The sequence below is a fragment of the Pseudonaja textilis genome, chromosome 1, assembly GCF_049901715.1.
Source record: "Pseudonaja textilis isolate UNSWEBS1 chromosome 1, rPseTex1.2, whole genome shotgun sequence".
Lineage (NCBI taxonomy): Eukaryota > Metazoa > Chordata > Lepidosauria > Squamata > Elapidae > Pseudonaja > Pseudonaja textilis.
This window is the reverse complement of record NC_141990.1, coordinates 53,775,682-53,919,860: the sequence shown is the minus strand read 5'-3', so window position 1 is coordinate 53,919,860 and position 144,179 is coordinate 53,775,682. Positions and strand designations below refer to the sequence as shown.

Below are 144,179 nucleotides of genomic sequence, written 5' to 3'. Positions count from 1 at the left end.
TAGTGTCTATATTATCGTCATCTCACCAACTGGTTTAATCAGGCCTTGGAACAGAACGATCACAGAAAGCAATGAACAGAAAATAACCCATGAGAAGCAAAAGAAAGAGAGAAAAAAATGCTTGAGATATGTAGGCTATTAATAAAGCTGTGTTCTGCCAACCCTTGCAGTTTGCTCAGTGCAGCAGCAAACAGGAAAAATTAGCTCATCAGTTTGGGTCAAATCCCTTGGAACAAAGGCACTGATTTGCAATCCATCCTTTCTCTGAAGTGCTTCTTTGGGCTTTTACTAGCCAGAGTAAAAGTAGCCTAAGCCCTTCTAGAGTAGACTAGGCAGGAAAGGACATATTCCAAAGAATTGGACAAATAAACCCACATTTTCTTCAAACATTTGTATAAATGTTACTTTTTCTGCCATTTTTCTCTATATTCTTCATGCTGGACTGAACTGGAAGCCTACTGGGGCTGCCTTTTTCCTTTTTCAAGACTTAGCTGAGGACCTGCCTCTCTCACAAATCTTTTCAGCCCTTCAATCTCCCAATAGAGGTAGTGCAGTTGGTAATGAGCTGCCATATCATGATTCTTTTATTATACAAATCTCTGCTGGAACTACACTTATACCTTGTACAGTTCAGGTCAGTTCACTGCATTTCAAAATAAGATATTGTAAAGTACAAATTTTGCTGAAAATGTATCAGAGTCTGTTGCATCTCCTTTGTGGGAATACATATAGTAATAGCTAAAATACTCAATCTGTTTTTGTTTAGGAGAAAAATAATATAGACAGACTGGAATTGGTCAGTGCAAAAGTTATAAGGAAAATCAGGTAACTAAGTCTGTGAGGAGAGAGGAAAGTAAATGAGTATAGCCTCAATGAAATATCATTGAGTTTAGCCTCAATGAAATATCATTAGGGGAAGTGAGATGATACAAACTTTCGGAGACCAGAAATAATAAATGTATAGTAACTGCTTCCGAGAGAGGTGCAATTATTGCTAATTGAAAGATCAGAAGTCACTCTTTATATATATATATATATTCTTTTTTTTTACTTGCACTACTTTTCATGCCTTTTCTGTCTTATTTTTATTTTTGTTACTTCATATTATTTCACATCTATCTTTTATTTCTGTGTAAAACTGCAGTAAAATTATAACAGAAAAAAAGGGCAAAAATGTATTACAGATGGAGGACATGACTCCTTGTAGGAATAGTGATCTTCAGGGATGTCAACAGAGTATGGTCCAAAGAATAAAGTCTCTCACATACAGGACGCTCATATAAATCAAGGGGAACTTCCCTCATCTCATTGTGGCTGCCTTTTTGACTGTATCCTGCAGATACTGATATTAAATTACAGGAAAGTAGATTCTCAGCTTTAGGAAAAATATCCTAATCATAAAAAGAATTAATTTCCAGGGGAAGTGATAGAGCTCTTAAGGCCAGGGTTTCCCCATCTTGGCATTTCAGCCCCCAGACTTCCCCAGCCAACCATGTTGAAATCGACACATCTTAACATTGCCAAGGTTAAGAAAACTGTCTTTGGCTGTTTGGTAGTTCCCTAAAACTGAAGCCCGCAAATTGCCAAATTGACCTGTCCCTAGAACAGGAAAGCAACTGTTCTCTGTTACTCTTCTGGTTCCCATTGTAGATTTGACCTCTTGCTGCAGGTTGAAAGCAGCCATTTCCTCTTATGTCCCTTTCTGTTTTCTTGTCCATTCAGGCTGCTCTGCTTTGTTTCTTACCATTAAACTGAGTGGTTCACTGATCACTCCATAGAAAGAGGAACACCCAGTTAACATAGGAAACAATGGTCCTCATATACTGACTTCTAAGATTTCTCTTTTCTTACTAGTGTTATAATAGCACAAGAACATTGGTTACAGTGTAAGAGGTTCCTGGTTCAAAATGTAATGGAAACATTATTTTAAAATAGTAGTTCCGTTTACTTTTTTTCTATTTGGCTCAGAGTTATAAAATACAAAAAGTTCAGGATTTCAGAGTTTCATTGTGAAATCTGTTAGCTTCAAAAGATTGAAAAAAATATGGAAATGCTGGAACTCTGCACCTTAAAAAAGCCATTGGCTAGATAGGGAAAGCTGATTAGATATAAGAAAATTATATATATATATATATATATATATATATATATATATATATATATATATATATATATATATATATATATATATATATATCTTTGGTTGTTCGGGTTTTCTCCCGCGTAAGATTTGAAGTATCTAGGCAACGTTTCGATGAAGTCTCATTCATCATCTTCAGGCTTCTGGCTCTGGCTCTGTGCTTCTCAGAGTAATGGAGATTGCAGCTGCTTCCTCCTTTTAACTGCCAGTGGGGGTGGGACTTGATTGGGTGGGGGCTTGGCTGTGTTCTGATTGGGTGGGGGTGTTCTCATTGGTAGGGGTTTGGCTGTGTTCTGATTGGTTGGGGGTTAGCCGTGTTCTGATTGGTTGGAGGCGTGTTCTGTTCAGGGGGGCTTGGTTGTGCTCAGATTAGTTTTAGTTGCTGGGGATTTGAGCTGGAGAGCTGTGATCTTGCTGTTTGGCTTCTAGTTCGTGGTCCTGCTGCATCTTCATAGTGGGTGTTGGTTTGCTTCATGTATGGCTCGGAGGGGTTTGAAGTGGGTAGTGATGCAGCTGCAGTGCAGCTTCTGGTCCATGGTCGTTTCTCATTTTCTGAATGGGTGGAGTCTGTTTTCTACATGGAAGTGTGGTGGTGGCATCTTGTGTGGCTCTCATGGGTGTGGGTCCAGTGTCCTTCTTCATGTTAGGTACTCGTCTGTTCATGAGGGCGGGTTTCCAAATGGCTGGAAGGCGGGAGGTGTCATCTCGTTTGTTCATGCTGTGTGGGCGTTTTTCTATCTCTATGGCTTCTCTGATTATTCTGCTGTTGAAGTGTTCGGTTTTGGCGATAGTTCTGGTATTTTTAAAATCAATTTCATGTCCTGTGGCTTTGAGGTGTTGGACCAGGGAAGAGGTCGTTTCTTCTTTTTTGATTGAGTTCTTATGTTCTTCAATGCGTGCGCTTATTCTTCTGTTAGTTTGTCCAATGTATGTGTTAGGGCAGGCTGTGCAGGGGATTTCGTATACTCCTTGGTTTTCTAATTCGATTTTGTCTTTGGGGTTTCTTAGGATGGTGGATCTTTGGTTGTTCGGGTTTTCTCCCGCGTAAGATTCGAAGTATCTAGGCAACGTTTCGATGAAGTCTCATTCATCATCTTCAGGCTTCTGTCTCCGGCTCTGTCTGTAGTGCCAAAATTAGCAAGATCCTCCAAAAACACAACATCAAAACAGCATTCTGCACAAACAGAAAAATATCCACCATCCTAAGAAACCCCAAAGACAAAATTGAATTAGAAAACCAAGGAGTATATGAAATCCCCTGCACTGCCTGCCCTACCACATACATTGGACAAACTAACAGAAGAATAAGTGCACGCATTGAAGAACATAAGAACTCAATCAAAAAAGAAGAAACGACCTCTTCCCTGGTCCAACACCTCAAAGCCACAGGACATGAAATTGATTTTAAAAATACCAGAACCATCGCCAAAACCGAACACTTCAACAGCAGAATAATCAGAGAAGCCATAGAGATAGAAAAACGCCCACACAGCATGAACAAACGAGATGACACCTCCCGCCTTCCAGCCATTTGGAAACCCGCCCTCATGAACAGACGAGTACCTAACATGAAGAAGGACACCAGACCCACACCCATGAGAGCCACACAAGATGCCACCACCACACTTCCATGTAGAAAACAGACTCACACCCACTCAGAAGATGAGACACGACCATGGACCAGAAGCTGCACTGCAGCTGCATCACTACCCACTTCAAACCCCTCCGAGCCATACATGAAGCAAACCGACACCCACTATGAAGATGCAGCACGACCACGAACTTGAAGCCAAACAGCAAGATCACAGCTCACCAGCTCAAATCCCCCAGCAACTAAGACTAACCTGAGCACAACCAAGCCCCCACCCGAACAGAACACGCCTCCAACCAATCAGAACACGGCTAACCCCCAACCAATCAGAACACAGCCAAACCCCTACCAATGAGAACACACCCCACCCAATCAGAACACAGCCAAGCCCCCACCCAATCAAGTCCCACCCCACTAGCAGTTAAAAGGAGGAAGCAGCTGCAATCTCCATTACTCTGAGAAGCACAGAGCCAGAGACAGAAGCCTGAAGATGATGAATGAGACTTCATCGAAACGTTGCCTAGATACTTCGAATCTTACGCGGGAGAAAACCCGAACAACCAAAGATCCACATACAAATACCCATGAGAACCTCAGAAAAATATATATATATATATATATATATATATATATAAATATATAATATATATAATATATATAAATAAATAAATAAATAAATAAATTCAGCTTTGTTCGGGTATTTTCCCACGTCATTGTAGTTGTGCTTTTAAAGTTGTAGCAATGTTTTGGCAGAATCTCATCTGCCATCATCAGGCTTCTGAAATGCACAACTATAATGATGTGGGAAAATACCCGAACAAAGCTGAATGCCATACATGTAAGTACCCGTGCAAACTTAAGAAAGAAGAATATGTATCCGCCTGGTAAACACAAATATGCAGTAGAAAAGCTGGAACACACTTCCTCACTAGTCCAACACATGAAAGCAACAGGTCATAGAATCGACTTCAATGGCACCCAAACCCTAGCCACTATAGAAAACCCCAGCCACAGAATTATCAGAGAAGCCATAGAGATTGAAAAAAGACCTGAAAGCACGAATAGAAGAGATGATTCCCCCAGACTGTCAATTATTTGGAAGCCTGCACTCACAGACAAAAAAATCTCCACACCACAAGCCAGGCAAACACTTGGGCACAAACAGATCCCCCACGATACCTCCATCTCAAACACACCCCAACCAGGCACCCAGATGAAACCTAGCTTCCTAATAAATGATAGCCGTCCATTTACTTGGAGCCAAGATGCACTAAAAGCCTCCAATACAGGAACACAATGTTGCCAGCCAATCAAGACAAAAAAAGCCAAAAACAGACAGAAAATATTAGAAACACCAATCAAGCAGAACACAGCAAACTCCAAGAGCAATAAACATAGACCAAGACTCCCAACCAATCGGGATGAAGAAAAAAACCATTTTGGCACAGCTGATAGCTAGCACCAAATTTAAAACAGAAAGGGTTGTAAAAGCCTGACTCACAAACGAACACTATACAGAAGATTGATGATGGCAGATGAGATTCTGCCGAAACATTGCTACAACTTTAAAAGCACAACTATAATGACGTGGGAAAATACCCAAACAAAGCTGAATACCATACACAAAGAGACACACACACAGACACACACACACACACACACACACACATATATGAGCCATGGTGCTGCAGTGGTTAGAATGCAGTACTGCAGGCTACTTCTGCTGACTACTTCTGCTGACTGCCAGCTTCCAGCAGTTCGGCAGTTCGATTCCCACCAGTTCAAGGCTGACTCAGCCTTTCATCCTTCCGAGGTCAATAAAATGAGGACCCAGATTGATGGGGGCAATATACAGACTTTGTAAAATGCTTGGAGAGGGGTGTAAAGCACTGTGAAGTGAAATATAAGTCTAAGCACTATTGCTATTGCTATCACATATCAGACAAAATATTTAAACATTGTTATTATAGCAAAAACAATAATAAGAAATTATTAACTTATAAAAGTTCTTACTAGAAAGGAACTTTCAGTTCTAAAAATGATGTTTGTTCATGCCTGCACCGTATTTATACATTTAACTCTGTCTATGTTTGTTAGAATGTGTCTCTGTATGTTTGAGTGTCATTTGTGTATGTGTGTGGTGTGTGTGTGTGTGTGTGTGTGTGTGTATAAGTGTTATGTCTGAGAGAGACAGAGAGACAGAGTTACAGATTTAACTCAAATAGATAAACATTCCAGGAAACCTAACTCACAGGAAGTGAAGTGACTGGCCATTGTTTTCCATATAGATATAGATGGGAAGGTCTAGCAACAGGGGAATTCTCAGTGGGAGGATATGTGAGATATATGAGAAATTAATGTAATTTATCATAGCTTCTAATATTTGGTTAGTTGTTATTTGATAACTGGTAATCAATGAAGGTATGTTCATCCTCCTTTGGGAAGTTTTTCCTTAGCCTCAATATTTCAATTTAAACCAATTTTATTTTGCAAAGGGAAATTTATTGTGTTTGTTAATGACCCCAATCAAGTTTTTCATGTCAAGACTTTTACAACACTTTGAAATCTGTAGGCAAAGCAATATACTATCATAAGCAGATGGCACTCAATGTATTTTATAGATGGGTGGAGCTTGAACCTGGTTATTTCCAGCTTTGTCTGACAGTCTAAGCCCAGAATGTTGGTGAACAATATAGTAAAAAATGGGCATGGGATGCCAATTAATGATCCTTAGAAAATTGCCCATGAAACTATGTTTACATTCCACAAACAGTCTTTGTTAAGGCAAGATTGAATGCAGAAACATGACATGGCTATTTGAATTTTAAAGAAGTTATTAAGTCCCAGAACACTTAAAAACAAACATACGTGAGAATCAATAAGGAACAAAGCAAAAGGAAAGTGGATGGATTAAAAAAAAAAGTTCTTATTCTCATAGCAACATGTAGGGATAACTGGTAAAACTTTCATCTAGAGATAGAAGTTACTTCCAGAAGAAGTAACCTGAGACAATATCAACCTGTCCTAGGTTAATGTCCTTTAGAGTCTGTGGGACTTTCCCCAATTCATATTCAAATGAACAATATTCAGGCATGATATGAGCTATACTTTGTGGAAGGCTGGTATTGTCTCATGTCTCATATCCTTTGGAGATAAGTTCATAACAGGCAACATTTTCCATGCTGGGACTGAAATTTGCTCATTACTTGCTTTAGCTGTTGATTCCTCTATGGGGAGACTCATACGAACATTTCCTTTGGGCTCTCTCCAAGCAACTAACAAACAGGTGACTGGCTAATTTATAGCCCAGAAAAATAGGACTTGTTCAAGGTCTTGTGCCAAGAAATAATTCTTGATAGCAACAGCTTCAATGGTCAGCCACTGCTATTAAATCACCCTATCTGATCCATTTTGTGAGAGTTATAAATATTCCTGAATCATGGCTGGCTTATTTGCAAAATGTGTTTAGGGACAACATGTTGGAATTAACTTTACAGAAGCATTATGTTTGTTTAAGGATTTGGGTTCCTTTTCATATTTACAAGAAAAACCCTATTGAGACTTATATCAGCTGTAGAAATGTTGTAACATTGATCAGCCTAACCAACCGCAAGAATAGAATAGCACACAAACACACACAAGCTCCCAAATGGAGCATAAATGGCTGAACCACCTCAGGCAACAGGCCATGGCAATCAGGCATGTTTGAGTCATTCGTATCATGTTTCCTGGGAACAGTTTGCTTTTAGAAGTTGTAGGTGCTCTATCACTGAAGGTTTTTAAGAAGAGATTGGACAAACATTTATCAAGCTTGAGCAGGGAGTTGCACAAGAAGACCTCCAAGATCTCTTCCAACTTGTATTCTGTAAACCCATTAGTCTTATGACAAAATCAATATTAACTACCATTTACACACATTGCACCGTAAATCAGTGGTCCTCAACCTTTGCGGCTCCCCAGATTGGCAGTTGCGGTAGTGGCAGGTGGCATCGGCAGAATTAGAAAAGCCCTTTAGGTCATAATATCCAATCACATGCTCAGTGCAAGAATCCTACTTAAGGCATCCCCTATAGGTGACAGTGCTTGAGAACCACCATTTCTCTCACTAACTGGTTCCAATGTCAAATTGATCTTACAATGAGGAAGTACTTAAGGTTATAATTCGAACAGAAACTGCTGCGGCTGAGCAAAAAATGGTGGTGTGGCCAAATAATTCCACCAGAAGTGGAATTCAAATTTTACTTTGGGGAACCACTCTGAAGAGGCAGTCGACTTAAGAGAAGTGAAATGCCCCTTTGAAGATTTGCCTAGTTTTAGTCAATTTGCATATGAAAGTTTAACTTTGGTGACACTTTTTAATGTTAGTAGATTTAATAGACATATGTATGTGTTCATATAGTAATGTTATTTTAACTGTAGGTTGGGAGCCATCTAGAGTTTGATATAAGATTGGTGGCTTTATATGCTTTAAATAAATAAATGCATGTAATAAAGCCAGAGTTAACTAGCTAATCAGAATGACATTGGCACTGTAATCAAGGTAAATTAGGTTTACTCCATTCCCACAATCTACCAAGGTAATTAACCAATTACAATGAGATTTTAGACATTTTTATAGCAATGTAGTAATTAGTTCCAATATGGTATATATTTCCTTGTTATTTAACAAGCATGGGAAGCCAGTGAAGCAGCAGATTACTGGAGAGAAACTTTCCTAATATCGGGTTTTCCTAATATCTCTTGGCTGCTTCTTGATTACCCCTTTGAAAGAAATTTTGAAAGGAAACTTTTTATCAGTCACCATTCTAAACTAAAATCAGCAACAGTTAATGTTATAATCTTAATACAGTTCCAATTTTAGTATATGTGCTGCTGTGTATGAATTTTGTGTGATTAGTGAGGAAAGCCTTGTAAAATTTTGGAGAGGTATATTCAAGAGCTTGTCCTGGGTCATATTTAGAAATTGTATGTGCTGCTCATACTTCTGAAAGCTTCTTATTTCAGCGTATAATAGGAGGCTATCATGGGACGGAAATATTTTGCTAAGAGCAGACTTGATATGATGAACAGGGTACAAATGGAATTAATTCTAACAATGTGCCTGATCAAAAGCAGATGCAATGCAGTCATTTGCCTTTGCCTAATATATAGCGTAAAATGAAATGGTGGCCCAGTAAAATATAATTAGTGCCACCATTGCAAGGGATGACAGCAGGCTTGTACCTATTATTTTCATCCACACCTGTTTGCTTGTCTGCACCAGTTTTATCAAGCAACAGCTAATTAGCACTTCTGTGGAAGCCCAGCTCTTTCTAGGCAGAATCACTGGCATTTCCTCTGAGAGAAGCATTGCTAATTATACTATCATGAAAGCACAGTTAAAAGCAGAGATATTTTAGTGCCTCAGTATTAATAACAGGGAAATATACCATTTGCCTCTGTATTTGTTTATTCTGCCTTTTCTTATATCTAACAAACTCATATTCACAGAATTCTGATCTTGACTAGCCTGATTTTTCTACATTCTTGGTAAGCATCAATGAGTAAGTCTTGGAACAGGATAATTTTTGAAATATACCTTTATAGTTTTCTTACATGAGTCAGTTTTTGGTATTGGTTAAGATGCTGGCCTAGAAACCAGGAGACTACACATTCTGGGTGAATGACTTTGAGCCAGACACTCTCTCTCAGCACCTCACAGGGTTGTTGTTGTGGAGTAAATAGGAGGCATTAGGTGGATGGATAGGTAGGCAGGTAGATAGGATAGATGGGTAGATGGATTAGATGATAGATAGATAGATAGATAGATAGATAGATAGATAGATAGATAGATAGATAGATAGATAGATAGATAGATAGATTATAATATAGTTATTTCATGAAGATTGCATGGACTAATTACAAACAATGGCATAACAAAGTAGCAGCAATGATGCATTAGAGTATCTTCATGAAACACCATTTGACTACAAGCACCAACTGGTGAAATTACAGAACAGACAAAATAATAGAAACAATGTTAATAAGAAAGGCAAAAAAAAAATCTGGATAATGGGCTTGGCAATACCTGAAGACAATAGAAGAGAAAGACCTGGGGAAAAAACCACCACAAAATACAAAAACATGCAAATAGAAATAGAATGACTGTGGGAAAAGAAAGCAAAGATAGTACTAATAGTAATAGATTCCTTGAGTGCAATTCCAAAACATTTGGAGCACACATGAATACAGTCAGCATTGATAAAATCACCATCATCAATCAATTAAAAAAACAGCTTCAATTGAAACAATCCTGTGACAATATCTTTAATATTATTAAACATCTGTCCATCCCAGGCCATTGGGAGGACTCAATAAATGGGTAAAATGTCAAATCCACTCTAAATATCTGACTGGCTATGCAACTAATCATAATAATAATTTGTAGTCCTATTGCTCACACTTTTATTATTCTTGGATACTTTTGGAGGCAAAACATCTGAAAAAGAAAAAGTTAGTGCAACTAAAAATATTACAAGATTTCACTGAGTTGCAAAAAGATATAACAAAAAACAAAACTGAAGTGAACTTAAATCTTACTGCAAAGACAAAACATGAGTAATTTCAAGAATGTGCCAGAACCTTGAGATAGATATGGAAACAGTATGATCTCATTGAGGACTGATTGGGAAGCCAAGGAAGCAACAATTCCTGAGGTAGGGGAACAGTTGATCCTGTTTTTATTTCCCATCAGTCCTAGAAATGTCAGGATTATGGGATCTGAAATTTCTGAAGAGAATATAAGAACATGCTTCTTGTTTATTTAACAACTGCCTTTCTGCCATTACTCATTGTCTAGTATTTCAGCCATGCTAGCTGTGATTCGGGTGTTGCAAACAGTCATCAATATTAACAGGCATTGATCACTTGTTTCTTAAAATCTCCCATCATGTGCCTTCCCTGGATTGATTAGGTCTGATTATGGAACTACCTACACTACTTTTCTAATTAATCAGGGAACTAATTAGCATTAGGTCTTAGAACATGGGCTGAAAGAACATCAAAATACTTGTGGGTTTCTCCCATGATGCCTGCTGTATTCCTGATTTTCATATCTTTGAACAAATTCATGTAATTAAAAAAGTGGGTAGTTGGTGTGCTGTAAAGAAAATATCCATCTCTATCCTTGTCAACAATGCTTCTGGGCCTAGAGCATTTTTAGAAAATAAAAATGGCAGGCAGCTGACGTGCAGTGGTTTGTTTGGAGCTATACTGACCTGCTTAGAAAAGGGAAACAGGGATAAGTAGGGGGTTGTCCAGCAGTGGAGAAATAATAGGGAAATTCTTATAAGCTGGTGCTTTGGAAAATGATTTTTTATAAATTAATGTTTCTGTTGAGATCTTTACTTGTCTTCCTACAGACATTTGATTACCAGTCTAAATAACATCATCAGTGCATGGAAGAGTTTAAGTTTGCTGATTGTTTAGATGTAGTAGCTTGTCCTATGAGCCTTGATTGGATATTGTTCTTCCTTGATGATTCTTGTTTATTTATTGTATCTCTGGTAGTTATGAACCCTAACCCGTCCCACACACAAACACCCTCAGTACATATGTATTCTCAGCATTCTCCTCTTGTACAAGCCTGAAAAATCTTAGAGGCCCAGCAATGGGATTTTGATTTACTCCCAGGAACTGTATCTATGTGCTAAACCCAGACAAAATAACCATGAAAGACAGGAAGTGGCCCTAGGCTAGTGTGGTGGTGACATAATAAGGTTTGGGAAAGAAGTGCTTTATGTCACCTGCTGCTTTATTCTTTTCATGGGAGATATCAGGGACACAGAGCTCTAAGCTTTCTTGCAAAACACCCAAGAAAAGGAAGAGACCTTGCTTTGATGCACATATGCCAGGGGAAGAACACAATCAGGCAGTACATTAAAGTTCCCCACCAAAACAAATGCATTATTAATCATGCTGTGACTTGATATAACCTTTAATTACTCAGGGAGTTAGTTCTGTTCCTCTCTATTATAGCTCTTCCTTTGTAGTTTTATTATCTTGATGAGTTATCATTCCCTGGAAACAAAGAAAAGAAAATGAAGATTGCTATTTCTCAAAGGTGCACAAGGAGACTCAGGGTGCACATGTATGGATGGACACAAAGGAGAAAATATGGCATTACGTTAGATAAGTAAATTATCTCCTCCCAAAAACACTTTCCCAGGGACAATAACCTGTCAGCTCAGCCATAAAATATTTAGATACAAAGGAATGCTGATTCAGATATTAAAGAATAATAGAAGCACTAGAAAGGACATTTGATAATACCTACTGAAAAATACATGCTAACAGGTATAAGCTTAGATCAAGGATCCTCAAACTTGATGACTTTAAGACTTGTGGCTGGCTGGGGAATTCTGGGAGTTGAAGTCCACAAGTTTTAAAATTGCCAAGTTTGAAGACCCCTGATCTAAGCTTAGATATTTGTATAAGTCAGAAGCCATTGTATTCACCTCCTCTCCTCACCATCTTGATTTTATAGGCACACACTATGAATCCAGTCAAGTATTCGCATCTCAGTAAAATTATTTACAAGGTAATTTTACACATCACAGTAAAATGTAATGACAATCAATTACTTTTGAAGAATTGCCTTAAGGATTGTTCAGCTATTTGCAAGTGAAAAAAACTATTTTTTAAATGGGTTAACATATTTAACAACATAGAAACTCAAATTAATATTGTATATGGTAACTGTGGCAAGATTGTGCACATGCCTTCAAGTTGGTGTTGACTCATGAGAATTTCAATAGATGTCTTGATCAATCTTTTCCAAATCAAAAGTATTATGAGAGTTTAAACCCCACACATCTGGAAAGCATCATTTTGGGAAAGCAGCCAGCTGGCCAGCAAGAGAGCAGACAGATTCTGGCAAGTGATTTTTATAGTCTTGAATCCCCACCATTTAGCTCTCCTCTTAAACATAATAAATGCTATATAGGTAGTCTTCAACTTATAACCAGTTGTGTAATGACCATTCAAAGTTACAAAGTCTCAGAAAGGGCATTTTTTGTTCTATAAATCACTTCCAGATGTTGTAAAATGTTGTGCTACCCACTAATGATCATGCAACCACACTTCGGGTGTTTGACAATTGGCTAACATTTACAACCATCTGCCAAGTATCCTGTGATCATGTGATCACCATATGCAATCTTCTCTGCCAGCCTCCTCAGAAAGTAAATGTGGAAGAAGCAAGTGGAGGAGGATCTGTAATCTTTCTATGGACTGCAGGAACAAAGCTGAAATCCTGAAGATTCAGTTCTGTTCCTGCAGCCCCATGAAAGATTTTGCTTTCCTTGTATGGAGGAGAGCTGAAATTTTTCAGTGGGCTGCAGGAACTTTTGAGATGAAAAGGGCTGCCTGCCGGGAGGATTTCAGCTCCACGCAGAGCTGAAACGCTCTGGCAGGCAGCCCTTTCCCTTTCAAAGACTTTCCTGCCAGGAGGATTTTAACTTCATGTGGCCACTTAATGACCACAACAGGGGGTGCCACGATTGCAGTCACTGAGCAAAACAGTTACATGGATGTCTCTTTTAATGACTGGTTTGTTCAACAACCAAGATTCTGGTCTCAATTGTAAACATTATGTGAGGACTACCTGTAGGGTGTAGAAGGAATGTGGTGGAAAACTTGCCCAGTAAAACATCAAAAACTGGAGAGGATCCAAATTTGTACTCTCTAAAATTCCCCAGTCTCTTGTACCCAGATGAGCCAAGAGTCCCAAATTTATTTATGTTTTATACAATGTATATCAAAAGCAGTTTGAGTATTTAAGAAGATACGGCCATAAAGAAAGCAATGCTGTACTGATCAGGAAACAAGATCACTCTAAGGGAGAGATAGGTATTATTCATGATGTAAACTCATTACAGATACATTCTCTGGTGTACAGCATAGCTGCTTTGATCCATGAGAGGTGCCAAGGCTTTAATTGTTATTCCAACAACCTGATACTATGGTTTACTGCACAAGGAAGGAGAAAGATAAGGAGGCCTAGCAATACACATCTTTGACTCTATATCACAGATCAGAGTGTAAATTCTATAGACATGCAATCATCAAACAGGCAGCAAGAATTTCACTCTTAAAGAGACTGATTACACACACACACACTTATATATGAAAGAGACAGAGAATTAATTCAAGCTACATTCTTATTCCAATTCTCCCCAGAGATTAGGTTATAGTTCCCACTTGACCACAATACTCTGAGTCTCCATGAACTAATCACTATTTCTCAGTCAAACTACTTTATATCTTAATTACCTGTTTCAATAAATTAATTCATGAGGTACTGGCCTTTCGTATCTTCCATTGCTTAACTTGAGTAATTGAAAGTTGTGGTCCAGAAACATTTAGTAGAGATGCATTGCCTGTCCCTTTTAAAAGCTGTTGCAAACCACAAGCATTGGAAGAACCAAGTTTAAAAAATTGGAAGAAAAGTGTCTCTGCATTTCAAATCAGCTAATATGTGTACCAATAAAAAATGGCTCTGTCTTGTTTTCAATTCACATAGTTATAATTCTGCAATGAGGTTGTTTTGAGCCTTTAATGGTAAAAACCTAAGTTGAGTAACAACAGGCTCTCTCCATTTCACAGGAATGTAAAATATGAGTTGGACAAGGGACAAGCTTTGAAAATCTGAAATTGATTGAGCATTTCTTAAGAACTAGCATTCAGCCATCTGGAGCTTCACAAAGCAGTCGGACTGGCTTATTAAAAGATAGAAGTGAAGTATGAAAAAGAAAAATATCACAAATATTCTCAGGGGGTGGAGGATGAAGAGGAGGAGGAAGAGGAGGAAACAACAACAACAGAGGAGGAGGCGCTCTACCAGAGTCCTGAAAATGATAGCTTATTTAGCTTTTACTCTTGCTTACTAAGCACAGTTGGTAATTTAGATTTATTTCTGAGCAGTTGTATTTAGTGTGTTTTTGAATGGCCAACCCAGGAAAGAAACATCAATATGGCTTAAAGAAAATAGATCTTTAAGATCTTGAAAAATCAGTTGTTCTCTCTCCTACTCGTTGATTTTCCAGAGGTGAACTCTCTTACATCTTAGCCGGTTTTAACTTGATCAGACTGGAAAAAGAGATGCTTTTAAAGAAATAGCAAACACATTTAGCTAAATTCAAGAACATAAGTACTTAAAGTTATGGTACCAAGTAATATTGAATCAGAAAAAAACAGATGTTGCCTGTTCTGCACAATCATAGCCCTACTTGTAATATTGATTAAAGTGAGCAAAGAATGCAGCAATTGTCTGTAGAATCATTGTATTGTTGCTTCTTAATAAAAATATAAAATCTCTCTCAAGTCAAGCTTGCCCCTCGATGACTTTGCAGGAACATCTTGCAGTTTTCTTGGAAACAGTTCAGAAATCTTTTTCTAGGTATTATTTTTACTTCCTACTGAAGATCTCTCAGTGGTCTCCTGCCCAAATCTTAATCCATCATACCCTGCTTAGCTCTCTAAAATCAACCAAAATTGCTAGGTGCTAAGTGTGGCTTCCCTTTTATATGGACAGGATAAAGTTACAAGTTGGACTGTTTCTTTAACATGGTCACTTTAAAGAATGAGATCTTTCTCTTTTTTTGAAAATTTTATTTGGGTTTTCACAAAAACAAAATACAAATAAAACATCTTTTTTGAAAATAGCATGGTCCCAGGTTACCACTTCTTCATACAGACACAAAACTCAATTTCATGCTCATTTTTATATTCTATTCCATATCTTATTACCATTTTATATTTTCTGCATAATTTTTCCCCTTTTTTATTTTCTCAACTTTGTTTTAATTGTCTCAATTCAAATCATTATATTTATACTTTTGTCTGTCCTGTTACAATTTCACATTATCTTTTCTTATTAAGCAGATTTTTCCCTGTAGTTACCAATTAGAGTATGACACCTTTATATCCTTTAATTTTATCCATTCAAGCTCTTATTTAAGCTTCAATGTATAGCTTTAAGATTATAGTATTCAATACAATACATAACTTCCAATCGAATTCTGCTTGGTACATTCTTAAAATAGACACTATATTCTTGAAAAGAAAAAATTATATATATATGTAAATAAAATACATTCCATTCCAATTCTGTTGCTTTCTAATATTATACTTATCTTTCAAATTGTTCTTCTTTTTGGTTGTTTTTTCTAATCTTAAACCTTTCACTCTCTTTCCCCCCTTTTCTTTTTTCCCCCCACTTAAAATTATTTGATCATTAAAGATGGCTTCTTCTTTGTCCCAATCTTCTTGTTCTGCAAGTGTTTCTTGTTGCTTCTCATAGTTCCAGATCTCCATTTCTAAGAATTGAAACACGAAGCCAAAGGAACTTCTCCCTTCTTGTGCATCTTCTTTCCATTTTTTAAGTTCTGTTTTCAGTTCTTCTAAGAGTGATACCATTTTAAAAACTTTTAAACAACCACCCAGTTAATTTTAGTTATCTAGATGCAAAAATCAAAAATCACCAAGTAATCCAAATAATCCAAGGCTATTTCTACTTGCTTCTTTTTTCCACTTTCTCTTCCTGGGGTTCTATTATTTTGTTACTGAGTTTCCATTAAAATGTATCTTTGAGGAATCTTGTTAAAGTTTCACTGTAAGTTCCTTTTAATTACAGTTCCATTCCTTAATTCCAGGCAGTCTCCTCCATTTTTCCAGATCCTGCCCTTCTATTCTTTTTTTTTTTTTCTCCTTTCCAGCTTTTAAAAACTTTTATATGTCCAGAAATCTTTATTATCCCTTTGACTTTTATTTTCAGCTTAGATGCCTATTAATGTGAAAGTGGATTTTTTTTTTCAGTTTCTTGCTTAAGTCTCTTAGCTGTCAGTATAAGGAAGGGAAGAAAAAAAACCTAATCCTTTCCCTTCTTTCACTGCTTCACAGCTTCAAAATCTTCTTTGGGAACGAAGTTGTTAAGTTTAAATTCCAGGGTACCTTATTTGCTGCTTTTGCTGTTTGACCCGGTCAACCAAAACTTTCTCTTCTTATCTTCCTCCTGCACATTCTTTTCCAGTCAAATTCTTCTTTGTGGTGGCCATTTCTGACCACCGCTACAACCGCCTTCAGGAAAGGGAGTAATGGCCAGCTGGGGAGGAGAGATGCAGTTCTCCTCAACCCTGCAGGCAGTCTCCCCCCTCTTCACCACCTCTTCGGGGTGGCTTAGCCCCGAAACCAGCCAACTCGGAGCGCTCCAGCAGCAAGCACGGATCTAAGCCTCCGAGAGACGAGGTTTCGGGCTGTCACTGAAGAAGTTCAAACCAGAAGTCCTGAAAGAATGAGATCTTTTTACAAATAAATTTCAGAAGAATTAGATGTGTTTCTGCTTCTACCTTAGATTACAGGAAGAAAGGTAAAACTGTGAGATATTTTTCCTCCACTGGTTAGGTAGGATGGGAAGATGTCAAGAATGAGGGAGGCAAGATATGTAAAGGGCTTATCTATCAAATATGCATATCCTCTACGACCACCAATCCATGTAAGCATCAAGGTTCTGACTGACGAACCCAACCAAGCCAGCAAAGTTGAGACGGTCCAATCTTTTTAAGCAAAACTTTATTGAGTATATCATTTTGGCACACATGAAAGCAAAACTAACTCTATCTATTTCCCGCAATTTTCCCATAAGTAAAGAATAGATTCTTCCCTCCCCTCATTAATATACGTCTCATTGTCCAATCAGGTGTTCTGGTGTCACTATGGCAACTCTGCCAAGTCTTTGCTAAACATCTGTTGAGATGACCTTGATTCCCACAGGATGATTTCTTTTTGTCATCTGGGGCTAGCATTCCAAATCTTTCCCTCCCCCTTTACCCTGTGGCAGCTGAGAAACAAGAAAATGGCCACAACAGCATAGGCATGTTTAGAAGTTGACAGTAAGAGAGAGGTTGGTGCTTACATAGGCAGGAGGGGAGAAGAAATAGAGAACTCCACTGGAAGGACTGTGGTAACTAGCATCCAGATTGAACACCTTGATAGCATCACTACCAAAGCTGAGGAACTGAATTGAAATCTGGGTGTCAATAAATGTCTTCATTACATTCTGTTTCATCACAGAAGTCAAGCAGCTAATGCTATCTCAAGGAAGAGCCCGTAGGACTTTGAACATTTACCCCACATTTTTGTGCCAAAGTAACAATCGGGATTAGGATTAGGCCTTGCATCAGTGATCGTTGGGAGATATATGAAGATGCTATAAGTCAGTCATCAATATCCTGAAGTAGGTTTATAATATGTCTGAGCTTCTATGGGTTACTTTTCTTGGAGATAGGGAGAAATTCTTTTTAGGCCCTTTAACTTTTAAGGGGGTGCTTTCAGCTTGATGTTCTTGTGCTGCCTGGATTGTTTAATGAAATTGTTCTCTTAAAGAATGTAGGCACTTATGGTATGATAGCAGCTTTGCTTCTGTTGGGCAGCATTGAATGGGTTATAATGAGAACATCTGATAGCTGTCAATAATTGTGTGCCTCTATCTTCCCGAAAAGGCTCAAAGGAAACATTCTTTCAATCATTTTCAGCTCTCTGAGTTATCCAATGCCTCCTATTTCATTATATCACTTGGTTAGATGTGCCTCCTGGGTTCCAACAAGCTTCTGAATCCTGATCAAACAAAGGGATGCTTTAAAGGGATGGGATGCAGAAAGGAAAATACAGCCAGGGGAAAACAGAAACTAGGTTTGAGAACTATGGAAATCTGAAACCAGATCTGTTGTCTGTTGGTCTGGTTATTGAAACTGACAGAATCAGGGAATTTTCCTCAATACCTTATAATTAAACAGAAGAAGATAATGTTACTCTAGGGATCTGGTTATACATTTACAATTTCATAGGCCTTTTCCCAAAGCAATAAAGCCCTCCCCCCATTTATTGCCATGGCTTGCTCTGCTCAGTTATTTTCATGCCCTTTAAAGAGCTGAGATTGCATTATCTCAGTCTTGATTGGCATTAGAGGCAACCAGGGACCATTTCTTGGCTGACCCTATTTCTCTGTGTCAACCTATTTGCCCTATGTGGAAAACAGAAACAGGGATCGTGGTATGGGGAATGTTTTATGGAAAAAGACCCTTACCTAATGAACCTAGATGTCTTAGATGAAGGCATTTCCACACAAAATGATTCGGGGTTGTTTGAAAGCACTTCCAAATCTCTCTTATCATTATTACAGAGGTATTGAAAGGCTGAGGTAATTATTATCATTGCTATTTGGTTGTGCTTGAAATGGAACTCATGCTCACTTCTTTATTTATTTTTGTCAATTGCTTACAAGATAATAGATATAAGCAAAAAACATAGTTATGAATACATGGATACATATAAGAAAAATAAAAAAATAGAAGAAACAATAGGATAGGGACGGTAGGCACGTTGGTGCACTTATGCACGCCCCCGACAGACCTCTTAGGAAAGGGGTGAGGTCAATAGTAGACAGTCTAAGGTTAAAGTTTTTGAGGTTTGGGGAAGAAACAGCAGAGTCAGGTAGAGTATTCCGGACATTGACCACTCTGTTGCTGAAGTCGTATTTCCTGCAATCAAGTTTGGTGCGATTAACCTTGAATTTGTAGCTATTGTTTGCTCTTGTGTTGTTATGGTTGAAGCTGAAGTATTCATTGACAGGTAGGAAGGACATTGCAATGTATGGTTTTATATACCATAGTTAGATCAGACCGAAGGTGGCGTAGTTTTAGGTTTTCTAGGTCTAGAATTTCAAGTCTGGTGGCATAAGGTATTCTGCAATGAGTAGAGGAGTAGAGAACTCTTCTTGTGAAATATTTCTGGACTTTTTCAATTGTGTTAATATCAGATACGTAATGTGGGTTCCAGACTGATGAGCTGTATTCGAGTATTGGTCTAGCAAATGTTTTGTATGCTCTAGTTATTAGTATAATATTACCAGAGAAAAAGCTATGGGTGATCCCATGGGTGCTCCTTCTATCTGTTTGTATCTTTGTCCATTGTGGACGAAGTATATGTTGGTTAGGCAGTGGTTGGTCAGATTTAGGATGTGTTTGGGGGTTGGGGGGGTTGTATTTGTTTTGGATGGCTGTCAAGGCTTCTTTGATGGGTATTTGGGTGAAGAGGGATATAACATCGAAGCTCACGAGTAGGTCACTGGGTTGTAGGTTTTGTTTATTGTTTCTATGACACGGAAGGAGATTTGTACATATGAGGTAATGGATTCTGTGTAGGGCTGGAGTTGTTTGGCGAGAAATTTGGCAAGATTCTGTAGAGGTGAGCCTATGGAGCTGACTATGGGTCTGAGTGGTATTCCTTCTTTGTGTATCTTGGGGAGGCCATAGAGCTTAGGGCATCTGGATGATTTTTCTCTGGGGATGATTCTCTGCTGGATCTCTTCTCTGATGGGAGACACTTTTATTTTGGATTTGGTGGTTTTTTCTAGGTAGGTGGTGGGGTCAGTATTCAGAGGTTTGTAAGCGGGGTCTTGGAGTAGGTTGGATAGTTTGCAGTGGTGTATGTATGTATGTATGTATGGTATTCAGCTTTGTTCGGGTATTTTCCCACGTCATTATAGTTGTGGTTTTAAAGTTGTAGCAACATTTCAGCAGAATCTCATCTGCCATCATCAGGCTTCTGTACTGTGAACGACGAACACAATACAGAAGCTTGATGATGGCAGATGAGATTCTGCCAAAACGCTGCTACAACTTTAAAAGCACAACTATAATGATGTGGGAAAATACCCGAACAAAGCTGAATACCATACATATAAATACCCTCGAAAACTTAAGAAAACAGAGAGAGAGAGAGAGAGAGAGAGAGAGAGAGAGATGGGAGGAGGGGGAGTGGGGCTGACATGTGTATAGCACTGACATACATATGTGTGTGTGTACACACACACACACACACACACACTGTATACACACTACATACATATGTGTGATATATGGGTATAAATATAGGAATGAAAGGTATAGTGTGGACTACCTTGATTTCAGGTCTTCTAGCTTTCATGTTGAAATATAATATCTAGTTTGGGCCATTTTCTTCAAGTCTTTGGAGAAGGTACTTCTGAAGGATGCTTGCTTTTCATAGAAAGACAGGATATTATTAAGGGAAAGCCAGTCTGAAGTAAGTAATTTCTTGATTTGCTTCAAGCACCACAAAAGCAATGCTGTCATGCAATTCTGCTAACCACCCAGTGATGATAATGAGCAAGTTCATGCTTAGCAAGCATTAACACAGCTATCAAATCATATGTTTCATTACAAGGGGCAAAAAAAAATATGATCACAGATCATCTTTCATCTCCAGTGCTTTAATATAACTGCCCAAGAGAGGGAAGGTTATTGAGCATTATGCTTAATGACTGGCACCCTATTCATGCTATGAATTAGCCTTCCATGATGCCTAAGTAGCAAAGTTCCATTGAAAAGGTCCTACAGTAAGAGTGGGTGAGTTAAGAGGAAAAGATGCAAAAACACAAGAGGGAATCTGGGTTTGTCAGCCTAGTGAGGTAGTCTAGATAAGAAACACACCTAGATATACCAGCTCTAATTTTATTGTAAAGTTACTTTAAAGAATCTTGCAAGTCTGGAGGCACATTCCCCCTCCCCCACCTTTACAGTTAAAAAAAACTAGGGAGGGCTCCTTCTGAGATGTTTGCCATGCTCACATTCCTTCTGCAAACAGCTGCAACTTCTCTGAGCATTGTCTAGTCTGCAACTTTTCCTTCTGTTTTCCAAGGTCATTTCCAGATGCCATTACAGGGTCATAATGCTGAAGAGAGAGCAAAGGCTTTTGATAGCAATTCAGACCATGGACATGATCTGGTTTGTTGAAGTAAAGAAGCCATCAAATCACCTTTACTTTGGGCCACTGCTAAAGAAGAAGGCATCTCTCAGAGTTTCCTTTGGCCAGAGCTGTGGGAAAGAGACTGCTCATTCAGTGTTCCCCCAAAGAGAAGGTGAATCGAAAGCTTCTTTACTTCAGTGAAACAAATCATGTTATCTCCATGGCCTCAACTATTTAACTTCTCAACATCCTCCTCTCTTAGTGTGAGCTTTGTCACAAGAAGTGTCAAAGCTAGGGGTGTTAAACTTGATTTCATTGAGGGCCACATCAGGTTGACCTCTGGGGCCAGGTGGGAGTGGCCAGGGTGGGCATGGCCAGCTTGATGTCATGTGTCAGGGGCACCTGTGGTGGCCTGGGCAGGACTGGATGGGATCCATTGTCTCCAGTTCTGTTTTCGGCTGCAACTGCCTCCTACAGCCCTAACCCTAACCCAGTCATTCACTGTTTCCAGGGCTCTCCCATGGGCCAGATCTAAGTACCTTGCAGGCCAGATCCAGCCCATGGGCCTTGAGTTTAGCTCCCCTAGTCTAAGCAGAATGAGATAAAGCACTATGACTCTTTTGCTTCACTTACCGCGCTCATGTCTTCTTCCCTGAGTCTAATGATATGTTGGGCAACTGAGTCAAAAGAAAAGAAACTTGTCCCATTACCCCCATATGTTTTTACAAAAAGGGTTAGAGATATCAAAGCTTGGCTGTCTATTAGGGCTAAATATAAGGAGAACAGGCCCAGACATGGAAAAAAATGCAAAAGAATAGGTGAGTCAATCTCAATAGAAAAATTGGCAAGAATAACTTATGCATAGAAACCGTGCCTCAAAATTGTGAAAAAAGTAATGAGGGGCTATGCTTGAAAATGTTGGAGGGAAGCCTTTGAATGTGTCTGACAGGAGGAATCCCACCTAATTCATGATTAATAAAGCAGGTTTTATAACTATAACAAAATTTAATTTAACGTAATTCAATTTAATGAAAAACCTAATATGAACGGGCCAATCCTAGCACTAAAGAAGTACAAAGAACAGCTGCAGGTGGCTGTCAGGGAACAAAGGCAGGGAAAAGACTCTGGGATTAGTAATCTCATAGACAAAACAGGCAGAGTTAAAGAGTGAGAGAAATCAGAGAATGATTCATACCTGTTTGCACTCCACAATTCCTGTGGCCAAAAGAGTGCAAAGTGTTGAAGAAGTGCCATCAAAACCAACACTTCCAACAGAAAGGAGTGCAGAAACTCCCATTGGATGCTGCAGTTAAAACAGGCTTTTGGAGGCCATTTAGGAGGCACAGGCTGCCAGTTGCTTTCCACAGTTTAAGCTCCAAAGTGCTGGCCTTTAAAGCTTGAAATGACAGAGAGACTACCTATTGTTAGAAAAACCCGTCTGAGCCATCAGACTAGAGGGAGAGATCCTCTGAAAACCCCTTTTTTTCAGAATCTCTTGGAGAGGGACTCATGCTTTGGCCCCTGTTTGCCTTTAGAATTAACCAACATGCCTTTAGCAAGACTTGAAATGCTGTTAATCATTTTATTTTTCATGCTGAGTGCTTTATTGTTGCCTTTAGAATTTTGTTTTATGCTGAAACCGGTTTGAGTATTTAATTGGAATAGAACATCAAGGTATATGCAAAAGCAAAGTGGACTGATTGAAGAATTGCTTGCATGAAATGCCTTTGGGCCCACAGTCTGAGGAATTCCAGACAAATGTAAAGGTACTGTTGGAAGAAATGTCCATCTGGGTTCAGTTCCAAGAGGGGAGAAAGACACTGGAAACGTGGAGATTGCTTGGAAAGATGGTTTTAATGGTGGACAGCAGGACCACATGATTTGAAATCCTGGGGAAAAAGAGCACATGGGTAAGAGAGGGAAAGAGATTTATAAGCCCTGTTGGGTTTTGAACTTGCTTCCTGTGGCAAGAAATGTATCCTGACTAGTTGTCCGACTCCCATGAGGACATGCAGGGGTAACTATGTAGGCCGTCTCAAGTCCCAAGCTTGGTTGAATCTTGCTGGGTGATGTAATCTTCCCAGATGCCATGTGGTGAGATGGGTAGAAGGTTAATCCTATCATGTCCTGAGGGCCATGTTTTAATCCCATCACCCTGGAGCTGACGGGGAAGAGTGGGGGGCAGGGAGCTGCAGGAAGCTGCTTTGTGTTTTAAAACATGTTTCTCCTTTTCTCATCCAGGGAAATATAATATTCGGCCTTTTTAATATTTCCTAGAATATTTCATTCTTTTAGGAGAGGTAACTTTCTACAATACTTTGCACGATATGCCATTGCCATACAAATATTTCTACAGAACGTATCTGATTAAACCTTTCAGGAGAGATTCTCAGACCAGGTGCAGGAATTGTATGGTAACAGTTCTGCACTGCTTCTCAAGAACCATTTTTACTGAATGAACCCTGAAGGAAGAAAATAAAAGTTCATTTTAGATAAAAATGTGTAGAGCTTTAATGTAATATGGTTGTTTGTGTCTGATAAAGAGATGGTCCCGTAATATGCTGATGATAATATTCACATGGATTTGAATTTAAATGATCAAATCTTTCTCTATTCCTCCAATGAAAACATTCTACTTGAATATTTTCCAGCAAATGACATCCGTAGTTTTACGTATATGGCGTAATATTCTATAAATTTTCATATTTTTTTATCGGTGAAGTTTCAGTTGAACCTGATATGCCATGTTATATATCCTTCTCCACCATTATAGGAGATTTAAGAATATGTATTTTTGGACAGATTTCCTGAAATTCAAATATTTGGGACAGTAAAAAAGACAACAAACAAAAACAAGCAGAAAGCTTCTGACTCTGTGAGAAGCAAGATTTGCTCCACTAGCAGCCAAATACCACCAGAATTAATTATTTTCATGTCCATATTGTCAAATGTAGACTGGATTGTTGATGTTTTCTAGCAGTTTTCAGCTTTGTGTATTGTGCTAATGTTTGTATATTTTTTCCTGCTCTTAAACTGTTTTTTGTTTTTTTTGAAAACAATTTTATTGGTTTTCTTAAACTGTTTGTTATGTTTGTTACAGCTCATGCTTAAGACAAGTAACCTTGAAAGGAAAGTCCATATTCTGTTCAATGAGGATTTCTGCCCTTGGTTATTTCATGCAATTTTCATATTTTTTTCCAACCTTGGGATCTTTCAGTTCTTTTTCTTTTTTTCAGTTAATAAACTCACATAGTGCTTTGTGTAGACAATTGACGTTCATAAAGTTTCAACGTATCATTAGAGATATTTCAGATTCAACATAGTAGGAAAAGCTTACAAAGCAGTTTAGGGGATTATTTCCAACCCTTAATAATAGCTTCACTTTGGGAGACTACAGATGGCGAGGAGGTAGTTTGAGCTCATCTTTCTTTCTACAGCTTTTTCCCCATCCCCACAAAATTTGGCCCCATATGATTCAGTTTTTGAGATTTATCCTACTGATGGTCAGGCAGATAAACAGAACACCAAGCTCCTTTACATATTTACTTTTCAATGTTTTGTTGGGTTGGAAAGAATGAAAAAAATTGACTCATGGTAGAAAATAGCTAAAGATTAAATATCCCACACAGGCACCCTTTTTATTTCATTCATTTCTGTAGTTTTGAAGATAATGTAAGTAGATAGCTTTTCATACACTAAATTGTAGAGAGGGAATTTTTATTTTCATTCGCTATATTGGTATGGTTTTCCTTCAGGCTGAAACTGGTTTTAATCAGGGTTGAACTGAGCAGAACAGAAGACATCTGATTACACAGTATACAGATCCAAATAATTTAAAAAAAACATAACTGCTAGCTTCAGTAACAATATTGAGGAGGTATGATTTCAATTTATTTCATGGGAATTTTAGATTATGGAACTTTTTTAAAAACTTAAAGGTGAAGGGTATTGGTAAACAATGGTTAAGCAGGGGTAAGGGGTGTGGTTAAGCCTGTTTCATATAGACAAAAATATTAGGATTTATTGGAAAAGGTTTTCTCATTGGGTTGACAACTTATAGAAGCAGGCAGATCTCTCACTGGAGAATGACCAATCCAGGCCCAATTTAAAGACCAAGATCTATCAGCAGAGAGAGTAGAGGTCTATTTAATACTAGTACATGTATCGGCCAAACAAGTAGGCAATAGATCAGTACTATATTTGCAGCTATACTGAGTTTTCTGAAGTGTATTATTAGTGCTGCCTTTGACTACTCAGTAGCATCATATCTGGCAAGTGATAAACTCATACTAACAGCAATGAGAAAAGATATACATACTCGGGGGGGGGTGTCATTAAAGAGCCCTATCCCTGTGATTTTCCATGGGACTCTTGCTAACTATGAGTGTTACCTCCTAAGTGCACATATAGTTCAAGGTGGACAATGAATGCATAAGGAGAAATCCCGGGGGAGAGACTGGGGAAGACTGAAAAGAGGGATCAGTTTAGAGCTGTTACATATGTAGCCACAAGTGAACTAAGTCCAAACCCCTACCCCACTCCTTGATTGTATTTGGCTATCATCTAACTCTAACCAGATGCTGGGCATTAGTCAAGAAGATTCCAGTGCATTGGCTTTTAGTGATAAATCAGTTAACTTGAACCTTCATATGCTGACCTGAATTTTTGTACCTGACATTCAATCTTCCAGTTTTACTAAATGAAAGCTTCTACCATTCCTCAGTATTGGTCAGGCTGGCTAGTTGTATTTGTAGTTCAGAAACACCAAAGTTTCTTCTTCCTCCTTTACAGATTTTCATACCTGACTTCCAACAATATATGGAAAGAAAGAGGACATTTGTATACCTATGGCTGTGGTGGCGAACATATGGCATGCATGCCACAAGTGGCACGCAGAGCCATTTGTGTCAGCACACAAGCCGCAGGCAAACTTACCTCACTGCACATGCATGCGCCTCACAGCTGATTTTTCTGCTGGTTTCAAGCCTTTTTCAGCCTCCCAGAGGCTTGGAAAAAAGCCTCTATAAGGCTTTTCAGGACAAATAGGCCCATTTTGTCATTTCCTGTAATACCGGAAGTGACGAAATGGGCATATTATTCATCATGAAAAGCCTTGCAGAGGTTTTTTCCAAGCCTCTGGGAGACTGAAAAAGGCCTCAAACCAGCCAAAAAATCAGCTGTGAGACATAGTGCAGGTAAGGGGATGGCAGGAGGGGATTGCATGTGCATGCGCAGGAGGCGTGGGGGGTGCATTGCATTCTGGGTGCTGGCATGCGAGAGAGCGTGCACTAATGCATGCACAATTTTTAGCTCAAATAGGTTAACCACTACTGATCTATAGTATGCTTAAACCACACTCTTCACAGGGATAAATCTGTTATAAGACGTTGCTAGCTGTATGAATGGAGAAAGGCAGCCACTGCAAACATGGTGGAAAAAGTTCTGCCAGACTGACTTCCAAAATACAGGGATTAAAAAAGAACTCTCAGCCCACCCCTGAAAATGGTCTTTTGATAAATTTCAATTACCAATAGTGCTGATCATATTACAGATAGGATCCGTATATCTGACATTCCTGCTAGAGAGTGAAAAACTAGAGCAGCCTATCTGCTCCAACTTTTCTTGAATCAATCTGCAACTCCTACACCTGAACAGAGAATGGGTAGTGTGGCACTGAAGTGTGGTGTCAGCTCCATAAGTGGCAATTTCAAGGTAATTAAACCATTAAATGAGCTTCTTCCACAACCTCTGGGAAAGTGCTCTTAATTCAGAGCTGGTTTTTTTTTCCTTTTTTTCTTTTTCTTTTTCTTTTTTTTGAAACTGAGCTCTAATGAACTTTAAATGATCTGAGCCAGAGGCTGACAGCTGCCTTTGTTGAATCAATGTCATATACAACTGGCTTTGTGAACTGAATATCATAGAAACAGAGAACCTGCCTGAACTGGAGCTATATCAGTCTCCAATTCTGTGAATTTTAATTGCTTTTTCAAGAGTTCCAGAGAGTGGAGTCAGAAACAGTATCTTCGTGATGGGTTAGAGAGCATTTGTGGTTTGGAAAGAATTCTAGGCATCCTTCTCCGTCAGTGTAAAACACTATCATTGCTATGCAAGAAACACTGATAATGGGACCCACAAAGCATTTTATTCAGAGCAGAGCATATGTCAAACATTAACGACAATGCTCCGGCTAGAGAACAGGAGCATCAGGACCTTGTTCAAAATGAAAATAGCTTTTAATAAACCATTGTTAATCAAGATAGATAAAAATAACCAGCAAAGCTTTTAACTGAAGACAAAACGAAGTTACTTATGACTTGGAAAGTTGGAATACTTTGGAACATAGCTTTAGGTCAAGTTCCCTCTCTTAATATGTAACTTATTAGATATTGTTATACTATGTTTAGTGCAAGCACTACCTCCGTGTTAACTCACTGGCTAATAGAAGCAAAATAATAAATAACACCAACATGCACTAATAATACACATCAAACTATAAACTATATGTCCTATTGTTTCTTTTTTTTTTCTTATTCATATCCATTTCATGTATTCATAACCATGTTTATACTTATACCTGTTATCTAATAATTGCTTGACAAAATAAAGAAATTAAAAATAAAATAAAAATAAAATAAACTTTCCACAAGTGTCATACTAAGCACCGTATTTCTTTTCCTCAAACCAGTACATATTATAAGTTTCTGGTGCTCCTTTGTTTTAATCTCTTTACAACTGCTGTCCCAATGCTGACACTCTCCACAAATGTGTGGTACTACAACTCTCAGAATTCCCATCTTTGCACTGGAGTACCAGAATAGATCTAGGGACTACGTTGAATGCCAATGGTTGTATTCTCCCATCTCTTTTGCAGACTAGGTTAGTCCATCTCAGTAAGTCATTGATTTATAACCATTTGTTTAGCAACTGTTTGAAGTTACAATAGCATGGGAAAAAGTGGCTTATAAGTGGTCCTTGTACTTATAACGGTCACAGCATCCCCACAGTCACATGATCAAAATTTGGGTACTTGGCAACTGGCATATATTTATGATGACTGCAGCATCCTAGGTTCAAGTGATTGCCATTTGTGACCTTCCAAGTTGACTTCCAACAAGCATAATCAATGGAGGAAGCTGAATTCTCTTAACAGTTGCACAATTCATTTAATAAAAGCAGTGATTCATTTAACAACCATGACAAAAGAGGTTGTAAAATTGGGCATGACTCCCTTAATAACCTTCTTAGTAACAGACATTCTGGTCACAATGTGGTTGTAACTCTAGAGTTACCTCTACCACTTTTAATCATGTTATCATGTTGCCGCTAGACACAGCAGTGTCTACAATGGGAGTTGGATTTAAATATTTGTCTGTCTTCAAAGCTTCTCAAATTATATTTTTTGAATCCCATACACTGCACAGAGTTGTTACAAGGGTTGGGGGGGGAATCTCTGTGCCACTTTATAGATGAAAGGAGAGGGTACAAATACTAATCAAATTGAAATGTGAAGCTGTAAAATGTATCAGGAAAGGTTCACATTTGCTCAGTTTAGTAGCATTGAATGTTTCATTTTGTTTTTTGTTTGAAATGGGTCTGGTCTGGGGCCTTTTTATGGGAATGACGTGTATTTCTGAAAATAGTATTATTTTGATGGCCATAGAAGGCAGGTTCAGGAAATGACTGGTTTCACACATTGTGATTAGTCATATATTTTATCGAGTGAACCACAGTGATCTTGATTTGCACGACCATTATGCTTTGCACATTAAACCATAATAATTTATAAGTCACAATGATGGTTTGCTTGATTTGGCATAATTTGTTGCACAAACCCAGCCATTTGTGCAACAAACTAAGCCAAACTGAGCAACCCACCTTCTGAATTAACATATTGGCTGAACAAATTTGGGCAGAATTAATTTCACTGAATTAAATAGACCAAAGATCTGATTTAGGAACAAAAATAATTTCCTCCTTATATCAACAGCACATACTTTTAAAATGTAAAAGGTAATTGTATTCCACCATTGAAATAAAGGAATCGCTGTTATGATCACAAGACAGCTTCAATCCTAACGAAAAAGCTGTGTTGTTGATGCAGTAAAAAATATGGTTGATCAAACTGTTGCTACTGTCAGCAGATGGAGTCCCATATCTGCAGCTTAAATTAAAAAGAGCTTAGTGTATTAGATATAGGCATGCACAAACTCCAATCCACCACTAGTAAAATACTTGGCTATATCAGATTTCTCAGAACATGCCTGAAGAAAATAATTCTTCCTAAAATACCTGATTGGGAATTTTATGATTTTGAAAAGAAGGTCTTAGAAAAAAGAAAACATACTATACTGTAACAGATATTTTAAAAAGGCACCACAGAGTCTAAACTTAATAAACAAAACGAGGATTCCTAAGATGAGCATTTTTTTCTATTGTGCCTATAAAAATTCCTTCCTTGGCTCTGCTAACAGTGATGTGGAAGGATATGTGTCAGAATAAGCAACGGGAGAATAGTCATTCTAGTCAAGATGTAAAAGCCCAGCACAGAAATGTAAAATTTGACATTGGCTCACAACAATAAGAAAACCATATTGTGCATGATTGACAGGCTGACAGATTTTCGTATTTCTTCTATTTTTCTACATTGCCCAGTGCACTAGTGAATCAAGACTAGCTTGGAAGGGAGACCATACCTCTTTGCAATAAGGCTCAAATTATTTTCAGAGAACCAGCTTATATCTGAGGCTGGTTTTGAATCTGATTGATCTTGTGACTTGGTTTCTTTGGGGATTAGAGTTGATTTATTTCTAACTTCCTTGTGCTTTCATTGAAATCACAACCACAAGATAGCATTCAGTTCTTTGTGCTTTAATTGCTTTGTGCTTTATAAATGTTGTGGATAATCTATGTTCCTTTGTTGGGCCAGGTTGCCACAACATGTTTCCTGATTCTCTCCATCCCTCAATTCTCAAGAGACAGCATCATGTTCCTACTTTCTTCTTGAATGCTTTGTTTAGAATGTATCCCTAAATCTCTTCCAATCTAACTGCTAACATAATCAGGGTCATAGCTCAGAGCTTTATAGCCAGATTACAATAATTCTTATTATTCTGTTACTGGCTACTTTTGCAAAACCATTCCAAAATCCTAAACTCAGGCTACCCTGGTCCAAGTCTCTCATCTTTTCAGTATTTAGCAAGACTGCTATGAACAGATAGTGTAGCATTTAATAGCAATGTAATATGCACACCATGCAACTTGAGCAACGAAGCGGTGCAGACGAGTGGCAGCTCCGTGAAGTCCCACGGATTTCTTCAAGCCCTGAGGCTCTTAGGAGCTGAAAGTCACCCTGGATAGGTGGTAAAGGCACAGGGATGCTTCCGTGGTCGCAAGGAGAGTAGAGTCTCCTCAACTGACCCGAAGAAAACCCCTCCATCCGAACTAAAAAGAGAACCGCCAGCAAGGCTGAATCGAAGCCGGGAAGGCAGCTGAGACAGAAGTGGAAAAGAAAGGAAAGATCTTGTTACAGCATGCTTAGTCTTGGTAAGAATCACTCCAATTTCTGCAGTGAAATTTTCCTTGGAAAGCGGGATTCAAAGGAGGAAATTAGCTGAGATTAACAATCGGGAGTGACTGTCAGATTTAGTAAAGAAAAAAAAGATATTGCAGCTAGAAGTAACTTTAAAAGTAAAGGACAGATTGGGTTGGTTAACCCAAATTTCTGGACTGTATTTTTACTACTACTCAACTTGAAGAACTTTGGGAAACTATTGGAAAACAATCTTATTCAGAGACATATTGATTGTAGTTAAAGTGTTTTAATTCAGCGAGTTTTGCTCTCTTTCAATAATCCAGTGGGCTTTTGAACATCCTGTTACAGCCTATTGTTTACACCGTAATAGCAGCAGCCATCGGAGCAATAAATTCATCCCGCCCAGTAAATAACAACTGCTAGTAAAACAATTAACCCTTTCCTTGCAGACTCTCAATACTACCTCATTACTTTAATCAAACACTGATTAATTCATTACCTCAAAACTTACAACTTTTCTACCTCATTACCTATATCAATGATTAGATAATCAATTTCTATAAAATAATTGATTAATGGTTTAATTGATTTATTGTTTTAATTGATTAGTGTGATTAGAGTGTTTAGTATAAATGGTGTGATTACTGATTAGTTTAAAAGATCAAGATTCATGTAATTTACTTGATTAGTAAAATTAGTGATTTAGTGAATTTAATTGAACAGTGTGATTAATTGATTAGCAATTCGTGTAATTAATTGATTAGGCTGATTGTTGCTTAGCAAAATTATTTGACTAGAGAGATTATTGCAATTGATTGATTGATATGATATTGGCTCTATTGATTACCCAAAATTGTTTCATTAAGTAATTTAATCAACATACCATCTTAACAAACCTACCATGCCAAGAAAAAAATCCAATGCCAAACCATAACCTAAAGAGAAAGTAATCCCCACCAATGAACCACAACACTCCTGCACATGCCTTAAATGCTATAAAAAACTAAAGGATAATGAAAATTCCATCAAATATTCTCTATGTAACAAATATGCTCATCATGACTGCTTAGGATTACCCGAGCAAATGATTCAATAGCTAGAATCATCCAATGAGTTTCCATATCTCTGCAAATCATGCAGACCCAAACTGGATCTGTTTGAAAGAGTTGATATCATAGAAACACAAATAACATCCCTTGACACTTCAAATCTCAATAAATAAATGCTCTGTCTTACATATTGGCAAAAAAAATCAGAAAATAAAATACAAGCTGAATAGTCAAGACCTTGTTGATGATCCAAGCTCTCTAAAGGAGCTTGGAATACTCATCTCTAATGATCTAAATGCTAGAGCCCACTGTAACTACATAGCCAAAAAGGCATTAAGAGTTGTTAACCTAATCCTACGTAGCTTTTTCTCTGGTAATATCACACTACTAACTAGAGCATACAAAACATTTGCTAGACCAATATTCAAATACCGCTCATCAGTCTGGAACCCACATTACGTATCTGATATTAGCACAGTTGAGAAAGTCCAGAAATATTTCACAAGAAGACTTCTCCACTCCTCTACTCATTGTAGAATACCTTATGCAATCAGACTTGAAATTCTCGACCTAGAAAACCTTGAATTATGCCGTCTTCGGTCTGATCTAAGTATGGTATATAAAATTATAGATTGCAATGTCCTACCTGTCAATGAATACTTCAGCTTCAACCATAACAATACAAGAGCACACGATAGATACAAACTCAAGGTAAACCACAGCAAACTTGATTGCAGGAAATATGACTTCAGCAACAGAGTGGTCAATGTCTGGAATACTCTACCTGACTCTGTGGTTTCTTCTCCAAGCCCCAAAAACTTTAACCTTAGACTGTCTACTATTGACCTCACCCCTTTCCTAAGAGGTCTGTAGGGGGTGTGCATAAGTGCACCAACGTGCCTACCGTCCCTGTACTATTGTTCTTTTATTTTTCTTATATGTACCCATTTCATGTATTCATAACTATGTATATAATACCTATTATCTTGTAAGCAATTGACAAATCAAATAAATAAAATAAATTAATAAATAATGTTCAATGTGACTTAGAACTGAAAGAATTACAATCATTATTTAATGGTTCTGAGAGTGGATTTGTTTTTTTGTTTTTTTTTTTGAGAAAAGGCCAAATTAAATACAATCAAATTAAACACAATTGACAATACAGTCAATTCTGAAAGCAAAGCTTATGCATTGCTTTGCTTTGTGTTGCTCTGACTGCTCATGAATTTTAGTTGTCAACTTATGCACCTCTCTGATTCAAAGGGCTTCCGTGAGGTGAAGTGCAACTATTTTGCATAGGCCAAATATGGTGCAAGGAGCTTGCCCAAAACTGGAGTTTCACATTTCTATAATAACCAGATAGAAAGGAATGAAACCAACTGGTTCCATAATTTATCTATCCTAGAGAAATGGAAGCAGGTGAAGAGACTGTCTATGCTTATGTGTAAGTGCAATGCAACAGCACCAAAACAAACAAATATTGCAACATTCCTCTACCCCCAGTTCTACCATAGTTTAAGCAACATGATTCTTACTTCTTACAACCACAGAAGGGTTTTGCAAAAAGGAGTTCTTTAAGCACATTTTAAATTTCAGGAATTAACACTTCAGATGTAATTTCAAGATGAATTGATTCCAAAGAGTACATTAGAGCTTAGAAAAAACTCTGATGCATGAAATGTCTATTTTAACCCATGGAAAAGCTAGCCAGTTCCAATTGTGCAGTTGAACAGAACGAACAAGAATATACTGTGTATTCTTATTGACAGTGTCCAGAAGCTAAACACCACCAATGTAAAATTGATACAAGTGTCTGTTGGTTTCCTCCTTTTCTTAAGCAGAAGAACCTAGTTATTGTGGGTTTTCTTTTCCTTTCCTTTTTGTATTGAGCAGTACTGAGGTTAGTTTTATTACTACAGAACAGGAATCAGCTTAGATTTTATTGTGTCACCATTTCTCAAAGGAAAGGAAATCAAGCATTTCCTTCTGACTGTTCTAAGATGAGTGCCATACTGCACCATTTTTATCCTCAGGAATTCTATTCTTTTCATGTCCCAAATACTCCTGATACATAGTTGTTCACACATGTGGAGTTGCCTCCTCCATTGGAGGGGTAAAGGATGCTACAGGCTTAAAATAGGAACAGAATGCTTATCATGATCACCACTGATGCTATGGCCCTTCTATAAAACTTCTCAATTGGTATTCTTATTTATCAACATTCATTCTCAAGTATATGCAGACATCCTGAATAATTAATGCTTTAAATCAATTACAGTTTCTGGTTAAAAGGTATCCCAGTCAGAGACTTCTATGAACTCCTCACATTGCATTTCAGAATGCAACAAAGTATTGTCCGGCTATTCACAGAATGATTTTTAAGAAACATGCCTAATCTAAAAAATGCATGAGCAATTGGCTCCTTTGAAGGCTAATAAAATGAATATTTCCACAAAAGTATTATCAAAGGAACTTGAAGCTAAAATGGAATGATTCTCATTAAAAATGAATGCACCAAACAAATTGAAGGAAGACAGAGAAAGAGTCCATTAGTCCCTAGCTAGAGGAAAGGAAATAATAAAGCATGACTCTTTCAACAGCCATATAAAGTTATCATGGCTTGTGAATAACTTGTGTTCTTGGAAAGAATGCAGGATGAAGAATATGTATTTCTTGGCAAGTATTACATATTGTCTTGGAGGTAGGGAAATCTGGTGTTGAGATTGATGACTGGCAGCCAAAAAGAGATATAAATTATTTTGAAGATGTTCCATGGTTTCTGTGGCAACTCAAAATAATTTATCTTCCTTGAACCTGACTAATTTGTTATTTTATTTAGGGTGGGATAAAAAACAAAACTCTTCTTTTAAAGCAAGATGATATAATTCAAATACAAGAAAAAGTCTGGTGGCAGCAGAAATTTTATCATCACCTCAGCTTTTGAGGATCATATCTACTTTACCAGTTGAATGTATACCAATTTATGCAAGACTGAGTTAGATTAAGCAGCCTCCCCGTAGATCCCTGTACTGCAAAATAACAACAATAATCACAATTCTTATAATGACATGCCTTGCTAAGATGAATTCAGACCCCAAGAGCTCCTGGAAAATCCTGTTTCAAACAGGAAACTAATATGAAATCTGTAATAACACTCCTTCCCAACCGTATCATGGAATTCCTGATATTTCTCACAGAAACTTCATTTTGCTAGAGAAGTCTGGCTGCTGAGGGACTTGGAAGGGGTTGAATAACTCATTCTTTTCTGTTATTCTCAGATGTTATTCTCACAGATAGCAGCTGTATTTAATGTAAGGCAGATGGCAGTTACAACATTTCCTATCAGAAGGAACCATGATTCATTCTTGGAGTTGTGTTTTGATTCCACTTCCACAAATTAATACTAAGTAGGTAAAGCAGGAAAAAAAAGACATGCTTTCTTCTGTTTAGGGCATAATCATAATCTTCACAGTATGATAGTGGTAGAAAGATGAGCCATTTTATTTTCATAAATTGAATGGACTTAAATAGAACTTAAAATCTAAATTGCCCAACAAAAGTATGAGATAAGAAGACAGCATTGCATATAGTTTCAAATGGCCTGCAATTCTCATGGCATTTGATATTGGTAGTCTGGTAACAATTTTTTATAAACTGTTTCTACTACTTATGTAGCACTAGCTGTAAGAACCAGTAGAAACAATCCAATAACAACAGCAACAAGTCATTAGCTCAAGACACACTGTTTGGAGGGTTTTGGGGGTTGGCACTGAATTCATAAGGATGGCAACATCTTGACAAAGGTCAATATCAACAGCCTTGATGGATCCATTAATTAATTATGGGCATGTCCATCTGAAGAAAACATGTCAAAACTGGTTTCCATAAATGGGTGAAAATAAAATGTTTTGGGAAGATCTTAAGATTTTCCTGGTTTTAAAAAGTGTGCCCATTTAATGTCTGCATGATATGTTGGCTAATTGGATTCTCCAAAAACAATTTTCATAGATGGACTCGGCAGTTGGCAGTTCTGATTAAGAGACTGATGTGTCCCATAGCACATTATATTTGCTTCTCTTTGTAGGCCCTCTGAAGACTGTGATACCTCTGGAGATTTTTTTTTTAAGGTCAAACAAAGTTCAGCTGGTTATTTTCTGAATATTTATTTACTAAAACAGATCAAAGATTACTTGGTTGCGTTCGGAAAGAGGGAAAGAGCAATAAGTAGAACAATTTATTTAAGTGTGACTGGTAGAAAGGAAATCCTTCTGTCATTTACAGTTTTTTACAGTGCTGTATATCTAAGCTTTAATGCAGCCATTGTATAATATTTAACCAGTAAAGATTTCTAACCTCACTTTACCTCCACAAAGTGAACTTTATAGTTAACATTAACATTTAACCAGCCAAATTAGCAAAACTAAGTAACTGGAACATTACTTAAATCATTGTTAGTTAACCTTGTAGGTATAACTCCAAAGACACTTCATTGTCTACAAAGCCTGTGAAATTGGATAATTATTAGAGTAAAGATGTAGACATGGTGGAATAGTCCAGATTCTTCATATTTATTAATCTATTATTAAGTTCTTTGTAACAGCTCATTGCATTATATAAAAAGGTAAAGCACATTTTAGAACAGTTTCTCCTGAACCCTTTGTACAATGCAATAAATAAACAGCTGACTGCTTTGAACTTAAATAAACTCTCCTGAGAGACAGAGTGCTGAAGAATGCAGCCAGGGTGTTTGGAGTCTTGGATGACTATCAAGTAGAGAAGTTGGGTCTAGCCTTAGAAACTAGGCTGGCTATAATGTTCCCATATGCTGTCAATGTAGCTTCATAGGAAACATTCTTAAATTCTGCTTCGGGTAGCTTTCATCCAAGGTACAGCATACCACTTTATTTTCAAGAAACTACAGTTGGATGAGTTATCTGCTCTTGTACCAATAGGATCCCTCTCCAAAATTAGGCATTATAATGCTGAAAATGAGCTATAGGATTTACCACTCTGATGTGACAGAACGACCTGAATATTATATCATAAACCTTAACGTAGGCTTAATTTTTTAAAAAAGGTCCCAACAATTTTCCAAGATTTTTCTATTTTGCTATGGAAAGAAATTCCTAGTCCCACCAACACTTCTGATTGGCCTAATCCATGTTGTGTTATCCCTTTATGAAGTTTGGCCTTTGTCCTTTCCCCATAACAACTTATACCCAATTCTGTGGCTGTACTAGAACTAATTCAAATACAGCCACAGGCCAATGAAGATAGTCCAACCCTGTATAAGAGAATGAAATACAAAAAGAAGACAAACTACTTATATTATGAACAATGAAATTTTGACAACATGTTGAAAGTTGCCAGCTGGCTATCAAAACCTGAAAAATTGATTCACTTGCTGGAATTCTGTATGCTAAAACATTGATTAACGGTCTTCTTTCTCAACCAACAACCCTCATTTTAATTCTTTTCTAAGCTTCAATATGAGCCAAATGAGGTCAGAGCTCAATCCTTCAAAATAATAAACAAAAAAGAGCTTATTAATATATGAGTCCGGTCTATAAAAGCTTATTTTATGAATCACCTGATTAGTTTTTTTTTTTAAATCCAGGACTAGTTTTAACTTCAACAAGCAGGTCACTACTGAATCCTTTGAAAATGTGATTTAGTTCTGAATTTTTTTTTACAAGACTCACTCTTTAAAATAGTTTTTTTTAACCTCTGACATTATGCCCTCCAGGTGACAAAATGGATACCAACTAATGAAACGGCAGAGTAAAGACTAGAAAATAGGTAACTATTGTTCCTTTGTTTATGATCCAAGAAGCAGCCAACTGATTTTGAGAAGAAGCAGCAAGACAAACAATTCCAACAAGTTTGAGATTGGGATGTAAATGTAGACCTACTCCCATCCCACATAGTTTATCTTTCAGAAAGATCATCTCCTGCTTTGCTGACTGTGGATACCTGGCACAGATGTGGAAAAAATTACTTCTGGGAAACTGCTTGAGCCCCAAAGTTCAGGAAAATGACTAAGATATGGAAAGAAAGAAAAATCTGGAAAGTCTGGCATAATCAGCAAATTTAACATCACACTGTTACTATTTTATGAGGGGAAAATGAGCTTCTTCCATGCCTGCTCGCATGTTGAAGCCAGCCAGCCCTCCCATACTGAATAAGCTATAATTACAGTGGCTTTCAGCAGCTTTCACTTATCTAGGCTGAGCCCAATAATTACCAAAATGGTAATTGTACATTGGCTTGGCCAGATTGTCCGAGTCTGAAATGCCCAGATCTTGCCCCTTTTTTGTGTGGCTCTTATGTGGCTTTTGTGACCAGCTGATTTTAATCATCCTTTGCACATCCACAAAATGACTACATTGCATCCCAGCTGCTGGCTTCTTGAGAGGAGTTGGAGCAAAGTCTTTCCTACCAACATCATAACCACCAGCAGCTCCTCCGATTTATTTCATTCATCTTTTGTTTTTTAGTTATTGAACAAATTTATATGGTTGCCAATCTATTAAGGAAACTCTGGTAGGCAGGTAGAAGACAAAAAAAGCAATTTCACAAATAATTAAAAGAAACTAAGTTGAGGCCTCTGGAGAAATTGCAAAATCAACCTGTTACACAAACTCGCAACCATCATCCTTTAACCTCCATTAACTTCCCGACTCCAGTGCCTTCTAGTAGAGCCAGGTCCACAGGGAGGAGCCTGTTTGACAACACAGGCACCATGATGGAGAAGACACACCCTTAGTTCTGCAACTGGTAGAATTTTCTAATCCAGAAATACTTTTATCTACAATATACAAGTGGAAGTGGGAATGTACATAGACTCAAAAATGTGTTTCTTTTTATTTCAGAGACAGGCATATGTTTTCTCTGCATGCCTGATTCTCCTGGTTTGAGAAGATACTTGCTATGTTTGTAACTACTGCAAGAAAGATTGGAGGTTGCTATTCTTCTTTTCTTTCTTTGTTATTCATCACTTTTTCTTTTATTCTTTTATAATATGCACTGCTCAAAAAAATAAAGGGAACAAAAAAATAAGATCTGAATGCATGAAATATTCTTATTAAATACTTTGTTCATTACATAGTTGAATGTGCTGACAACAAAAGCATACAAAAATTATCAATGGAAATCAAATTTAGCAACCCATGGAGGTCTGGATTTGGAGTTACACTCAAAATTAAAGTGGAAAAAAACACTACAGGCTGATCCAACTTTGATGTAATGTCCTTAAAACAAGTCAAAATGAGGCTCAGTAGTGTGTGTGGCCTCCACGTGCCTGTATGACCTCCCTACAATGCCTGGGCATGCTCCTGATGAGGTGGCGGATGGTCTCCTGAAGGATCTCCTCCCACACCTGGATTAAAGAATCCCCCAACTCCTGGACAGTCTTTGGTGCAATGTGGTATTGGTGGCTGGAGCGAGGCATGATGTCCCAGATGTGCTCAATTGGATTCAGGTCTGGGGAATGGGTGGGCCAGTCCATAGCATCAATGCCTTTGTCTTGCAGGAACTGCTGACACACTCCAGCCACATGAGGTCTAGCATTGTCTTGCATTTCACCAGCATATGGTCTCACAAGGGGTCTGAGGATCTCATCTCAGTACCTAATGGCAGTCAGGCTACCTCTGGTGAGCACATGGAGGGCTGTGTGCCCCCCTAAAGAAATGCCACTCCACACCGTTACTAACCCACTGCCAAACCGGTCATGCTGGAGGATGTTGCAGGCAGCAGAATGTTCTCCACGGTGTCTCCAGACCCTGTCACATCTGTCACGTGCTCAGTGTGAACCTGCTTTCATCTGTGAAGAGCACAGGGCACCAGTGGTGAATTTGCCAATCTTGGTGTTCTCTGGCAAATGCCAAACGTCCTGCACGGTGTTGGGCTGTAAGCACAACTCCCCCCTGTGGAAGTCGGGCCCTCAGACCACCTTCATGGAGTCTGTTTCTGACCGTTTGAGCAGCCACATGCACATTTGTGGCCCACTGGAGGTCATTTTGCAGGGCTCTGGCAGTGCTCCTCCTGTCCCTCCTTGCACAAAGGTAGAGGTAGCAGTCCTAATGCTGGGTTGTTGCCCTCCTATGGCCTCCTCCATGTCTCCTGATGTACTGGCCTGTCTCCTGATAGCGCCTCCATGCTCTGGACACTACACTGACAGACACAGCAAACCTTCTTGCCACAGCTCGCATTGATGTGCCATCCTGGATGAGCTGCACTACCTGAGCCACTTGTGTGGGTTGTAGACTTCGTCTCATGCTACCACAAGAATGAAAGCACCACCAGCATTCAAAAGTGACCAAACCATCAGCCAGAAAGCATAGGAATTGAGAAGTGGTCTGTGGTCACCATCTGCAGAACCACTCCTTTATTGGGGATGTCTTGCTAACTGCCTCTGCTTTCCACTTGTTGTCTATTCCATTTGCACAACAGCATGTGAAATTGATTGTCAATCAGAGTTGCTACCTAAGTAGACAGTTCGATTTCACAGAAGTGTGACTGACTTGGAGTTACATTGTGTTGTTTAAGTGTTCCCTGTATTTTTTTGAGCAGTGTATTTCCATTTCTTGCTTCTATACTTTTAAAATATTTTTAATAAAAAATACCATAAAAATGATATGGGTAAGAGCTATTATGGCACATTGGATAGAATACAGTATTACAAGTTAATTCTGCTCACTGCCAGGAGCTGGATCCTGACTGGCTGATGGTTGACTCAACCTTCCATCCTTCCAAGGTTAGTAAAATGAGGACCCAGATTGTTGGGGACAATATGCTGACTCTATAAACTACTAATGCTGTATGCTATGAAGCAGAATATAAGTGTACTTGTTATTGCTATGTCACATTTCTCTCTGTTTCTCCTCAATGTTTTTCAGTGAATGCATGAAAACACAAATAATGGGCACTCTGATAAACTGTAACCAGAATTGCAATCATAAAGCAAATGTCATTTCTAAACACTCTGTATTGTATGTTTCATCCTATATCATACAGACATGTCTTCTTTGTTTTTAAACAGTACAAAAATAATTTTATGAATATTGCTACAAGGGTACTACAATAACTAAATATTCTTATTAAAAGTACTTCTGGCCAGACAACTCATATCTCTCCTTTACATACTGTAGTTTCTTTTTCTCTGAAATGGATTTTCTGAGCTAAATGGGGGAAAGATATGCAAAACTGCAGGGACAGATATATAAGATCCCTACAATTCTTTCTACATGAATATTTGCAATTGCTACCTAGCCCTCACTATACAGTACTGTCAATTTTTTTTAAAGGGTACATTCTTTGAGAATAATTTATTCATACTATCATAGATTCTTGAGATATATCTTGCTATGTTTTGCCTAGGCTACTAATATGATGAAACCTACATGTGATTGGTTCAAACTACAATCTTTGACCAATTCATGGAAGTCTGTGGCCTGTTCTGTAAGTCTATTCCTCTGTTTTCTGGTGATCATTTGCAAATAAAGTCCTTCCAACAAAGCTTAGGAAATGAGGCTATTTGTGTGCTTACAAACTAGGCCCTTGCCATAAGATATTCTCCCCACTTCTCTTCTCCAAACCCTTTATAAACAAAGTTCGTTGTTAAAGAGAGAAGAAGCAACAGCATCTACATTTTTGAAACCCAGCTGTATGTTCAAAGCAGATCTTTGAAAGAAATGGAAGGAAAAAATGAAAAGATAACTCTTTTGCCATGATCCCTGGTGAATTAATTTCTGTAGAGGTTAAAATTCTTATTTGTAAGTTTTATATTTTATGATTCCTCAAGTAGCATTCCCACTAGCATTCCTTTCTGCAATTTTCCCACAACAGCATATCTGTAATATGAAAATGGGTTATGAAAGTGACTAACTTGAAGTCACTCATTTCAATTCTGTGACTGAACCGGGATCTCCCCAGTTTTAGTCCACTCTATAATGAAGGAGAAGGAAAGCATTGGACATAATATAACTGAAGGACCATCCTTCAGGAAAGAGGACAGTTTGAAAATTGCTAGACAATTAATATAATCTATGGATGAAAAAGTCGAAGACCTGGAAATCATCGTGGGGATGGTGGGAAAAAAATGGTGTTTGAATCACGTTGTGCATAAATGATATCAGGATAAACCTTTGTACAATAGAACATGTATCTGAAGTTTCCAAGTTTATGATACCTGTATAATGATATACTTTATATAGATCAATTCTCTTCTTGAAGGGATGTTAAGTTTGATCTGTTAGATCAGGCGCTTGCTCAGTTGCTCAGATCAGGCAAAGAACTGTTAGAGAAAAAGAGGAAGCCATTGAGCTGAAGTAAAAACTGGAGTGCATGTTAGGCAATCATATAGTCTTCACCCTCACTGGGTAACAGATAGCTTTTCTAAAGTATAACAACCATTCCTATATTTGCTTTTAGCCGTATTAATTGGCTAATGCAAATTTGTCTCTTTTATTTTTTATTTTTTTTGATGGGGGGAGCTGAGGTAGGAAGGAATTGCACAGATAACCATTCTATTGTAGATGACCTATCTTTGTAAACACTTTGAATGTGGCTCCACAAGGCTCTACTAATTGTCTTTCTCTCTGGCTCTGCCAACACAATGCCTCCAGATCCTTTATTTCTACTCATTGAACTGCCATCTGGAGAAAAGCTACCTTTTCACAGCTGGAAGTAGCTGACTAATGAAGATCTGAGAACATTAATCAACTCCTGAATGGAGTCTCTAAATATAGCTCAATGTGCAGGTCTTGAATCCAACTTTGTCAAGAGATTCATAAATTAGATTTTTTTAAAATGATTTATTATCCTGCACCATGGCAACAGCAAAAGTGGAAGACTAAAGAAGAGAGAAATCATAGGCTATTAATGATGACCACATGCATATTACCTATACCCTTTTGTCTGATGTGTGAGATCAGCAGCATTTGATTTAAAGCAGCAGGCTTTGAAAACAAGATAAAGTGCTTTTTAAAGAAATAAATGGAAATAATGTAAGCCTACTTAAGTCGACTTAAGTATTTGGGTATAATTCCTTATGAAAGTTCCTGTTTATTAATCATACAATATGAAAATGAAACAATTTCCATTTTGATTTGCAACATTACCTATCTTCCTCTTAATGACTTATTAACACAATCTTCCTGATTTAAACTGATTTAACAGTGCAAACCTCTGAGGCAGAATTCAACAGAATTCAATTCATATAAAAATAGAATCTGGAAAACTCATGCATTTCCTTCCTTTCTTTTTTCCTTACTTCCTTCTTTCTTTCTTGACAGAATGTGTGCTAGGAGGTAAGAAGGTGTCCTTTTTTTGCATCTAGTGGGTAAAGGATTAATCTTGATAACCTCCAAGCCTCTGCAAGGCAATTTGGATTTGGTTTTATATAGAGATGACCAGATTTTTTTCAAGGTGAAGAGGTAATTTGATTCTTCTCAAAGAGGCAGTTTGTTTCACATCATCTTTCCTCACCTTCCAGGACATGCAAAAAATCCCAGAAAATAACTCTCTGGTAGCTGACTGAAATATCAAAAGAATGCACAAAGCCTGCAGTGAAATTTCTTACAGCTGTTTTAAGCATCAGAGCCATTCAATTCCACTTTTTGCATAGAAGATAAAGTTGCCATGGCTTTGTAAAGCATATTAGAGGGAATGTTATACTCAATCTTGTTTTAAAATAAGGACAGGCATCAGCTAAATAACCACTTGAGTCTCCCAGACTTGATCATTAATGAAGATTTATGCCAGTTCCTAAACCCTGCTATTATCACTTAGGTAAAGGACAAGCAGATACAGCTTCAATTCTTAGTAGTTCTCATTTAGTTCAGTGATACATGGGGTAATCCTTAGTTCCAAATGTCAGGCTCATTGGCACTAAGGTATTCACATTCCATCTATTCATTTGTTTTTTATTTGTTTTTTAATTTTGATTTGTCAATCGCTTACAAGATACAGGTATAAGAATAAACATAGTTTTGAATACATGAGATGGATACTTATAAGAAAAATAAAAAGAAACAATAGGACAGGAACGGCAGACACGATTGGTGTGCTTATGCATACCCCCTACAGGCCTCTTAGGAAGGGGGTGAGGTCAATAATAGACAGTCTAAGGTTAAAGTTTTGGGGGTTTGGGGAAGAAACCACAGAGTCAGATAGAGTATTCCAAACATTGACCACTCTGTTGCTGAAGTATTTTGCGCAATCAAGTTTGGTGCAGTTAACCTTGATTTTGTATCTATTGTATGCTCTTGTATTGTTATGATTGAAGCTGAAGTATTCATTTGCAGGTAGGACATTGCAATGTATGATTTTATATACTATATTTATATCGGACCAAAGGCAGCATAAGTTCTAGGCTTTCTAGGTCTAGAATTTCAAGTCTGGTGGCATAAGGTATTCTTCAATGAGTAGAAGAGCAGAGAACTCTTCTTGTGAAATATTTCTGAACTTTCTCAACAGTGTTAATATCAGATACATGATATGGGTTCCAGACTGATGAGCTGTATTCAAGTATAGGTCTAGCAAATGTTTTGTATGCTCTAGTTAGTAATGTGATATTACCAGAGAAAAGCTACGCAAGATTAGGTTAAAATTCTTAACACCTTTTTGGCTATGTAGTTACACTGGGCTCTAGCACTTAGATCATTAGAGATGAGTACTCCAAGGTCCGTGACAGAATTTGGATCAGCAACAAGGTCTTGACTATTTAGCTTGTATTTTATTTTCTGATTTTTTTTGCCAATATGTAAGACAGAGTATTTATTTGTTGAGATTTGAAGTTGCCATTTGATTGACCATTCTGATACATAGTCAAGGTCTTTTTGGAGGGTAGTAGTATTGTCTGCGGTGTTGAATAGCTTTACATCATCAGCGAAGAGAATACAGTTGCTCTTAATATGATCACAGAGGTCATTTATGTAGAGTATGTTTCATATTCATATGAAACAGTCATGCTCTTTACTGCAAAGATTGCAGTTTACAAGCAATGGGAGTGGTAGTTAAGATTATATTGCTTTATTTGAGTTAACCGTGCTGTAACTTCATTTGTTTTCTTTTCATAACACAGAATTGGGGCTGGTTTATATAGATGGTGGTGGCTTTATCTGTCCTAGAAGAGAAAGCAGTAGTGATGATGGTGAGGAAGAGAAGGAGGACAATGACAATGATTAAAGTTATTTCTATTATTAATTTCATTAAATTTTGCCTTGCTTCTCGAAGGTATTCAGCACACAATAAAACAGTATTTGCTATAGAACAATAAAAGTATCCAACGAACAAATGACATATCACAGTCCCTTCACAATCATCATAATTTGCAAAAACTTTTTGAATATTATGAGCCTGTTCTAAAAATAGAAGCAATCTATAGATTTAAAGTTCAAGCAATCAATCTGTTGGGCTTCAGTTTGCTCTGTTCATATGGGTATGTCTGAGTACAAACCAGTAGCCAAGCATGCATTCATTTGTTTCACATTGCAATAACATTTTCTTGAATTTTTCTCAGGACTTTCTCTCATTGGGGATACTATGAGAATGAATTGTTCAGGAGAAATCCATTGGACAATGTGGACAAAGTGACCATTTTCTGAGAGTGAAAGCATCCTACTTCTATCCTACAAACTGCACGGTCTCAGCCTCCCTGTGCTTTGAACCTCAGGTACATATGGAGACTTCCAAGAGGCTCTGGCTATTCAACCAGATTAAACCATAATGAAATGTAGCATGTCTCTAGGAAGTTATCATGAGAAAGTGCTTTACATGACCAGTTGCTACAAAGCTTATATTAGATCGGACAGTAAACACCTGATGAGCAAGAAGAAGAACAGAGGATAAGAGGGAAATGAGAGGTGAAAGAAGGCAACATGCAGATTAGAAGTCAGGGAGGAAAGAGGATGGTGGTTAAAAGGAGATGAAGAGGATGGAAGAAAAGTACAACAGTTCTGGATTACCCAAAGAGTTGATTCAATTGAGCCCTCCTTTTTTTGAAGAAAATGAGAATCCAAAACAAACAAGATCAGGGCTCACCTACTTTGTACTTACAGAAAATAATGGAACTGTAGATGACCAGGCTGAGCTAAGGGAGAGTACAAATACATGATCAGTCTCCCAGTCATTATGGCAGTTTACAGTGAATTCTGGATTTCCTTCTTCCAGTGCATCTGAAGAAATGGGGAGACTGGGGATTACAAATGGGGGTGATATGGAAATAACAGATAACAGATAATTAGAGTTGGAAGGGACCTTGTAGGTCATCTAGTCCAACCCCCCCACCCAAGAGGGAGACCCTACACCATTTCTGACAAATGGCAGTCCAATCTCTTCCTGAAAGACTCAAGTGATAGAGCTCCCACAACTTCCGAGGGCAAGCTTTTCCATTGGTTGATCGTTCTCACTGTCAGAAAGTTTCTCCTTATTTCCAGGTTAAATCTCTCCTTGTTCAGTTTCCATCCATTATTCCTTGTCTGGCCTACAGGTGCTTTAGAAAATAGCTTGACCCCGTCCTCCCTGTGGCAGCCCCTCAAATATTGGAAGACTGCTATCATGTCTCCCCTGGTCCTTCTCTTTACTAGACTAGCCAAGTCCAGTTCCTGAAACCGTTAGTTGTATGTTTTAGCCTCCAGTCCCCTAATCATCCTGGTTGCTCTTCTCTGTACTTTTTCTAGAATCTCAACATCTTTTTTATAATGTGGTGAACAAAATTGAATGCAGTACTTGAGGTGTGGTCTTACTAAGGCTTTACAGAGTGGTATTAGTACTTCCTTTGATCTTGATTGTATCCCTCTGTTAATGTCCATGGAATGTAAATATAGCTGGTGGCCATAGTCCAATGTGCCTATTTGTCCAGAGAAAAGGCAGTGATTCACAGATTTGAATTCCTGACAATTTGTGTTCTAGAAAATGCAGAAAATATCATGACAGCTATTTGACAAACAGGCAATCTCTCTCCTGTGGCAGCCATTTTGTGAGGCATCCATAATACGGTTTCCAAATACCAAACAAGTCAATTGTTTCAACCTCCTAATGAGGTATATGAAAGCAAAACAATAAAATATTCAATCCTGTAATTATTACTAAAACTGTAAAAAGCAATATGTCTGCATAAAATGCCCTATTTTAAAAACTATAGTACAAATAGTAGTGACAATCACCAAAATTTGTGCTAAATGTCAACTATAGAAAGGATGGATAGAACACATGATAGCATAAAATTGGAAAACCTGAAAATATATGTCAGGGTTCTGGTCAGAGAGAAGCAGTGACAGATATACATTGTCCTTTCTACCAGGGTAGTTCTTTAAAATGGAAGAGAGGGGAAGGAGGGAGTTTACTTGTTTTCCTGTAGAAAGAGCAACAAGGAAGCATATGGCTTAGGGATTACACATGGACATACAATAAATACCGCTGAAAAGGGATAGTTTTATATTACCCCACACAACTATTGTGCATCCAACCTGGCATAGGTGAAAGCCGAACAAAACATCAGAATTAGAACTGAAAAAAGATGGCACATGCCCACTTAAGAAGAATCCATACTGTGATTTCTCATGTTCAGGCCCAAAAATAAAGACACATGATGATTCTTCCAAGTAGATATCGCTATTGTTCCACACCTACAGACAGAATTTAATTGACAAATTAAAACACTTCTACATCAATATCAAGCATATCTTCTGACTATTAGGAAGAAGCTGTCTTCACCCCCTTTCTCTCACACTAACTATCTGAACTGAGCTGCCTCTTATTCCTCCAGAATGTATTCCCTCCCTCTTGAGATTCTAGACTACTACATTCCATAACACTTCCGATTGTATAAATCTTTTCCCTTCTTGATACTAAATGTGCCACAGTATTCCTGAGACAAATTGTTAGCTAGGGTCAGTTTGGTCTAGTGGTTAAGGCATCAGTTTAGAAAGTAAGATAATGTTATTTCAAGTCTTGCCTCAGCCATGAAAGCCAGCTGGATGACCTTGGGCCAGTCACTCTCTCTCAGCCCAACACACATCACAAGGTTATTGTTGTAGGGAAAATAGGAGGAGGAAAATGTGTTGGAAGTGTTCACCACCTTGAGTTATTTGTAAAAATAATAAACATGGGATATAAACAAACAAACAAATAAATAAAATATCCACCACTCCCACTAGCTGTATTGTCTATGTAGTGTATATGAGGCAGGCATGGTTGAATGAAGCAAAGTTATTTTCAAACGAAAGGGCTGAGAGGGCTACCATTATTTTTTTCCCCAGAAAAAAAATGTTCTGATATTTATTTTGAATTTTAGAAAGCACCGGCCACAACGTGTGGGCTGTGTTATAACAGCAGTTTAACCGTGATGGAAAAACACACAAGTCATGTCTTTAACAGCTCATTTGATTTAAGGTTACAGTGGTAGCTATTCATGCAAGAAAGGACAAAAATGAAAGTAGTGTTAAAAATGCAATTGCTGCCCAGTTTGTTCCACTTGAAATCCTGTTTATAAATCTGAACTAGTGTGTGGGGGGGGATGCAATAGTTGGATTTAAAAAACACACATATAATCGGTAAAGATGCTTTCTTCAAAAGCTGATCATAGGCTTAAAAGACCCATGCTGGTTAATGAAACATGCCTCTCAAGAAGCATGTTGATCAGAAAAAAAGACTTGAAAAACAGACAAAAGGGAGGAGCTATTTCATGAAGCCTCTACTCCTAGAATGACTGCATCAAGGTTTGGGGCATCCATTGGGGTGGGGGACAGCTTCAAAAATTCAAAAAGGTAAATTATAACTGTACATCAAAGCCCACTCCTTTTTTACATGGGTGGCACATGTGATGGCAACCCCCAAATAGTACTCCAGTTACATCTTTGTCCAGATGCCTATATAAGCTTAGAGCACACAAGCAACTTAAAAACGCAAGGACAAAATTAAAGGGGAAAAAACTGTAACAAGAAATATCAAGGGAAAACAAAAAAGCCAGCTGAATTTATTTTTGTTATTTGTTGAAATACATTGAGTGTGCATATTTCAAAATGAATAGCAAAATTAAGAACTAGGTCAAGGGTAAGCAGTGTGGCGTCTCCAACATTTTTGAAGTTATCTGCGTTGACTATTGGCAGGGCTATCTGGTACAGTTGCATAAAGTCCAAGAACAGCTGGATCACACCAAATTGGGAAACTTGGACATGGACAGCCAAATCAATCATTGTTGAATCAAGCATCAAAGGCACAAATTTTGCTCCAGTTGTCCTATATTATTTTTATTTATATCTTTACCATGGACCTTCTAAATGTTGATTACATATTATACATGCTTTATTATTGCTTGTTGCAAACAACTATACTTGATTCACTGGTATACAAATGAGATGGATGACTGAGCAAGAAAGCCTCAGGCTAACAGGGCTTGACTTCTGCTCCATGGGCACAATGCCCTGTGTTGAAGGGAAATTTCCTTATTGTAAGAATAGTTTTGAGTATTTATTCAGTTCTGAGGAAACTGCTGAGTTTCCCAAAATTAGATATGTCCAAGTAGAAACCAGTCAAAGGAACATGTAAATTCAGATTTCTGAACCAAGAAGAAGGTTGGACACGATGGCCAAACAATCTTTTCTGACTATGAGCCTAGTCTGTAGCTGTTCAGTGCTGAAGCTATTGCCATAACAATTAATGTGATTCATAATAATACTACATTAAATTTACTCCTGAACATCACTGCCTTTTAGCTGCTGAATCTTGATTAATACCAAATTAATACCAAAGTATTAATTTTTGAATCCAACTTTCTTCATGCTTCCTTGTTCAAATCAAAAATAGCACACTTGGCATCAGAGCCAGACTTCTGGCTAGAAGAATATCTTCAGTTATTTTTACAATTTATCTCATTCAATGAGGTAAAACCAAAACAAATTCCTTTACTTGAATAAAATGTTCTGTTGGATGGAAACTGACATTTAAGCGATAATATAAATATATCAAAATCAAATGAGTCCTGTTTATATCCTGGAGGCTGTAAATACATGCAGGTTAAACGTTATGAGCTTTTAAAAGAAGCTTTATAAGCTTTTAGGGAGTAGAAGTATAATTTTAAGCCAATGGAGTTGGGGAACAAAATAATCTAAAGCATGTGTGTCTGGAACACTCTGTTAACATCCCACTGTATGCTTTCATGAAGAACCACAAATACAGCACTGTCACATCTGGGTACTTTATGCTCCAGATCCTCTAAGCCATGTGTCTTTATTTGTTAACTACTTCTTTCTTTCCTCAGTCCATACCCAGCCAATGAATGCATATGACAAGTGTCTATTAATTCCAGATTTGGACAAACAGGCAAGATCTTTTCCTGCATATTAATGGAAAGCCCTTTAAGGAGGAAGATGACCCTGAGTCCAGTAGAATTCAAATGAATTGAAACCTCTTTCAGTCAGGGTTCAGACTCAGGCATGGACATGATTAGTTATTTTTGTTGGTTGGATACTGGATGGGAGAATAGAGCTTTTTAGATGCAATTAATTCTCTCTGCCACATGGGATACTATGAACCATGGGGTCCTTCTGGAGCTTCTATCGGGACTGAGAATGTGGGTGGAGGGTATGTTGCACTGGTTTCATTTCTTCCCAAGTTGGGAAATTAGCATCCCAACTCTTAGCTGTCATAGGGTTCCGCAACAGGATACCATGGTATTTAGCATCTGCACAAAGCTATTATGGAGAATCATACACTAGCTTGGACTTAAATATTATCAATATGCTGATAATGATACTCAGTTATAAATGTCCATTCAGAACTGGAGATCATTTTTAATTGGAAGCTGAAAAGGACAGCATGAGATGAAACAAGCTGAATCCCTGTAAAGCAAACAGTGACTGGTTTGTGGCTCCCTCACTGATTCTTAAAGGAGTCACACTCCTTCCAAAGGTGCTGGTCCCAGTTGGATCAGCAGGTAGAGGCCAAATAGTGTTTTTTTTTCCTACCTGCACCAAGCTAGTGCTCTATCTGCAGCCCTTCTTGCACCTGGAGACCCTTGTGACAATAATCCAGTCTCATATCACCTTTAAATTGAGCAATTACAATGGGATTAATCTGGATCTGTCTCCAAAGATCACCTGGAAACTATTAACAGAATTCTGCATGTTGAGAGGTGAGAGCCATTTCAGTGTGACACAGTGGTGGGATAAAAAAAAATGTACTACCTGTTCTGTGGGCGTGGCTTGGTGGATGTGGCTTGGCTTGGCTTGGTGGGTATGGCAGGGTTAGGTGACTGCAAAATCCCATTCCCTCCTCACCCCACTAACTTGCTTTTCAGCTCTGTTCTCCTGTGCAGGGCAACAAAAGAAGACCCAGCCGATCAACTGAATCTCGGGAGGCAGAGAATAGATGGGGGTGGGGCCAGTCAGAGGTGGTATTTGCTAGTTCTCCGAACTACTCAAAATTTCCGCTACTGGTTCTCCAGAACTGGTCACAAGTTGCTGAATACCACCTCTGGTGTGACAGTTATATTGTGGATACTGTATTAGATAACAGTATGTTTCTAGATACAAATCAAAGTCATAATATTAAGGTACAGAGCCTTAATGGCCTCCAAACTCAAACTCCTTGCAGGACTGTCTCCTCTGGTTACAGTCTGTTCAATTTGTTGCTTTAGCCCAGAAGGAAAGCTGTGGGAATCCTCATCTTACACAGTCAGGAAGCAGGAGGTCAAAGGTAGACTTCCACTCTGGTAGCATCCCAACTTTCTGTGATAAGCTGCTTGCAGAGATATATATAGGGACCACCTATATATTGTCATCTTCAGAAAAATCAGTGAATGCATGGATTTTTTAATGAGCTGTTGAAACAGGAAGAAAACTTGCTCAGAGACCACTGTAATTTATGTTTATGTTGCTGTATTAACATTTGATTGAATTTGGTAGATTTCAATGTTGTTTTAGTACTGGGCTGATTTATGATTGTATGGTTTTTTTGGTTATTATTGTACAGTACCTAAAGCTTGGTGATATATAAGCACTGAAAATAAAGAAAGCAACTCTGTTCACCTTTCCTTTTCTATATAATTCAAAACAAACGGGGAGTCATGAGATCTGGAAAACAGGACATCAAGTCCTGAATTCTAAATCTTGCTCTTTGGGGAAAAAACCCCAGCATTCTTTGCACCAAATTGAATACCTGCAATGTTTTAACAGTCAAATGCACAATGTTTCCCATCAATAAAAAAATTTGTACTATGTTTGTGATGCTTAACAAAGTGCAACATTCACAGTCAAGATATATTGTACAAGATCTCTGAAGCCAGGGACTAACCTTCAAGAACTTTTTCACTACTCTGTTTGTTCATATCTCTTTTTTCCTCATGTTCCCAGCTTGTTTTGACAGTGGAAGAAAAAATCCTGCTTAATTAGCTTAAAAGGAAAACAAAAATAACCCAGTGCTTTGCCAAGTGACTACTTCTCAGCCACTGATGACCTTGTCACTACATTAAAGAAACAATGGGTTTTGGCTATTAATTTTCCAAACATTAAAAGACAGAGTGAAAACATATCTCCACATGACGGCATTGTTGTGTTGCTGTTGATAATGATATATCCCATTTGGCTAGAGGTCAGTAAGAAACTACTTCTTGTTATTTTCTTTGTGAATATTTTCACAAAGTATTTTCTTTTCTACCCTCTTTGTGACAGAGTACTGATCACAGTGTGAAGGAGTTAGATAAATGTACATTAGGAACCATATGTTTTTGAATTCCATGTACATTTCAAGACCAATTCAAGAAAGTTGTTTAATGTAAATAGGAGCCAATAAATACAGTGAAAAAACACGACTCGATAACGTAGAGACCACTGGTGATTCAGAGCAGAATTAATCTGTGATTAAATATTTGTGAAGCTGGTCCTAACCAAGAAAGGTTTGTCTCTCTACACCAGGGGTGTCCAACCTTGGCAACTTTAAGACTTGTGGACTTCAACTCCCAGAATTCCTCAGGCAGCAAAGCACAAGTCTTAAAGTAGCCAAGGTTGGACACCCCTGCTCTACACAGTTCAGTCCTGCATATGTTTTCTCCCGGATAGGTTGAAGGTGAAAAGGGGCTGCCCTGCCTTGATCCCTTTTGCTGTACCCGCACAGTCCTCTACATTCCTGCATTGAGCTTAGGAGAGCCTGTGCATGAACAGTTGTTTCATCACTCAGCCACGGAATTATTTATGTGTTGATTCTTTGCCATTGATTATGGGACATTTGTTCTTCTCCCATTAAGTTTTAAACGCCCAGTCAGGCAACTGAAATGATATCGTACAATGAACAATAAACTGGAGAAAGTATGCTACGGCTAGGAAAACCACATTTGTTCAGATTCTATACTAGCTCTTACAACATAAAATTGAGGCTGAAAGTATTGGTTTGTAACTGATTTGTGAAGCACTAGAAGTTTCTTGTGTATCGTACTAGTGAGTTCTTCATGTTTACAAAGCACATAATTAATATTGTAACTATGGAATAAATTATACAGAACTAAATAATTTTAACACCAAATCACTTAAATGCAACTTCTTTATTTGTTGTGTACTACTGTATGTAACTTTATTGCTCTACTTTCTCCAACTTGATTTTCTCCAATTGTATTATAGGTGTTACAATTTACAGAATTCTCACCCATTTTGTATTCTCAGCTTTTGCTGTAACTCACATCTGGATGTTCATCAGGAGACATTTGCCACTCTGAAATGAAGAGCTACATGTGTAAAATGGATCCTCAAAGAAACACTACATAGTTCGTTCATAACGTAATGGTTTCCTTGCATTGCATCAGATGCAGTAGCTTTTATTCAGACAGTTTATTTATTCAACTTTCAATCTTCAGGACCAAATAGTTTATGAAAATGTAAATTCTGCCATTCTTTATATTTCTGTATTTTTTAAAATCTTTATTTAGAATACAGAAACATATCCTTGTCTTCTCTTGTGTTTTCTAGATAAGTTTCCATTTTTTCTTTTCCCAGTTTATTTCTGCAATACAACTCTTGAAGTTAAGGTTGAAAGATAATTATTTATCCAGTCCTGTCCTGTTGCATATTTGTGTACAGATTTAAAAATTCCCATGAATTTAAATCACAATTCAAGGCTATTGTGTTTCTTCCCATCCTGTAATCACAATGTATTTCATGTAATTTCAGTGGGTTTCCCGTAATGTGAGCAGTTGAACTTGGATTTAAGCCACCTGAATTTAAAGTCAACTTATTGGGACAAAAGGTTAAGCAAAAGTATTTTCATAAATAAACAAGGTAAGGAAAGTATGCAGAGCATGGGTTCTGAAATTCCTTCCAGTGTCTTAATAACAGCTCTACTCTGGGTCATGTAACAAAGAAGAATGAGGAATGAATGAATAGGGAGTTGATAGTACAGGTAGTCTTCAAATTGGGACCATAACTGAGACATTGAATGAAGTAGTAATTAAGCAAGATATCACATGATCACTTTACTCAACAACGGCAATCCTGGCACTCCCATTTGTCATTGTTAAGTGATCTTGCACATCATTAAGCAGACAGAATCTGTGGTAATAAATGTGAGGGTGGCTCAGGAACATAGGAGTGACCCTGGGAAGCCTGGTGCAGGCTATAAAGCCTATGTACAGAAACCTGTCACAGTCTGTGAATCCTGAGCCTCTACCTTGCCTGAGAGACCTTGGTCAGTTACAGGGCTCATCAGCATGTGTAAATTGCCCCAATTTGCTTTTTCTTTTTTCTTTGGCAGCTGCTGATAGGCGTGCCCAGCCTATTGCAAGGTGCAACCTTCCTACTAAGGCTGCCTCATGCCGTTCTGCAAATGGGTGCCAACTCCTGCATGTGTAATTATTTGTCCCACTGCTTCAGGTCAAATCCAATTCATTTTTAATTCCCATCATACAATATTGGATCCCACTCTGTCCGGTTGATAGATGGACAAACAGAACCCCAACATCCTTTATGTCAATGGCCCACAACCTTTTGGGCACCAGGAATCAGTTCTGTGGAGAAACATTTTGTTGGGCTGGAAAGCAGAAAAATTCCACTGAGAACAGTGAGTCTAAATCACTCTTAGTTGTGTTGCTTGACAAAGGAAATAAGTGTTATATCCCAGGGCTATTTTATAAATACAATGGAGTTCACATTGAAGGTATTAGCACTGGAGCCCAAATATCTTACCATCACTGCAATACTTTGCTGAGAAGGACAATACTGCCAACAAGCAGTTAATTCAAAACAACAACCATACAATACAAGCAGCTAATAATAATCCCTGTGAAGAAACTACTGAATCATCCCCAATCAACAGATTTTTCTGTAGGAATCAAATGTAGTTGCTAATTTATTTAATAATGAAAACAGTTTTTTTTTCCTAAGTACTATACTGATGTTAATATGGTTAATAGGACCTGATATATCCCAAAATGTGTATCTTCTATTAGAATGCTTATCCCACAGACGAGACACAAAAAGTGGTCATTTTAGTGTCTAGCAGGGAAAAAAATATCAGTTTCACTTAATACTGATGAAAAAGGTGGGCTTGTTTTGTTTTTATCTATTTGTGTCAGATGTGCTTATAGGTTTCAATCCTTTGCCTCACAGAGACTGGAAATAAGGACTATCAGCTGCATTTACATATAAAGATAATACATGGTTACTATTATGTGAAACCCTATGTGGCCTACAAACCACACACACACAGAGAGAGACGGTCAAACATAATCTTTACCTTTATATTTTAAGCAAGAGACTCTGTCATGCCTTTCCTAAGAGAAAAGAAAAGTAAATTGAGAGGAATGCAGAGTAGAGGAACTGAAGGCAGTTATTCTAGTGGTATGCAGTAGATTAATGAAACAAAGGTTCTGTGCAGATACAGTCTAAACACATTGGTATGAAGAGAGAGAACAGGATTGTGCTTGCTCACAGTTGTTGGCTCGATCTGAAAGAGCCTGAACTAGTACCATATAAACTGTTTGGTGATTGCAGGTCAGAATTTCAGCAAAGTGACGTACATACAGCTTGAACATGTCCATGCTTTGTTGAGATCTTTTGCTGAAAATACAGCGGGCTCATGACTTCAAGAAGATACTTGAACACAACTCATTAGTCTGGAACCCGCATTACATATCTGATATCAATACAATTGAGAAAGTCCAGAAATATTTCACAAGAAGGCTTCTCCACTCCTCTACTCGTAGCAGAATACCTTATGCCACCAGACTTGAAATTTTTAGATCTAGACAAGCTAGAGCCTTCAATTCGATCTAAGTATAGTACATAAAATTATATATTGCAATGTCCTACCTGTCAATGAATACTTCAGCTTCAACCAACAATACAAGAGCACACAATAGATACAAACTCAAGGTAAACTGCACCAAACTTGATTGCAGGAAATAAGACTTCAGCACAGGGGTGGGATACGACAGGGTTAACTACTGGTTTGGGATTTACAAGCTTCCCTGCAGGCTGTGAGCCATGCACCTGTAAATCATCATCAGCATGCTGTGTGCAGAGATGCAGTCTTTGAAACAGCCCTCTTTTCCTGCTTTTTTAACTGCAGCTGGGCCTCATTTGGCAGCTGAAGTTGAAAAATCAGGAAATAAAGATCAGGTAAGAGCCCGGGTGGGCAAAAACACCAGCAGACATAGAACCGGTTCTATGTCTGCTGCTCTTCAGAGCTACCGGTTCTACAGAGGTGGATAGAACCAGTAGAAACCCACCCCTGCTTCAGCAACAGAGTGGTCAATGTCTGGAATACTCTACCTGACTCTGTGATTTCTTTCCCAAACCTCAAAAACTTTAACCTTAGAGTGTCTACTATTGACCCCTTTCCTAAGAGGTCTTTAGGGGGCATGCATAAGCGCACCAACGTGCCTACCGTCCCTGTCCTATTGTTTCTTTTTTTTCTTATTCGTTTCCATATCTAGAAGAATGGCCTCATGCAAATGGTGTTGGAGCATTTGTAGAGTAATCAACATGCAGTATATGACTGTAGTAAACCAAGGTGTGCTTGAAATCCCAAGTGAACTACACCTGGGGCTGAGCCCAGATTTAGCATCTTCCATTTCCCCTTTTTTGAGCTAGTTGCTTGAACCACTGTGTGAATGACATTAGGTGGCAGATCATGTGCAATGCATTCATCCATGCAGATACAGGCATATATAGTTCAGTTTATAGAAAAGTGCTAATGTGAGTAATTATTGCAGTATGTCACTGTGCTATTTAAAGTCTTCTTACTGCATGCCAGAAAGTGCTCCGGGCAGGAATTTTATGCAAGCATCTGCTAGAGACTTCCCAAGGGGAATTAAGATAAATTTAGATAGCAGAGAGCCAATCTGAAACCACTGGAGTGAAGAACAACTAAACACAGGCCTCCAGGTCCATAAAGCTCACAACACAACAGATAGTTAGATTGCTTGGCTCAATTTACTCATCATTTTGAAAGTGTCTGGCAAACTTGGATGCTGCATTTATTTTTCAGGTAGCCATCAGATATCACATGGTAACTAAAACTGGAGAGTTAAGTCTTATACACCTGAGCCACCTTTGTCTGAACCACTTTTGCTTTGAGCTCTTGATTAATCACTGTGGATACGAACTAAAGCCAGACCTTTTTATAGAATAAAAATAATGAAGCTCATCTTTTTTTCTACCTTATATCAGGGCTTGCAGTTTTTTTCATCACAGCCCTGGGGAAAAAAATTGGGGGGAAAACAGAATCCATCATATGGGTAGTTTCATAGCAAGAAAGGCCAAAACTCATTGAAGAATATATTCCCAGATTCCAACCTTAGCATCTCTGGGAATATAGGTGAGGAAAACTATTGGCTGTAATCCTAAAGACCTTTCTTCATATAATTCAGCATAAACATGTTCTCGAAAAATCCTTTTTGTTGTTGTTGCTGGTTCTCCACAGGGTACTTCTCATTTATTCGTCTGTTTGTTTGTTTGTTTGTTTGTTTATTTATTTATATCTCACCTTTATTAGTTTTATAAATAAATCTAGGCAGCAAACGTATTACTACTCCTTCCTCCCTCTATTTTCCCCACAAAAACAATCCTGTGAGGTGGGTTGCGCTAAGAGAGAGCAACTGGCCCCAACTCATCCAGCCAGATTTCTTGCCTAAGGAACTCACAGATTCTAGCCTGGTATCTTAACCCCAAAAAGATTACATTATCATAGCTGTACCATAGTTACTTTCCTCCTTATTCTGTCCAAAGGTACCTTTAAAGTGTATCAAGTTGACTAGGCTTTGGGCAGATCCATACTTTCTGCTTGCCCCACTGTCAATTCACCAATTCCCCAAAGCCATTCACCAATTCTCGAGTGCAGGATTTTACAAAACCCTCCACCCCATTCCCACCAACTGCATTGCACCCCCTGCAATGTCCCATCCCCTGCAATGTGCCTCCTACAATGCACTTTTGAAGCTTGGATTCAAAAAGACTGTTTTCCATCCTGAAACCTTTCAGAACTTCTCCATTTCATACCCAATTCCAATTAGCTGCAGCATATGGCGCATTCCTTCAATCCAGCAGCTAGTCACTGACCTGTATAAACATTTCATCAGCTGGTTAACAGCCCCCCTCTTCTTTTCCTCCTCTAGTTCATTCAATAATGGTTTGTAAAGGCCACAGAATCCCACAGTCTCCTGACAACATGTTTCCCCCACTTTTTCTTTCAGGTCCACCTTCCTTCTCCCCTTTCACTTGTTGCTCAGGCTGGCTAATGTCTAGTCTCCATTTTTCCATTTGTGTGTGTGTGTGTGTGTGTGTGTGTGTGTGTGTGTGTGTTGTAATGGTGCCATTTTTCATTTCTTTGAACCCTTAAGTTGCAATGTAGTAGCCGCCAAGTTTCAACAAGTGCTCCTTCTTTGCTTCTATGCATCAATACCATCAGTTTTCCTTGCCACTTTTTAGGGTTTAGATTTTAGAAATAGCTTGCTATTACCTGCTTCCTAATGCTCCATCCAAGACCAGATGGATAGCAACCAGGGTGGCATTTAGGAAAGCTGGCTTTTCTGGAATGTCTTGGGGGGATTGATGATAAGATTGGTTCCTTCCTCAAGTAGCCAATTGTTATTGGTGTCATTGTTTCCAGCAGTGTGCAGTGCTAGGAAATTATCAATGAAATTGATCTTAGGTTTTGGTTAGTAATTTTGTTTGTTTAATTTTTTTTCTGGGCAATTCTCACATTATTGAAAAGCTGTTTGGAGTTTTTACAGATGTGAGCAGCAGGGAGGTTGCAGAAGTATTTGTTCCCCCATTTCTTTTTGAAATTTACATGCAGAATGGATAGATAGGTAGATGATAGATAGATAGATAGATAGATAGATAGATAGATAGATAGATAGATAGATAGATAGATAGACAGATAGATTAGACAGACAGACAATTAGGCAAAGCAGTCCTCTGGGATTCCTCTCTTAGATTCCTACCTCTCAAGAGAAGCACCTCTGTCAGTGGCTGAGTCCCCATTTTGTGTCTCTTCCCATCTCAAGATGGGGCAGGCTAGTAGGGTATGGAAAGTTCCTGTCTGAAACTCCTAGAAGCCATTAATAGGGGATTCCGTAGAGTCCTCTCAAACCTCTTTGTTGCTAGTTTTACTCCTGTCATGAATCAAACAGCTGTACATACAAAGAGAGGGGGTATCAATTTGACTTTACTTTGAAATGGGGTGGGCTTGCAGGTAGAATTATACCGAATGTATGGTAGAGCTCAATATTAGAGTATAATAAGCTAAACCCATGATTTCATTCAGTGTGCTATGCAAAAGTGGCCATTCAGTAACACCTGGTTCTCACATTAAGCTTAGTTATGGTTTGTTTAACCATGGTGTATTAGAAAAACCACAAGTGGCCAGCTTCACATTGCACATGCATTGCACATGCAACTTCAAATGCATCCCAGATGTACCAAATGCTGTGACTCAGCACTGCTGTTTTGTCTGTTATGTTGCCATTGCTCTCACATGCTTAACAGACTCTTCGACTGTTGTGCAATTCTGGCTCTACTTGGTTTGCTAGCAGCCCAAGCAACTTGTATGGTTTACCTGGGGAGGAATCCTTTGGGACTTTTTGAAGTTACCCATTGAAGCTAATTGGCAGAAGATTGAATGGGATACTGAAGTTGGTGGTACACACTTGCTAGCTGGGGAAAGGATTAGTTAGATCCACAAAGAGTAATTCTATCAGGGGTTACAAACTATGAACTCCATAAGAACATTTACGTTTAAAAGCAGTGTTCCCCAGAGTATCAGAATGACATGTCAAGGCTTTTTGTTTAATATCATGCCTTTTTTGGACTTCCCAAGGGGCATCTGGTTGCCCTCTTGTCACACAAAAGTATTTCTTATTTCCTTGTTCACAAGAGGAAAATGAAAAGCAGATGATTGGAGCACTTTCAAAGCAAGGCTTAGGAAAGTTTCCATCTAAAGTGCAGTGATAAATATGTATTTGCAGCACACCTGGGTACTAAGCAAAAATGTAAGATGAAATGTAGAAAAATGGACTGAGCTGATACTGTTCTCTGTGGAAGAATTTGACCTATGCAAACGCTACCAAGGGAAGCTGGATAATAATCAACTGCTTTTGTGAATCAGGGAATCAGGTTTCTTTAAGAGCCTTTGGGCTCAAAAAATACACTGCAGACTGGCACTTAGTAGAGTAGCCATGAAGGCTTTGGAAAAGATATTCCAATGCTATGGTGGAGAAAGTTCAGAATGGTGAAAGCCATTTTGAAAAAAAAAAACAATATAGCATTTGATACTTTTGAATTTTGGTATGGGAGAAGAGTCCTGAAAACACCATGAGCAGCAAAAGAAAATAAATCAATGGATCATCAAACAAATCAGTTCAGAGTTCTCATCCAAGGGACCAATGACCAAGCTCAAATTAGGCCATGTCAGACACATGATGCAAAGACCCAGATGTCTAGAGAAGATTCTGATATTCAGAAAGGAAGGAGGAGGGGGGAGGAGGGGAAGAAAACCAGCAGCAAGATGCATAGATTTGATTACACCACTGGAATAGCTGAAGGTTAGGGGCAAATAAAGCCTATCTATGTGGTCACTAAGAGTCAGCAATAACATGATGGCATATAATCAAGCAAGCAATCAAAAAAACAGTTTTAGGCTTTTGCTTTCTTATAAACTCTATCAGATTTCCTCACAGTGCTGCCCCCCAGAAATGGTGGGAAATTATGGAAATTGCAGTCCTGATATGCCTGTAAATCTAGCTTGAGGAGGCTGTAATAAACTGAAGTCATACAAGAACAAAGCTAGAATAAATGTTGTGTTCGGTTTAGTATATGGTACAAAAACAGCCATTGTAGTTTGCCTATCACAGTTTGCAATGTGGCTGCTATGTATGAAACAGAGTGAAAGTATCTGCATGCAGAGAGAAAGTCCTGTTTATATTTATAATTGTTATGCTTAATGTCAGGCAGATGGTACTTAGCGAACAAACCATAACTAAACACACCATGGCTTATTATGTATTTTTGACACAACCTTTATTTAGGAAATGTACAGCTTTTTTCTCAAAGACAAAACTGGCCAGTTTTTGCTGCTCCTGTCAGCTTTCATGAAATCCCTTTCCAAGCTATGCTGGGAAGGCTACTCAAGAAGTAGAGATGCTATCATCTATTCATCCATCCATCCATCCATCCACCCAGCCACCCACCCATCCGTCCATCCATCCAGTACATATCCTGCTCACTTTGAAACCCTCAGAACAGTTCATATTCATAAACATCTTTAAACCAATAAATACAACATAACGATTAAAGACATAGATGTACAAACTGAAGGAGAGAATGAAAAAGAACTGACCCTGTGCCAGATATTGCTCAACCTCCAAATTTTCATGGAAAGAGCCAGGTTTTTGTGGCCTCCTTTAAGATGAATAGCACTGAGGATCTCTGGCGGGGAGAGATCATTCCACAAGGATGGGGCCGCCACCAAAAATGCCTGTTTTCTGGATGTGGAACACTTTTATGTGAAATGGTGCAATGGGATCAACATCATTGAGTCACATGTTAAGATGGTTAGCCAACAGAAAGCAAATTACTCATATTGCCTTAATTTGTCTACTTGCTCAAACTATATGACAAAAGGTAAGCTCCAGGAAATATTTAAAAGCAAAGACACTGACCTGGAGTGTAATGTTTGGTTGGTGTCTTTGCTTTTAAATATTTTAAATATTTCCTGGAGCTTACCTTTTTCACATGTCACTATAAAACTCTGAAAAACTTTGCAAAGTCACTCAATTTATGATTCCCTCTTCCATGCGGCACTGTTGATTTATTGCCCAGTTCATTGTCATCATGGACCTTTTTGAGTCTCTGGATGATGAAAAGGACAGCCTAGGCATGAATGATTACTGGGTGACATTTGGTAACAAAGCAAGAATCTCTGCTTCTCCTTTCATTTCTTTTTAAATGCTAATCAATTGTTTCAAGGGCAATTATTCTATTTCTATATATAGGAATCATCAGCACTTAATGAATATATAATTTGTCTTGCTAGCTGCATATAGATATGAGCACCTGTCTGAATTAACGATAGTTATGACAATTGTTAAGCAGGAAAGCTAGAATGCCAACATCATTTAGAGTACCTACACCAGCCTTTCTTTCTCAAGTGGGTGATTTCTGAATGTGCTGGACTTCAATGGTTATTAAATGTGACATCACATGGCCACATTGCATACTGATGGCAGTCTCAACAGCCATCCTTATGTAAATACCAGGCAGGTTGTTAAGGGAGGACCTCGTAAGACTGGGATTTCAAACTTCCTGCCAGCTCTCCCAAGTGATTGGGCTTGTGCCTGTGCATAGTCATGTAGGCCATATTATTTTCTCAGCAGAAAAGCTTCCTGCTTTGTTCTTCTAGGAACTTTGTTTCAGTTTAGGGTTTTCTACCACTTACTAATCAAGTCTGATCTCACTTAGTTTTTCAACATCAAGTAAGTGAGTGCTGAGAAGAATCCCCAATTCTGTATTTTGTGATTGATTTCTGATGGAGGCCAATGGTTGGTTGGCCTCAAAATGGGAGTGTCACACCTTCCCCAACTTAGGTTCTTAGGAAAGAAAGAGTCTTGACTTCATTTGTGTGAAAGGCAAGTTGGTGTGCGAAGGTTCCCCAGTTAACTTTCCCTTGTTCCTCCCCACTGTTATCTCCCCATTATCCAGTCACATTTGAATAAATTGTTTTGGTAACAGACCAGGCAATGGCAGGCTAGATATGAGCCATTACATTACATTCCCAGGTCTCTTAGGAGGATAAGCTGATATTTCGGGTTTCTGTTTTCCCCTCCCAACAGCTCCCTCCCTCCCCATAGTTTATGGCAGGCTGGCACCTAGCAAAATGAGGCTGAAGCCCAGGATGGCAGTTCTGACAGGGGCTCGATTCTGAAGGCATATCTTCCACAAAGGGTAAGCAGCTTGTCTTGGAGCAGAGCCCTTAGTGAAGGATGGAAAAGTGTCGAATGGTTCTGAATGTGTGACTTCTTTTGGTAGTGGATTCAGTGGGGAATGGTTATAGAAAGAAAAAAGTGAAAGCATTAACAATGAAAGCAGAAAAACTAGAAAGAAGAAAAGATTGGGTTATATGTGAAAATATGCTAGAAGACAAATTGAATTCCCGATAGAGTAAATGATAACTAGAGTTAAGAAAAAGATGTGTGTGTGTACACATGGTAAATAATGTGGTTAAAAAAAAGGAACATTTATGATTAAAAGAGGCAAAGAAAACAGAGTAATTTTAATTGGAAGAAAATTGTTTTGGAAGTGGGTCACAAGGGTAAAACAATGTGATTGAGAAAGGCTGGAAGGAACTGAAAATAAAACTGATTAAATTACGTGGAATGAACCTTAAGTGAGGGAATATGGAAGGAGTATTTTAGAGATTTATATGAACACAGCAGTGGAACTAAGATGAATGCTACAAATGTAGAGTCCAAGAAAAAGGTCATGAACAGGAAATAAAGAATGCTATGAACTGGTGTACAATGATAAGGCTACAGGTGTGATGGCATCACTGGTATAATATTAAAAGTGGAGGTTGCAAATGAATTGGTTGCATGACCTGTTTAACATGTGAAAAAACTGCCTCTGTGCCACAGTATTGGAGAAATTCTGTAATTACCCCAGCATTCAGAAGGAAAGGTAGCAGCAGTGAATACAAAAACCTGCAGAGGGATTAGTAGTTCATTAGCAGTATCTGGGAGCGTGTTGACAGAATGAGGACTGAAAAAGTACACAGCTTTACACCACATAGTATAGTGACCCTATTATTTTGAGAAAAAAATAAAGAACCAATCTGAAAAAGGCATATCTAAAAGAGGTCCATGAGGACATAAACATTTGTTTGTAACTTTGTTTCGTAAAGGAAAATTCAACAGCAAAATTAAATAAATGAATAAAATGTTAAAAGGGCAAATCAAAGACTGACTTTATAATAAAGGACATATAAGTGATACACATAAGTGATACTTTAGCTCTCCATTGATCAGGTCCTTGATCATTAGTATAATAACGTGAAAAGGTTTATTGTACATTCTTAGACTTGTGGCCTTTGCTAGATCAGCAGTTAGAGCCATAACTAGGGAGTTTTCAGCCAGCTTCAACGGGTGTGTCTGTTAAACCCTTATTTGGAATGGGGAGCCTTAACTATGATAACTCATAATCTCTAGTCTGGATTATTACATTTTATTTTATGTGGGCATGTCTGTTAGGATGATTTAGAAACTTTAGTTGATACAGAATGCAGCAGCCTGATTCCAGTGGGTGAGACCCATTGAAAAAGTTTTTTAGTATTTTGGTTAATATTGCTTTGATTATCTATAATGTCCCGAGCTAACATATTCTAACATAAAAAGCTCTAAGTAGCTTGGCTCTCATATTTTTCCAAGACTATCTCCTCCAAGTTAAATATAGCAATAGCACTTAGAGTTATTTTCCATTTTACAGTGCTTCACAGCCCTCTCTAAAGGGTTTACAGAGTCAGCATATTGCTCCCAACAATCTGGGTCTTCATTTTACCAACCTCAGAAGGATGGAAGGCTGAGTCAATCTTGAGCCAGTCAGAATCAAACTGCCAAATTGCTGGCAATTGACAGTCATCAGAATGACCCCGCAATGCTGCATTCTAACCACTGCGCTATCACCAATATGCCCTTTTTGTTGTCTGAGGAAATATGGGATGCTACAGGTATCTTCTTTCGGAGAGCTTTGAGGGAACTTTAAGGCAAACCTTTGGAATCAGAGTCCTAACATCTGCAATAGCCTGTCACAGCTGAATTTCCTACCGACTTTTTTGGAAAATATTAAAACGTTGTCTGTTTCACAGTGGTTTTGGACCCAGGTGGAAGTTGGAGTGACTTGACTGAGTTGGGTGGTATTGCCTGAGATAGGATTGGGTCGAGCACTGCTTCACAAAAGCAGTTTTTAATATGTTTCTATAGATTTTGAGAGTTGTCATCGTTACATTATTTGATAACAGATTGTGAAGTGCCTGTACTCAAATGGAATGGAACAGTGAATCCAAATTGTTCTTAATTATGCAAATAAATAAAGAGGATTTATCTTTCTTACTGTGGGCTTATTCAAGGGACTTCAGCTTTTTGACTCAATTACTTTTATTTATTTTTTTAGGTGTTAAGACAGGAATGTAATACATACATTCTGGAAGGAAGCTTTTCCAAAGCAGGTCCATGAATAGACCAGGTTTGAAACCTAAAAAATGAAATATGATCCAAGAGGGATTTTATGAGCAGTATCTCCAAAACTGAGTCTATCAAGATTTGACAAGGAAATTCCGATCTCAGATTGTTTTAACAAAAGTACATAAGATTGAAGGAAAAACATTTCTGAAAGCTGTTCTTCACTCAGCACTGGATGTAAATGTATGTTTGTTTTAAGGATAAGTTTTAAATGGTTTTGGAGCAAACCATGGAAGCTTTCCAACACAGATCTTAGCAGTTTACAAAGCATCAAAAATTCATGCTCTCAATGATCCTTGAACTTATCTGGCTTTTCACCTGTTGTATCGGTTGTTATGGCTTTCTTTGGGGGATAACAGGGTTAGGTGAGGTTGTGGCAAAATATCTACATTTGATGTGGAAAAGCCACTTTTGTTTGAGAAGATGCAAATTTATCCCTGTAATCCTTCCTTGCATCTCTATAGCCTGATTGGAGCAGCTGGCAAAGAAAAATCCTGTCTATTTTCAGAAACAGATAAACCCATGTAGGTTATGAACTATGTGCCTTGGAAAAAAATCATTCAACACCAGTGGTTGCCCTTTCCAGAAACAAATTGCAGTGATCATAGGTCTCCTCTCCCACTAACAGGCTTCCCCTACCACATATCACCATGCCAAGAATTGCACACAAGCCTAATATCTGCAAAATGTCACTGCATTTTTGTGTTTATTTTGCCAGGGGATAAGGGAGGGAGGTATTTGCTTCAACAGCTGGCTTTGCAGATATTTTTTTGCTAATTATTTGGTATTCACCCTTCCTACCAGGAACTCAATGACAGGCCTGCTGTTTCCCAGTGACTTCCCATCCCAGTATTAACCAGACCCAGTCCTGCTTTACTTCTGAGATAGAATTGTCACAATCTTGGATTTAGCTCTTCTTTCTGTCATTCAGTAATTATCTTTTTCTATTCATTCATTGGTTTACTTTACAAACTTTCTTGGGGATCCTAGTTCTATTCCATAATAACCCACAGGTGATAAGAATACGTTGGCAGGTAGTCTTCAGATTATGACCACTATTGATCCTGAAGTCTCTGTTGTTAAGTGAGTTTCGACCTATTTAAAGACTTTTTTTGCCATAGTTATTAAGTGAACCACCACAATTGTTAAGTGAATTGTGTGGCTATGAAGTGAATCCAGCTTTTCCCATCGACTTTGCTTGTCAGAAGCTGGCTGGGAAAGTAGCAAATGATAATCATATGACCACAGCAAAGGGCAACTGTCATAAACACAAGCCAGTTGCCAAACACCCAAATTTTGATCATGTGGCCATGGAGATGCTGCAACAAATCGGTTATAAGTCACTTTTTTCAATGCTGTTGTAATGTTAAACAGTCACTAGAACCTCCTGTATATGGAATTTGTTGAATGGGCTGTTTCACTGAGCTAATTGTACCATGGAACTTACTTATGGGAGAGTAATGGGAGAGAAGTCATATTAACAAGGATAGTGCAATTCAAAACAGAAAATAATATACACAGCACAGTCAAAATATTGCATTCTTTTTTTTTTGAGACATCACTATTTTAAATTCAGCTATTTTGCTAATTTTCTGTAATATAAAAAGGGATATGTATGTGAAATATGCTCTGAGAATACTCTATTTAGCCATTAAATCTGTTGTATATCTTTCCATTTTGGCATGTTTCTACCCTTTGTGCACTTACACACATGTAAGATTCTTTCTCTGAGAATTGCACTCATTACCAGTTTGTTTTCATGTTCAACTGAAGGCACAGGCCGCCACCTTTAAAATCTTTTGTGGCTTGGTATCTTTATGATCATCTAACCAGAGATTAAACTGGCTCCAATGCTTCTGAGTTTTCAAACATATACATACCCACTCTTTCAATGTGACTTCAAGATGTTTTATTATTTTGAATTTTCATGCAGCTAAACAGCTGTACCATATGTGAATTGTTTTTAACAGTATCTAGAATACTGATGTATATATGCCTGTGACAAAGACGTACTGTATACATATCTATATCTGAGGGACCACTATGGTTGGAGCAACTAAAAACAAATAAATAAACAAATAAAAAAGAATCAGTCCCTTGCAATGACTAATTTTTCATCTCCCACATTTGGGATTAATGGTCCCATCTCCTGTCAGCGCTGATGGATCTCACTGTTTATTACATGCACTGCAACACAGCACCTGGTTTTAGTTTAGACTCCAGGATGTTGAAAAAGCCACATGCTATTCTAGCAGCCAACTTAAGCTGTAGGAAACCTCCAATGTTGGGTTTGGTTAGGAAGGAAAGGATTGGTTCATGCCTCAAGATGTGCTAGAACAGATCTAGGTCTGCAAGCAATTGATAATGTCAAATTGAGATGAAACAGATAAAGTTAGATTTGCATAGTGCAAAATTAAAGACAAATTCCTTCTGGCATCTTCCCAAATAAACTGCTCAAGCAATGTTGTAGACTAAGAAAGGAAGTACTATATATTCCACTATTTTTTACCCATTTCCTTTGAAACACATACAATGGCTAGTCCAGAGCTATTCATGAGGTTTAGTGATGTGAATAAATTTGCTGCAATATTTTCAAAATACATTTATAAAGCCAGAAGCCTGCTAGAGAGGATGATACCATTTACTTCAGATGTTGCTCAACTTCTGCTCCCAGTTATTCTATTATAAATAAATCTGGAAGTTGTTACTCAACATCGGGAGGGCCATGAGTACCCCATTTAGATTTACAGATAGTGTTCAAATGAATATCATACAGCCTACTTGTCTTTGATCCTAAAACAAGGACAGAAACCTTGGTATTTTTCACAAGTTTTACATTTCAGTATCAATGAGCCCTGGCCAATGGATGACAAGGGACTGTAGCGGCTGTAGTCATACACTGCTGAAGGACACATTAAGTTGCCTTCTTCTTCCTTAAAAGTATATCTTGGGACATACCCATTTCAGTTCAGGGGCACCTTATTTGTCACAGGAGCAACATAGTGTCTATTGAAGCTACTTTTCCACATGAAAGCAATTCTATATTATGGGTCATGAAATTGACCTTGCATGCCAGTTAGTGAAATATATGTATCAGCCCATGATGTGGTAGATATATCAGTTGTAATTACAACATTGTAATAACAGCAATAAAATAATTCAATTATTAATAATGAAGAGACGCAAACTGGAAAAAAATGTAATTCATTCTTCCATACATACTACTTGTGTGTCAATGTGCATCTAATGCTTAGTAACTTTTGTGATCCCCCTGTCAATGAAAGAAATACAAGTTCTGTCTTGCTCTTAAACAAAAGAAGACCCATTTAACTCCAAGTTTTATTTTAAAAAGCACTGACAGCCACTATTTGAAAATGTTTGGGGGTTGTTTTTAGAAAAAAAATCAAGATCCAGCTAAGACTAATGCTTCCTGGAGGCATTTTTGGCATGCTGTGATGTAAATCCATTGTACATGTGGCCAGAAAGAATAACATCTTGGTGCATTGTGCAAAAAAAGAAACCACTCCTTCCTATTTTCATATTTCCAATGTATATAAGCAGGTGGCTGAATAAAGACAAAAGACTTGCCTTGGAACAAAAGAATGAAACCCACAAATCAAGGGCATAGCTTCAGAAGGTCATGATCAAGTCATGTGTGCATTTTCCTACTCATTCAAAACAAATTCTGCTTGTAACATTTCCTTCCTAGAAAACCATTGATATTTCTTCTTTCTGCTGCATGCTCATATTGTTGTGTTTACCCTCAGGGCACTTTATTTTTAGCTGGAGATAAGAATTGTCATTAACTTTTCAATGGGTGATGGCACAGCTAGTGAGATGCTGCTGCCAAAGTTCGTAATTACCTTTCTTCAGAAGATGAATGTGTCCAACTTCATAAGGCTCAACTACAAGGCAAATTGAGCAGCATAAAGGAAACCTTTAGGTTTATATAATAGCTAGGCGAAGAGTTCCAAAAGCTGAAAACAGATACATTGTAGAGTAGAAAGTACAAGGAACCACAGAAATTCTTGGACCTATTTCGAGATGTTACTTCAAATCATCCTTCCCCACAATAGTTCTCTTCAAATACTATTGCAATAGGCAATAAAGTGCAACATTTTTGAAAGGCAGGCACCACACTGAGCAAGATTACTTTACATTATAACTGCTGTATTCAACATTTCATTTTTTACTGTCTGCTATTAGATTCATAGCTTATCTGAGGTCAGGAAGACTGATTTAAGTGTTCAAGCAGAGACATCAAGAAGCTATTCTGGGAAGCTTTTCTTTTATTTGCTTCTTATTTTAAGTGGATTTTTATCACCTAGCAGAACAACATTGTAGTTACCACAATGATGCAATAGTAGTCAACAGTTTATTTTTAGCCTGTTTAGATGTAACATTCAATAAATTGCCAAAGATGTACAAAGGTATTTCAAATGTATAGTGGAAATATAAATGTAGAAAATGAAGTCTTTGGTGGATTTGTGATACACAAAGAAATACTGAGGTAAGATTCACATTTTAATACAGAAGATGCTTAAGGTAAATAAGGATTACACCACAGAACATTTTTTTAGGCTTAATGGACAAAGAACTTGAAAAAAACCATTTCCTGTTATATTTGTTGACAGCAGCAAAAAAAATTATGCACAAAAATGGAAAGATACTTTATTTCCCACAATGGATGAATGGCTGGAAAAACTGATGGAACTAGAAGAGATGGCTAAATTAACTGCTTTAATCAGGGAAAAGAGCACATTCAACTTTGATTCTACTTGGAAACTGTTTCTGGATTTTGCACTTGAGATAGAAAAAAAAATGAAAGGCTGACTTTGAATTTTGCTACTTAGATAAGCTTGTTGTTATAGAAATGGCTAATACATATTATGTAAAAATAAAAAATGAGTCTGTAATATTAAGTTATTTTATTGCACTAAAAAGTGTAGGAAGTCAATGCTTTTCTTTTTTCCTCTTTACCCTACCTTTCTTTCCTCTTTTCCCTCCCCCATTTTCCTGGTATTTTCAATTTCATTTGTATTTTATACTTCAACAAGTTTAATAAGAAATATTAATTAAAAAATAATGTTATTTTACAGTATTTTCTCTGAATCCATTGTATTATTGTTGAACGAATAGTAAAGTGAAACTACAGGTAGTCCTTGTTTAGTGGCTACCTCGGACAGCGACTGTTCAGAGTTAGGATGGTGATGAAAAAGTAACTTTGGAGCCAACCTATGATTTTATGACCTTCACAGATTTGTAAAGCAAAGGGAAGTTGAAGTATAGGTAGTGCTCGACTTATGATCACAATTGGGAATAGAATTTCTGTCAAAAGTTGCTGACCGTTGCACTTGCCAAGTCATCATATGACTATATCTGATTTTATGACCATTTTACTATGGTCGTAAGTCAAGTCATAAGTGTGTATCCAGGTTTGTGTTTTTTTCTTTTTGCTGGAAACCAGAAAAAAAGCGCTACAAATGACAGTTATGTGACTGTAGGATACTGCAAGCAGTCATAAGTGCAAGCCAGTAAGTTGCCAAGTGCCCAAATTTGCAGTCATGTGACTGTGGGGATAGAGTGGTTATAAGTTTGAATTTAGGTCATAACTGATGTTTACAGAGGCTGTCATTAGTTCAATCATCATTAAGCAAACAGTTGTAAACTGAGGACTATAAGGCATAGTTGCAGTTTTACTTAGCAAATACTTTGTTAAACAAAGTAAATGAGGACTAGTTGTATATAGCATTCATGAAAGCTCCAGTACAGTAACAGCCACCTTGGTTATATCATAGATTTTCCTACTGGCCTATCTTACTAGTATCAAACAAAGTTTCTCTCCTGAAGTCCATGTATTTGAAGTTAAAATTATTTACACCAAATAATTCCTTTAAGATTTGCACATAAATTCCCAGTCTATCATATCCTTCTTTTGGCCAAATACTGAACATTCTTTTCTTGCCCTAGCTGTTATCTTTGGCTATAAGAATCAGTGTTTCCATTTTAAATAAAGTCCCCGAGTCTTTAATAGTGCATATTCAGTTTTTGAATAAACATTTGCTTTTTATCAAAACAGCTGTTTTTAATCACTTTAATATAAGCTTAATCAGATGGAATTAGTTAATAGTCGGCATGTGTGTGTGTGTTGTGTATGAGAAGCTTAAAGCTGCATTGCTGTTCTATTTCTGAAATATGAATATAATCATCACATTTAAAATGGAGGTGTACTCCAAGTCAAAATCATTCAAGAAAAGTAAAATGTTAGCTCAATATTATATGCACTCTGTATATAATTATTTGACTTTATAAGATGCAACCTATATTGTCAGGGGGGAGGGGTTGAAGGAAGCGAGGGTGAAAGGTATATTGTGACACAAACTCCACCCTGTACATACTTGTATGTGCCCAAGTACATAATCATGACCTCACAATAAACCTGTTGTCATCATTATAGCTAGCTGTGGCTGCCTTTATTATCACTAGTGAGGCTCCGGCACAACACTGCTTGAGGGACATGAACATTATTATTCTCCAAAGCACAGGACAAGAAGCAATGAATGGAAACTCATCTAGGAGGGAAGTAACCTAGAACTAAGAAGAAATTTCCTGACAGTGAAAACAATTAATCAGTGGAACAACTTGCCTTCAGAAATTGTGAATACTCCAACACCGGAAGTTTTTAAGAAGAGATTGGACAACCTTTGTCTGAAATGTATATGGTTTCCTGCTTGACCAGGGGGGCAGACTAGGAGACCTCCAAGGTCCCTTCCAACTATTCTATTCTAATTTCTATTCTACAGGTGGCAGTTGCAGCCTTTTCTGGACCAGGATTCCCTATGCTCAGCCATTCAGTCCTAGTTATCTCACGACTGGATATTGTAATATGCTCTACACGGGGCTACTGTTGAAGAGCATTCAGGAGCTACAGCTGGTGCAGAGTGTGACAGAATGGATAGTTTGGGAGAGCCCTGTGACCCCCCTGCTCTGTGAGCTGCACTGGTCTGCTTCCAGGTGCAAAGTGTTGGTGATCACCTTTAAAGCCCTTCATGGCATGGGTCCAGGGTTACTTGAGAGACCATCTCACCACACTGGGATTGGCCCATACTATTCGTGCCAGCAAAAGAGGCATGCTGCAAGTCCCATCAGCCCAAGTATACCACCTCCCCGCCTACTCCGTCCACACCCTCCCCATGTCTCTTTGGTTGTTAAGGTTTTCAACATTTTATGATTTTATTAAGATGTAACTATAAGCCAGTCAGAGTTTTCCTATGGTAAGATGGGTGACCAATACATTTTATAAATAATAAACTTATTTTGTATCCAGCTTTTATTATTTTTACAAATAATTCAAGGTAGCAAACATTTAAGTTCCTCTGACATATCTAAGTTTAGGTTTTATGTTTTTTATCTTTACTACAACAGCAGATGGTTTAAGCCTCCCAATGAGTTCACTCTAAGAGATGATCCAGGATGATTACAAAGCCCTGAGTGTAGAGTATTTGCTTTTACTGTATTTGCTAGTCTTTTCAGTCATTTCCATGTTCTTGAATGTTCCTGAGACTTTAGGTTTACATCCATCTTGGCATCTCAACCCAAGTTTGCTATTTTGTCCATTTTCTTGCTTGTTCTTTGGGATTATGCATTTACTTTTGAGTTGATTGTCCAAAGCCCTTTATATTCCAAAAAAAAATATTAAACATTCAAAACAGTCTTTTAAAATGTATTAACAAACATTTGTTATCTCTAAGATAATACTTCTTTGAGAGATTGGTGATACGCTACTGACTAAACATAAGAGCTTCATGTACAGTGAAATGGACAATTTGATTCTTTTGGCCTTGAGCTTAGGAAAAATTAATTCACGATTGATGTGTGGAAACCTTGACAGATGTCTCTGTTTACTTATATAGATCTCATTAATATTTGAAAATTCATGACCTTCTTCCCTTTTGGAAGTACTTCATGTTTGAACAAGGGTGAAGAACCTGAAGCTATTATAGATGAAATAAAAATTCAGTTGCCCCTGTCCATCCTGATGCAAGAGTTGTTAAAAGAAAAACAAACAATTATTTGAATAAAATAGAGCTGGAAGGGATCTTGGAGGTCTTCTAGTCCAGCCCCTTCTCAAACTATACTATTTCAGACAAGTGACTGTCTAGTCTCTTCTTTAAAAACTCGTGATGCAGTGCCCACAATTTCTAAAGGCAAGCTGTTCCACTAATTGTCCTCACTGTTAGGAAGCTTCTCCTTAATTCCAGATTGCGTCTCTCTTTGATTAGTTTCCAACCATTGTTTCTTGTCCTGCCCTCCAGTGCTTTGAAAAATAATTTGACCCCCTCTATTTTGTGGCAGCCCCTCAAACACTGGAATACTGCTATCAGTCACCCTTAATTCTTCTTTTCTTTTGACTAGCCAAATGCAAAACCTGCAGCTGTTCATCATATGGTTTAGTCTCCAGGCCTTTGATCATCTTAGTTGTGCTTTGAACTTTTTCCAAAGTCTCAACATCTTTTTTGTACTATGGTGACCAAAATTGGTTGCAGCATTCCAGGTGTGGTCTTACTAAGCTTTTATAAAGTAGCACTAATATTTCACATGATCTTGATTCTATAGCCCAGGATACTAATGGTTGGGAATTCTGATGATAGCAATAGCGTTTAGACTTATGTACAACGTCACAGTATTTCACAGCCCTTTCTATATGGTTTACAGAGTAAGCATATTGGCTGCAACAATCTGGGTCCTCATTTTACTGACCTTGGAAGGATGGAAGCCTGAATCAACCTTGAGCCGGTCAGGAATTCAGGATTAAACTGTAATTGTTTCAGGACTTCCAAGAATGGATCCAGGAGACACCCACGTTCATGCAAAGATTAAGCATCTGAATTCTTCAGCACAGAGCTAAAATTCAGTACTCAATGCACATCACAGTTCAATTCTGTAACCGCAGTGAAACAAACTCCGGACAGAATTTAGCATCAGCGTAATACATTGGAACACAATACTGGATAGATGGACCAATGCCTAAATTAGGCTTCCTCAATTTAAAGTCTTTGAAATGATGCATACTAAATCCCCCATTGTTTTCCCATCAATGGTGGTTGCTGTAATCCAAAACCTCCAGATTGGAGAAATCTGATCTAAACCTTCACCCTGGGAAAATACAGGTAATCCTTGATTTGCAACCACAATGGAGCCCAGAATTTATGTTGCTAAGTGAGAAACTGGTTAAGTGGGTTTTGCCCCATTTTACGGCTTTTCTTGCCACCTGTGTTAAGTGAATCCCTGCAGTTGTCAAATAAGTAACATGGTTGTTAAATGGCCCTGGCTTCCCCGAAGGTTGCCAAAGGGGAAACACGGGACCCCAGGACACTGCGTCCTAAATATGAATCAATTGTCGAGCATCCAAATGTAAATCACGTGACCGTGGGGATGTCGCAACGGTCGTAAGTGTGAAGAATGGTGACAAGTCATTTTTTTCAGCACCGTTGTAACGTCGAACGGTCACTAAATAAACCGTTGCAAGTGGAGGTCTGCCTCTATTGTCCCATTTCGAATATGGGTACAGATTTAGGTCAGCCGCAGGAGTTGCCTCCCGGTCTCACCCGAGCTACGACCACCCGGTACATCTGGAACGCAGCCCGCCTCTCCCTGCTGTTCAGGCTACCCAAAATGCAACGCGTCGCGGTCGAGCGTTGTATTTCGGGCAATCGAAGATGGCGGGCGGCACAGGCTGAGCGGAGCCGGGCGTCGGCTCGGCTTGAATTTGGAAGCGCCTCAGCTTTCTCTCTCCCTCCTTGGAAAGTTGTCGGTGAGGAAGCCGGCCGTGAGAGATAAGGAGGGCAGGCGGTCAGGTGTCGTCGAAACGGGAGGCTCCCTCGGCTCCACCCTGCCCGTCAGCCCCCACCCACCGGTCCATCACCCTCGAAGGGTAGCTGTTAAAAAAAAAGCCGATCTTTTAAAAGGAAGTGGGGGGGGGGTGAGGCGAGGGGCTGCTTAATAGACAGGCAAGGATCCAGGGCCGCGGCAGGAGGAGGCCTGCTGTGATTAATAATAACCTATGCCACCTTCGTTCCTAGTCCATTAATAAAAGGTAGGCGAGGTCCTCAACGGAAGCTCCCTCGTTTTCTTCGAGGCAGCAATGACTGTGGAGATGGGGGGGTTGTTGGATTTTGACAAATAAAAGGCCCGCTCAAAAAGACGGGACTCGATCGTAATGATGTATATTTCTTATCATTGTGAGGTGTTATTTTAGGCTCTTTTGGGGAAGGAACTGAACTGACTTGTAGGAATCCGAAGAAGAGGATCTAGTCTGAGTTACAATAACAGGCTAATATGGCATTTTCTTTTGACTATTACAAAGCATCGTATGCGGAAATACGCCTGTCTACTAATCTGGCCCAATTTGTTACTTTGCTGTACCCACTGTTATAAAATCAGACAGATGGACGATAGCTCAGGTGCTTAATCTTTGAACACCGGTGTCTTCTGGATCCGCTCCTGGAAGCCCTGAAACAGTTGTCGCCAATTGAAATCCGGGTGTGCTGACTCTCAAAGCGCTCTGGGAGAAGAGCCAGGTGAAATGAACCCCTTAAAGAAGGTGCATTTGGGCTGTGAGACCTTATTTCACAGAGTAGTAGCCAGAACAGTGTATTTTTCCTTATGGAATTGTTTGCACAGATAAAATAACTATTATTTTCAAGTCTGCTTTAAAGTCATACTGAATTGAAAGGAAATGTAACTAAAAGGGTAATTGGAAAAAACAAGTTTTCTCCTTAAGGTTTATTTTAAAGACATTGTTGCACTAGTTATGACTGTTACCATTTTTATTTTATTTTTAAACATAAGCCAGACTTTCCAGTGTTTATTTTCACTTAGAATGTTGAGAATTTGACTACAGCTTGGGAGCATCCTTTGCAGAAATCTGGATTAATTTCATCCTACCTCCCTTTTGTTTTTATTTATTCTGTGGCCTGGAAGCAACTTCCTTCAGGTGTTGTCTTCTATTGCTGATGTAGTTATGTAAATACCGTACATGACACTCACCAGCAGACTGTTAATTAGATGCAAAAAACCTCAATAACCTGTCTCTCTCACCATGAAAAGTGGGTGGTAGCTTTGCCTTTTGGCTCAGAATGAGATGCCAGCTGTGCCACATCCTGCTTTGGGTACCCCTCCACATAGTCACACATGTCCTTGTCACCACCTACATTTACTACTGTAATTTACTCTACAGGTGCCTTGTCACTTCATGGCCTTACTATTGCAATGCATTCTGTATGGAACTGTCACTGAATATTATTCAGAAACTCCAACTGGTACAGAATGCAGTGGCATGAGACTGGTAAAGAGCTAACTTGCCATGGCCAGGTGACACCCTGCTTCAGCATTTATACTGATAGCCAGTATGCTTGTGGTGTAATTCAAGGTACTGATTATTACTTAAAAAACACTACATGGCATGGGCCTAGTTATTTGAGGAACTGCTTATCTTCTGTGGACAAAAGAAGCCTGGACAATAAGAGCGTGCTCTGGGCCCTCTGATTCTCTGTCACAGAACTTGCCCTCTGGAATGAGGGTATCCCTGAGATCTGGAAAGTTTTTATTATCTTGAGGCCATTCAGGAAGGCCTGAAAGATTTGTCAGGCCTCAGGGTATTTATTTATTGATTAAATTTTTTATGCTGCCCATCTCCCCTATAAGGTGACTCTGGGAGACTTCCAAGTTAATGTAAAGGTAGACTGAACGCACTTTGTTGGAAGGAATTGCTATTTTTGTATTTATGTTAATGTGATATTGTTTCTATGGGTTTTTTTTTTGTGCTACTGTGTTTGTATTCTGTTTTATATTAGGAGCTGCCCTGAGTCACTTTGAAATCAGACAGAGCCAAAAACCAATCAATATAAGTAGTCCTTGTGTTACAACCGTAGTTGGGCCTGGCAATTACTGTGGTAAGTTGTGACAGTTGTACCACCTGACCAGATCCAATTTTATGACATTTTTCATATTAAAGCAAATATGGCAGTTGTTAAGCAAACCCATTGTTTGCTATGATACATTTTTGCTGGAAACAGGAAGTAAACATCAGTTTCCAATAAAGCCATCATAAGTAGCAATCATGTGACTATACAGTAATGCAAATGGCTGTAAATACCGTATTTTTCGGAGTATAAGATGCTCCAAATTACAAGATGTACTTAGCTTTTGGGGAGGAAAACAAGGGGGGAAACAATCTGCCTCTGTCTCTCAGCAATTTGTCTCCTTGCAGCAAACAACAAACAGGCTGGTCAGCTTCAGCACAGCCTGATTAGCACAAGCAGCTTGATTGTTGGTAGGATCAGCCTCCCGATGATCAGCTGTTTTCAAGATGTAGGAATTGCCTATTGCTGCCTCTGCACGCCCCATTTTCAGCCTACACATCCCATTTTTGGTCTCCGCGTGCCCCATTTTCCACTCATTGTGAGTGGCGGGGATCAGAACAGGTGGAAAATGGGGTGCATGAAAGCCAAAAATGGAGTGCATGGAAGCTGAAAATGGGATGCGGAGGCCAAAAATGGGGTGTGCTGAGGTGGCAATAGGTGTTGGCAATCCCTGCAGTATGAAACAGCTGATTGTCGGGAAGTTGATCCTACCGATAAACAGCTGCTTGTGCTAATCAGACTGTGCTGAATCTGACCAGTCTGTTTGCTGCAGAGAGGCAAATTGCTGGGAGACAGAGGCCAAAGGGTGGGGACTGCCAGGTGGGTGGGGCTTTGACAATATTTGCAGTATAAGATGCACACACATTTCCATCCATTTTTGGGGGTGGGAAAAATGTGTTTTATACTCCAAAAAATGTGGTACAGGCTGGTTGCTAAGTGCCCAAAATGTGGTTATGTGATTGTAGGGGGAAACCACACCAGAACTTTAAAATCAGGTTGTAAATAGCTTTTGGGGTGTTTGTCATAATCTTGATTTGTTCTAAACAGCAGTGTAAATGATCCTTAGTCCTGGCTAATTATTCTTATGGGAAGGAACTAGAGTATCGGATTAGGATTGTAGACCAATATTTTTCAGGCCAAGGATCCTAAGCTTAATCTCTGGGTGATGGTTGCACTGATTGGGAAATGAACAGATTGGGTAAAAGTATTTGAGATGTGTTGAAATTGAAGGTTTTCTGTTGCATTTGTCCAGATTTGCTTTGTGTGTATATTGTTTCTCCTTTGGCCTTAAATGTCCTGAAGCAGAACCATGTCTTCAGTTCTAAACTTGCATTTCAGTGTTTGATGCCTCTGTTTCAAGTATATGAAGCCCTTTTATATAAAGTGCTATTCACTTGTTAAGATTCTTTGTGGAGAAAATGCTCTCAGTTTGAGAACAATGAGCACCATACAGGCAGCACTGTAATAGAGATAAAAAGGGAATCTATGTGCTGGTTATATTGTCAATGACTGAGCTTCTCTTAACATTATTCAAAATACTCCTGCTAAATAAATTGCTTCAGTAAAACCCAGTATAACAGAATAAGCTTGTGGAGTCAGTTTCCTAATATGTTCTTTTGTGTTCTTTATATTTGTGGATTGGAGAAATTTCTGAAGCAAATTTGGGGAATGGGAGCAGAACAGAAGGAATTTGGGAATGCCCACTCCATGAGCACAAATCTCCTTGAATAGTATTTGATATAATCCCTAGCTTTCTGCAAATATCTAAAGAAATGGAAAATATGCTGAGAAAGAGAGAGTGAGGCAATAGTTTTTCATCTTTGATAAAATCTAGCTAACTTGTTTTTTTTTTATTCTTTGAAATGTATCATTCTTACAATCAGAATCTCTCAGAAGAAAGATTAAGATCAATTTTTGGCCCTGTCTTCTATCACAGGGGTCTCCAACCTTGGCAACTTTAAGACTTGTGGACTTCAACTGCCAGAATTCCTCAGCCAGTTGGCTGAGGAACTCTGGGAGTTGAAGTCCACAGGTCTTAAAATTGCCAAGGTTAGAGACCCCTGCTCTATCAAATTTTGTCCTCTAGTTCTTGTGGCCCTTTACATTTTGGCTGAATATCTGAAAACCTTGGCCTTCTTTGTCTCATTCAAGTACTAATTAGGTTTGACCCTCTAGCTTTTTCAAGGTCAAACAGGGCTGTGTAGTTGTTCTCACAGTGGTGACCTGGTTCTAATTGTTCAATTTCTTTATACTTTTTCAGAATATGAAAGATTGGGTTTCTAAGTTGTGCAGAGAATATAAATAAATAGGGAAGTCTTCCTGTTACAGTAGTTAATTTTTCATTGTGGACAGAAGTGGGAATACTAGCACACAATGGAGCCATAGGTTGATTTCTATTCACTTTTGTGCAAATGTTTTTAGAGAACAACAGATGCTTCTTCCCACCCTCCAGCTATTTCTTGCTTGAACAGCAGAGTTGAAGATTTGTTAGCTTTTTTAATAGAAGGTGTTTTCAGTATTGGCTTTAAGGGATATAAAAGTGATTATCTTTACAATATTCATAACCAAAACCATTATTTTCAATCCTATGATTACATCTTCTAGCATTGGAACCTTTTCTTATCCAAATAAATTATTCACATAAACTTACTTAACAAATAGGTGACTGCTTTGGAGGATGCTAATTTGCACAATAGTTATTTTTTATATAGATATGATCAGATCTGATTGGATTGGTTTTTTTTGGGGGGGGGGAATCATTTAAATAAGAGCTAGCAGTGTGCTGCAGCTGCCAAAAAGCCAACTTGTTCTAGGCTGCATTAACAGGGATAGATACCTCTTTATAATGCCTTGGTAAGGCCACACTTGGAATACTGCTTCCAGTTTTGGTCACTACGATGTAAAAAAGATGTTGAGACTCTAGAAAGAGTGCAGAGAAAAGCAAGAAAAATTATTAGGGGACTGGAGGCTAAAACATATAAAGAACAGTTGCGGGAACTGGCTATGTCTAGTCTAATGAAAAGAAGGACTAGAGGAGACATGATAGCAGTGGTCCAATATCTCAGGTTGCCACAAAGAAGAAAGAGTCAAGCTATTCTGCAAAGCACCTGAAGGTAGGACAAGAAGCAATGGATGGAAACTAATCAAGGAGAGAAGGAACCTAAAACTAAGGAGAAATTTCCTGACAGAACAATTAATCAGTGGAACAACTTGCCTCCAGAAGTTGTGAATGTTCCAACACTGGAAGTTTTTAAGAAGAGATTGGACGACCATTTATCTGAAATGGTATGAGGTTTCCTGCCTGAGCAGGGGGTTGGACTAGAAGACCCCTGAAAGTCCCTTCCAACTCTTTGTTATTTTGTTATTTTTTCCATATTAAATATTCCTCTGAAATTTTCATGTAAATATAATTAGATTGAAGTTTTGACATTTATTCAATTGCTTCTAAAGCAATACAATTACAATTAGCAAACAATTGTACTAGTTGATTTTTAATTATTATTAACTTGATATATATGCTATTTTTATATTACATCCCCTACCAAGCCAGAAATTGATCCTTCTTCCTGCATATTGTCCAATTCTTGAGGTATTGGTGTATGATTGTTGTTGTGTTAGTCATAAAATCGTGCCCGACCCATCTCGACCCCATGGACTAAGTTCCTCCAGGCCTTCCTGTCCTTTACTATCCCCTGGAGTCCATTTAAGCTCACACCGATTGCTTTAGTGACTCCATTCAGCTACCTCATTCTCTGCTGTCCCCTTCTTTTGCCCTCAATCATTCCCAGCATTAGGCTCTTCTCCACTGAGTCCTTCCTACTCATTAGGTGGCCAAAATATGTATGATTATCCTGGGGTTTAGAATTTCGATAAATCAGGATAGGTGTACAAGCATGAGGTTTCCATGTTTGAAGTTACAGGATACATTTTTGCCTCCCCCCCCCCCACCGCAGTTATATCTACTCAGTTTGTTTTCAGTGTATGCTGTGTTTTGCATCTATTTAAGCTGTACTTTGTGCCTATATTTATGTTTCTTTAAATATCATTAATTTGCCTTCAATAAGTGATTGCAAAAGAATAAACATGAATTCAAAAGAGTGATTATTTTGCTTTGAAGTTTGTATTTAAGTTTTTGGCAAGTTAATTTTTTGTTAGTTTTAGTTACTGTAGTTTGTTTTAAGGGAAATGAATATTTTATAAAGCGGTCATTCTAGCAGGTACAGCCATGATGATAAAATGATTCCATTAGCCATTGTAGACTTATAAAATGGTTGAAAGGTAACCTGAAACATTTCAAGTCTGCTGAACAATTATATCATTATTAGAGAAATAATCCAGATTCTTAAACATCTTCCTTATTTAGATTTGTTTTCTTAAAACCTGTCTGTAAGACAAAGAGTATTTTGAACATTGTTGAGTATATTCTATACAGAAATGCTTTGAGAATCTTTTTCCTTAAATGCTTCCCAAGACTTATTTATACAAGCTTTATGCAAGTCAAGAATTGCAAATAATTCATGAAAAGAGTGGTCTATGAACAGGCAGTATAGAAAAGAAAAACATAATTGCTTATCAGTGACAATTTTGTTTTAGACTGTTTAAAAATAGTTGTTTCTTATAATCACAGCATTTTGAACTACAATATATAGTGCAGCCTTTTGGAAGTAGGCATAGATTCTGTAATGACATTTTTCCATTCATTTTATAAATAAATGTTGGTCATTACATAAAACCTTTTTAGAGAATTTTTAGTTTCCAAAAGCAGCATTGGTAGTTGAAACTTAAGAATACCAACAGTAAAAATAACCAAGTGGCAAACTAATACAGTTAATGGCACAACTGAATGTACAAAATTAATACAATATGATTTTGTTAATACGAAATATTATTTTCTTCCTGGAAGCCATAAAGTCTGTAATTCAAATAAATTGAAGTTAAGAATTTGGAAGAGAAGTTTGAAGAAATGAATGCAGGCTAGGATCCAGAGGCCTGTGGAAGTAATTTTGAAAGCCCGTGGAGGATTTGAATTTTCATATGTTGAAGTGCTCTTGGAGCCGAAAACAGAATTCTGAAGCAATTTGTGCTTGTTGTGAGAATCAGAAACCGAATTCACAAGAGTTAATGCAAGCTGTTTGCATGATATAATAAAACAGCCACAATATTGAATTTCTATCAAAGATGTATATCTGTATGTAGCATGTACCTTTATATAGAAAAACTCATTCAGAACCCAGTGTTGTATCAAGCAGAAAGAATGCTGATATGTTAGGACTTTTCTTTCTCAACCAAAGATTTTGAGACATACTATATACATGACTGAAGGGTGAAAAAACATCTCTCTATTCTTTGTTCTGGTGATAGAAACCTTTTATTCAGTTCTACTGTTAATTTGAAAAAAATAAGTTGTTAGCAATAGCACACAAAAATCACAATAGAATGTACTATGGAATATTAACAGCGGTAAAAATACTCTTGGGCCTAAAAACTAGTTTTATGAATATAGACTCATAGTTGTTCAGTGTTAGCCTTTTTCTGTTTATATTCCACTTTATATATTTGGAAATTCTTGATATATAGACATACTTAATTTATTTTCACTGAGTTCCTTGGGCAATTTTAATGGGGGGGGGGTGGAATTAAATGCTCTCTACTAAGATACAAATTTTTTGATAGTTACAGCATCCCTTTAGGTCTCTTAATTTACTATACTTTTTTTCTAAAAAAAATCATGCTAAACATTTAACTGCATACTCTAGTAAAGTTGTTGAGAGACAGAATATCTCTGTGAGGTCAATAAATCCAGTCAGAAACTGGCATGCCTAAGTTTAAACTTTGAAGCATAGATTTTAGCTTTCCAAACTATACAGATACATTCAGCGATCATCAACCTCAAGTCCTTGAACAAGCTCATTCTGTACAGGCACTTCAAGATGAGTCCTTCCACACTATTCTGGAGAGCGTTCAGGAGGGCAGCCGCCTCTCATCCATAGACTTCACAGAGGCACACCTCCATATCCCAGTCTGGCCCTTTCATCTCCAGTTCCTTCTCTTTTGCTACAACAACAAGCACTACCAGTACCGGGCCGTTCCATTTGGCCTCTCATCGGCCCCCAGGGTCTTTACCAAGGTTATGGCAGCATTGGCAGCATCCCTACGTGAGGAGAATGGATGTTGGTATATTTACCTGAGACGCCCATTCTGCAACAGAGTCCAGCCCCACCCTGTATTAGTCTGGTCATGGTTTGGGAGGGATCTTCTCACTGTTTTATTTTTCAGAGTTACGCCATGTCTGCCAAGTTTCTTTGCTAAAAAGCTGGGAGTCAGCAGCAGGGGCTGGCTTTTATAGCTTTGGCAAACTCAGCTCGATGATGTAGGAGGTCTATCCGTATCCTGGACTCTCACTGTGTATAGAAGGGGCGTCTCAGGTAAATATACCAACGCCCATTCTGCTTTATCTTTATGTCAGAATTTATCTTGAAGGAAATGGCAATGGAAGCAGCTTTTGGAAGCCTGTACCATAAGAAGGATGGAGGAGAAAACCAAGCTGTTGACAAACATTTCCCTTTAGAGGTTTCCATCTGTAATTTATTCTGAATTACTGAATTTTAGGAGAACAACTTTTTCATGAAAACAGCTGTCAGAATAGCAGATAATAATATGAGATTATGAAGTTATAAATATATCTATAGTGACCATGTCCTCGCTAAATCTTTTTTTTGCAGCAACATACACTGTACTGCATAGTGATGTGTTTGCAGCATAAAATTACTTGAAGTTGGATCCTGGATCATGAACATACATTTTTTGCTGGACCTCTGTAGTAATTTCTGTTTTAATCCAATTATTACAAGTAACATAGAAATCTATTAGTACTTAGAAATCAGTATTGCACACACTGTGTTTGTTACGGTAGAAAGCCAACTAAGTGGTTAAGGTGTTGCCCAAAAAACCAGGAGATTGTGAGTTCCAGGTCTGCTTTAGGCATGAAAACCAGCTGGGTGATTTTGGGCCCATCATCCTGTCTCAATTAAATCCATTTTACAAGGCAGTGATTGTGGAGAAAATACCAGGAAGGAATAATAGGTATGTTCACCACCTTGAGATATAGATGTACTAATAATTATAAGTATTATAGTGGTGATGATGTAATAATTGGTGCTTTGGGTGCAATTCTAAAAGATTTAGGGCACCACTTGAACCCCATTGGCAACTTCCCATCAGTCAGTTGAAAAGGCAGAATACCTTTAATGCCATCCCTAACCCTAATGCATCTGCCTATCTCAAATCCTTGAAAAGGGCTCAAAAACTGGGGAAAAAATCCAGTCTAAATGTCTAGTTGACTGTACAACTAACTATAATCTTTTAAATGTTTTATATGCTGAAAAAATTGCAGCAGTGGTCCTGATACTTTATCTTGCCCTCTCAAGGAAATATATCTGTTTTACATTGTATTATCTTTGGAAAAAGATCGCTGTTTGTGATTATTATTAGTATTTCTAAAATCTAGATTGCAAGTCACAGATATTTTTCTCAGAGAAAATGTTTACATAAAATGGAAAGTTATTCTGAACATAAGGTTTAAATTTATTTCCCTTCAAATCAAGTCTTAAATAAAACTTGACAAGTATCCACTGTTTCCAGTGTTTATATCTGGCAAGATTCTCATTCTAAAATGGACATTTCAGTTTATAACTTTGTTATCCCACATATCTTGAATTTCAGTTCCCAAAACATAACTTAAATACTTTTTAAATTTAAATAAGAATTCACTCTACTAAAAGCAGTTCCTCCTTTTTTCTGTAATTACATTAATCCATGTAGTCTCAAGGGTCAGTTTTCTCTCTTCCATATGAAAATAGCATTTTAATATTACAGTGAATATGAAAATATGGTTTAGCTTAGAACATTGCAGTATACATGTTACTGTTTTATTCCAAATGTTGAATGACATTAAATAATGTACATCCACTCTAGCCAAAACAAATGAACAGAGATCATCATCATCAAATGTTAATGTATTGAGCATGTTTTTGTTTAAACTTAACTAGAAAAAAATATCCTGGAAGTTTGTTGCACTTGTTCATAAAATGTCAAGCTTATTCAAATAGTGATTATATGCCATCAAATTTTATTGACCCTTATTGGCCAAATGGATTGATCTTCCTAATAATATTATCTTAGATAGCTATCATATATGTCAAAGTTGAATGCTAACACAGTATAGTGAAAACATCACCTACAAAAAGAGGCATGTTGTGGAGAAATATAATCTTAAGAAAAACAGAATACTCCGGAATGTCTTCCTCCTTGAGAGTATTCTAAAGATAGCTAAGCCAGAGAATATTTAATTTTTTGCTTATTGAATATGGCTCATGTATTGTTCAGTTTTCTATGGCTCTGTGTAGGTTACATGAAGCAACAAAGAACATTAAAGTAGAATTAGTAATTAAAACAGCAACATTTAATGATAGAGATAGATCAGTCTCATTGTCCCCATAATCTTTCCTGAAGATCCATGTTTTCATGGCTGTTTACAAGTCGGGGGGTGGGGGAGGACAGATAAAAATAGAGCATGTGTGTGTGTGTGAAGTTTTCGCGGGTACTTACATGTATGGTATTCAGCTTTGTTCGGGTATTTTCCCACGTCATTGTAGTTGGGCTTTTAAAGTTGTAGCAACATTTCGGCAGAATCTCATCTGCCATCATCAGGCTTCTGTATTGTGTTCGTCTGTGAATCAGACTTTTACAGTTTTACAGACCTCCAACTGTAAAAGTCTGACTCCCAGAGGAACACAATACAGAAGCCTGATGATGGCAGATGAGATTCTGCCGAAACGTTGTAGCAAAGCACAACTACAATGACATGGGAAAATACCCGAACAAAGCTGAATACCATACATATATATGTGTGTGTGTGTGTATACACAGCTCAATATACACACACACGTACACACAAACACAAACATTTTGGAAGATGCAATGATTGGCTGGAATACTAAACAGAAGCATGTCCCACTATATTTTGCTGCAGATCCCCTTGTTTAATTGGCCACACTCAAAAGTTTTTATGATTTCATCTGCAGATTATTAGAAAATGTGTTGTTGTTTCAGCTAGGATAGTTTATATCTGGTTCCTGGAAGTTACCACATTCTCTCTCTGGATATAGGATTTTGGTGCTGTGGGGCAGGATCCTAAAAAATGCAATTGTTTCATAAACATACTTAGCAGCAAAATGGAGGAAGGCAGTCCTATTCTTATTAGGCAGCTTTAGAATAGATAAGAGAATCCACCCTTATTTTTCTTGAAATGTGCAGCTATAAACAGTTACTTCGCTAATACTTCTGTTGAAATTTTTAAGCAAATATATATATACAGGGATGCATTTTCTCCACTGGAAGAACATGTTGGGTGACTACACACACAAATTTATACATATTGTACTTGGTGGTGCAACATGTTGCTGTCTTCAGATTTGATAGCTGTTAACTACTCTGCATGGGGCTATCATTAAAGCTAGAATAGAAAAAGAATTGAAAAGTCAGGGGAGTTTCAAAGAGATTATTATATTATACCTCTGCTAAAAGCTTTTTCCTGGCTGTTTTGCTGGTTTTAAATAGTGATTGTTTTTAAATAAATACACCTTTTTGTGTGTGTTTGTAGTGTAAATGGTTGAAAACCTTAATATTATCATAATACAATAGCTATGTATATATCCTTAACAAATATTTAGTAAAAATTCTGTGTTTTTAAAAATATTGTACAGAATTCTATAATAATAATTTAGAACCGATATAGCCCTCAAGACTAAGATTCCAGAGCTTTTCGTGTTTTAGTAGTTACCTTGAACAGGAATTAATTCTTGAAACAATGAAATGCTTAATCCACTTGAAATATTTGTTAAAGGAATGCCGGCTGTCAAGAATGTTGAAACCAGTGTTGAGTTATTATAATAACATTTTAAGGAAGTTTTTATTAAGGGTGAACATATTAAAATAACTGTTTCCAAAAATGGATTGCGAATCTGTTGGGATATCCTATCAGTGACTAGATGCCTTTAGCTAGACAAAAGGATTTTGGAATGTGAAATTAATGGATTGCCTTTTTTAAAAAAAATAAGGAACGAATAATAAAGGCAAATAATTAAAGCATTATGAAATTAACAAGGAAGTAAAACAGAACAAGGTCAAAAGAAAAAATAGGAATATAAATCCACACATTCACACAATTCACATATATTTGAATACATATGATGATGTACGTGGTTTTGAAATACACATATCAGTCCTCATGAGGATTTATTTTCATTTTTTTATGGGAGCAATTTACCATCTCAGTCCATATAGTTTTTATGTAGTGTATGGATATGAATGAAATTAATAACATATTTAACACTGCTACTGATGACTCTACAGTCAATCCCCAAAATATCTAGTTTTTACCAGCTTTCAAAAGCTGGGGAAGTAGGAGCCTTTCCCACTATAAGAGATATGTTTACTCTCTGAAAAGAATGACCTCCACAGAGAAAGTCCATCATTGGGCTTCCACTTCAGGGTAGATGGAAGATATTTACTTGGTGCTTTCTAACTGTTCAGATTAGGCAGGTTAAATCTATCTGGAAAAGGGCATCTCTTGGCCCTTGGGTCAGAGGTGGTATTCAGCAGGTTCTGACCAGTTCTGGAGAACGGGTAGCAAAAATTTTGAGTAGTTTGGAAAACCGGCAAATACCACCTCTGACTGCCCCCACCCCCATCTATTCTCTGCCTCCCGAGTCCCAGCTGATCGGCTGGATCTTCTTTTGTTGCCCTGCATAGGAGGACAGAGCTGGAAAGCAGGTTGGGGAGGGAATGAGATTTTGCAAGTAACCTTCCCCCAAGAGTGAGGAGGGAATGGGGATTTTGCAGTATCATTTCCCTGGAGTGGGTGAGAATGAAGATTTTACAGTATCCTTCCCCTGCCACGCCCACCAAGCCATGCCCTCCAAACTACACCATGCCCACCAAGCCATGTCCACAGAACTGGTAGTAAAAATGCTTGAATCCCACCACTGCCTTAGATATATACTGTACAGTAGCTTTAAAAATAGCACTTTGAATTACACATGCAGACCAAATGTAGTCAATTAAGCTCCCACAGTATCCATATAACATGGCAATAGTATGACTGTTCAGAAATCAGCCTGGCCACTATATTGTGGCACAGGTGAAATTTCTGGGTAATATTCCATTAATAGCTAGCATGACTATTAGTTGAAATAGTGAGATGACCTGAAAAAATATTGAGGATTATTTAGTTGCAAATCAAAGAGAATTGAATGATGTGTTCATTCTTATCAGAACAAATTATTGTTGACTCTTTAGTTATTATAAATAGTGAGATTGCTCTCAAGTGTTACTGTTGGTTGAACTGAATTTGTTCTTTCAATAGTTTTGTGCCAGTGGAAAAATTAATATTCCCTATTAATTGATAGCATCTCATTTTGCTCTGAATAGATGAGAAAGCAATTAATCATGTTTCTCCTATTTAGAATTAGTCCCTCCATAACCTTTGAAAAGGTTAATAATTTCCTTGAAGAACCTGCAACTTGTTTTTAATGTTAGCAACAATGAATTAGAACAATGTTCCTCCAAACAAAAATTACAAACAAGCAAAAACAGATGAATCAAAATATTTAAAAATATTCACTAAAATGTCCATGGATTCTCAGGTATCCAGGTCATGGTTTTCCCAAAGGTGCTTTTTCAGAACAGTTGCCTCTTGAAAAAGCACCTTTGGGATATTCACTGAAATGTTTTTATGATGGATGGATGGATTTAAATAGTTTGCATGGATATAAATGAGGAAATTCTATGTACAGTTTATGTATGTATTTCCTATGTACACACATAAACTTCTATATTCCATATGTTGTATAACGTGAACATTTTTTTTATAAATTGAGATCAACTGACCAGCAATATCAGCAAGAAGGTCAGGAGGAAAAAGATAAAAGTATAACAAAGTAATTGATTTATTTATGCTTATTTCAGAATTTTAGGGAAGTATTTACTGAAAGAGGTAGTAGTGTACAAATTTTCAGTCAAAAGGTTCATTTCAGATTTCAGTTTATGAACTTTAACTTTCTAGCACAATAGGTTAATAAAATATGTAGTACATGTGCTTTATTTATTTATGAAGTTTAAATCCCACCTTTATTTTTGTGCAGGGAGGCATACGTAATGCTCCCTCTCCTATTTTCTTCATAATAAAAGCCCTGTATAGTGGATTGGGCTAAGAGAGTTGCTGGTTTATAGTCATCCAACCAGCTTTCAAATTAAATTACCATGTGTATAAAATTCATAAATACAAATAAGCTAATGAATTTGAAAAGCCAGTAGTGTAGGAGTTAAGATACTGGATTAGAAAATTATCAGGCATGAATGCTCATTGGTTCCCCTTTGAACCAGTCATTTTCTCTGAAGCTAACTTCTTTCTTATTGTTTGTGTTGGGAAGGGAAGGGAATGCTCTCTATATCACTGAACTATTAAAGGGCAGGCAAGATGTAATCTTAGTTATCTAAGAGTGATTTGGAGAAGTAGAAAAGGGATGATTGCATCAAGAAAAGCAGAAGAGGAAATGTGCTGGTTCAAAGTGTCATTATGGCTTTAAGTTTCATAAAAATAGTACATTTTTATTAATTTATATCTAGCTAGAAGTTAAGAGAGTGGACAACTGGTGGTTGCTCAAAATGAAGTAGGAGGTACAATTGCAAAACTTAAAAAAATATTTAACTACTACAGATAGTCCTTGCTTAACTACCCTAATTGGGACCAGCAACTCTGTTTTTAAGTGAAGTGGTTGCTGAGTGGGAAGTCATGTGACCATGATTGTGCTTTTTGGCTGAAAAGGGACAAGACTACTCAACTTTATACCTTCAGCCTTTGCTTGCCTTCTAACTGCTCCTCCACCCCTTAAAATGCTCAAGTGTCAATTTACTGTCTTACACATATTGAAAGCAGTCTGGGGCTGGGAGTTGTGGGCATATGCTACACAAAGCGTTTACTCTCTTGAAATCCTTCTCTTTTCAGTCTCTCCACTAGGAAAGGGGGTCAAGCAAAGAAGAAATGGCCTACAGAAATTGTCTGCTTCCCCGTCACAGAATGGAGAGATTGGAGGCAAAGAGATTTGAAGAGAGTCAGCTTTTTGCTCTTCTGAACATCAAGATAAATGTGATCCTGACAGTAGTAAAAAGAGTCAGGCAAAAAAGATACTGCCTACAGAAATCACATTCTTTCTTCCACCGCCCCCACCTTGCCCCTAAGGGGACAAAAGGAAGAGAAAGAGATATTTAAGGAGACTACCATAAGCTGCCCCACAGACTTTGAGATCATTTTCTATGGTTAGAAGAGCAACAGCTTTTTTCCTTTGTCTCTAATCTCTGCTCTACAAGGGGGCGGGGGCGGATGGGGGGGACATAGGATAGTGCCCACTGAATAATGACTGAAATGGTGATCATTTGACTGAGAGATCCTGCAAAGTTTGCAAATGGTCATAAATAAAAGTATTTTCTTCAGCACTGGCATGACTTCAAAGACTTGCTGAACATACATGATCAGTAAGTGAATACTAATTGTAATCATTGTAATCTGATAATTTGGGATTTATGTACTTTCTGAGATCCATGGAAAAGTGTTTTTTTTTCTTTAATGCAAATATCAGATGTAGATAATGCAAACAGAGCATGTTTTGCTCTTAATAAAATATGAAGTTTATTCCCATAGCCCCCAATCTAAAATTGTACTCATTAAATGATTGAAAAAAGGGTATATGTATTTGTATTTGGTATATGTACATGTATTTGTTGAGCTAGGGAATTGTGGGCTCTTTATGTTTCTAGTGCATTGTTTACATATGCATTTCTTTCTTATGCTTTTTTAAATACTTTGACCACTAAAATGTGGTTCCATTGCTTCATTGTAAAGTGTAAAAGCAAAGAAAGCTTCAGAGGGTGAGCAAGCAAGTACCATCTGCATACAAGTTTTAACATATAGGATATTACCTTACACTTAAATTGAGTTGGATTGTTTGTTCTGGCTTGGTTCTCTTATCCTTTTAGTATAAGATATTGTGTAATATTTTAAAGTTTATTGAAAAATGGATTGTTGGATGGGGTTTCTGCTTAGTAATTGACTAAAGAATAAACTGAAATTTTAGTACCTCTAAAGATTAAGAAAAGTTTTTTTGCTAGTTGCTATAAACTGAAATACTACCCTGATCAAATTTAGTAATTTGATGAAACTTAATTTTATTTGTTGGCTCAAGTCATTTGTCATATACCAAAAAGGTAATTCTATTTAACAGACTTCTCTTCTCTTCTCTTCTCTTCTCTTTTCTTCTCTTCTCTTCTCTTCTCTTCTCTTCTCTTCTCTTCTCTTCTCTTCTCTTCTCTTCCCTTCCCTTCCCTTCCCTTCCCTTCCCTCTTCTCTTTCTCCTTTCCCCTCCCTTCCTTCCTCCCCTTCTTCTCTCTCCCACCCTCTCCTCTCCCCCCTCCCCTTCCTTTCCCTCCCCTCCTCTCCTCTCCTTTTCTCTTGCAATTGGTCTAGAAGACAGCTTGTGGCATTTGTGGTATTGCTGATCATTTGTGAGCTGGAATTGCACAGTAAAGTTGGTCAAATTATGAAGATCTTTCGACATCTTTAATTTTAGAAACAAAAGGACCTCTTTTTAATCAGATATTAAGAATGGATCTCATATTTTTTCATGTCTTTTATGAAATTGGTGGCTGAATGGGAACTGAAAAATTATTAAGTGATCTGAATTAGTTTTCTTATTTTTGTAACTTCTAACAAAGTGTGACTTGTAAGAAATATGTTTTGTGATTTCATTATGTAAAGGGCAGAAGTAAAGAAACCAAATATGTAAACTATCAAAGTAAATATTGTTTAAGTATCTTGTAGACAGAAGAAAAAAATAGATTACCAAATCTCAATGTAATGGACTAATTGAGAAGGAGAGGGGTTTTTTTCTCTTTTGCATCAAAATATCTGAAAACCTAGAAGAAACAACAAATTTGTCATGGAAACATATGATGTTTCTATTTCACATAATAGAGTTTGTCACAAACAAGAGAGTAGGATTAACCTGCCATAACCTTAATCGTTCATTTTATGGAAGAAAAAGTATTCTATACATGTGGTATAGAATATGATGAAAGCATAGTATGTTTTAAGTTGTAGAGAACTTATATATTTATATGCTAATGTTTCATAAAACCTGAGCACTTAATCCAAGAAAAAGTGAGGCTTTCAACTACATGTGGATCTAGCAGGATTAATATAATGATTATTATCGTCATTATTTACCTGTACTTTGAAAACAATATGAAAAGCTAAAGGGTTTTAGAATCTTAGAATCCGTGGATATGATTTTAGATAAATTGCAAAGAGAAAAAAAATAACAATTGCACTCTTGCCCTCTTCATGCTCATGTTCATATTCTGATACCGGTATTTATCATCCACCTCCTAAACCCATCCTTAGAAAATTTGTTAAATGCTGCACTGATTTTACAGTCAACGTGTTTGTATATTATTCAATTTGTCTAGATACCTTCTGAACAATGTGTTGTTAGTGGAACTGAAATTCCAACAAGTTAGCCAGATTGCTTTTCCACTGCTATTTTTCCCCTAAAATTGAAAACATCAGTTTCCTGTCTGTCCAGTGCAAATTCTTGTATGTAATTTTAAACTGATCTTTTAGAGAGCTTCCAGAGTTATGAACAAGAGCACCCTCTTACTTTTTACAAATATCTAGTTTAATACTGTAATAAATAATGGGAGATAGCCTGTTTATAGTTTGTAATTTGGAAAACTAGTGTTTCCAAATTTGTTTAATGATAGGAAGTTGCCTACTAAGATGGAAACATTCCTAACAAATGATAGGATGTTCTGGAATTGAGTCACATTTAATCAGAAAAACAGTTTTTAACGCATCTAATTCGTTCAGTATTAGATGTTTATCATGGAATTGATGCATATTTTGTAAGAGTAATTAAGTTTGACATGCATTGAATTTATTTGAAAGTGTATTGCAACCATGATTTTGGTCAGTAGCATTCTTTTCAGTAGAAGAGGTACAGAATTTAGAAAATGCCACTGTTTCTAAATAGTTAAAATATCAAAAATAATTCTTCGAATCAGTTCAGAGATAGTCTGTTCAGAGTCAGTTCATTTCCAAAATAAATATTTGGGCTACTGGTATCACCAGCTGATATACTAACTATCAGTTGGTGTATCATTTTTATTCTTTAGCATGTATAAATTATTTATCGGTGTACATAAATTACTGCTTTTATTTAATGTGTGTAAAAAAATAATAACTAGAAACAAAAATAGAAAACCACCACTAGAAAGGCCAGAAGAGATATTGTTTGGGGAAGAAGTTAGCATTAAAGCTGTTTACCAAATCCTTGTTCCATTGTATTTCAGAACCATGGTGCTATGGAAAGGAATTTATTTTGTACTTGCACTATTTTTGGGAAGTTTTTTTGGAAGCATCTTCATGCTTGGTCCCCTACTGCCACTGATGTCTATTTCCCCAGCTTGGTATCGCTGGCTTACTGATCGTGTTGTGGCCACTTGGTTTACACTTCCAGTGGTAAGTTGATTATGTCTGTAATTTATAAACTCCTCCCCACCCCACTCCCATGTCTCCAAAATAATATATTACTTGTGGCATGCCAGATAATATCCTTTAAAGCTGTGTGTAAAATGTTTAAACAAGATTAGTATACTAGCTTTGGATTGGTGAATAAATGCCAACTATGCTAGATAAAATGTTTGGACATTGGTTGCAGAATTACTTTTTCATCACTGTCATAACTGTGAATGATCACTGTGTGAGGCAGAGTCAGTCCAGAAGGAGATTAGAATCAACTGTATCCAAAGTCTTTGAAAGATCAAGGTGATATAATATGTTAGGATGAATGTGCAGTCCCCAGCCTGTTTCTGTTAGAAGTTATCAACAAACGCAAACAGTGCTATTGGGTCCCATACCCAGAACTCAAACTAGACTGAAAGTGGTATAAATGGATCTTCCTTTTTTCAGGATTCTGGGAAGCTGTAGCATGACCACTTTCTCAGCAAGTTTCCTTAAAAAGGGAAATTAGAGCTGAAAATTGTCCAACATGGTACAGGAGTAGCTCCTCGAGCTTTCTTTAATTGTTGGTGGGGCCGCCCACTCTTTCAAGTATAATCCCTCCTCCCAAGGCTCAATAACATATTGTCTCCCAGGAAGCCTTGACTAATTAGGAGGATCATAGCTCTAAAACTTAGGAGGCCAAGTTAATAGTTCCAAAAAGCCTGTTTACTTCATTAGGACTATCAGGATCAAATTCATCCCAGATAACCAGGTTATGGAAATTTGATTGGCTGTTGAGGAACTTAGTGCCAAAGGACATAATAATATTAGCTCTTAAGCTATGCGAAGCTTTGATTCAATTATTCCTTTAAACTGATTGTTGATTCAATGCATTAAATTGGTTCCTTTGAATTATTCAACATTTCAGTGAACTTTTGTGCATGTATACTCTCACTTTTAATCTAATTGACTATTTGAATTGGCAATTTGTCTACTCCTAAGAAACAGAATATGAAATTTGCAAAATAGGGAAACATTGCCCATTTCTATTCTGAATGGGTTTGCTGTTTTTTGCAAAGTGTGTAATATTGCAGCCAGTACAAATGAAGAGGGGGGTTAGCTCATTCCTTTAACTGAAAATACCTAGAGCTTTCAGACTCCAAAGTTATATGTAAAACCTTTCCCCTTAAAGAGTATCTGCAGCAAGTATGATTGTGGAGGAGGGGTATGAAGGAAAAATGGCTCTTCTGTCTTTCATTATTTTCTAAAAATACTGTCAACAAATGAGTTCAGAAATCTGTTGCTTTATTGAGTGCCAAGTAAGATAAGCAAACTAAAATCCCAGGGGTTTAAGTTAAAAACTTTTCCATGGTGAATCTGAGGGAGGAGCCCATATAGACCATTCCCCTACAAGTTGGGACTCCTGATGGGTAGAACTGAAAAGTGAAGATACCCAACAAAACTGGGAAGTAGTGTAGGTGTAGGTAAGGCCCTCAGAATGTTACTAAATCACATCTTGAAGTAGTTCCACTCAAACAAAGAATGAAGCATACTAGGAATTGTAATTTAAATATAATAAGGAGAGCTGTTAGTCCTCCCCTTTTGCTTTTACATGTTGGGTAAGAAATACATTCCATTGGATTAAATTGTACTTTCCCCTAAAAAAGTATACATAGCTTCTATGAGTTAGCCATTTTCTACAAAGAAAAAATTGAAAATTAACTGGAAGAACATTGGACAGTAAAAGACAGTGGCTATTTCTTTGAAATAATTGTTACCCAGAATTTACTAAGAAGAGTATCAAAAAGTTCAACCATTAAAAAAAGTTTTATTCTATTTTGGAATGGAAAATACAATGATACTTGATTTGTTATACATTGTCCATAAAATCCTAAACTACATTTATTTTATTTGTGTTTTCTTCATTTAGGTAATGTGCATTATTTTATTTGAGAAATTTGATAAATAGGATTTCTGCTAACATTAGTTCAGTGAGCCTCAGTGGCTTACTGTCTGTTAGCCCCATCAAGTAGATTAGACCAAGAATCAACTCCTCAGAAGAGCTGAAGCTCTTTTTATTGAATCTACTTGTATTTTATTATTACAATTACAATCTATTGTATTCATTGTAATAATATAATGACCAGTCTAATTGTGCTATCCCTTCTCCCATTCTTATAATCATTTAATTAGGGAGGTTGTCTGTATAGGCCTCTTACACATTTTTGGCTTATTATAGACTTAAAATAATGTTTTTATCTCTCACTGCTTTGATAAAAAGATCTTGCCTTTGTCTGGGTTACCTGGCTTATTCTATACTGTCAAGTCTCCTCTCTTCAGGATACTTACCCTTTGTCTGCTCAGACAATTTTACTCCCTAGATTTTAGTTTTATCCACACCTAAATCTTGTTTTCCTCTTTTTAAAACTAATCTAGATAAGTGGTTGGTCCATTTTCTACTTTTTAAAGTCACCAGGCAGATTTGTCAGTAGAAATCTTAAGTATTCATATTAAGCCAGGTTATACAAGCTTTTTGAGCCAGTTTGTTAAAGGCATCATGCTATATATCCCGAAACCTTGGGTTCTAGTCCTGTCTTGGGCACAAAGCCAACTGGATGGCCTTGAGTCAGCATCTTTACCTAGGAATTAGGCAATGGCAAACCATTTCTGAAAATTTTTGCCAAGAAAACTGAAGGGACTTGTCTAGGCCATCTCTGAAAATCAGACATAATTGAATGAAATTTTTACAAAATGCAAGCAATAATCTAATAGTAAAACTTTTAATGTGTAAAAGGTAACGGTTTTCCTTGCATATACTTGCTAGTTGTTCCCGACTCTAGGGGAGGGTGCTCATCTCCGTTTCAAAACCAAAGAGCCAGTGCTGTTCAAAGATGTCTCCATGGTCATATGGCCGGCATGACTAAATGCCGAAGGTGCACGGAATGTTGTTACCTTCCCACCAAAGTGGTCCCTATTTTTCTACTTGCATTTTTACATGCTTTAAAATTGCTAGGTTGGCAGAAGCTGGGACAAGTAACGGGAGCTCACTCACGCAATGCTAGGGATTCGAACCACTGAACTGCCAACCTTTCTGATCAACAAGCTCAGCATTTTAGCCACCACATCCCCTATTTTAATTTTAATATTTTATTTTAACATGGAGATAAATCAATGTTTGTAAAACATGGCTTTATATAAACACAGACTCTTTTCTTCCTAAGTGTAGGATTTATTTGTCTCCCTAAGTAATAATAGCCTTTAGAAGACTCAACAATATGCAATTTTCTGTCATCTCCAAATGGATTCTAAATGTCTAATACATCAAATGTACATTAGATACTTCTGGATTCCATTATATTTGTTTATCTTGCTCTTGCCTAAAAGCCTGCAAAGTATTTAGCATCTGTCCCACCCCACAATGTCACTAGCGTTCTCATCCTGTGCATTCTTTAATCCAAGCCAGAGGAAGACTGATGTAGGAAAACCACAGAACTCCTAAGTAAGAGCCCCTGGAAGTCATAGACAACCCAGCAGCATGGCACAAAGCCACAGTGCCTGGGGACCTCAGCCACTCTGACCACATTGCACTCACAGTCTCCTGTCACCCTGTGTTTGTCACTGCAACTGACCTTTAATCTTCTTGCTCCAACTACTGATGAGGTGTGCCCATTCTGGCACTTCATAATGGAGCTGCTGGCCATGCAAGGCCATCTTCCCCAGGTCTTGCAAGGAAACCACTGTGTGTGACCTTGGGAAGAAAGCCTCGGAGAGCCAGCAGTTGCATTGAGAAAGATCATTTTGGTCAGATATGGTGTTGGGGGTCTGCAAAGTACAGGAAGGCACAATGGCACAGATGGAGGGGTAAGAATACATGGGAAGGGGACATTGAAGTGTTCTTGTGGCTGTAAATGTAGGGCATGCTGCCAAACATCTGAATTTTGATCACATGACAATAGGGGCACTGCAGTGACAGAATCTTTGTAGACCAGTTGCAAGTCCTTTTGTTCAGCATCAGTGTAACTTTGAACTGTTACTGAAGAAATGGTTGTAATTTGAAAATTGCCAGTATAAAAATATGGTGGCAAACTGCCATATCATCAAAATATAACTTCCCATTTTCTTTTCAAAAGGAAAGCAAGAGAAAAAAATGTTTTAAAATATCCAATATTTTCCAAAGCTTTTTACTGAGGTCTGCAAAGTAGTATCTCCCAGAATAGTCCTTGGTCATTGGCTGCCCAAACAATGCCTACTTAACTACCGTACTTTCTGGATTATGGCTCTGCCACAAGCACCAACTCAGTGCAGTGCAAAAAGGTTCATGTGAAAATGATGTTCACGATTTTATTACTAAATATGTCTAATTTGAAACAGTATGTCTGTTTTCTGTTTCTTTTACAACATAACTAAAGCTGCTTTCAGACCATGTGGTGATTCAGTAAGACACGGTTTCAGTGTTTAGCAAGTAAGGATTGCCCCACAGTTCTCCAACATTTTCTTTCATCCTCTTCTGTGGTTGAACAATATGCCAACCCTCAAATTAAGCTAAGTTTCCACTGGAGTTTGAAGAAATACTGAAAATTATTGATTTACTCCTTTAGACTATAACTCCCATATGTATCAACAATCCCTTAAATAGAGGTTGAAAAATTAACTTCTCCCACGTTTCTGTCTACAAGTATCTTGTGTACTTATTGTTCCTTTCTTTTGTAGCCTAGAGCAGGATTAGGCAATTTTTTTGGCTAGTGGAGAGCTTTAGAATTTTAAAAACTTCTTTGGGTACTCTCACAAAGTGGTTGCCTTGGGAACAAATCCAGTTATAAAACATATATACCAAGGCAAATTGGTCTCTGTGATTCTCTGTACCCCAGTTTAACTTTCTTTTTTGCTGGGCTCGATACTTGCTTGGTGTTCTAAAAAGATTTTTGGAGGCTTCTGGGAGGCCTGTATTATAAAACAGAAACTTGAAATGGTTTATAAAAACTATAAAAACACCCCCAAAATTACAGCAAAATACAACAGGTGTAAAAGCAGAATAAAATGAATTCATTATATAAACTTTCTTTTAAATGTGTATGAAAATACAGGAAGCATTTTAAGAACCTGTTTGAATATTTTTTTAATATACAAAATAAAAATAAAGTCAGATGGAGACCTGTAAATACCAGGGAGACATCTGTGGATATTGTAGTCCTTGTTACATAAAATTCAAGTTCAGAACCGGATAAAACTTTTTTTACTTGTTTAGATTTTATCCCATCTTTTTTTATGAAGAACTCTAGGTAGCAAGCATACTTAATATTCCTCCTTCCTCTTATTTTCCCTACAACAATCTGGAGGTGAATAGGGCTGAGAGTCACTGTCCCAAAGCCACCCATCTGGTTTTTCATGCCTAAAACAGAACTAGAACTCACATCCTCTGAATTAGAGTAACACTTTATTCAGATCAGTTATCTCCAGTGATACAGAATCTGTACATAAAACTTTTGAAGTAAAAGTATTGACCAAAGCATTTGCTGATATATTAGGTTCACCTTGCATAGTCATGCAGTTGCTATTATATTCATTTATGCAGTTATATTATTGTGAAAAGTTTTTTTTTCAAATTCTTCAGGTTAATTATAATTTTTGAAAGAAAAAAAAACTCTATTTGTGGAGATAAGCATAGACTAGTCGAAGGTTTTAGTGCAATGTAATGGATTTTTAAAAAAATTTAATCAGTGTTAATATTTGCTCTGAGATATTTAGCTCATTTGTAGGATGGTCATATAATATTTTAGTTTTTTTATCTAGGCCCTGCTGGAGATAGTGTTTGGGTCAAAAGTAGTCATAACAGGTGATGGATTCATCCCCGGAGAAAGAAGTGTCATAATCATGAATCATCGAACACGAATGGATTGGATGTTTTTATGGAGTTGTTTGCTGAGATATAGCTACCTCCGACTTGAAAAAATCTGCCTCAAATCTACTCTCAAAGTCATTCCGGGATTTGGTAGGTTATTGATTGATTTACTTATAATATTCTAAAATATGTTATTTTTGTTAACTGCCCTGAGGGCCTCTGGAGCCAAGGACTTCAAATTCTATTTTGTCTTGTCTTATAATTAGAAAGAACAGAACCCAAGTTAGATTACAAATAGGCAGTACTTTCAGATATGGCAAAGGTATCGACAACTACAAGTTATATGGGGCAATTATCAAAACATTGCTTTTATTTTGTTTTATCTTTAATGTAATTTCACATCATGTCTAGCTTGTGTAATATATATATTGTTATCTTTTTCAAAACTAATAAGTAGATCTGGTTGTTTTTAAATAGAATTACATTGTCCTGGGCTTGTTGGATGGTTTTTCCAGAGAATTAGCTGCTATTTGATGAAGAGAAGGTAGCACAATGAGTGTGGTGCCCAAGGAAAAGAGGCCAAAGAGTTCCTGGTTGATTGAAGATGTAACACAATGTGCCAATGACAGTGTGAAAACTGTTGATGGTGACATGGGAGCAAATAAGGATGCCCTTTCCTAAAAATCCACAGCAATAGCTATAACAGCCCTCAGACAGAGTCACCAGCAACTCAAAGTGGTGTCAGTGTGAAGAGGCATGTATGTGCCCAGCCACAGAACAAGTACCTGAGAGCTAAAGAATTTTCCCTCACCTATTGAGAGAAAGTAAAGAATGTCAACACTCGATAAATAATTAAGGCTAATTAAGGGAGAGAAGGGGTAAAAGGTTAATTGAACAAAGACAGAAATATAAGAAAAGAAACATAGGAACAAAGATAAAGCAATTTGGAATGTGAGAATAGTATAGAAATACATGTTTATTAGGATAGAATAGATATGAAGATGGGTTGTGCAATAAAATCCTTGTAAATAGGAGTCTACATACTGTTCAAAGACTGAAGCAACACAATTTATTTTGCAACCGTCCATTTATAGTTAAAGTGATTTCCCAACCAGGAATTTTGTATTTTTGCTTGAATTTGTCATTATACTTGTACTTACCTTTACCATCATATCCATAATTCTTCAGAGGGAGGTCTGTTGTTATAACGTGCAAGCCAGTATCTGAATAGGGTCAAAGATTTTGTATGTGTGTGTGTGTGTCCTGTGTCCCTTTAAACCTGGTATAAATAGCTTGTGGTTTGCTTTGTGGATTGTAGGTGATGACCTTTTTAAGTGAGATCAACAGTGTCATATGATGTCTTCCAGCAATTCTATCAGGAACTGTCAGACTTAGAGTTTAACTCTAAGAGAGTTATTTATGCTGTGAATTAGCTTTGAGTCCACATGCTGGAAAATGTTTCTTATAATGTTATCATTTTTACTGAATTGTTTATACCAGAAATATGGATATCGAATTTTTTTTTTTTTGCAATGTGAATTTTAATGCTGATTCAGATAAGGGGGAAGAGCATGAGTTTTATAGAAATGGGAAATAAGATAGTTTTGCAGTTATCTAATTTGATAATTAATCAAGTCTAAATCTCAATCCAGTTTTTTCAGCAAAATCTTTGTTAGAAAAAATAGCCCCAATAGCAACGTCAATGGAACAAAACTCATTTAAATCACGATTTCATTTTAAGTATTTTGATAACATTTCTTCTGGTTTCCCTCTTGGTTGTTGCAATCCAGCATTGAAGTTTGACCTAGAACTGATTGCACAGCCACTTCCCCCAAAATTGTGTGTATGTGTAATTTTTGATTTTCAGAAATATTCATGAAATAAGCTTCTTTTGCCTCATCAGCACTATAGTGATACAAAACCTGATCTGTAGACCAATCTCTTATGTTTTATAACAATGTCCCCAGCCTCTGGTCCAGGCTGTGGCCCATTGGAAACCGGTCTGGGCAAGCAGTGGGCAAGTGTGTGAAGCTGCATTTGCACAAGTGGCATATGCACATACGGAACCATCTCCTCTCCTTTCCCTCTTCTGCCAGAAATATCAAGTATCTGGCTGTTTTATTATAAAAAAACAATTGAAATTTGATGAAACACAAGATCATCTTGTAGTACCAATACATCCTGAGGGTACCAAATTGGAAAAAACTTTGCTCAGTTATTAGTAACAAGAGAAATGGTTAATGGTAAATAGTGCAGAAGTCTATTAATAGAAAACAGAATTTGGAAAGGGTTGATATGGTTCTGCTATTTTTTGCCATTTTTAAAACAATAATTAAAATATATATGTTAGGTCTATATTTAATATCTAATTCTCTAATGTGCTAACACACATGTATATTTCATAATGTTGAAGGGTTTTATGTTTAAACTCATTTCAGAAGGAAAATAGAAGTAATGGCATGCATTTTTTGTAAACTTTGACAGTTTGGTTAGACATCTGTTTCCTCTTAAAAATCATCCTTAAGGAACAAAATGTAGAATTTATACCAGTAGAAATATAAGTTTCTAATTAGCCCTTAACATCAGCAGAATGGGAAAGGGGGATCGTTTTTTCCTGTACCCCCTTCAAAGTCTCCTTAAAAATAGATTATGAAACATTTTCTTAAAATAATTTATAAGAAGAAATTTCCATTCTTTGGGATCAAGCCATTGTTACTGCAATATTTTATTGTATGAATGAAGATCTGACTTTAAAAAGAAACAGTTAACACAAGTCTTGCTTTTCCACAAGTTTTAACATATTTCAAATCTTTGTTTTTAATATAATCATAGATACTATGATTTTTTTTACTAATAAATATGTTGAGTTCTTATATTAAACCATCTTTGTATATTTTGGGAACCTAAATCATGTTCAGGCACCATCCAAATAAATAACTAATTCAGTGTTTAAAAAATTCTTCAAATTTGTTTTAGGTTGGGCCATGCAGGTTGCTGCCTTCATTTTCATTCAGAGGAAATGGGAAGAAGACAAACATCATTTTGGAAATATGCTGGATTATTTTTGTGATATCCATGAACCACTACAGCTTCTCATTTTTCCTGAAGGAACTGATCTCACAGGTACATCAGGGTTACTTAATTTAATGTTCCACATTCATTCTTAGAATGTGTTGGCAAGCAAAATAATGCTATATAATGTGAAGTAAAGAGTAGTCCTTTCACATCTCTGTGCTTAGTAATGACTAGAATAAATAAGTAAAGTTAAATGTTTACTTTTGCTTGTATTAAATAAATAGCAAAAAATATTTTTGTAAATCTGATAATAGAATTAGAATATTTATGATGAGGCATATCTAAGATCTTTTTGGCATGATTTTATATCATACTAAGTTGTTTTATGTATAATTTTCTGTTTTATATAGATTTAAAATGTTTAAAGTGAAAAAAAGTAACATTTTATCTTCAGTTTTTATTTTTTGTCTTATTTTATTAGTTTTTCAGGCATTGTTAGTTGTTTTTCATACTTTTAAGGATGGTGATAATATTACTCCATTTAAGTATAGGAAAAGAAACATGAAACTTGTTTTGAAGAATTCTGTTGTTTGGTTTGATTTGGTTTTTAATGTTAATATACTGAATAGTGAAGATTGTACTTCCTCACAAATCTTGACATGTATCATAGGTCTTTGCTAGTGCTGTTTCTCATTATATTCTTTCTGGATACATAATGTCCCAAACATTTCCTGTTCATAAAAAGCATACTAACAAAATTTAGTCTCTGAACTTAACCTAGAGCTTTCATTCCTCCTGTTGGATTTGCAAGAGGCAACCTGGTAGGCTGTTTGAAAGATTGGTTTTTTCGTAAAAACAAACAAACCACAATCTGTGCTTCTTGGTTAATGGAAATTAATATCTAAGTTTGCAAGATTTTCTCACGTACTGCTTATCAGTATGGAGTCCTAGATTCCTGCTTGCTGTGCTTCATTGCCTATTCATTCTTAATGAAAAGCAGAAATAACGTCTATTGAATATAACACTGGGGTCCTGGATCAGTAATCCTAGAAGACTTAATAAATAGATTCTAGGTCAGTGGTGGCTAACCTTTTTCATCTCCCGTGCCGAAAATAGCATGTGCACTTGTGTACCAGCACCCAGAAGGCAATGTGCATGGCCCCCACATGCCCCCACATGGCCCCTGCACATGCACACGTGACCCCTCCATACGCACCACATATCTCTGCTCATGTGCGTGCATCTCCCCTGCCCCCCCCAGGCATGCACGCCAGATACCCAACAATCAGCTGTCAGGCAGGTGGCAGTGGGGCTCTTCCAGGCAATCTCTCGCATACCGGCAGAAGTAGCTCTGCATGCCACTTCTGGCATGCATGCCATAGGTTTGCCATCACGGTTCTAGGTGTTGTTGCTGATTCAGCCTTTGGACTGGGTCTGCAATTTTTGAAACCCTTTTGACCTAAGGCATACCATGACTAGCTCTCTCCTGACAGTTGTATTCTGTATTTTAAGAATTGGACTTCGGGAGTATAGCTTATCTATGTTTATGTAAGAAAGTGACAGAAGTATTTTGTAATGATTTTTATTGAAATAAATGCATTCTATTATAAGGTCTTTGATTCTTTATTCTAGTGATGTTCTCTGTAATGCTAAAATTTAAGGCATTTTGTCTTTCCTACTATTTTTCTTTGTAGATGAAACTAAAGCCCGTAGTGATACATTTGCTGAAAAAAATGGACTTCAGAAGTATGAATATGTCTTGCACCCAAGAACTACAGGCTTCACTTTTATAGTGGATCGTTTAAGAGATGGTAATGCATGTTCAGATGCATTTTCTTCCTTTCTTTTCAAAATAATGTATTTTAGATAAGAAATGTTGGTGGTGGCTAATTACTTTGAACCATTGCTCTAAAATATCTTTTAAAAAGGTTTGTGTGTTTCAATAGATTTCCTTCCTTATTTATTCAGGGAAACTTTTTCCATGCTTAAAATAGGAAGTAATTTGATCACTTCCAATTAAATTGCCAGCATTGTGTCATATTAAATTGCTTCCATTTTCTATGTGAATTTTGCATTCTGAAGTAAGGAAATACATACAATTAAGTTTGGTATTGAGGCAGAATATACTTTTGTAGGTTTTGCTGCAGTTTGCTGCCCTATCAGATTGTTATAATGTCAAAACAGTATTACTAAAATTATCCACAACATAAAGTAAGAATTCAAATCATTTATAGCCTCTTTGGTGAAGTGAGCTATAAAAGCAACTTAATGTCAAGGTTCCGACTAACGATCCCAGGCAAATCAGAACTCTGAGGCCACTCATTTCCTCAAAAAACTTCTTTATTAGGGACATTATATTGGCATGCTTAGTGGAAAACTAATTCTGAATCTTCCCCTTGGTTTTAACATAATTAAAGCTAGGAATAACCCCTTCTCCAAGTGTCACTGGTCATGTTGGCCAATTAGGTTAATCCTCAGGCACTATTCTCCTCCTCCCATTGTGTGGAAGATGACCTTGGCTCCCACAAGAAAGATCTATGTTGTGTCTAGCAAGGCTTTCCAACCTGCACCTCCTTCCTGTACTGTGTGACAATGATGAACTAGGAAAATGGCTTCTGCCAGGTTTAGTTTGGTGTTGACACTTACAGTAACTGGTCACTTACGTTTTCTAGATTATTGGCAACTATGTGCTAGATGAAGATTGAATCAATTTTGATGATGCCCCAGAATGTTTTGTCCATTTTGCCATGAACTTGCAATACTCTGACAGAAGGCATTAGTGTTTCTCTATTTCTGTTGGTAATGGGAAAAAGAGATACTCAGCAATCATTAAGACATAGCGGGAAGCATTGTTGCTAGTACTAGCAAGGAACTAGTGTTCTCAAAGAGAATTGAGGAGCAGTAGAGTCTTGCAGTCTGGGAGGAAGATTCAAAGGTGGAACCTTTGTTTTTAGGTCAAGGACTTCACTTAAATTTAATTGATACAATTTCCCATATGGCAAATGCTTTTCATATTTTGTCAGATTAAATATTGGGAGTCATGCTGTAGTTATTTAAAATGTATTTAATCTCTTCCAACTCTTCGCAATCCAGTGGACATCATTTCACCATCATGTGTCAGTGACTGTTATTTGACTTCTTAAAGGTTCATAACTTACATAAATTTGTGCAAGCTTTTTTTAAGTACAGTGTAGGCATTATGTATTCTGTTAGTCTCTTTTCCAATGATCTTTGGTGTTTCTAAATGTTCTAAAACACTTCTCTAGTATCTGTGTCTTCTTATGATGCATTCAAAATATCTTACTATTTTGCTTCATTATAAGTGCTTAAAATGAGCAGTCTTCATCTAGGATTGCATTAATCATTTTTTTTTCATTCATTTTTATTGGACTATTTTTAATCAATGTACTCCAGCATCACAGTTTAAAGATATAAGTTTGTTTTCATTTAGTTTTCATAGCCATGTCTAGTTCTAACATAGTTTTTCCCCCGGTTGAGATGCCTTTTTATATCATTATTATAGTGAAAATTTAAGTCTAAAGTCTTTACTACTGCAGGTTCTTCTCTGCTATTTACATTGGAATTGCGTGTTGACATAATCTTAAAGTCTGTTTTTTTAATACAGAGCAGCAGGCTGGCTTTTTAATCTCTTTCACCTTCAACAAGAAATTCCTTAAGTCTTCTCCATTTCTAGCCATCTAGCCATCTAAACATTATTACCAGAATGTCTGAGATTGACACTTCATCAAATACATTTAGTTCCAGTTATTCCTTTTACTCATCATTTCCCATAGTGTATTCTGTCTGTAAGTTAAGTAAATTGGGTGACAGTATATGGAACTTTAATGTACATGTTTTCCTCTTTTTGAGTTATTTAAATGATATGTATACAATTCCAATCATTATTTCCTGATTGTCATACACATTTTTCTATAGGCAGATAGGGTGGGAAGTGTTTAAGTGTAATCCTGTTTATTTATTTGAACTTGGGTCTGCCTGACTGTGAACTCTGGATGGATTTCAATGTAATAAACCAATACAAAACAAGTTGTGGCTACAGTTGCTTAGTACAAAAATAGAGCCAAGGCAAAGACCTTACTGTGTTTACAGAGTAAAAAAATATTAGTATATTTAATGCAGCAAAAATGTATGTATTTTGGAAGTTGACTTGCTTTTCCATTATTCATCATATGTTAGCAATGAGATCATGAATGCCTTTTCCTCTTCTGAATCAGAGCCCTTATGGGAAGATAGTTGATTCATATTCTCTTTTCCCAAAGTGTCTTGAGTACATTTTTATTACATGAAGTTTATTGAGGTATCTGCTGCATGCAAGACAGTACAACTAATCAAGCTTTTGTTTACATATATGAATATCCTCTCTTTCTTGAAATGTATGATGTAGCTAAAATTCTGGTTAGTATCATTACATGGCATAAACTTCCATTTGTTTCAGTGGGATAATGTCAGTTTATTTATTAAGGAACATGTCTGCACTGGATCTTCTCTATCTAAGCTACATAAAGAAATGATGTTCACTATAGCTCCACGAAATGGAAAAGTTTCAATGGAGACAGATTTCCATGTATTATCTTCTGCTCTTTCAAAAAGGAAAATGAATGGAAAATCAGTCAAGCAGATGTTGGAATGGTAGCCATCATATCACTACTGATTGAATGGGAATTTTTAAATTTAGGTTATTATGAAACTTTTAATATCATGGCAGATCCCATGTACAAGAACGATAACCTTAAGTGTCTCATGGTTTTCTGTGAATAAAGTTTAGCTCATGACAGTTTTCCGATCCTTGGGCTGATGTCCATTCTCTTCAGGAATATATGTGCATTATGTTACTTCAAAAATAGTTCTGTGCAGAAGGGGGAAAATGTCATGTGGGGAGAAATAAATATCTCTAAATGGATAGATCGTATACAAGGAAATTAAGGTTATAAATTACTATGCATATGAGAGTATTCTAGGATGGAATTGGAAGTGACCAATTCAGTATTCTAAAAGACCAAATGGACAAGTGCTTTTTATATGCAAAAAAAAAGTAAAGTTGAAAGGTAGAAGGAAAAACTGTACCTTCATCCAATGAGAAATGGGCAATTTGTGCTGTGCCTATTAATGATAATACTGGTATCTCCTTCAGCTCCAATAGTGATTGTTGAATCTGTTTTACCTGTTGCCTCTACTAACTAGATGTGGTATCATTATTCCATAATGTCATCAAAAGTTTAATTCCTTAAAACTTCTCAAAAATTAATTTTATTTGTCAAGAGCTATATTTAATTTGTATTATAATATGTTGTTTGGTTGAATTACCCGTTGTGATAGAAATGACTCTATTACATGAACCATTAAAATGCTGAGGAAAGATTTGAATATGAGAATCAATTTGTGAAAAACTTATATTTGTTGTGCCGCAAGCTAGCAAAAACCTAAATGTTCCCTAAGTTAAAATATGATACTTTACTTCCTAATGCTTAATCTATAGGTAGTCCTCCAATTATAGCTACAATTAGGACTGGAATCTTGGTCATTGACCCAAGTGTCATTAAGTGAAATATCATGCAACTGCTTACCTTAACAACCACAGTTCTAGCATTCCAAATTGTGGACATTAAGTGATCTTGCAGGTTGCTAAGTGGCAGAATTCCAGATAAGGAGTATAGGATGCCTTAGGAGAATAGGGAGGACCAAACACAGACCATATATGAGTATCTCTCCACTCAGGAGTGGAAAATGGTTCCTGCCATAAATCAAATGGGATTTTCAGTCCCAGAGGGAAGAGACATTCACAGCTTACACTAGGTCTCCCAGGGCCTCCCCCATTCCCCTGAGTGTCTATGGAGATTCTCAATAACCCAGACCACTCAGAGTCCCATTCAGAGTGGAAATGACTGGATGACTGCAAAGAATATAAACCCTTCCACTCCCCACCGGTTAGTTAGAACTGAAAAAGCTTCTTAGATGAGAAGCAAAAAGTTTTCAAAGGAAAAAAACCAAGAAAATCCAGTTGCCTTTTGAGGAAAAGAAAAGCATCTTTAGGACATTCCCCTGAGATATCCTGTGTTCCTTACCTTACTAAACTGTCTCTCTGTTCAGGCTGAAAATCCTGCTTGTCTCTGGGGACTGGTTGAAACAACTGCTTGCCAAAGGATTTTAACACCCTGTATGCTTGGATTTTGGCAGTCCAAATAGATTCAGCAAATCCCACCAATTTCGGCAATCTAAGCAGGATTCAGCAAATCCAATCAGCTTTGACATTTCAAGGTAGGTAAGAAGCTAAAATCCTTTGACAGGCAATTCTTTAACTCTGAGATTGGCTGAAAGAGCTGCCAGCTGAAGAATTTCAATTCCATTCCTGCTTTGATTTTGGCAGTCAAACCAATTTTGACAATTGGATTCAGCCATTTTTGCAATCAAGGCAGCATGAACTTAAAATTCTCAACAGATAGCTCTTTTACTCTGGGACCAGCCTGAAAGAGTTACCTGCCAAAGATTTCAGCTCATGCCTACTTGGATTGCCAGAATCAAAACAGAAACAGAGCTGAAATCCTTTGACAGCCAGTCTCCAGAGATGAGAGGGAATGTTCTTGGCAAGCAGCAGAAATGTGTAGCCTTCCCTTCCCCCATTGACTTGGGGACCCAGCAGAGAAGATTGCAAATGATGATTATAAGGCACTTGGCAACTAGTTGTTAGTCTGAATATTTTGCCACCAACCCAGATCGTGAGCATGTGACCACAGGTTGGTAGTGCTATGTTTTGTAATTATCAGAAGTTGTAGGCTGTAAAGCCCAGACAAGCAGTCACAAGTCGAGGATTACCTGAACTCAGATACTGTGATGGAATGTGCACATGGAGGACCAGTGAAGGAGAATTTGAGCAATACAGAACTTTCTAGATAGAGACCTGGATTAAGTGACTGCAGTCCCAAACTAAGTAAGGAAGAGAGGAAGAGGTTCAGAGTAGCCACATTCTACAATCTAAAGATATATCTAGTAAGTTGGAAAATTCTACTTTTTATTTGTCCCGATTGTGTGGTTTAAGCAAATAAAGGATTGAACTCAATTGGATTTCTCTATATGGTCTCTGGGCTTGGGCCTGACAGATTCTCTTCACATCCAGAATTTCAGAATTTATAAATGCTTGATTTTTAGCAACCTAAATTCAATTCACGCTGCTGTGTTTTTGTTTCCATGTAGGTGTTAGTCCACTTTGCATAATTTTTTCAATGGATTCCTGAGGCTGTTAGTTCTTAAAGCCACAGTTGTTTTTCACTTTTATGCTTCTGGAGGTCTGTTTTGTTTGGACATTTATTTTAGTTTAAATTTTGATTTTAACCTGACGTACTTGCTGTTTGTATTTATACTAGTCATTACTTACTTACCAGATTTTAGAGATTTGTTTTTACGTGCTGCTGAGATATGTATGTTTGTGTACACTACATACCCGCAAAATTTCTTAAAAGTAATTTATTAATCATTTTAAATTGGGCTTCTAAAATGATGTACTTTTTTTATTGTAGTAAGCCCTGCATTCAGTCACTCATAATCTCCTCCTTGGATTTTTGCCAGTGCGCTACCCCTTAACTATCATTTGGAAGCTACAGTTGGTCTAAATAATACACAAATATTTATATAAATAAGAAGGTTGTATCTTGTATTGAGTACTTGGGACATAGATTGAAGATTCTGTTGGAGTATCCTTCATTGCCTTTTCCAATAGTTTTCTTACCTCATGGATCAATTTCAGATTGGTGTAGTATACTCCTTACAAGAATGTTGGTTTTGGGACATTTCAATGTTTATGATCGAGGCTGCTCAGGACATCATAGCTGCTTTAACAACTATAGTTCTGTCTCATTGAGTCAGTTGTCCAATACAGGCCATGCCCTGGATTTGCTTTTTTTTTTTTTTACTTTAACTTGAGCACAAGGATGGTGCTCTGAATATATGGCATGTTAAATATTTTCCTTTGCCAGATGATACTAGTCACATTAAAATTTAATCTTGCAAGAACCATGTATCTCTGAGGGGTGAGGAAACGATTAAAATGATCTATCTGTGAAGAGTAATAGATTCCAATGGATTCCAGAAAACTCTAGCTAGTATGGAATTCTGTTAAAGACTTAGCTGAGATATTTAGAGATAACGGGGGCTATTAGTATTTTTCTTGGATCATCTCATATGTCACAGAGCCTATTCAGAGTTTTGGTAAATATCTCATTGAATAGGGATAAAGTAAGCTGGGAGATGACTAGAATGAGGAAAATGTGTCTTTTACATACTCAAACAATTTTTAAAAAAATCATTATTGAAACTACTTTGTAATGGTACTGTAATTTTTGACTGATTATGTGCCCTCAGGTTTGTGTCATCTTTTGGCAATCTCATAAATAGATTTTGCCCAGAAGAATCTATCTCTGTTGTGGCTCTTGAGGTCTTCCAATGGTGTTGTGTTGATAAGGGAGGCAAAAAACATTTTTCTCCTCCAGCATTATCCAGGGGAGCTTTTTGAACTAGTTTGCAATTTTTAGGATCTGACTCAGTAAAGATCATATAAAAATCATAGTAGTTATGCTGTGACATGCTAAATAGTTGAGGGAAACATCAATTAAATTTACATGATATAAAATCTACACTTCTAGCAGTTCAGTCTGTAGAGCCTCCTTGATCAAGTTTCTTTGGATACGTTTCATTCTGGCTTTTAAGGCATGACGATGTAAATACGTTGTTTGATTGGTTCAGCTAACTGTGTATTTATTTAACCCTTGCTCTCATGACTCATCATATAAATGGGGTTTTTTTTTTAGCAGGGGTAGGATATTATGTATTGAGGGTAATCTCATCCTCATTAAATAATAACTATATTGAGGCCACTATCTGTAAAAATGGGCCCATAAAAGCTTAATTTTAAGCTGATGGCTAATACTCCCTTTTTGATACTATGGTTTATAGTATTATTTAGGGGAGACTGGCATTTATAGTGTACAGGTTCTATAGTATTCCACTTTCTTCCCCCAAACTGTTTATCATCTACATAACACCATTTATTGAAGTCATTTGGAAATTTAGAGTAAAGTGTCATCAGTACATTGATGATACCCAGCTCTATATCTCCTTTTTGTTGGATCCAGGTGAGGCAGTTGAATTCCCAAATCAGTGATTGGCTGTGATAGTGGGCTGCATGAGGGCCAGCAAACTGAAGTTCAGTCCATTTACGAAAGATGTGCTCTTAGTGTATGATTTATCTCTACAGGTGAGTGGTGTTCAACATGTTTTGGATGGGATTGCAACCCTAAAGGTTCAGATTCCATTTAATTGTTGAAGGATGGTAAAAATTGATAAATAAATATGCCTCTGTGATCCAAAACATCTTTCGTCTGTTCTGGCTGTTGCATCAGTCATGGCCCCACTGTGGCAAATACTGATTCACTATGATAATTTCTGCTATAGTAATCTCTTATTTAGAATACTATATACATGAGACCCCTCAATAAAATATTTCCGACATTTCAGGCAGTATAAAATACTGTGGGCAGAATTCTGATCGTGATTGAACAATTTGAGTATATTATGCCAATTCTTAATTTATTTTTACTAACTCCCAGTTAATTTCTGGTTCCAATTCAAGGTGCTGAAAATCATGGCTTGGACCATAATGAAAGAATGCTTCTGCTTATATTTCCTACTTTTACCCCAAGATCATATTTGAAAAGTTTGTTGGGGGGCGGGGGGGCGCTTCTGCTATTGGGTTGTGTTAAGTGGCAACTTGAATCTGAATCTTTCCAGTGGTTATTCTATGACTTTGGAATGTTCTCTCCAACTAAGTTCACTTGGTAACCATCTGAACTGAATAGTGAGTAATCTCATTCCAGGAGATTTCACACCTGAAAGAAGTAATTGAAAACTTAATTTGTCACACTAGGTATAGGCAGACACAATAAAGTCTTCAAAAATCAGAAATCTAAGAAATCAGATAGAAATGGGATGGTTGTTCTTCTGCTGAGTTTAAAAAAATTAGGCATAATTGTTTGTTTGTAGAACAAGTGTAACGAAAGCTCAGTCAGTGTTATCTAAGTGTTCACACTAGTCTAAATATACACTCAGGATAGCAAAGGAAAGAATGAATTGAGAAGAAGGGGAAATATATCATTTGACAGAGCTGATTGGCTTCTTCAAAGAGAGGGGTGATAAGTTTAAAGAAACAAAGGCAAATATTCTGAATATGAACATTTTGAAATCAAAATACCCTGTTTCATATTTGAAGCAGTTGTTTTGAGTATGAGGCAGCTGTTTTGCATTTCAAAATGGGCTATTTCAACCACCTTGGAAGATATTTTATCTCACAACAGCTCCAAACTTGAACCAATTTCCAACGAAAAGCTGGATTTTTGAGTTCTTCAGAGTTAAAATTTGAAACTTTGTATTCCTAGTGTAAATAGTTTCAGATTCTCAACAGTGGAATATGTTATTTTCTATTTACAATTCTTTCTAACATTTGTCAATAGTAATAGTTCTGTCTTTTTTAATTTATGAATTCAACACTATGAGTTCAACTTCAACAACAACAACAACAACAACAATAATAATAATTTGGTTTCTATTATTGTTATTGAGCTTGTAAGCCTAGATATTTTGAATGCAATATGAGGGCAAGAATAATGGAAAAACATCCTAATACTTGGAAAAATTGAAGACAATCAAAAAAGAGGTTAACAAAAGATAAGGAAGTTAGATTCTGTCATTGAGCTCACAAGAACATAGAAGAGAAGCTACTAATAAGCTGATAAAATAATGCGCATTACATCACAAAGACCTGGAATTTACTGAACAATGAATGATCACAACAACAAAATAAAATGCTGTTGAACCCATTGTGAGAAATATGAGAATTGCTTTCTCCAGCAACCATCTATATGCTTATACATAGAAGAAACTAATTTGGAGTACATACAGTAAATACATCAGAAGTAGCCATGGAATAGTTTTGTGGAATGTGAGACCATCATCAGGAAAAGCATTAGAAGATCTTCAGGGGAGGCATGGTTTTGAGGATATGTCTGCAAAATCAATCATGGTAAAGACCAAAGAACCATGAATAGACCTGTGCTTTGAAACCTCTCCAGATGAGAGGATGGAAGGTTGTCCATATGTGTTCTGCATAGCTGCTTCTCAAATGGTGAGATATCAGGACAGCAGCTCCAAGAAATGAGAGAAAGTTAGAAGTTGTTGTCTTCTTTACTCCCAGTATTAAAGTTAAAGAAAAAGAGTATCTACTGCAGCTATCATAATAATGGCAGGGGCTGGGTGCAGTTTAGAGGTAGAGAACAACAACAACGAAAAACCTCCCAGCTTTTCTGCTTGCATCCTCTTTATAAAAGTTTTTGATCAATTGCTTTGCTCTTTTGAGGCACATGCCCCCATTTCTGTTGAAATTATGAGAGTCAGAAAGCAAAACCAAATCTGTAGGGAGATTTACAGCAGTTTTAGGAGAAATTCAGATCAGGGGATGAGTAGGACCTGTTCTAGATTAGCCATTGTCTGGAATGGTATAGGGCCGTGATGACGAACCTATGGTACAAGTGCCAGAGATGGCACACAGAGCCATCGACCCAGCTCAGCTCCACCGCGCATGCGCTTGTCGCTGGCTAGCCGGTCTTCAGGTCTCTTCTGCGCACGCATGCGTGGGGCACAGGGAGGCACGTGCACATTCACGGGAATGCACATGTTGCGTTTTGAGGGTGCGCGTGCACGCTTTGGACACTTCATGCCAAAAAGATTAGCCATCACTGGTATAGGGTCTCCTTGAGCAGGGGGTTGGACTGGAAGACCTTCCAATTCTGTTCTGTATTTTTTTTAAAAAGCACCTCTCTCATGTTTTAGGGGGAAAAGGTCAGGTTGTCACCTATAACCTCAAAAGGAAAATTATCAGTCAGAGTTCTGTTTAAGGAGGATGTACAAGGATAATTTTGTAGGAAAATTCCAATGGGAGATGGTCCATCTTAGAAAAAAAATAGATTTAAAATGATGCTTCTACAAATCTGAAGAACTTGGCAAACTTTTTCCTTTGCATTTGTGATAAGGCAAATAACAGAGATTTTAGTGTGCAGAAAAGAGCATGTAACATGACACCTGGCTGTAACTGGTTTCTTTGGGAAACAAATGAGTCGAAAACATACTACTATATTATGTTATAGTTAAGAGATTTCTTTAAACTTGGGTTACTGGGATATGAAATATATGAATGCCTGAATTGCTTCCCTGCTTTTCTGTAAACAGTGTCCCTGGCCTTAAAATGTTCTGTGCACAGGTCATTTAGATAATTTATATGTAGTGCAGACCTCAAAAAAATAGCTGATAACATCTATAATATTTGCAAATTATAACCATGAGTCCTCTCTTATTGCATATTGCTAGGCTTAAACAATCTGTAGATATGCACATTCATTGGAGGAAAAACTTTACCTTTCTATAGCTGTTTTATTAAGAATAATGTTTGTCTTTTCCTTCAGTACAACAGTACTGGCCCCTAGAGGACAACCATGCTCACTTAATACATATTTGCCAATGAACATTTAAACAGTGTGGCTCTATCCTTGCTGATTAGGTAGTTCAAATACATGAAATTTAAAACTTTACTTTCCTGCATTAGCATTATGTTTGCTTTTCATTTATATCCCAAATGTGTTTATTTCCCTATATACTGACACTGAATTTAATTTGCTGATGATTCTAGCTACCTTGAAAAACAGAATGTGCCTCAACTTTTTTTTCTCTTCCTTTTTATTCCTGATTTGCACATATTTTGGTCTATTTTGAGCTGACTTACATTTTTCAGTCTGATAGATTTTCCTGAAGAGTTCTTAAAATATAAGCATATTTATTCTGGTTACATGTTGCCATAGTTACAGAAGTTGAAAAGTTAAAACAAAAAGGGCAGAGATGCTTGGGAAAATGTTACCCTGGAGCCAGAAATCATTCTCTCTCCCTAAATATAGATCACAAAATAAAGAGTTTGGAAAACAAACTTTAATTTAGTTTTACAAAACGGATATATTATTGAACATTTTTGTTTATCAAATTTATTTGACCAATTGTGTTCTAGGATAGACATAGAGATATTAAGTTACATCCAATAAAGAAGAAAGATCCAGAAGTTACCGATTACTCTGCTGGATAAATCTTGCATATGAAAAAGTAATCAATCCAGCATGCAGTATTTTTCAAGACAAGTGTGATAACTTTTTAAGCTTAGATACAGCAACAATTGTAAGACACTGCTGAAGTCTTGTTAAGTAGTAATTAGTAACAGGAGTTGGAGGATTTTATTATTGAACTGGACCTTAAAATATCATACTTATGCATCTGCTTTATACAGTAGCAGACAAAATAACTCAAAGAAACAGCTACAAATCCCTAGAAAAGGCAATAGCCATATAGTACAGGGGTCGCCAACCTTTTGAACCTCAGGGACCATCAAACTCATAATTTTAAATCCCAGGGACCACTAACCCATTCTGTGGATGTGGCCTAACTTGTGGGTGTGGCCTAATTTGTGGGTGTGGCTTGGTCATGTGACTGGCTGGGCATGGCTTATATGTAAATATTATAAATATTTATATAAATATTGAATGTTTTATTAAAAAAGAGCAACTTTTACCCAAAATCAGGCAAAGCAGGCAGGCAGATTGAGTTGCTCACAGAATCATTCAGAACTAAAGATCTAGAAAGCAAGAAACCCAACCATTTCCTGCTTCCTAGCTAATCTGAATCTCCACAGCAGAACACCTGATGGTCAGAAAAAGGAAAAATACCAACTTAACAGGCAAATTTGCCGGGTAAGGAGTGAGTGGGCGGGGAGGGTTCTCGGCCATGTGGGCGGCGCAGCCTTGTGTTTCTGCACAGCCTTGATTAATTGCTTTGGGGGGGTACTCTGGGGGTGAGATTCCTCTGCGGCCCACCAAAACTTTCTCACCGCCCATCAGTGGGCCGTAGCCCATAGGTTGGGGACCGCTGATATAGTATGTCTATAGTAAAAAAAGGTCTTCTATGTAAATCTTCATATCCCCCAATTTGTACTTGTTTTCCAAACTGTTCAGATTATGCCTAATTCCGTCCAGATAATATCCAATCCAATTTAACCTACATCCTCACAGTTCACTTTTGTTTTATTTGCTTGCTGATATTGTTAGTTTCATCACTATATACGGCAAATGAAGCACATGTTCAGTATCTTTGTCAGGTGCATATTTTGTCTCAAACATAAACATTTAAGGTATTTTCAATTCTAAACTTTTTGTGTATCTTAGTTTTAATAGAACTGCTTTAAAAGCATTTATTCAGTCCATCGGTCAGTCGGGGACTATCCATTCCACTAATTTAAAAAAATCTATAGAAAGGTATAGAATAGTATTTATCGAAGGCTATTTTCTAATCCTGTTACAGATGGGTTTTCTTGTAGCATATAACATATGAAAAAATGTCTAATGGCACAACTCAGTAAATAAGGGCCACCATGCCTTTGTGTATTGGCTGACAGTGTATCCATTTTCTCCATTTAATCTTTAATTTTGTCTGTTCATTATGATACATACATTACATTTACAGAATCTCGAATTCTGCTCTTCATCATCCTGCCAAAAATCATCTTCTAACCCTAACCACATTGTTCTGATTTACTTTCAGCATAGCTGACAGAGCAAAATGTATTTGCTGGAACTAACAAAATTTATCCAAATAATTGTAAGGAGTCAAATTTGTGTTAACAATTTGCAATCCCTCTTTTTAATTCTTTTTAAAACAGATGATTATAGAAAATAGAGTCCAGTCCCTTACATCTTTGTCAGCAGTTTAAGTACTGTTTCTTGTTATTTGAATTACATTTTTGCTAATGTTCTAAAACTACATTTCCCCAACCAACAAGTTATATTTAGCTAAAATCAGCCCGTTAAGTGTAATTTTCTGATTCAGAATATATTTGGCCTGAGAATGCTAAGAATAATCTTCTCTGAACCTCAGCTATGTGAGAAAGTATAGATTATCCATGCATCATTGAAGGGAAAAAAACTGAGGGCCCGAATTAAGAATAACCTTTTTAGTGCATATCTGATTAAAAACTGAAAAGCAACCAATTATTTTTTAACCACCAGATATGTGAGTTACTTTTACTTGTGAGAAATCTACATTGCAATGATAATGAAAACCCCTTTCTAAACTAGTATACTTGAAAAATATAATGCCCTCTGTTCCATTATTAATGCAGCAAAACTGCTGGAAAACTAAGTGCAAATACAATCCACTTAATGTCATTCAGCACAATAGTACTTTCCATTTTAAACTATAGCATGCGTAGAATAGCAATGAAATATACATGACTTCTTTTTCAAGCTTGTGCTTTAAAGGAAAAACAGTTCAATCGACATGTTTATGTTTAATATCGTTTCAGTTTAGTTATATGGATTTGGGAATATTTCTGTAAATGGGAAAATACTAATACAATTTAAAAGCACATTACTAATTAGATTATCTAATTATTGAGCCTTGACATACATAGACCATTTTTCCAGGTGTATGATAGCAAAGTGATAGCAAATTTTGGAACATGAAAACCTAAAAATAATCCAGTGATTTATACATCTGTGGAGGATTTTAATGGGAGCATAACTCATGAAGGACATGCTGATCGCTCACATAGAATATGTGTCCATCTATCATCACAATTTTTCTTACTTTCTCTGTTAGTCAGCTATTCTTCTTTTCAATTTTTTTCTCCAACTTCATTTCTGTTTCCCAGAATGGTTTTGGTTCTTCTCACCTACAACCACTTAATTTCCTGGGTGACTCTAAGCTAAACCCAGGATACAAAGCTAGCAAATGAAGTAAATACAATTTCTTCTCCTTGCTGCATCTCCATTCTGCACATTGCATTCATGCAACTATAGCAATTTAGATAAGGAGATTCTGGAGAAGTAATAGCCCGCTGCATGCTGAAGCTAAACCACAATAGGATTGTTTATACTTACATATGTTTTAAACTGTATTGGGGAGACTGCCGTGGTCAAAGGGATTAATAATTGATTGATGGTATTTGAATTATTTTATTAATATCTACAAGCTGGCTTTGCCTGGACCATGTGGTACATAAGTATGATGTATAATCTAATCTCAACAAGTAGGAGAAAAGATATTCATTCCATGACAGCTTCTCATTTTCAATTATCCTTCAAGTGTTTTACTCCTTCCATTAATATGGGATTCTTGGTGATAAAATTGAGTATAATATATAACCAGATTTAGTTCTGTAGTAGTGGAATCCAAAAATGTTATTCTTCCAGTTATTTATGTACTGTAAAGAAATCTTAAATTAAGGTGATCTAGCAGCAATCTGTTGCTTTTAAAAAAAATGATCAAAGGATTTTCTGAATCAAGAGATAGAAGAAGCACCAGTAAATCAGTCATTTAGTACGGCCTTATTGTTGCACTGTTAAGGGAGAGTATTATATCCCAAAGTGCTGTGGGCCACATCTATACTGGTGGTTTTTCACATAATTAATGAAAGGTCAGTAATTCAATCTACTGGGGGGAAAAATCATGTCTTAATTGAATATGCATTAGTGATTATAGACAAGGACACTTAGTAATTGTTTCTATAATAGTAAAATACATGTTTTCTCCACTTGATAGGAGAGTACATAAAATACGGGGAAATTAATGCAGAACTATATCTCGTGTGGAATGAAGACTTGCTATATACATTACATTACTTGAGTACAGTAAGTGTGTTAGAAACTAATTCTTCACTAGTGCATAGTCTGAGCTATTAATCTATATTTCAAAATCTCCTATTGTGACTGTTTTAGCTAAATTATAAGCTTATTATCACACATATTTAAGATTTTGGAAGTATACTAATAAGCTTTTTTTTCTTTTGGGATCATATACTATTTCTCTTTAAATCTCTCACACATACCTATTGTAGGATAGAGTAGCTAAAAAAATATCAAAAGATAATAAATATGAAGTAGCATGGTTTTTCCAGTTGCAATGTATGGCTGTGAAATTTGGACCATAGAAAGGCCAAAGAATTGAGGCCTTTGAACTGTGGTGCTGGAGAAGACTCCTGCGAGTCCCTTGGACTGCAAGGTAATTAAACGGGTCAGTCCTAGAGGAGATCAACTCTGACTGCTCTTTAGAAGGCCAGATCCTGAAGATGAAACTCAAATACTTTGGCCACCTAATGAGAAGGAAGGACTACTGGAAAAGAGCCCAATGCAGGTAAAGATTCAGGGCAATAGAAGAAGAGGACAACAGAGAATGAGGTGGCTGGATGGAGTCACTGAAGCAGTAGGCATGAGCTTAAATAGACTCCAGAAGATGGTAGAGGACAGGAACGCCTGGAAGAACGTTGTCCATGGGGTTGCGATGGGTCGGACACAACTTCGCAACTAACAACATAAAGTAGCATAATATAGCATTAACCAATGCTGTTTTTATGTATTTTAATGTATTTCTATCACTATAGAAGTTATAAAAATAACCTCTTGTTAGGCATATCAAAATTTGAAGAGCAGAAATTATTTATGAAACAATTCCCTTTTACATTTCTCTGAAACAATTCCCTTTTACACCTCATCTTATCTTTGATAACACATCATCCATATAACTTGCCCCAAATTGTAAAGTAATCATATTTGAACGTGCTTAGATATTCTTGAGATGGACTAGTGTAAGTAAAAATTTCCCAAAATCTTTTATGTCCTCCAAACATCTTTACTAATTATCATAATATACTGCTACAGAGCAAAAGTGCAAAATTTACATGGTTTTGAAGTTGGGAACCTGCCAGACTCATAAACCATGGAAAGCAAGGACAGTGGGTCCTTCTCCAGTATCTTAGTTATATTGTGAATGTCTATATGTGCAAGAAAAAAACAGTTCTTGTGACCCATTAAGGTGTGATGTGGTCAACAATGCCTTGTTTTCTTCAGCATTTAAACTTTTATTTTTGTATATTCACTTTGGTATCTCTTACATTGATATTTTGGTGTTTTAACATAACACAGTTATTTTAAAATAATATATTTATCACTCTGATATATGCATTGAAGAAAGATTTGAAAATCTGCCTATACTAAATAATGGCTGTTTCATCATAGAGTAAGGAATAATTGTGCATTCTAATATATTCCCTTCTGCATTGTAAGCTAAGAAGCACTTATGAAAGAATTCAAGCAACAGTGTCAAATACAAACTTTGTTTTTAATCATCAGTGTTAATTTTTTCTGTCTTGTTTTTTTCCTGTTCAAGCAAAATTTTTTTCAAGGTAGATATACAGTTTCCATCTGATCTTTGGTTTGGTAACAGCTTGATACAGTATTAGGTTGTTTACCTTTGACCATATGGGAACTTTGACAGTGATTCAATAACCTGTTTGTGATCTAACTTTATAAGAGTCATGGTGTTAGGAATAGGTATAGGGATATTAAAAGCTTTCTAATGTAGAAGGGAATGTTATAAATAGAAAGATAAGTGATTGCTTCCTAAAAACAATGGGGTATTTCTGAAGGTATTTCTGGAACTACTTTTAACTAGTTTTAACTGCAATTTTCCACATAATTTACCATATGACTTTGGAATGCAGCCAGTGCTTGCCAGGAATCCAGCTATTTATTGTATGATGAAGGAAATACATTTTTAATACTGGATTTAAATAATATGCTTCAAACTTTATTATTAACCTTGGATTGATGAATATAGTTCCCTTTTCCTACTATAAGCATCCTTTCCTACTATAATTTTCATTTAAGTCTGAGAGAATTTTTCAATAATTGCAGAAGGATAGTATCACACAATATTTTCCATTCACATCGCTTGTTTAGTTTTAAATTTGTTTTTTTAATAGGTGATTGTCAATTTACTTGTTTATGATTCAGTGTACTATATGAATCCTAAACATGGATTTCTTCAGTGACTAGGTTAAGCATCTTTAGTGTTCATTCAAGATTTATCTCCAAAACATGAGAGTTGATTGGTGTTAAATATTCATGTGGTTGGAAAAAATGACATTCAGAGATGAAGTAAAGTTGAAGTAATGTTGAAGTAATATTAGTATCCTACTTACAGAAGATAAATGTAGTTCTTGCAGAATCCAGAGAATCCTACCATATAAGGAAAGATGGAAACTACAATTATGTTTAGATAGACAAATAGACAAAACTTAGGACAATAAAATATATTTTTAAAATATAGGAAGGAATTACTGATTATCCAAGGGCTTAAATTTTAAAGGTTAGAGATTTGTCCATTGAATGAGATTTTAAAATACCGTGTTTCTCATATAATAAGGCCGGGTCTTTTTTCTTTTTTTTTTTTTGAGCCCCGAAAAAATGGCTAGGCCATCTTTTCGGGGTGGGGGGGTGACTTATCACTAAATGCAGTGCTGGAAGATGATACTTTGCTTTCAGCATGCCAGCTTTTTTTTCTTTGCAGAGAGGGAAAGTGAAAAAGAGAATAAATGAGTAACTAGTAAAAAAAAATTAGGGAGTATCTTGGTGCATCTCAGTTCATATTGCCTATCTGTGGTTTAATGTCAAACTTTCCAATTATGTACTGTCTTCTGAACAATACTTCAGAATCTTTTTAAAAAATGCTCCTTTGATAAGACTCTATAAACTAAATTAGAGTAAAAAGGTGGCAGCTTTATGAGACCAAACATGTTTGTTGAATGTATGTGTTGATACTGGGACATTCTTATACACATGCAGACTTCATATATATTTTTTAAAAAGGAACAAGAAATAAAGCCTACAGCTTTAATGTCAATGTTTGTTAACTGAAGTATTGTTAATTTAAGCTTTTGTTATATTTAAGTTTGAGCAAGCCACGAACCAGCCTAGACATGTTTGTACACAGAAGTGTCTTCTCATTTAAATTCATAGTCACTAAACAAGCCTGGCTAAGACTAGCTGAGGATATAAACTTCATTTTCATCTCATTAGGCCACCTGGAAGCAGCAATCAGTGAGTTAGTCTTGACGTCAGTAGTCTCTCTACTTCATTAAAATGTTAATTTCATGGCTTTAATTCCTTTTGTAAAACGTGCTGCTGCAGGACACTTTCTGCTACTTTCCCCCACCCCTCTCCTGTACTAAATAAATCATTTTTTTTATTGCCATCAGAATTTTTGCTTTGTTTTGCTGTTTCTTTTTTTAGCACTCCGAAAGGACATTGAAGACATTAGACAAATATATATATAATCCTTGAAACAGGAAGCCCTTTAAAAGGACCTAATGAAGCTCCTCTATTAATAATTAACAAAATATCTGTTTCCTTTTATTATTTTGATATGAACACAAAAGAAGACCATGGATCACTGAACTAGAATAATAATTTTAAAAACCCATATTAACTATTTTTATTCCAGAAGTCTGATTGGAAGAGTGTATACAGTACACTCTTCCAATCAGATATGTTATTAATAATAATATTCAATTTCTTAGAGTAAGTTCATTACTGTAATTCTCAATTTGAAAAACAATCTTGGAAACCAGACAATCTATAAATTGTATAAATAAAAACAATTCTGATAACCAATTAATACGGCTGACTTTACTTATCATAAAATTATTAAATAAAAATTGTTCCCAAATCAGTGGGCTATACAGCCTGCTCTGTATCCATTTCATTGCCAAAGTGTTATTGTAGGAAAAGCAATACTTGAATATTTGAATAAAATAGAGCTAAAAGGGACCTTGGAGGTCTTCTAGTCCAGCCCCCGCTCAATGTAAGTATATACAGTTATGCACAACCTTCCCTTCACAATTCCTAATGTTATTTTCATTCCTCCAGCTTTCTGGCCTAACAAATTACAGAAAGATAAGAATTTGAGAAATATAGGAGTAACCCTGATGAACCTGGCCCTGATCAGCCATATTAATTCAATATTTTATATTTCATAGTGGTCAACAGATGCCTCTGTGGTAATCACAAGCAAGACATGGAAACAAAACACATTTCTGCCATTGTTCCTCTGCAATTAATATCTGGAGGAGTGCTGCCTCCAACACTAAACTAACACTAAGCCTGCAAGACACTTTTCTATGAGAACCTGACTAATTCAAGGTTGACTCAGCCTTCCATCCTTCAGAGGTTGGTAAAATGAGGACCCAGATTGTTAGGGGCAATATGCTGACTCTGAAAAATGTTTAGGGGGAGCTGTAGAAGCACTAAGCGTGGTCTTAAATGCTATTGCTACTATATACTAATGGCTCGCCCTGTCAGCCTTGGTCAGGGTGATCTTGGTAGTTCCTTGATTAGGCTGTTGTTAAATGTTACCTTGTTTGTCTGCATTGGTAGTTCCTTGATTAGAATACTGTTTACTTCTTGATTGTTGGTCTAGTGTTAATCACTGCTCATATGGTGCTCATTACTGGCAGGGATGTGTTTGTAGTCCTTTTGTTTTCTTTGTGGAGTTTTGATTGTCTCTTTTGAGTGGTATGTAGATGTTGTTTATCTCTATGTGCTTGTTGATGGCTGAGTGCTGGGCTTCCAGGAATTCTCTGGCACTTTGGATTTGATCTAGGATGCTCAATTTCCCATTGAAACTTTGGTTGTGTTTGTCCATGTGTTGTGAAATTAAGGAGTTGTTTTTTCATGTCTTCTGGTTGCTAGCTAGAGTTTATGGATGCATTCTGCTAGTCTTCTGCCTGTTTGTCCTACATATAGTTGCTACATTGTATGTTGTAGATGACTCCTAGATGACTTCTTTTCTTGTTTCTTTTCTGTTTTTCTTTTCCTATTGGTACTACAAGAAAAGAACAATTCAGGCATATTTCTTCTGTCTGTTCTAAATCTGCTTTTAGTCAGTTTCATTTGGATGGCTGCTGGTCCTAGAGTGTTAAAAAAAAGAAGAAAAACTTCCCCTTGTCACCTATTTCCATGCTATCCAATATTTGGCTCCATCCATCATTTTTTTAAATCTAAAAATGCTCTTAAATATTCTGCTTCTCCTTTTTATCAAAAAGGAGGCGTAGACTCCTGATTATCAACATTAGAGAACTGGAATCTTGTCTCATAGGTTATAACAATTAGTGGTTAACAAACTATTATACTGATACAGTGATGCCCTCTTGACTTAAATTATGAAAGGCAATTTTAGACAATATATGACTACAAGATACTTTTCTAGAAAATCAGTGTTTTGATACACTCTTATTTAAGCATAGGAACATAAGAATTCCTGTGTAAATTTTTAAAATCAACTTTTTCTGGATTTTAAATATTAAAAAACTCTCCTTCTCATCCTCCTCATCTATTCGCCCAGGTAGTAATCTTCCATTTAAAATGCTTTAAATAGAAGACTGTTACTTAATCTGGGACACTCTTAGGTACTTTAAACAATAGATATATCTGACATTTTAACATTACATTTAAAAAAAAAGGATTATTTTTGAGTCTGACCTAGAATCTGATCAATTTTGTTTCACATTGAACATTGTCTAAAAGGTCATTTATTATGAATAGGTAATTCTCAATGCTGTTCTTTGTCATTTGTAAAAACACACTAACGATGTAAGCACTTGTTCTTTACACAACTCAAGTCATGAATTTTACACAACTCAGGTCATGTCTTTTAGTGCATAGTTATGGATAAGTAGGTAGAATTGACAGACAGATACACAGACAAGAAACAATGGATGGAAACTAATCAAGAAGAGAAACAACCTGGAATTGAGGAGAAACTTCCTAACAGTGAGGACAATTAACCAGTGAAACAGCTTGCCTTCAGGAATCGTGGGCGCTCCGTCACTGGAGGTTTTTCAGAAGAAGCTGGTCAGTCACTTGCCTGAAATGGTATAGGATCTCCTCCTGCTTGCGCAGGGCCTGGACTAGAAGACCTCCATGGTCTGTTCCAGCTCTATTCTGATTCTGATTCTCTAGACAGACTGATATATACCTCTCTTTTTTCCATGCACACACAGTAAAACATATTTATGATAGGGACTTCAATTGTGTAACTTTGTTTAAGTACCTTTTGAAATTCCATAAATTCTTCTTTATTTGAGAAATATATGAATTAAATTATATAAAAGGATGGCTATAAGCTTTCCATGAAAGTTACAAAGGAATAGTTTTTTTATACTTAAAAGCCTTTCTATCAGAGTCTCTCAATAAAGCTTTTTTTTTATAAAAGTATCTTTGAATTTGAAATTAAATTTAGTTACCTCATATTTAATGCCTACTTTAGATTTACCTGTTTTTCCAAAAGGTTGATACCAGTCTGATAGAACTGAGCAAACCTTAATAAATCAATTAGGTACAGCAGAATTGACTTCATAACTACCCAGTTGCTTTATGATGGACAACCTCTGTGTTTGATAAGGTTTACTTTTAGGAAAGTGAAATGTAACTTGAGAGATCCAATTCTAGCTAGAGTTAGAGTATACAATAATGCACAATTTACCTCAGATATCACAATATGTACACATCTTGAATTTTGTAAGATTAAGTTTTTAAAAATATTTTTTTAAAATACCAAGCTGCCATTTAAGAATGTAGCTGTGAACAAGCATATCTCGTGGAACATTTGGGGCTGACACAATTGCTTTTCAGGCCAAATTCAGCATATAAGCTATCAGTTATCTCTAAAAGAAGTAAAAGAAGAACCTGGGGGGGGGAGGGGGGGAGGACATGAGCAGAAGGCCTGACTGGCACGTGAATGGAGGCTCTGGGCAGGGCATGAGAGAAGCCCTGGCTGCACCAGAATGAAAGAAAGCCCCAGCTGGTACATTGGTGGCACACAGTGTGGTGGGCATGGCAGCAGCAGACAGGGCAAAGTGGCAGGGGAAGGAGGTAGGTGGGTGGCGGGGAGCAAAAGTGCTGAGATAGGGAGAAATAAATGGGTGGGGAAGTTCAAGAGGAGGCAGAAGAGGCAATTCCTTACTTTATCAAGGCTTGGAAATGCAAGCTTGGCTTGGCTTGGCTTGTGTCCTCACCGAATAACCAATGAAGTTTGGTTAATGACGATGAGGACTACCTGGATTTCTGTCACTGAGTAATGTGGTCATATGACATTGCACTTTTGACCTCATTGCTTAGCAACAGAAATTCCTCTCTCAATTACTGCCGTTAACCAAATACTATCTTTTAAGCAAGGAGCAATATCTGACTTAACCGAAGATTTTCCTTAAGACATAATGCTAATTCCAATCCCCCCCCCCTCTCTCTTACGGAATGGCATTTTTATTGCCAGATGCAGCAACTTAAAAGCAATTGTGCTAAACAATTATGTGTGCTACAAAGCAATGTATTACAGTTAGGAATCAATTATTTTCTAATGAGGCATTCCATTATTATATTGATATATTTGGTTTTCTATGGGTCTCAGGTTAATCCTGAAACAGATTCTTTGTGAATAAATATTTCTCATAATTAAAGAGTGTTAACTGAAGCCAAGACGTTTCATTAAATCCTTTTCAGATCAAGGAGCCTCCCAGAGTACTGGGTTAATTGAACTTAATAAGATTTGTCCACTTGTGCATTTTGGCATGGCAGAAACTGTTTTAGTGGCAGCCAGATAGCAGCTAGAAGCTCTTTTCTTCTTCCCCATTCTCTCATGAGTTTAAATGCCTGTCACTTTCAGAGTTTTTTCAGGCTGCATTCTGATCAGCCACTTCATATCATAAAGGCTATCAGGTCCTATGCCTTATGCCATATGCCTGAATCAAGGGATTCAGGAAGTAACAACAATGACTGCATGATGGAGCTAATGTAATATTATGCCATATGTTCTGCCAGCTAACCTTCACCAACCTCTTGCTCCCACTGCTGACCAGGCAGCCTGGCTGGGTTTTGTGGTGAAAGCAACCTCAGAGCCTCAGTGTGTCAAAAAAAAAAAAAATCCTTTTGTGCCATGCTGCTGGTCTGGTCTGGTCTAATGCTCTGTAAAAGTTCCAAATACCAACAAGGACAGGATCCATGGCAGCTCCTGCCCTCTGGAACAATATTGCCCCTGAAGTTCAGCAGGCTTTTAGCCTCCTAGCTTTCCATAAAACATTGAAGACCTGGAATAAGATGAGATGATTGCACCTGGAACAGATTTTTGTCTTTAATGTGTTTGGTTTTTATAGCTTTAATATAGTTTTTATGTTGTTTTAATTTTTGATTAGGAGCTGTCCAGAGTTTGTTGTAAGATGGGCAATGTTTGGAATGAACTGAATGAATTGAATGAATGAGAAAGAAAGGAAAGAAAAAGAAAGAAAGAAAGAAAAGAAAGAAAGAAAGAAAGAAAGAAAGAAAGAAAGAAAGAAAGAAAGAAAGAAAGAAAGAAAGAAAGAAAGAAAGAAAATAGTTTTGCAAGTTCATCACTGCCTTTGAGAACTAGCACCTCCTTGCTTCTTGGTTCAAGCTCCTGAAAACAGGGAATCACTAAAAATTTATCTCTGTTGGATCTGATCAGTCAGACTAGTACTGCTTGGAATAGATTGTCCTGCAGATACTCAGGTTTATGACTTACAAAGACATACATTGGTTTAAACCAGCACCTTAAATTATACTCAGAAATAAATCCACAACCAAAGTTGGCATGAAGCCCAAGTTACATGCTCCCATATGATCCATAAACAATGCACGCTACCCATTTTGGATGAGCTATAATTTCCTAGTTGTTTTTATCATGACCTTTAACTGGGTGACACTGTGCCACAAAGTGCAACATTTTTTTTGAACCAAGGTATTTCAAATGGGCTAATGTATCAATTGTGTCCACAATTCAGAACCCATGACTCCCAAAGGAATGAAATTTGGGGAGGTTGTGGCTGCTTCAGTCCTACTATCTGCTGCTGCAGTCACATGAACTTCATTTTCAGTGTTCTGTTTCCCAGCCAGTTTTGCAATCTTTCATCACTTACCTACCTGCTAGAAAGGGCAAAGTAGTGGGAAGGACACAGGAAGAAAGAGAGATTTGCTATGCTTCCTGCCAAATTCCTACAAGGAAACTCAATGGGGAAGCCAGTAGAAAGTCAGAAGTCACTCTTGCTCCCATAGTTCCTTCTCTCCCTCACTCCCCCAGCTCCCCAGTCATTCTGTTTCTATATTTAGATAAGGAAATTTCTCTGAAACAGTGACCCAGTAGGACATGAGTTACCTAGTGTAAAATAAACATGATGACATAAAGTAATCATTGTCCTCCATAGTCCTTTTATGAGCTTCAAGCTTCCCAAAATGAAATGACTTTAAGGGCCATCCAGAATGCAAGGAGATTTGGAGCCAATACCTGTCTGGGGACTGTGTTCCCTAATGTTCAAGTCACTTCTGAGAAGGTCTGACTTCTGATTCCCACTGCACTTATCTGAAAAGGAGAAGAGGTATTTTTGAAGGGCTCCTCTTGATATTTGACTAGGAAAACCATGCTTGGCAAAGTGGTTCAAGCATCCGGGCAAATATAGCTTTATAGCCAGCATTTTGAGGCCTGGAAACTCAACAGGTAGACAGTGTAGTAGCATCCTCAAAATAGGCTTTATTCTACAATCTGGCCACTCAGTTTTGCACCAGCTATAATTTCTGACCAATCTTCAAAGTATACCCATGCAGAGCACATTGCAGTAGTCAAAACAAGAATGGTAAGGATGATAGTCACTTTTCTATGGCTTAGTGGTCCAGGTAGGCTGTAATGGATGTACCAGCTGAATTCTTATACTTGATCCTCTGAACAGCAGGTTGAACTGAATCTAAAATACTCCTTGGCTACAATATTTTGGTAAAGCAAAAGCCCCATATTCTTAAGCAAACATCTCAATTTATTCCTTTAAAATATTCTTGAAAATCAATATATGATTTTACTATGGATTAATTCCATGGAAATTGCGGAGGTTTATTTTTATAAAAACTGGGTCATGTTCCAAAGGGCTGCATGCAACTTGACATATAAAGTTTCTTCTGTACACTTTTTAACAACTGCTCTCCATATTTGTAAAGACAGCCCAAGATAGGATTTTGCCTCTGAAATAGTTAATATTTTTTGCATATGTAACTCTTTCAATCCAGCTGCTATAAGCATGTGTTGGGAAAAAAGTTCAATCTGTAAATTTCACTTCAAAAGAGTTTATTTATATGGTATGCTTAATTTAGTGCAGCTTTTTTTACTTAGAAACATTTTCAGAACAACACAGCAGATAACATTTTTAAAAAGAATAAAATAAACACTGTCAATATAGCTTTAAATTAACTTATAAGATTCTACTTAAACCAATAAATTTTTTAAACTTTAGCAAACAAAAACATACTTATTTGAAAAAGCAGAAAATTGAGTTCTTTAAACTGGGCTCCCCTAATGTTACTAAAACATGTTACTAAAAAAACTATTGTAATAGTATTTAATTATGTTAGTTAAATTAATCAACTTTATTAATAATTTAATTTATTTCATTATAAATGCAACAGAAAATTGACACAAACAAAAATAAAATCAATAAATTAAGTATATGTAGGATGAAAACTACAGTTCTTAAACAGCAAATTAAACCTTTATCATACAAGAGTAATACTGATTGAACCTTCCATACAACCAATCCATATGAACACATATGCTCTGAAATAAAATTCAGTCCAAGTTCTTAAATCAAGTGTAGCAGAGTCTTTCCTTCACAGTACAACAATCTTTTTAACAATAAATCACACAGTAATAAATCCAAAATTTTTCAGTACATAATGCAACAATGCATCACATCTTTAAACCATATTCCTTTTTCTGGCACTATATTAACCACCTGAAGAATATTCAACCAAAATGGTACAACTATAGGACAAGCTCTAAATATATACGTCATTATAAGCCAAAATATTAGAATCACAACGTCCCATGGTTGAGACCCAAACTTTGTTAAACATCTGCATCCTCTTGAGTGTCAGGAAACAGAATATAATACTTCACTGAATTAATCCCTATTAAGACTAGACAGTACATGTTTAACTTTCTTCAAATACTAACCAATTAATTTATTAAAACAGAATGTTCCAGCTCTTAACTGGTATCCCATATCTGTCCTAGCACAAACCAGAAACTATGACACAATTGAGCACAGGCTACATATGGGCTTGGGAGAAGAGAGAGCAGGTAAATCTAAATGTGTGGCTATCAACAAAAGTTATGTCTTTTACAACGTCTCATGTCGTTTTTTCCTTTGAATCAAAAAGTTCCCAAAATGTACAGTAATACTTGAACCCAGTATTTTTCAAAGTTCGCAATTTTAAAATGTCTGGACTTCAACTCCCAGAATTCCATAGAAGTTCACAATTAACAATTCCGTATGAGAGTTAGCCTGTACATGTTGAGGGTTAAATGGGATGTTTGAACTGTAGATGTGTACCTCCAATAGTCCTAGAGATACATGCAAGATATTCTTGCCCCCTCCCCCAGAAATACATTAAAGCTTGGGACAGAATGGACCAACTTGCCATGGTCATCTCGCCACAGCCAAAGTACTGCAGGACAGCTCACTGCAGCCAACTCACTGTGGGACAATCCATGTGGATTCAGTGGACTCAATGCAATAAAAGTTATTCACCATTGTTTCTCCTATATTATTTTCATTGACAAAAATGGAAGTAATGTAGAAGAAACAGAGATAGATAAGATTTATTGTATTGAGTTATCCCATGTGAATTGTCCCGCAGCAAGGTGGTTGTACCGGGTTGGCCATGGCAAGTTATCCACAGCAAGATGGCCATGACGAGTTGGCTGAGGCAAGTTGCCCTAGACCCACTAGCAGAATGCAGTTGTGCAATTCAGGTGGTGGTTCTCCTGGGCTCCTAGCATTGTCTGTCATACCTTACTTGGGAGTTTTCTGGAAATATTTGAATCTGCCAGTCCTACATTGAAGAATCTAATTGACCTTCTGAGTTAGCACATCTTTAAGCCACTATATCAGATTTCTGCTACAAACTAGGCAGCCTTCAGCAACATTTTCTTGTCCGACTTCACAGACACTGTATATGAAAGCTGGCTGAGTGACTTTGGGCTCATCACTCTCTCTTGTGGCTATGAGGAAAGTAGGAAGCAGGAATGTTAGTATGTTTGCCAGAGAGAGAGAGAAAGCGGGGAGGAGAGCGGGGAGGATGGTATTATAATTATAATAATTATAATTATATTTCTTTCTAGGTAATAACCTTGATGCTGTTCATGACATAACAGTGGCATATCCTCAAAACATTCCACAAACTGAGAAACATCTTCTGTGTGGAAATTTTCCCAAGGAAATTCATTTTCACGTCTGCAGATACTCTGTAGAATCCCTGCCAACCTCTCGGGAAGACTTGCAACTCTGGTGTCAGAAGCGCTGGGAAGAAAAAGAAAAACGGCTGCGCCAGTTCTATGAAGGCAAAAAATACTTTGATGTGTCAGGGAGAAGCAAAATCCCACCCTGTAAATCTGAGCTCAGGGTCTTGGTTGTTAAGTGCATTTCCCTCTTGTACTGGACATTTTTCACATTCTCTGCGATTGCACTGTTATACATGTACAGCTTTGTAAGATGGTATTTTGTGATTGTAGTTGTCATTTTCACTGTGCAAGAAAAGCTGTTTGGTGGACTTGAATTGATAGAACTTGCATGTCATCAATTTTTTAATAGACGCAGGTTATCCAACGTAAACAGATGTTAAATTTATCTGGTGTATGTACTGATTGGATGGGTGATGTTTGTGAGCACTTTTCAGATGTGCCATAAATTTTTCATAGTGGAAGGAGATTTTTGCATGGAAATTAATATTTCTTAATGCTGTTTTGGTTAATGCACCATACTCTTCTTGTAAAGGACAAAAGTTCATATTGAATTTTTAATTTTTGAATGTATCAATGTTCCTTTTGCAGTTAGCCTCTGCAGCATCGCTGGAAAAGCATTTGCTGATCGATCAAAGTTTATATCCATTGAATTGTTTAAATACATAGCTCTAAATTGCTGGGCAAATTAGGGAACTAAAAGTCATGGACTGTGATTCTTACAGTGCCTTGCTATAAATAATGTGTGAGATTTGAAAGTCCCAGTTTATTACACGATTAATAGTTGACTAACTTCAGTTCTCTACCTTTATACCTTACACAGAGTTAAATGACTGATGCAGTTATTGTCATCCAAATCAACAAATGTTTTGATCTACTGAAAGAGAAAACTAATCCCAGGACCTGAAGTTGGATGAATGAAGATAAGTCTGTTTAAAAAAAACTTGTGCTATTTTGAAAAGAAAAATCCAAAAGTCAGCAAGGCTTACCTCTAAGTAAAGGTGCTGTTAAAGGTAACTGAGCTGGACCCCACTGTCCTTTTGCAAGTCCTAAATCATCTTCAGGATTCAATTCCTGTGAATTGTTTGTCATATGGTGAAATCAGAGTCCATCTCCACTTCAGGTTTAAGCTGCCCTCCAAACCTAACTGCTAAATGCTCAGGCAAAACAATGTAAAACTGGGCGAGGTATTTAAATTAAGTTTCCCATGATATGAAAATAGAAATAATGTTTAAAATTTCCCCATTGGATTATTACTATAAGAAACATTAAGGTTTTTCTATTAACTTTTGTCTCCTTTCCCAAAATCTGAATCAGGAGAATACTTTATCATGGAAACTGAAGAACGTTTGTAAAATCAGTCCATGTTTGACCATAAGCAGCGCCCCTTCCTGCCCCTCCCCAGGCTTCTACTCCATGTAATGAATTAGATTCCCCCCCCAAAAAAATTCCTAATTGGACCCTTTTTTTCTTGTTAAGACTAAACTTTTTCCCTCCTGCTATTTTTTAATGGAGTTAGGGTAAAATCTTGAACTGGCTGAGTTCAACATATGTTCAACATATTAAATGTCATGGTTACTTCCACGTCTTTTTCAATCCCGGTCGCCCCTACGGTAAGTTTTCACAGAACCATTTTATAAATAAATTGTATTAAGAGCTGCTGGCATATGAAAGGTCTGTAAACTGGTCTTAGATTATCAATGTTATTGAAATGTCAATGTTTTAGCCATAAAAAAATATTTACTCCAGAGCAACAATAAAGAATTTAAAATGCAAATTGGTACTGTTTTATTGCATTCTTTGACAATTTAATTTATATGACCTTACAACTTAACCTGGTTAGCTAGCAAAACACATTATAACATATACAATATAAAAGTTATAAGGCAATACAGTCTTTAAAACTGAACTCCAACCAAGATTCCTCACAAAACTATGTCTTGACTCAGAATAGGACACACATACTAAAGTGCACTAATATCCTGACTCCCCTGTCTGAGAAGGAAGCATAGTCTCCAAAGCTTTCCAGAAAACTGATAGGGCTGTCCAAATCTCATGGAGGAGGCTGCCACAGAATTCACTGTTCTTAGATCCACTAGGCGAGTTGCTTTCACAGAAGGTATCTCAAGGGTGCATGCTCTGCAACATATGGTTGGTTTGAGTGAAATAATTGGATACTCATAGTTCTAAAGTATCCTGGCTCTATGCTATGCTGGACCTCAGGTGACAACCAGCATTTTTAATTGCACCCAGAGCTACAGTGTTACATGTGCACTCAAAACTGAATATGTGCCATGACATTTGGAATCAGTTGTACTTTCAGAATGCTTTTCAAGAATGGTGCTTTGTAGTCTAGTCTAGCCAGGAAGTGTCTAAGGCATATGTCTCTAGGAATTAGGTGCAACTATTGCACAAGATGGATTTGTGCAAATCCTGGCCATGGTTACCATCTGATCTTAATCAGTAGGCACAGGTTCAGATGGACTGCCATCTTGTACATCAACTCTGTGGAAGTATTGCCTTATCCAAAGTTGTTAATGGTAAACCTCCAAACCTAAAGCCCACAGCCACATGGTCTAGCTAGGGTTGTATCAAAAATCAATGTTTTCCCACCCAGATCCTCACAGTCTCAAGACACTGGAAGAATCTTGGCATAATTTGAGGCAAAAATAATATAAATATCATCATGGAGGACATGGATCTAAAACACAGGTGACAGGACAGCTTGCCCTTGGAAGTTGTGGGAGCGCCATCACTTGAGACTTTCAAGAAGAGATTGGACTGCCATTTGTCAGAAATGGTCTAGGGTCTCTCGCTTGGGTGGGGGGTTGGACTAGATGACCTACCAGGTCCTTTCCAATTCTGATTATCTGTTATCTTAAGATCCTGTTCTGTTCCTCAGGACTAACAGGCTGTAACTCTCTCTGGATAACTCAGCAAGAAGTGCCTCAGTCAATTCCATAAGACCTTCATTGAGCCTAAGTGGCGCAGTGGTTAGAGTGCTGTACTGCAGGCCGCTTCTGCTGACTATCAGCTGCCTGTAATTTGGCAGTTCAAATCCCACCAGGCTCAAGGTTGAGTCAACCTTCCATCCTTCTGAGGTGGATAAAATGAAGACCCAGATTGTTGGGGGCAATATGCTGACTCTGTAAAACCGCTTAGAGAGGGCTGTAAAGCACTATTAAAGTGGTATATAAGCCTATGTGCTGTTGCTATTGCTATAGCCAGACTCTGAAACAAATTCAGCTCACATCTGACAGATGCCTAAAATAGCCTGGAATGCAGCATTGATACCAAGGACCAAGGCTGCCTTCCCTGAGAACAATCCACCCCTGGTCTTCCACCAATCACCCTATGCCAGGTGTGTCAAACTCACATCGCCACAGTGGTGTCACATAACATATCAGGACTTTTTTCCCCTTGGCTAAACCAGGTGTGAGCATGGCCGGCACATGACACATCTGGGCCATGGGCCGGGAGTTTCACAGCTCTGCACTGTGCCCTCCATCACCATTGCCTACTTATCTCTATAACATCCATCACCCAATGATGCTTGCCCTCCCTTCCCCACATCAAAGGGAGTCATCGTACATTAGATGGCACACTAAGATTGACATAAGATTAAAAGTAATTAGTGGTCATAAAATAAGTCTACTACTTCTATCCTACAGTCTTTTGCTAACAATTGGACTTGCTCTTAAGGTTCCCAACCTTAAAAGAGTAAGTATATTGTGATGTTATATAACTGCAAGATATACAAACTGAGATTATCTCATTCCAACTTATTAAACAAAACATTTATTAAATCATTTAACAGGTAACTGGCTTTACACATCGTGTTAGCAAATTATAATTGACACCCAGCGGGAGAACTTCAATTTCCTGGAATTTCCTGTTACTGAATCTATGAGGCCATCCTGAAAATAGAAAAACCACTTCTCCCATGAGTTGTTCAGAGCATCCAGAAGTGGGAGGGGCTTCAGTCTCATCTGGAAAGGCTGGGCTTAAAACTCCGGGACGCTCCTCCTCCTCCATGGGACACCACCTCAGCGTCCCCCAGTTTTAGCTCAGCCTTCATGGTAAGAGGTTGTGCATTACCTGACTGGAACAGTTTTCTGATTCATGTTTGCTCTTGGGTTATTTCGGCTTTTAAAAATCTTCCCTATTTAATTTGGCTTTTTCAGGGTTGTCCCTCTATTAGGTTATCTTGATTAGTTAAAAAAAGAAAAAAGTAAATAGCGGAGCCTGCCACTCCACAGGCAGCTTGAGGCTTTTGCCTCAGGCAATTACCTTATCTAACTTTCCGATCGTCTTCTCTGTGATCGTAGCGGAGCGCTCGCAGCCGCGGCTCACTTCGCCTTGCCGTTTCGTCTGACAGGAGCATTTAACTCGCAAGTTAGAGCCTCAGCAGCAGCGGCTCATTAGATGGCTCAGACATTAGCAGTGGTGATTCTGCTTCCCTCCCTTTTCAACAGCTGGCTCAACTTCGCGCCTAATTATCACAGGCGCCATTCCTCGCTGGTTTCCCTTTCTGGGGACCGAGGCAGTACCTTCCCACTTTGTTCTCCCTGGGTTTAGCTCTCCCTTGTCTGGCTGACGTTGGATAAGCAGCCTAGTCATTAAACAGGCATTTTTTGCAATTGCCTTTGGATCATTTCTTCGGAGTGAAACTGCAAGTGCCATTTAAATTGTAGGACGTTTGGTTTTGAACGGAAAGGATTCACCTCAGATCCTGTATAGCTGGTTTCCCTTGTTAGGGACCGGGGATCCAGAGTGTTTCTCGCTTGGAGCACTTGGGGGTTTCCCTTGTTGGGGACCCTTAGATACTGTTTACCATGTACACAGTTACACATATGTATATGTATATGTATATATATGTATATATATATGGTCTTACCCTTCTGGAAGAGCGTTCTACTTTCAACCGCAGAGGAAGGCATCACCCCAAAGTACAAATATTAATAACAATCATAATCATAATCATAATAATTTAAAAAAAGAAAATTTAAAATTAAAGTCAGAGGCAAGAGACTCAGTCATCCACCGTGGAAGGTGACAACGCCTCAAAAAAAAAAAACAACCCACCGCTTCAAGACAAATAAGTCCCGAGATAAGTCAGTGGGCCCCAAAAAGGCCTCTGAGGATGCCCATAGACGACACCTAGTTTTGGAAAGACAATTGCAGAAACGAGCCAGGGAGGCAGACAAGATGGCTATGACACAACAATCTGATCAGGACCCAAGTCCATTGTTGGGGCCCTAGGACTTATCCATTCAGCCCAGGCAGGCTGTTTCTGGACAACCTCCCATAGGCACATCTCCTCCAATGAGCACTGCCTGGCTAATCCCAGAGGCAACCTTCACCCCCACGGTTGCCGGCCTAAGACAGGAGGAAGGATTACCTGAGACTATCCCCATCGAAATGAGGCAATGGATGGAGATGGTGATTCAAAAGGGCATTGCGGCTGGAGTTCAGCAATCCATCAGGACCAGACACTTCTCGGACGCTTCAGATGTGGGATCCCTGTCCGCTCGATGCTTTGCACATATGGGACAACATCAAACTCAGGTATTCCTCAATATTCTTAACATACCAGCCCAGGCCCTTCGGGAGGAGGTAGAATTTGAGGATCAGGATGTTCCGATGGAGGTGGGGTTGATCCATCAGATGGTCTTGGGGTTGTCAGAGGCTGACCAACTAGAACAGGGAATGTCGGATGACAAAGGCCTCATTCCGGACCAACCTACTTTTTCTGGCCTTTTTCGTCCGCACCTCTTTAAATCCTTACTGTTCAAGGCAAAGAACACCGCTAAACTAGGCACATCTAACCCTCACCCATTGTCAACAGAGTCCCAGGACAAATCCGAAAATCTAATATTCTCACAACCAGCTAATGAGGCGGAAACTATTCCTGTCCCTTGTATGTTTGCTGAATTAGTACAAAATCAATGGCATCAGCAACATCATACCCAGCCCCAACAGGGTATGATAAACAATATTATAATTTGGCACCAGAGTTTTCAAATTTTCTCAAAACGCCGGAGGTAGATGAGCCCATTGTGGCATTGGCCTCTTCTTCAATCTTTCCCAACGAGGCCGAGAAAGCCCTGAGAACCGGAAGAAAAGAGAGCACAGTTGGCACTCCGTAGGGTGCACGTTTCTGACACCTAGGCCATTAGAGCAGCTACAGCGGCGTCCTTTTTTTTTTTTTTTTTTTACACAATCCTCCCTACGATGGCTCTTCCATTTGAGGGATATATTGCCGGCATCAAATGTCAGAGCCCACCAGGACATAGCTGAAATTATTGCAGCAGCAGAATTCTCCATCAATGCCACATTTAATGCAGTCAAATTCTCGTCTAGGGCCATAGCATCTCATGTATCAGCATGGAGACTGCTATGACTCAGACATTGGCAGGCAGATACCAAGCATAAATGCAAGTTGGCATCAGCCCCAATATCAGGGGATAAATTATTTGGCAGTGTCTTGGAGCCCCTCCTTATAGGGAATAGAAACAAGAAAAAAGTGCTTTCCCCTCTCTTTTGGAGGTCTGAAAACAGAACGCCCCAGTCGTTTCAAAGGGGTTCCTTTCAGCCCTACTATCAACTCCCATATGTTCCCAGATGTCAGAGAACATCAGGCTACAGATCCAGTTTGAGACAGGATAGGTCTGAATCTTCTGATAGAGGTCAGCGGGGATGCCAAAACAGAAGAAACCCCAGAGGCACCAGAGGCCGATTTTTTCATCGCCCCAAGTGAGTCCTTGACAGCAGTTCCCATTGGAGGGCAGCTAAAATTGTTTGCTGATCAATGGGACAGTTCCACCTCTGGTGCGTGGGTCAAGGACACTACTAGGTTTGGTTTGGCGCTAGAGTTTCAATCCTCCCCCCCCCCGAACTTTTTCATTAGGAGCCCTAGGTCCACGGACCCCATTAAGAGGGCGTTGATGCAGGAGGCTATCAATCATCTTCTACATATTCGGGCCATTAGAGAGGTCCCATCTGAACAGTGGGGTCACGGCTGTTACTCTCTATTGTTTGTGGTCCCAAAGAGTTCGGGGGCTGGAGGGCAATCCTAGTCCTCAAACGTCTGAACAGATATCTTAGATTCTGCTATTGCAATTGGCACTACGAATATATCTCCCTACCATTCGGTCTGGCTTCAGCCCCTAGGACTTTTACTGAGGTCCTCGCGGCCTTGGCTGCCTCACTCAGGATCAAATCTATTCGCTTACAATGTTATCTGGATGATATTTTAATTTTGTCATCTTCCAGACAGCAAGCAAAATTGGATACCAAGATTACTCTGGAGACCCTTCAGGGTCATGGCTTTTCCATAAATTGGGATAAAAGCCATTTGATCCCCTCAACTAGGTTAGTTCATTTAGGGGCAGTGATAGTTACTGTGGAGGGCAAGGTCTTTCTCTCTCAGGACAGGTTAAACAGTATCCAGTCTTTGGCCAGAAAGATCAGACTCTTAAAGAGGGTTTCCCTGGCAGTGCTGTCTCAACTGTTAGGGAAACTGATTTCCTGTATTTCCATTGTGCCTTGGGCTCGATTCCATTCTAGCGAGCTGCAATGGTTCCTGCTACCTTTCCAGCGATCTGGAAGAGCCACTTCCAACGTCCAGATAAAGGTACCGCACAATGTTCTCCGATCACTCTGCTGGTGGTCGGAAAACACGATAAACAAGGGGTGTCCTTTCAAGGAACCTTACAGGGCAACAATCACAACCGATGCCAGCCTGGTAACATGGGGAGCTCACTTCCAATCCCACACTGTGCAGGGAATTTGGACTATTTCCGAACAATCACAAAGCATCAAACTGTTGGAGCTGCGAGCAGTTCACCTGGCCTTATGCAGCTTCTACCCCTTTTCCAATCACGCCACATTCTGGTCGTGACAGACAATATCACAACCAAGGCCCACGTAAACAGACAGGGGGGTACCCATTCCAAACTTCTGATGCTGGAGACGGCTGTTGGGTATATGGATACACCAACTAGGTTTGGGTGACTAAATATATAAACCTAGGTTTAAGTGTTTGTAGCTTTAAGCACAAAACTGCAATGTAATTAGATAATTAAGGGTGCGGTTGCAAGCAGCTATATAAGGCAGTAAGAGAAACGTAACCCTTCCTGGTTACTGGTTACTGATCTCTGGTCACTGCTCTGGTTACTGGTTACTGAACTGGTCGCTGGTCTCTCTGCTGTCTGCTGCCTGCTGTTTACTCCTGTTTGAGACGTCTGCTTGTTAATGCTTGTTGGATACCATTTCTACTGAACAAAAGGACTGTTTACTTGGTGAGCTGATATCCTGTGCATACTCAGCGTTGTCTTCGAGAGAAAGGTATCGGAAGGAGAAGATTTACAAGCAGATAAGGACATTGTACTGACTAGTTAATGGACTAGATTACTGGATGGATATATTGGATAATGACATATGGACTGATTGACAATGCTTAAACTCTAAATGAATTAAATAACTATTTAAAACTACAAACAGTGTTTTTGTCTCCAGTGTGTGTATACTCCTGGGCCCAGCCTCTCTCTCATTTGGCTGCCTGGCTTGACTGCTGCTGCACACTCTGCTTGGGGGTTTGTCCCCAAACACTAACAACGGCCAATTTGTTCAAGTGGGCTGAGGCCAATCTGTTTTCGCTTAAGGCAGAACACATAGCAGGGGCCTTAAACACACAAGTGGACTGGCTCAGCAGGGCCAGATAGATCAGGCAGAGTGGCGCCTACACCCGTCTGTCCAGGAAGCAGTGCAGAGGTTTGGGCAACTGGTGATCGATCTATTTGCTTCTCCTCTCAATGCTCAATTGCCCTGGTATATTTCAAGGTACCCAACTCAGGAGGCGGAGGCCGTCAATGCCCTGCATGGTCAGTGGCCTCCCGGACTTCTATATGCATTTCCTCCACTCCCAGTAATACCCAGGTTGATCCAGAAGTTATTGGAGGAAAGAACGGAATTGATATTGGTCGCCCCTTGCGGGTCCAGGCGAATGTGGTTCGCAGACTTACAGGACCTGTCGAGAGAACAACCTTGGAAAATTCCACCGTCGAAGGTTTTCCTCTCCCAAGGGCTGATACTTCACCCGAACCCACAATGGCTCAGTCTAACGGTATCGAGGTTGAGCGGAGCCGTTTAAGGGCCCAACAGATTTCAGAGGATGCTTTTGCCACCATTCAAGCATCCAGATGGTCCTCAACAAATTGTATATACGAGACCACATGGTCCGCCTTCTGTCGCTGGTTCCAGGGGTCTAAGATCGACCCAACTGTCCCATCAATACGACAATTATTGGCCTTTTTACAGGAGGGGTTGACCAAGGGCCTATCTCCAAATACTTTATGCAGACAGGTGGCGGCTTTAGCCTTGGTGATAGCCTGGGGTGACCTCTGATCTATAGCACACCATCCACATGTCCCCAGCTTTCTTAAGGGTGCTGCAAACTTACGACCTCCTGTAATTCACCGCTATCCCACCTGGGACCTCAACAAGGCGTTAACCGCATTTACAACTGGCCCGTTCGAGTCTTTAAGAACCAATAGTCTTAAATTCCTGACATATAAGGTGGCCTTCCTAATTGCAATCACATCAAGCAAGGAGGATTTCTGAATTGGCGGCATTGTCAATGAGAAAGGACCTGTGGGTGTTTCATGTGGACAGAGTGATTCTCTGATTGGATCCATCATTCACTCCTAAAATAAATTCAGCCTTCCACAAAACGCAGGAGTTGGTGCCTCCAAATTTTTGTCCCAAACCAGCTCATAGACTGGAGCATCAATGGCATCAACTTGACATTCCAAGGGCCTTAAGCATCTATCTAGACTGCATGGCGGCATATTGAAAATCTGAGGCTCTATTCCTATCCTTCAACCCATCCACTTTAGGGCAAAAGGTGTCGTCGACTGAGAGCCACCATAGCTAAAAGTTATGAATGCTAGTCCATCTCAGTTCCTAAGGGCATTGCAGCCCACTCAACAAGGAGTGCAGCAACATCAGCAGCATGGGACACACGGGCTTCCATAGACGAAATTTGCAGAGCGGCAACTTGGGCTTCCCCATCTCCCTTTGTCAGAAATTATAAAATTGATGTCTATGCCTCAGCGGATGCTTCATTTGACAGAAGAGTCCCGCAGAGGGTCCACAGAGTTTAGGAGTGGATTTCGATCCAGACGGAGTCCCTCCCTAAGGACAGGCCAAGCTTTGGTATGTCCCACTTCTGGATGCTCTGAACAGCTCATGGGAGAAAGGGCGTTGGTACTTATCTGATATGCCTGTTCTCTGTGAGCTGTGAAGAGCATCCAGCCCCACCCATTTCTTTCTGTCTGGTGGGGTTCTGTTCCAGTCAGGGATCTAGATTAGGTGATGAGTCCCGAACTTTGGCACTCAGTCTTTGCAAAACTCGGGGACGCTGAGGAGATGTCCCATGGACGAGGAGGAGCATCCTGGAGTTTTAAGCTCAGCCTGAAACACCTCCCACTTCTGGATGCTCTTCACAGCTCACAGAGAATGGGTGTATCGGGTAAGTACCAATGCCCTTTCTATGAAGAACAGTTGAGCTGGATTTTATTAGTAAGTTTAACACTTTCTGAGTTTCTTATTGAACTCCAGGCAGAAATTAGCTCACATAATAGTTGTCATACTTGACACCTGTATATCTGCACACAATAAGATGGAAGTTCGGAGATATTGACGGTATGAATTTTTAGGAGTGCCCATTTAAATGCAGAGATTTTGTGCAGAATCACATAGCAAAGTGGCATGAACTGGAACTGTTCTACCTAGCAAATAGCTTTGGAGTCTTATTGATCGCATAGTTCCACTTATTTCAGTGTTTCCTGTTTGTTTCATCAATTTGCACTGTGTGGAATTGATCCTGGCCTAACGTACTTTCTTTTTTTAAAAAAAGTGTTGTGTAGCTACACAATCTCAGCAGTCAAACTTTGGTAATAAATGCAATTAGATATATATGGTATGTTTAGAATAGGTTATCTTTCCCTTTAAGCCAATCTTGCTTCAGCACTGGGGAAATGCTTGGTGGGAATTTGTGAGCTGAAGCATAGAAAAAGAAAAACACGTGTTAGATCTTGGAGCACACTCACCTGAATTCTGTATGCTAAAAAAAAAACAAAAAACGCACACCCTATCATCCATTGTTTGAACTCCCAGGATTCCCCAACCAGCATTCATGTCCCTGTGGTTGGCCCACCATTTATCCTGGTTTTACCAGCTGATTTTTTTTAATGATGATGCTTAATAAATGTCAAGTTATAATTTTTGCTTGCTGAACTGAGTGATATATGATCTCATTCTGATCTCAATACAGAGACTGACTGGGAGTGTACTGGGTCCAAATTAAACTGGAAATTTCCCACATTAACTTCCCAACATCTCCAAGACTTGGGAGTGGTTAACACTAGTGACATGCAGAAGCTCAGAAGCAGCAACTTAAGTTCTTTCTCTCTGTAACTCTGACAAACCAGAGTGGTTTTCACTTTGCCTAAACCATCAGAATAAAAAAATGGGAAGGGAAAAACAAAATAAAGAGTAAGGCACTTGTGAAAAAAAATAAATTGTAATTTAGCTCAGTTTTCAATAATGGAAAACAAATTTTGAATTTGCTTAACCCTCAATGTGTCTTTTGCTCCCAATTCCAATA

General features: G+C 37.7%; 1 protein-coding gene across 9 annotated transcripts; it reads left to right on the top strand.

Annotated features, from left to right (window-relative positions):
* Window positions 1-75,532: 75,532 nt before the first annotated feature.
* LCLAT1 (lysocardiolipin acyltransferase 1) lies at window positions 75,533-134,285 on the top strand. Of its 9 annotated transcripts, XM_087934648.1 has the most exons (8): window positions 75,533-75,769; window positions 76,279-76,438; window positions 77,691-77,789; window positions 94,224-94,392; window positions 100,165-100,363; window positions 103,190-103,336; window positions 104,923-105,039; window positions 132,392-134,285. In XM_087934648.1, the coding sequence occupies exons 4-8, from the start codon at window positions 94,228-94,230 to the stop codon at window positions 132,889-132,891; spliced, it is 1,128 nt and encodes a 375-aa protein (XP_087790774.1). In that variant the 5' UTR covers window positions 75,533-75,769; window positions 76,279-76,438; window positions 77,691-77,789; window positions 94,224-94,227; the 3' UTR covers window positions 132,892-134,285. The 9 variants fall into 9 exon arrangements, with proteins under 9 accessions (XP_087790774.1, XP_087790777.1, XP_087790787.1 ...); XM_087934651.1 differs by lacking the exon at window positions 76,279-76,438 and having other exon boundaries at window positions 75,533-75,649; XM_087934661.1 differs by lacking the exon at window positions 77,691-77,789 and having other exon boundaries at window positions 75,533-75,649.
* Window positions 134,286-144,179: the final 9,894 nt, after the last annotated feature.

Coding starts and splice junctions, on each gene's coding strand:
- LCLAT1 (XM_026695633.2), top strand. CDS start 94,228: ATGGTGCTATGGAAAGGAATTTATTTTGTACTTGCACTATTTTTGGGA. Junction 103,337..104,922: donor TGAAGGAACTGATCTCACAG/GTACATCAGGGT, acceptor TTTTCTTTGTAG/ATGAAACTAAAGCCCGTAGT. Junction 105,040..132,391: donor AGTGGATCGTTTAAGAGATG/GTAATGCATGTT, acceptor ATTTCTTTCTAG/GTAATAACCTTGATGCTGTT.